This window comes from Triticum urartu, chromosome 3A, assembly GCF_056163025.1.
Source record: "Triticum urartu cultivar PI428250 chromosome 3A, HENAU_Tu73, whole genome shotgun sequence".
Lineage (NCBI taxonomy): Eukaryota > Viridiplantae > Streptophyta > Magnoliopsida > Poales > Poaceae > Triticum > Triticum urartu.
In genome coordinates this window covers 654,361,463-654,505,641 of record NC_141875.1, presented here as the reverse complement: position 1 = coordinate 654,505,641, position 144,179 = coordinate 654,361,463, and the positions used below count along the sequence as shown (strand labels likewise).

General features: G+C 44.3%; 4 protein-coding genes across 19 annotated transcripts; 1 reads left to right on the top strand and 3 right to left on the bottom strand.

Annotated features, from left to right (window-relative positions):
* Nucleotides 1-46,914: 46,914 nt before the first annotated feature.
* Nucleotides 46,915-54,674, bottom strand: LOC125531275 (uncharacterized). Of its 8 annotated transcripts, none has more exons than XM_087513808.1 (11): nt 54,233-54,674; nt 53,761-54,137; nt 53,124-53,189; nt 51,726-52,096; nt 50,879-51,015; nt 50,628-50,751; nt 50,242-50,539; nt 50,024-50,145; nt 48,649-48,721; nt 48,464-48,563; nt 46,915-47,352 (listed from the first exon to the last, which is right to left on the bottom strand). In XM_087513808.1, exons 3-8 carry the CDS (start codon nt 53,169-53,171, stop codon nt 50,029-50,031), a joined length of 1,095 nt encoding a protein of 364 aa, XP_087369934.1. In that variant the 5' UTR covers nt 53,172-53,189; nt 53,761-54,137; nt 54,233-54,674; the 3' UTR covers nt 46,915-47,352; nt 48,464-48,563; nt 48,649-48,721; nt 50,024-50,028. The 8 variants fall into 8 exon arrangements, with proteins under 8 accessions (XP_087369934.1, XP_087369935.1, XP_087369931.1 ...); XM_087513809.1 differs by having other exon boundaries at nt 48,468-48,563; XM_087513805.1 differs by having other exon boundaries at nt 48,464-48,522.
* A 5,771-nt stretch (nt 54,675-60,445) lies between these two features.
* Nucleotides 60,446-78,643, bottom strand: LOC125547126 (uncharacterized). The gene is made up of 26 exons (XM_087515874.1): nt 78,565-78,643; nt 77,615-77,814; nt 75,631-75,734; nt 75,222-75,516; nt 74,736-74,938; nt 74,021-74,491; nt 73,633-73,943; nt 72,548-72,702; nt 72,354-72,434; nt 67,014-67,121; nt 66,819-66,914; nt 66,659-66,754; nt 66,537-66,596; nt 66,392-66,454; nt 66,231-66,323; nt 64,897-64,995; nt 64,720-64,794; nt 64,546-64,626; nt 64,119-64,199; nt 63,950-64,039; nt 63,815-63,874; nt 63,677-63,718; nt 63,536-63,601; nt 62,252-62,337; nt 62,069-62,138; nt 60,446-61,198 (listed from the first exon to the last, which is right to left on the bottom strand). Exons 1-26 carry the CDS (start codon nt 78,641-78,643, stop codon nt 60,446-60,448), a joined length of 3,918 nt encoding a protein of 1,305 aa, XP_087372000.1.
* Nucleotides 78,644-86,163: 7,520 nt separating this feature from the next.
* LOC147981116 (uncharacterized) lies at nt 86,164-93,609 on the bottom strand. 9 transcript variants are annotated; one of them, XM_087513804.1, is made up of 5 exons: nt 93,005-93,609; nt 89,416-89,507; nt 89,070-89,182; nt 88,765-88,883; nt 86,164-86,350 (listed from the first exon to the last, which is right to left on the bottom strand). In XM_087513804.1, exons 1-5 carry the CDS (start codon nt 93,183-93,185, stop codon nt 86,286-86,288), a joined length of 570 nt encoding a protein of 189 aa, XP_087369930.1. In that variant the 5' UTR covers nt 93,186-93,609; the 3' UTR covers nt 86,164-86,285. The 9 variants fall into 9 exon arrangements, 1 of the variants encoding a protein (XP_087369930.1); XR_015598831.1 differs by lacking the exon at nt 86,164-86,350 and adding exons at nt 90,818-90,932; nt 92,844-92,905 and having other exon boundaries at nt 88,743-89,182; nt 93,005-93,194; XR_015598828.1 differs by lacking the exon at nt 86,164-86,350 and adding an exon at nt 90,818-92,905 and having other exon boundaries at nt 88,743-89,182; nt 93,005-93,194.
* A 4,508-nt stretch (nt 93,610-98,117) lies between these two features.
* Nucleotides 98,118-104,457, top strand: LOC125549033 (uncharacterized). The gene is made up of 3 exons (XM_048712534.2): nt 98,118-98,786; nt 99,984-100,051; nt 102,851-104,457. Exon 1 carries the CDS (start codon nt 98,408-98,410, stop codon nt 98,660-98,662), a length of 255 nt encoding a protein of 84 aa, XP_048568491.1. The 5' UTR covers nt 98,118-98,407; the 3' UTR covers nt 98,663-98,786; nt 99,984-100,051; nt 102,851-104,457.
* Nucleotides 104,458-144,179: the final 39,722 nt, after the last annotated feature.

The window sequence follows — 144,179 nt, the reverse complement described above, 5'->3', positions numbered from 1 at the left end:
GTGCTCCTCTGAGTGTTGGTCCAAACTAGAGACCCTTGCAGTGCCACCTTGGGGAAACTCGAGGGTTGGTTTTAGTTATACGGACTGCTTATCCGTTGTGCCCTGAGAACGAGATATGTGCAGCTCCTATCGGGATTTGTCGGCACATTCAGGTGGCTTTGCTGGAATTGTTTTACCATTGTCGAGATGTCTTGTAACCGGGATTCCGAGTTTGATCGGGTCGTCCTGGGATAAGGAATATCCTTCGTTGACCGTGAGAGCTTGTGATGGGCTAAGTTGGGGCACCCTTGCAGGGATTTGAACTTTCGAAAGCCATGCCTGCGGTTATGGGCAGATGGGAATTTGTTAATGTCCGGTTGTAGAAAACCTGAAACTTAACTTAATTAAAATGGATCAACAGTGTGTGTAGCCGTGATGGTGTCTTTTCGACGGAGTCCGGGAAGAGAACACGGTGTCGTGTTATGCTTGAACATAAGTAGTCTTGGATCACTTCTTGATCATAGATTCTCGAACGTGCTTTGCCTTCTCTTCTCGCTCTCATTTGCGTATGTTAGCCACCATATATGCTAGTGCTTGCTGCAGCTCCACCTCATACCTTTTGCCCTACCTATAAGCTTAAATACTCTTGAACACGAGGGTGTGAGATTGCTGAGTCCCCGTGACTCACAGTTTACTTCCAAAACCAGATGTAGGGACCGATGATACCATTCTAGGAGATGCGACTGAGCTCAAGTGGGAGTTCGATGAGAACTTAGGACGATACTACATTTCCTTTCCAGACGATCAGTAGTGGAGCCCAGTTGGGGCGATCCGGGACATTATGCATTTGGTATTTGTCTTTATTTTGGTTCCGTAGTCGGACCTTGATTGTATCTGGATGATTGTAATGATATTTATGCTATTGTGTGAAGTGGTGATTGTAAGCCAACTATGTATCTCTTTTCTTATTCAGTACATGGGATGTGTAAAGATTACCCCTCTTGCGACATTGCCTACAATGCGGTTATGCCTCAAATTCGTGCTCCGACATGTGGGAGATATAGCCGCATCGTGGATGTTACAACCAGTAATCAAGACGTCAGCGTTAGAGGCTGTCGGTGGGTTAGCTGAACTGGATGGTTCAGTTATAGCTGGGTTGAGAGTGGTCTCGTCAGCTGACGGTTCAGGAGGGTCCGATTGAGCCATCACAGCCAGATCTTCTGGCGGTTCAGTTTGAAGGGGAGAAGTTGGCATAGCCAGTTCAGGTGCAAGAACTGACGGATCTTCCACTGGTTTAACCACTTTGGCCTTCTTGGACTTGGCTTGGCCACTAAGAAAGATTTTATAAGGCAGATAGTGCAACGGTGCAATTTTTAAAGACATGGAGGAAAATGATTTTTTCCTTACCCAGGGGCAGTCTTGAAGGCCGGAAATTGCGTCTGAGATGAGTCGCCAGAAGAGCGAGAAACCTCCTTCAAAGGGCAAATAACGTCAGTAATACAAGAGAATAGACTCATTAATGAAAGCCGAAGAGGAATATAAAAGAGACCTCATTTTGGCGTTTTTTAGGAGTTTGTTGTACAATAGAAGGCGGCTCATCATCGTTCCGGGCTTGTCGACGGCTCTCGTGTTGCTGCTTTTTCAGAAGAAAATGAGGGTCCAAATAAGCCAAAGGGTGCGAAAACCTTACTTTCCAGGTTACTAGTCGAAGTTTCTATCTCGGCAAATGGTCTGAGTCGGAGGAAATAATTACCTCTTCTTCTCCGGCCTGACTGGCCCCCGTGTCATCCTAGCAATAATCAGTGTCAATAAGGTTATTAAAAAACTGGCCAAGGGAGTCAAGGGCTACGTCCGACTCAGAATCATCGAGCTTTAGCAGGTCCTCAGTCATGCACTTTTTCTTCTTGGATCTCCGGGTCATCTTTTTGGCGGTTATGGCAGTGGCTCTAGCCTTATTGGCGGCTTCATGATCATATTTGGCTCTCCAGAAGTCAGATTTAGCCTGTAATCAAGGAAATAAGATAAAAGGTCATGCAGGTATTTAAAACTGCTAAGAAAAATACAAAGAGAAAAGGTCAGGGGGTTCTTACCTCAGGCGTCGGGTTAAGTTTGCAGAAGGGGTTTAACCCGACTTTACTGCAGTCTTCATATTTGCCGTTCACCAGAAGAGTTGACATTGAAACAATATCTTCTTCAGTAAGTTGAATGGAGCTGTGACGAAGAGAGTCATTTGGGCCACCACCATATTCATACATCAGTTTGGATCGACGGCTTAGAGGGATGACCCGCCATGAGACCCAACAACGAGCCAAGTCAACCCCGGTTAAGCCGTTCCCTAATAAGGCGTTAATCCTTTTAATTGATGGAATAAGCTTCTTGCGTTCGGCGGCAGTGAGTTTGTCAGGGAGCGCAAACTTGGAGTCGAGACGCTCTGCGCGATAACCCAGCAGTGGTTTCTCATTTGCTGGTGAAGTTTCTTGACAATAGAACCAAGTCTGATTCCAGTCTTTGGGATGACTCAGCGAGACTATTAGGGGGAAGACGATGCCCTGTCGACACTGAATTGAGATACCTCCAAGTTCCAAGTTAGGGCCATTGGTGCACTCATTCTGGCGGTTCGAATAAAAATACTCTCTAAAGAGTTCCAAAGTCGGTTCTTCTTGAAGATATACTTCATAGAGAACTTGGAAGTTGCAGATATTGGATATGGAATTGGGACCAAGATCTTGAGGGTGGAGTTTGAATAAATGAAGAACGTCTCTGAAGTACTTTGAGTCGGGTGGTGAAAAACCTCGATTCATGTGGTCAGAGAACACAATAACTTCACCGTATTTTGGGTTAGGCCGTTCCTCGACCGAGCCAGGTGCACGGTAAGACATAACATTCTTCCCTGGCAAAAAATCCTATGGAGAAGAATTCCTTCAAATTATCCTCAGTTACTGTTGAGAGAACCTAGTTGCAGACAGTCGGTGCTTTTGACGTCATGATGTTCAAAAGACGAACTGAAAAGAAAGTAACATGCCGGTTCAATTCAATGATAACGGTGAAGTTAAGTGATGATGGTACAAAGGAGTAATGGCGGCTTAAGTAAGGGCTAATGTCATATAAGGAAAAGTAAGCCGGCGTAATAAGCCGCCATGACTACAGATATTTGAGAAAGAGAGAAGTGCATATTACACCCCTCAACTCTAGCCCTAGTCTAATATACAACCCTCAACTTTAAAACCGTCTAATCTGCAACCTCCAACTCTTAAAACTGGCCAAAATTCAACCCTCCCCTCCCCTTGACCGGGTTTGACCCATTGACTAATGAACAGTAAGTTCGGAAAAAAAATGAAAATTCAGAAAAATAAAATTTTAGAAAGCATTTTTTGCCTCCGGATGAACAGTATTTCAAAAAAAAATTGGGAACAGAATTTTTAAAAAATAAATTCGACTTTTCACCAGTGAACAGTATTAAAAATTCAATTTTTTTACATGTACCCGGAGGTAATAAATTGGAAACAAAATTCACCGGGATTTGTTTTTTGAATTACTGTAAACAGCGTGAACAATATTCAAAAAAGTAAAAAAATCAGGAAAATCATTTTTTCACTGCGTGAAAAGTGACCGAGGGAAAATTTTCGTTCCAAAAGTTCGAACTTTTTTTGAATTACTGTTCGCACGGTGGAAAAGACGAAATTATTTTTAAAATTTTGTTCCCAACTATTTTTTGAATTTAAAATTTTTTTATTTTTATTTTTCTGAATTTTCCATTTTTTCAAATTTACTGTTCATCAGTCAATGGGTCAGACCCGGTCAAAACCGGTCAAGGGGAGAGGAGGGTTGAATTTTGGCCGGTTTTAAAAGTTGGAGGTTGCAGATTAGACGGTTTTGGAGTTGGAGGTTGTATATTAGACTAGGGCTAGAGTTGAGGGGTGTAATATGCACTTCTCTCTTTGAGAAATGCCAGAAACAGATTCGGCTAAGTGTTGAGACAAACAAGTTTCCTAATTGCTTCACATTATTCTAGATCAAATGGCTATTAAAAATGGAAAATATTCTAGACCTAAAATTCTAGCGCAGATGAGTTCGTGAGTCCTAATGAGGCCTTTATACATGGAAAAGGGATCTGCTAGTATCAAGAGTAGGCACAAAACAACTACCGCACAAATATATATCTCTTTTTGGATCAAGAAGAGGCTGCAGTGGAAGAACTACGAAGAAACTATGAAGAACTACGAAGAACACGCGGCAACCTAGAAAGCCCTGATGTAGATCTGAGCAGCAAGAAGGGAAACGCTTACAACCACAAATCTTCCGCGGAGAGTCGTCGTCGTTCTCTGGACCGATTCCAGTTGATGCAGCGGCCAAAGTCGACGGAGGTGAGGTGCTCTCTGACGGCGGCGGAGCTCGAGCAGCAGCGGGGGTTGCGAGAGGAAGAAGACGAAGAAGAGAGAAGAATGAGAAAGACCGGGACGTGCCTATTTATAAGGGGATAAGCGAACAGGCGGGCACGAAAATCAAGACCCGAATAATGATTATCCAACTAAACAGATGCCTCGATCCTCGAAAGGCATTAAAGGATAAAGATCCGTTGAGAGATGACGTCATAATAGTTTTTCGTGTTTTCAAGAAAAATGACGTCATGGCGGGTTACAAAAATTTCTGCGAAGAGAGGAAGATGGATTTCGTCTAAGTATTGAAGATTGACAAAGAACAAAGTTCAAAGTAAACCTGGGGCCTAATGTTGGGGATATAACTACTAGGTATGACCCGCCCAGGAGGGGCCGGGTCAGCCCCAATGGCGAGTTACAAAAGAAGCCTGGTAACATTCAAGGCGATAGTTTATTAAGACTTATAGAAGCCTAAAGCCCAGAGGCGGCTTAAGGCCCAATATTGTAAACCGTCATTGTAAGGAAAGACTTGTAAAGAAAGGCATGTAAAAGAAGTCACCGAGTCGGACACGTTTTATAAGCCGGCCGGGACTCTGTAGGCGGCCAGGCGTCAACCCGTGTATATAAGGGGACGACCCGGCGGCGGCTTAGGGCAAGAGACAACAACTCGAAGCCAGGGCAGACATATTCGCTCCCTGGTCTTCGAAACCCTAGCAATTCCAAACACCACTAGACGTAGGCTTTTACCTTCATCGTAAGGGGCGGAACTAGTATAAAACCTCTCGTGTCCTTTGTCCTGATTAACCCCTTTAAGCTTCCTAGTTGCGATGGCCCTATGACTAAGTCCTTTTGCTAGGACATCTGCCATGACAATTCCATGACAAAATGGGTCAAAAGATGTCAATCGAACTATTTGTTTACACTTTATGCAAGACAACAGTGAACTGCGGGATGGTAAGTAAGAACTCTGTAGCCTTCTTTTTACTGCCTGTAATGAGTTATGTTAGATGACAATGTGAAAGCACAAGTGCTCCCTAGGTGATTTTGGTAATTAATGTCAACATATCTCTTGTTGGACTAATGTTTCTACCTAGTATGTTTCAAACAAGTTCAGCAATGGAGTGGCATGTACTAGAGGATGTGGAACCTCTTCAGGATGCTAAGGACAAAGCATTGGCTCAAGCTCAAAGCTCAGGACTCTACATTTTCTATTTTAGTGATCCAAGATCACATTGAGTCCATAGGAAAGCCAATACTATTAAGAAGGGATGAGGTGTTGCTTAATGGCTTGCTTGCTCAAAGTGCTTAGTGATATGCTCCAAAGCCCTCAACCACTTTCTCACTTCCAAATATGTCCCGCACCAAATATCCAACTCGGCCCCACCGATTCTTTCTATCCGGAGCCACCGAGTTCAGTTGACATAGCCACTGCCAGAAACCCTAATCAGTTCGGTCTCACCGATGGGATCTCGGTCTCACCGAGATGGGCTTGGAAACTCTCTGTTACCTATTGCAATATTTTTCGTTCCCACCGAGATATACAATCGGCCAAACCGAGTTTGCTTGGCCAACTCTCTGTTTCTCTTATTACCCAAATCGGTCCCACCGAGTTTGAGTAATCGGTCAAACCGAGTTTTGGATTTACCCTAACCCTAGCACATCGGTCCCACCGAGTTGATCCAGTCGGTCCTAGCGAAACACCTAACGGTCACATTATGAATCAAATCAGTTTGACCGAGTTTCATGATTCGGTCCCACCGAGTTTGGTGATTTGTGTGTAACGGTTAGATTTTGTGTGGAGGCTATAAATACCCCTCCACCCACTCTTCATTCATGGAGAGAGCCATCAGAACATGCCTACACTTCCAATACATATTTTCTGAGAGAGAGCCACCTACACTTTTGTTGAGGTCAAGATATTCCATTCCAACCACATAAATCTTGATCTCTAGCCTTCCCCAAGTTGCTTTCCTCTCAAATCTTCTTTCTACCAAATCCAATCCTATGAGAGAGAGTTGAGTGTTGGGGAGACTATCATTTGAAGCACAAGAGCAAGGAGTTCATCATCAACACACCATTTGTTACTTCTTGGAGAGTGGTGTCTCCTAGATTGGCTAGGTGTCACTTGGGAGCCTCCGACAAGATTGTGGAGTTAAACCAAGGAGTTTGTAAGGGCAAGGAGATCGCCTACTTCATGAAGATCTACCCTAGTGAGGCAAGTCCTTCATGGGCGACGGCCATGGTGGGATAGACAAGGTTGCTTCTTCGTGGACCCTTCATGGGTGGAGCCCTCCGTGGACTCGCGCAACCGTTACCCTTCGTGGGTTGAAGTATCCATCAACATGGATGTACGATAGCACCACCTATCGGAACCACGGATAAAAAAATCACCGTGTCTCCAAATTGCGTTTGCACACTCCAACCCCTTCTCTTTACATTCTTGCAACTTGCATGCTTTAATTTCCGCTGCTCATATACTCTTTGTATGCTTGCATGCTTTCTTGATATGTATTGTGAATGTTTAAACTTGTGCTAATACTCCACATGAACCTAAAGAATTAAAAACTGCAACTTTTCTTGATTAGAATCTATACACCCCCCCTAGACACCTCTTCTCGATCCTTTCAATTGGTATCAGAGCATTGGTCTCCATTGCCTTGGTTTAAACACCGTTGGAGGAAGATGGATGTGTCTACTTTGGGGAGTCTTAGACGTAGAGTGCCTATTCTTGATGGAGAGTTCTTCTATGAGTGGAAAAATGAAATGCTTGAGATTTTCAATGAATATCATTTGAACAAGTACATTACTAGCCCTTGTGCACCCCATGTTGACCCTTTGCATCCTACCCTTTATGAATCTATTGACATGATCCGCAACCTTAGAACTGTTAATCTTATCACTAGAGGCTTGCCTAAAACTTGATTGGATGTTTGCCTACTCTTGATTGTGCCTACACTATATGGAGATTCCTTGAGGAACGTTTTCCAAACTATTCCTTGAAGAACTTAGATGAGATTCTTCATAAGTCCATTGCTTGATTAAGATGAGTTCCAATGATCCCAAATTTGGTGACTGCTTATTTGAGCTTACTAATCTTACGAGCGCCAAAGGAGATGTTGGAATCATTAGCAATATCATTTCCAAAGCTATTAGAATTCATAAAGATAACCATAGAAATAATCATTTATCTAATGAATTACCCTCTCTAGGAGTTGATCAATCACAAGATGATGTTGAACATGGATACTATGATGAGGATAATGATAGTGACTATGATCTTGATGATGCGATGAGACACTTTGGTCTTATGGCAAACCTTCTCGGCTACATGGCCGGAGGAAAGGAATGGGTCCTTGATAGTGGATGTACTGATCATATGACCGGATATAAAGATATGTTCCGTGAGCTTGCTGAAAACGACGGCCCTTGAAAGTATGTCACCTTTGGTGATAACTCAAAGGGTAAGGTGGTTGGCCTAGGTAAGGTGGCCATCTCACATGATAGCTCCATACAAAATGGCATGCTCGTTGAATCTCTTGGGTACAATTTACTTTCAGTGTCTAGGCTTGCTGATTTCGGTTTCAATGTCCTGTTTACTGAGGTAGATTGACAAGTGTTTCGTAGAGACAATCATAAAATGGTCTTTACCGATATACGTAGAGGTGATCTTTACATTGTTGATTTCACTAAAAAGGCTCAACCTAGAACTTGCTTAATTGCTAAATCTTCTAAAGGCTAGTTGTGGCATAGAAGACTAGGTCATGTGGGTATGTGAAATCTTGATAAGCTTATTAAAGGTGATCATATCCTTGGAATAAAAGATGTCATATTTGACAAGGATAGACTTTGTAGTGTTTGTCAAGCAGGAAAACAAGTTGGAGGAAGTCATCACGCGAAGAACATCATGACCACGAGAAGACCACTCGAGCTACTTCACATGGATCTCTTTGGTCCCAATGCCTACAAGAGTCTCGGTGGTAACTCATTTGGTCTAGTCATAGTTGATGAATTTTCAAGATTTACGTGGGTGTTCTTTCTTGATGACAAATCGCAGGTCCAAAAGATCTTCAAAAACTTCGCTAGGAAGGCCCGAAATCAATTTGATGTGAAAATCAAGAAGGTTCGGAGCGACAACGGAACGGAGTTCAAGAACGCAAATGTGGATACCTTTCTTGACGAAGAGGGGATTTCACATGAGTTCTCAGCTACGTACACACCTCAACAAAATGGAGTTGTTGATAGGAAGAACCGGACTCTTATTGAGATGGCAAGAACGATGCTTGATGAGTATAAGACTCCAAAACACTTTTGGGCGGAAGCGGTTGAGACAGCTTGTCATGCAACAAATCACTTGTATCTTCACAAGCTACTCGGCAAGACGGCATATGAGCTCCTCACCGGTAACAAACCCCAAGTTGGATACTTTTGAGTATTCGGCTCAAAGTGCTACATTCTTGATAAGCATTGTCGTTCTAAATTTGCTCCTAAATCTCATGAAGGTTTCCTACTTGGTTATGGCTCAAAATCTCACACTTACCGTGTCTACAACAATTTCACCCGAAAGGTTGAAGAGACGGTAGATGTGAAGTTTGATGAATCTAACGGCTCGCAAGTAGAGCAATTGCCAATTGATGTAGGAGACAAAGACCCTTCGGAAGCAATCCAAGACTTGTCTATTGGCAAGATTCGTCCAATGGAGGTGAAGGAGAGTACCTCGTCCATCCAAGTGGAAGCTTCCACCTGACGACAAGGTGAACCGAGAATTGATACGGAAGCATCCACAAGTGGGGCACACCAAGACAAAGAAAACGAGGAAGTACATCAAGATGAACATCAACAACCTCCTTCTCCACCACGACAAGAGAATGACAATGTAAACAATGAAGAAGGCCAAGAAGAAGATCAAGATGAACAGGATGTTCCACCCCGAGCCAAGCCAAAGCTTCCACGAGTTCGAGAAAGAATCGCTAAAGATCATCCCATCGAGCAAATCTACAATGATATCCAAACCGGGAGAATCACTCGCTCTAAAACTCGTTTGGCTAACTTTTGTGAACATTACTCATTCATATCTAGCATTGAACCTATGACGGTTGAAGAAGCATTGAAGATCCGGATTGGATTAACGCTATGCATGAAGAGCTACACAACTTTGAGAGAAATCAAGTGTGGACATTGGTTGAGAAGCCCGACAACAACCACAACATCATTGGTACCAAATGGGTGTTTCGCAAAAAGCAAGATGAAGATGGTCAAGTCATCCACAACAAAGCTCGCCTAGTCGCCCAAGGCTACACTCAAGTCGAAGGTATGGACTATGGTGAGACATATGCTCCCATTGCTAGACTTGAGTCCATTCGCATCTTATTTGCTTATGCTAATCACCATGATATCACCTTGTACCAAATGGACATTAAAAGTGCTTTTATAAATGGTGAAATTGAGGAGGAAGTTTACATTAAGCAACCTCCCGGCTTTGTCAATCCTAAGAAACCTAATCATGTTTACAAACTTCACAAAGCCCTTTATGGTCTTAAACAAGCCCCTAGAGCGTGGTATAAATGCTTGACCAAGTTTCTTATTGAAAAAGGCTTTGAATTAGTAAAATTGATTCTACTCATTTTACTAAAAGGATTAATGGAGAACTATTTGTGTGCCAAATTTATGTTGATGATATTATATTTGGTTCAACTAACCCTCATTTTAGTGAGAAGTTTGGAAATCTAATGTCAGAGAAGTTTGAGATGTCTATGATGAGTGAACTCAAATTCTTTCTTGGCTTGCAAATCAAGCAAACTAAGGAAGGTACATTTGTCTCTCAAACAAAGTACACCAAGGACTTATTCAAGAAGTTCAATATGCAAGAATGCAAAGGTATGTCTACACCCATGCCTACCAGTGGACATCTTGATTTGACCAAAGATGGTGAACCAGTTGATCAAAACGTTTACCGCTCTATGATTGGTTCATTGCTATATCTATGTGCCTCTCGTCCTGATATTATGCTAAGTGTGTGCATGTGTGCACGATATCAAGTGGCCCCTAAAGAGTGTCATCTTAAGGCCGTGAAAAGGATAGTGAGATACTTAATACACACACCAAATTTTGGCATTTGGTATCCTAAGAGGTCTTCTTTCGATCTTGTTGGTTACTCCAATTCGGACTATGCCGGAGACAAGGTTGATAGAAAATCCACTTCGGGTACTTCTCAATTTCTTGGTAGATCTCTTGTGTCTTCGTCCTCTAAGAAACAAAACTCGGTATCCCTATCCACCGCCGAAGCGGAATACATTGCTGTTGGATCATGTTGTGCTCAATTACTTTGGATGACCCAAAATCTTAAAGACTATGGGATAAATGTGAAACATGTTCCATTGCTTTGTGACAATGAAAGTGCTATTAAGATTGCTCACAATCCCGTGCAACATTCTCGAACTAAGCATATTGAAGTTCGTCATCATTTCATTCGAGATCATGTTGCCAAAGGGGACATTGATCTTAAGCATGTTCACACCGATAAGCAATTAGCGGATATATTTACCAAACCGCTTGATGAGAAAGCCTTTTGCCGTTTGAGAGGTGAATTGAACATCATTGATGCTTCAAACTTGGAGTAGGAACTCCATTTGGATACATGCAAGGCATGAGCCTTTGACTAATCCTTGAAATTTCTTTCATGATGCTATCTATATGTCTTGGATATTTTTGCACCCTTGCATGCTATCTAAACCTTGTAGGTACTTGGATGAATCCAAATCCATGATATTGCAACTGTCGTGGTATTCTCACGGGGGACTTGCGAGTCGACAGATGCCACAAGGGCTTAGTGTGTGGGTAAGACTGCTGCTGATAGGCCCGGGAGCGGGTATGCGAGTAGCACGCGGTGGTTTACCCAGCTTCGGAGCTCTCCGTAGAGATAATACTCCTACTACTGCATGTCTGAGTGTATCTGGTATATCTGGTGCAGAGTTGCTCCTGGAGCTGTATCTGAGATCAGTGCCAAGGGCATCTGATCTCGTATATGCATGCGCATGGCCGGCTCTAGTGGCCAAGTATGGTCGTGGCTCTTGGCCGTGAGTGGCCTTGTGGCCAAAATGGATGTGGCGCGTGTGAGTGTGGGGGTGTGTGCTCATCCTGGATGGATGGATGGATGCTCATATATATAGTGTGGCTAGCTTATCATCTAAGCTAAGTGGTGGCATGGGCAAGGCATGGTGGGGTGTCATGCTTGTCCCCTGTGTCACTTCATAAATAGTGCCAGGGGACAAGTGACACTATACATGATGACTGAGATGATGCGTGAATAGTGCTCAGGTACATCCGTCTCGTCGGTGTCTTGTCGGTGCCGGGTCGGGCTGCAGTCGGCAGCCGGCTGGTTGGCGCAATCGGCAGCCGGCTGGTTGGCGCAGTCGGCAGCCGGCAGGCAGACTGAGGGGCTTTGCTAGCCCCGATGTCTTGAAATATCGTCTTGCCATCTTCGGGGTATCCGTGTCCAATTACTCCGACAGTAGCCCCCAAGCCTCCGGGCAACTTGGCAAAGATGGGCGGAGGTTTTTTGGCAAATGTTCATGGAAATGATCATAAAAAAAGGACAAAGTTAGTCCACGCAAATATATCATATGCTTGCTTTTAGTATTGCAAGTTTTATGTGGAGGGTGCCGACTCGGTTTCGTCTGAGCCCCCTTCAATCTTTTTCATGTTCCCTCCACTTTTTGGCTTGTGCTCTTGCTTGCCGGACAGCCGCTCTGCAGTCTGTGGCTGAGAGTGGGCCGCGAAGTGGAGTGTACAGTACTCAGAGTCTGGGAGCAGATTCAACTGAGTAGATACTTGTAAAGGAAACGGTCAGGTCGCCCAAACGTTTTTCTTCCCGGGCGTTTTTCGCGTGGGTGGCCTCCAGCGTTCACTCTTGCTAGTCGGACAGCCGCTCTGCGGTCTGTGACTAAGAGCGGGCCTTTGGTACCGCGCACGGTACTAAGCAGTCTGCGGGAACTAACATCTCAGGCCAAGCGGCCAGCCCCCGGGCCAACTCTGGCTGGCGCCGGGGTGAACAGTGATGCTACTGTAATAAAATGCGGAGACAGCCCCCGAGCATCGCTCGTGGTTATGCATGCTTGCGTGGTGCAAAAAATATGCGGGTGAGGAGCTCACATTGATTTTCGTGTAGTCACGGTCGTCGAAGACAGCCGGCGCGACTCGGCGCTCGCGGAGCGGGTCGGCGCACCCGCTGGGTGAAGCTTTCGAGCCTCCGGGTGCTCGAAGGGGGGTCCCGGCCGGTCAGGCTCGACCGGCCAGGCGGCGAGGCGTCTTGCAGTGCCCTTTTTTTCTGCCAGCTGCTGACAGCCGGACAAAACTCTTCTCTTGTCTGCAATCTTCGTGGGGCCACGTCAGCGCACCCGCTGGGTGTAGCCCCCGAGATTCGGGCCGACTGCTGAGCAGTCGGGCCGGATCTCCCGATAACTACTTTTTCTTCTTCTTCGCGGGGGTGCGTCAGCGCACCCGCTGGGTGTAGCCCCCGAGATTCGGGCTGACTGCTGAGCAGTCGGGACGGATCTCCCGGCAACTACTTTATCTTCTCTTTCTTCGCGGGGGCGCGTCAGCGCACCCGCTGGGTGTAGCCCCCGAGATTCGGGCTGACTGCTGAGCAGTCAGGCCGGATCTTCCGGCAACTACTTTGTCTTCTTTCTCGCGGGGGCGCGTCAGCGCACCCGCTGGGTGTAGCCCCCGAGATTCGGGCCGACTGCTGAGCAGTCGGGCCGGATCTTCCAGCAACTACCTTGTCTTCTTCTTTTTCATCTTCAGACGGCTAGGCGGGCGGACCCCGACACAGCAGTCAGGCTCTTTATAGCCGGCCAGGTAGCCAACAGTCGGACGCACATTTCTTTTCTCTCTCTTTGTTTTTGAGCAGCCGGCTATGCGAGCGGCCCAGCCCACTTTTTTCCAGCCAGCCCCAAGGCAATCGGCCTCTTCTTTTTCTTTCTGTCCGGCTCCACGCGGCGAGCCGGACCCTCCTCTCTCTCTCTCTTTTCTTCTTCTTTTTTTTAGCAACCGGCCTCTTTCCTCAGCCGGCTTCTGCTTCTCTTTTATTTTTCAGCAACCGGCCTCTTTCCTCAGCCGGCTTCTGCTTCTCTTTTCTTTCTAACTGGCTTCACACGGGGAGCCGGACCCTTCTTTCTCTCTTTTTTCTTTTTTTGATGGGGAGCCGGCCTTGACTTTTCTAGCCAGCCCGTACACGCGCAGCCGCCTCCACCTCTTTTCATCAAGCCAGCCTTGTCTTTCTCTTCCAACCGGCTTTGAGTAGTCGGACACAGCTCTTCATTTTATTTTTTCTTTTGCACAACCGGCGCATTGTGTTGACCCAGCCGGCTCTTTCTTTCTTTTCTCCCCTTCCCTGAGCAGTCGGCAGGAGCGGGGCGGCAGCAGCCGGCGTCCGGGTCACAGCAGAAGCTGGCAGGCCGGGAAGCGGGCGGAAGCCGGCTGCTGGCAGGAGCAGCAAGCCGGCGGGCGCGGGGGACGGATCCGGCGCGGGAGGCCAGTAGCCGGCGGGCGCGGAGGCCGGAGCTGGGCGCGGAGGCCGGAGCTGGGCCCGGCGCAGGCATAACCAGACGGGCCGGGTGCTGGAGAGGCTGGCGCCGAGGTGGCGATGCGAGGCGCGCAGGGAAGGAGGCGGCTTGTAGCAGCGGCCGGCTGGGGGCGATGCAGGGTGGGCGCAGCCAGCGGAGCTGGAAGGCCACCAGGCGTGGGACTCGGCGTCCTGGTGCGGGAGCGGAGCAGCCGGCCGGGGAGGCAACCGGCGCGGCGCGTGGCGGAGATGGCCAGGGCCGGGAGATGGGCAGCCGGCCGCGGGGCGAGCGACGTGGGCTAGCACGGGGCCCGGCCATGGGTCGGCCGCGCGACACGGGCGAAGCCGGCGCGCAGGGACGGTTGGAGCGGCGTAGAGGAGCGCGCGGGAGCGGCTGTGGCGGCGAGGAGGCGGAGGCGGGCCCGCGGCGACCAAGCGGACGGACACGGAGGCGGTCGGGTTGCGGAGGCGCGCGCGGAGCCGGACGGAGGAGGCCGGGCGAGTGGGCGGAGCCGGAGGAGGCCGGACCCGGCAGCCGGCGCCTGGGAGGCGTCGAACCGGACGGGAGCGGGGACGCCGCGGGAGGAGGCCCGGCGCGCGGGACGCAGGCGCGGAGCAGCAGCCCGGCCCTGCACATGGGCGCAGCAGTCCAGTCGTGCTGGGGACGGAGCAAGCGGCCGCCGCTGCTGCTCAAAGCTCGAGCATTGTCTGGGCATAGTCTGAGTAATATCTAACTATTGTCTGTCTCGTGTATGAGAATGGTCTGGGTAGTATCTGTGTAGTGTATGGCCAATGGTTTGACCATTGGTGACTAGCATCTAGCTAGCAAGCATAGATTATATATGGAGGAGTGAGCGTGTGTTTTGGCCGGAGCAAGCCGCAACGCGGAGGGAAGCAAACGCGAGCAGCGCGTGGATGGCCACGACCGACAGAAACGAAGCCCGCGCGTGGCGCACGCGCAGACTGACGGCCGACGTTGCGGTGGTGATGACGAAGGCGCGGCCGACGGCGAGGACGCGCCGCCCCTCGCGGCCATTCCGAGGGCGTGTCGATGTCGAGCCCCAGACCGCTATCGGAGACACGGCGCGACGCCGTGGTGGTGAAGACGAAGAGGCCGACGGCGAGGACGCGCCACCCCTCGCGGCCGCTCCGGGGGCGGGTCGATGTCGAGCCCCCGAGCGCTACCGGAGAGATGGTGCGATGCCGCGGCGGAGGCGATGAAGAAAAAAGGGTCCCGCCCGGACAGCGAAACCAGCAGCAGCGTGGTAGCATAGTAGTAGTACCGGCCCACGGTGGGCGCCAACTGTTGTGGTATTCTCACGGGGGGCTTGCGAGTCGACAGATGCCACAAGGGCTTAGTGGTGGGTAAGACTGCTGCTGATAGGCCCAGGAGCGGGTATGCGATTAGCACGCGGTGGTTTACCCAGCTTCGGAGCTCTCCGAAGAGATAATACTCCTACTGCTGCATGTCTGAGTGTATCTGGTATATCTGGTACAGAGTTGCTCCTGGAGCTGTATCTGAGATCAGTGCCAAGGGCATCTGATCTCGTATATGCATGCGCATGGCCGGCTCTAGTGGCCAAGTATGGCCGTGGCTCTTGGCCGTGAGTGGCCTTGTGGCCAAAATGGATGTGGCGCGTGTGAGTGTGGGGGTGTGTGCTCATCCTGGATGGATGGATGGATGCTCATATATATAGTGTGGCTAGCTTATCATCTAAGCCAAGTGGTGGCATGGGCAAGGCATGGTGGGGTGTCATGCTTGTCCCCTGTGTCACTTCATAAATAGTGCCAGGGGACAAGTGACACTATACATGATGACTGAGATGACGCGTGAATAGTTCTCGAGTACATCCGTCTCGTCGGTGTCTTGTCGGTGCCGGGTCGGGCTGCATTCGGCAGCCGGCTGGTTGGCGCAGTCGGCAGCCGGCTGGTTGGCGCAGTCGGCAGCCGGCTGGTTGGCGCAGTCGGCAGCCGGCAGGCAGACTGAGGGGCTTTGCTAGCCCCGATGTCTTGAAATATCGTCTTGCCGTCTTCGGGGTATCCGTGTCCAATTACTCCGACAGCAACTCACTCACATCTTGAGCAATCTCTACATCATCAAGTCTCTACATAATGGTGGTTGAAGACAAGGAAGCACAAAACTCTTCAAACATATCCTTTGACACATTCTACATTAAGATTTATGACTGTCATTTTGGATACACAAGTTCTCTTCCTTGCAAAGCTAACCCATGTAGGAAGATGAACTCAAAATTCCAAGGTGGTGCTCCCAACTCTTGATGAGCTACATCAACCTTGAGCAACCCACACAAGTTCAACTACATGATCAAGGTTAACACCACCACCCAAGGTATGTTATTCCATCTTAAAGAAGCTTTACTCCAAGTCATGGGTTAAAGCAACTTAACAAGATGTGAATATATCAAGATGATTAAACGAAAAATGGTAACCCCATTTTTGAGCTTAAACGAGGAGTATGACCAAAGATCAAGTGACCTCACTTGACTCCTAAGTCAATATACTCTAACATAGGTGACTTTGTCACCGCCCATCTCTAGATGAAGTTCTCTTGTGTTTCCTCTTGCATATGTGTTTTCCCCTTTCAAAAAAACACTTCATCTAGATCTTTTTATTTCTGCATTTTCTGCATCCAATTCATTGCAAATCCTTCAGCAAATTCCTTAAAAATCCTTGTGAGATCTTAAGTGCCTTGTGAGCTGAGAAAAGAAGTGTTTTCTCTGTGATGGACTTGGTCACACCGGTTTATTTCCTTCGGCCCAACCGAATTCGCTCGGTGCCACCGAAGCAAACAACTTGGTGCTACCGATTTCACTACAGGAAAGACAACTTGCCACTTATTCCTGCATTCATTTTTGCTCTAGATCCACTCAATGACTCTTGTCCTCTACCAGCATCACATTTGACTTACTTTGTGACTCAAGGACCAAACCCTTCTGCAATAAAACAAAATCTAGAAGAGCCCTTCTTGGAAATTGGTGTCAAAGGGGGAGAGAGAGATCACATCAAAGCTCTATGCTTGATCATTTCTATAGGGGGAGAGAACACTCAAGGGGAAGAGAGTAAGAAAACCCCAGATGCTTGGTGTTCAAGAGGAGAGAAGTTACATGTCTTTAAGAGGGGAAAGACATGTTCATATTTGATCATATTTGATTGCTTGCATTAGCTCTGTTATCTTTTCTTTTGCTCTGATTTTCTGTTCCCTATCTTCTCCCAATATCACATTCAAGATTCAGGGGGAACAAGACATCTAAGGGGAGGAAATCTCTGATTCTATTGCCTTTGGGGACATGTCTATATCCAATAGAGTACTCAGTACTCACACTCTACATGTCATCCCAGTCTTGGTACCCTTGTGGTTCTTTTGTTTTCTCTGGCTAGTAGATGTATCTGTGTTATCTAACCTTGTTTACTCAGGTCCATTCTCTTCTAAGCCAACTCAAGACCACAAGGTAAGCATATGCATCACAGTCATGTGCATGAGGATTTCTTGCTGTTGTACATATTGTTTGCAAGAAGGACTCATGAGCATGAAGGCACATTTCCTATATTTACATCTTTCACTCTGATGCATATAGCCAAGATACATGTAACACATGGCTTACTATGTCATGCTTATGCATTCACATGCTCCTATGTTTCATATTTATATGATTGCATACATATAGGGGGAGCCTTTGCATGTTACATGTCTTTCCAAAGCTTTACTTGTTCTTCTCTATATCTTTATCTAAAGCTTTGATGTATGTTGTCATCAATTACCAAAAGGGGGGAGATTGAAAGCACAAGTGCTCCCTGGGTGATTTTGGTAATTAATGTCAACATATCTCTTGTTGGACTAATGCTTCTACCTAGTATGTGTCAGACAAGTTCAACAATGGAGTGGCATGGACTAGAGGATGTGGAACCTCTTCAAGATGCTAAGGACAAAGCATTGGCTCAAGCTCAAAGCTCAGGACACTACATTTTCTATTTTAGTGATCCAAGATCACATTGAGTCCATAGGAAAGCCAATACTATTAAGAAGGGATGAGGTGTTGCTTAATGGCTTGCTTGCTCAAAGTGCTTAGTGATATGCTCCAAAGCCCTCAACCACTTTCTCACTTCCAAATATGTCCCACACCAAATATCCAACTCGGCCCCATCGATTCTTTCTATCCGGAGCCACCGAGTTTAGTTGACATAGCCACTGCCAGAAACCCTAATCAGTTCGGTCTCACCGATGGGATCTTGGTCTCACCGAGATGGGCTTGGAAACTCTCTGTTGCCTATTACAATATTTTTGGTACCAACGAGATATACAATCGGCCCCACCGAGTTTGCTTGGCCAACTCTCTGTTTCGCTTATTACCCAAATCGGTCCCACCGAGTTTCAGTAATCGGTCAAACCGAGTTTTGGGTTTACCCTAACCCTAGCACATCAGTCCCACCGAGTTGATCCATTCGGTCCCACCGAAACACCTAACAGTCACATTATGAATCAAATCGGTCTGACCGAGTTTCATGATTCGGTCCCACCGAGTTTGGTTATTTGTGTGTAACGGTTAGATTTTGTGTGGAGGCTATAAATACCCCTCCACCCACTCTTCATTCGTGGAGAGAGCCATCAGAACATGCCTACACTTCCAATACATATTTTCTGAGAGAGAACCACCTACACTTGTGTTGAGGTCAAGATATTCCATTCCAACCACATAAATCTTGATCTCTAGCCTTCCCCAAGTTGCTTTCCACTCAAATCTTCTTTCTACCAAATCCAATCCTATGAGAGAGAGTTGAGTGTTGGGGAGACTATCATTTGAAGCACAAGAGCAAGGAGTTCATCATCAACACATAATTTGTTACTTCTTGGAGAGTGGTGTCTCCTAGATTGGCTAGGTGTCACTTGGGAGCCCCCGACAAGATTGTGGAGTTGAACCAAGGAGTTTGTAAGGGCAAGGAAATCACCTACTTCGTGAAGATCTACCCTAGTGAGGCAAGTCCTTCGTGGGCGACGGCCATGGTGGGATAGACAAGGTTGCTTCTTCATGGACCCTTCATGGGTGGAGCCCTCCGTGGACTCGCGCAACCGTTACCCTTCGTGGGTTGAAGTCTCCATCAACGTGGATGTACGATAGCACCACCTATCGGAACCACGGATAAAAAAATCACCATGTCTCCAAATTGTGTTTGCACACTCCAATCCCTTCTCTTTACATTCTTGCAACTTGCATGCTTTACTTTCCGTTGCTCATATACTCTTTGTATGCTTGCATGCTTGCTTGATATGTATTGTGAATGTTTAAACTTGTGATAATACTCCACATGGACCTAAAGAATTAAAAACTGCAACTTTTCTTGATTAGAGTCTATTCACCCCCCCCTCTAGACACCTCTTCTCGATCCATTCACAATGTTTGAATCTTTTTTCTTTTGCAGTGGATCCTGAAGCAGTTTAATCAAGATTACCTCTCAAACTACATGATTGGCGGCTGGCCATCACAAGGGGTTGGACTAGAGTCATACGTGCCTTCTGCATCCAGGAGAGCACAACAAGTCCATTCCGCTTCACCTTGTTCAGCAACCAGAATGTCTGACGCCTCTTTCTTTACCATATGTAATAGTACAAGTATAGAACCCTGGTTCATCATTCTTTATTTGGTGCTTATGTAATTCTTGAACATATGTACCTATGAATCGAATAATGCATTGGTTGTTTGAACCTGGTGCATATGAATAAAGATATAGCCTACTTTCAAGTTCAAATTAGGTACAATTTTAAATATCAACAATTAAATTAGGGTAAAATTACGGTCTGCAGGTCATTACGGCGCACACGGTCTATGAAAAGCACAACGTGTGCGATATACATCATAATCTGACATGGTTCACGGAGAGGAAACGTGTGTAACAATGCACACAGTTGCCGTTTGCAAAGCATGTGTGATGTCAGACACTATCACAAACGGTGAAGGAAAACTAAATGTGTGTGATTGTCTACCTATCGTACACGGTTTACAATCATGAACTGTTTGTGATGTGCCAGGCATCGTAAACGTAGAGCCAGTTTGGTATGTCCCTGGAAAACTCCCGTGCCTGGAATGTGCCTGGTTTTAGGTCAAATCACATAACTTCGACTGCGATGGCAATGCAAGCATAAACGAGTAGCAAGAATGAAGCATTTGGGATATTCGAGATATCAGAAATGGTTTTATAGGGACAACTATATGCATCAAGGCTCCCTATCCCCGACAGTTTCTGGGTCGTGTGGGAAGGACCCCCCTCCCTATAGCAGTCACTCATTAGGCGACGTTTCAGAATGCCGTCGTGGAAAGTGGTTCAAAACCGTTTGTATAGCACCTCAATGTACCAGTGTAGAGTATGAGGCCATGAGTTCCCTGGTGTGGGTACAGTGCGTTAACCTTTGGAGAGTGTACAATCTATCCGGATAGCCGTGTACTCAGTTATGGACACGGTTTGTAGGTTTGTAGTAGGTCACACTATGGGTCAACAGAAATAATTAATCTGCACACTAAAGAACCCCGATCTTATACAAGGAGAAGTTGGTTGATCTTGAAGTGATCATGTGATGATCATGATGGTAAGAAGATTGACGTCGATGGTCATTATGAGATAACCCCGAGCTGAGTAAGTTGGTCCATGGGACCTTAAACGTCGTTTCACTCCCACAATGAGTTTAGTAGCATCATGTGCATAGCATATCTTTAATTTGTTAATGCGATGGAATTGTTTGTCGTTATTGATTTGGTTGTTGTGAGCTTGCGAGTAAATTCAAAGTACTCACCTGCCGTATCATGCTAGTGATGGGGAACGTAGCATAAATTCAAAATTTTCCTACGTGTCACCAAGATCTATCTATGGAGTCATCTAGCAACGAGGGAGGAGTGGATCTACATACCCTTGTAGATCGCGCGCGGAAGCGCTCAAGAGAACGGGGTTGATGGAGTCGTACTCGTCGTGATTCAAATCACCGATGATCCTAGCGCCGAACGGACGGCACCTCCGCGTTCAACACACGTACGGAGCAGCGACGTCTCCTCCTTCTTGATCCAGCAAGGGGGGAGGAGAGGTTGATGGAGATCCAGCAGCACGACGGCGTGGTGGAAGTAGCGGGATTCTAACAGGGCTTCGCTAAGCGCTGCGGGAGGAGGGAGATGTGTCACGGGAGGGAGAGGGAGGCGCCAGGCCTTAGATAGGGTTTCCCTCCCTTCCCCCCACTATATATAGGGCCAAGGGAGAGGGGGAGGGCGCAGCCTTGCCCCTTCCTCCAAGGAAGGGTGCGGCCAAGGGGGGGAGGAGTCCATCCTCCCCAAGGCACCTCGGAGGTGCCTTCCCCCTTTAGGACTGTCCCCTTTTCCTCTTCTCTTGGCGCATGGGCCTCTTGGGGCTGGTGCCCTTGGCCCATGTAGGCCAAGGCACACCCCCTACAGCCCATGTGGCCCCCCGGGGCAGGTGGCCCCACCCGGTGGACCCCCGGGACCCTTCCGGTGGTCCCGGTACAATACCAGTGACCCCGAAACTTGTCCCCATGGCCGAAACAGCACTTCCTATATATAATTCTTTACCTCCGGACCATTCCGGAACTCCTCGTGATGTCCGGGATCTCATCCGGGACTCCGAACAACTTTCGGGTTACCGCATACTAATATCTCTATAACCCTAGCGTCATCGAACCTTAAGTGTGTAGACCCTATGGGTTCGGGAGACATGCAGACATGACCGAGACGTTCTCCGGCCAATAACCAATAGCGGGATCTGGATACCCATGTTGGCTCCCACATGTTCCACGATGATCTCATCGGATGAACCACGATGTCAAGGACTTAATCAATCCCGTATACAATTCCCTTTGTCTATCGGTACGATACTTGCCCGAGATTCGATCGTTGGTATCCCGATACCTTGTTCAATCTCGTTACCGGCAAGTCACTTTACTCGTTTCGTAACACATCATCCCGTGATCAACTCCTTGATCACATTGTGCACATTATGATGATGTCCTACCGAGTGGGCCCAGAGATACCTCTCCGTTTACACGGAGTGACAAATCCCAGTCTCGATTCGTGCCAACCCAACAGACACTTTCGGAGATACCCGTAGTGCACCTTTATAGTCACCCAGTTACGTTGTGACGTTTGGTACACCCAAAGCACTCCTACGGTATCCGGGAGTTGCACAATCTCATGGTCTAAGGAAATGATACTTGACATTAGAAAAGCTTTAGCATACGAACTACATGATCTTTGTGCTAGGCTTAGGATTGGGTCTTGTCCATCACATCATTCTCCTAATGATGTGATCCCGTTATCAATAACATCCAATGTCCATGGTTAAGAAACCGTAACCATCCATTGATCAACGAGCTAGTCAACTAGAGGTTTACTAGGGACATGGTGTTGTCTATGTATCCACACATGTATCTGAGTTTCCTATCAATACAATTCTAGCATGGATAATAAACGATTATCATGAAGAAGGAAATATAATAATAACTAATTTATTATTGCCTCTAGGGCATATTTCCAATAGTCTCCCACTTGCACTAGAGTCAATAATCTAGTTCACATCGCCATGTGATTAACACTCAAGGTCACATCCCCATGTGACTAACACCCAAAGAGTTTACTAGAGTCAACAATCTAGTTCACATTACCATGTGATTAACACTCGATGAGTTCTGGGTTTGAACATGTTATGCTTGTGAGAGATGTTATAGTCAACGGGTCTGAATCTTTCAGATCCGTATGTACTTCGCAAATCTCTATGTCATCTTGTAGATGCAGCTACTATGCTATATTTGGAGCCATTTCAAATAACTGTTATACTTGGAGCTATTCTAAATTGTTGCTCCATTATACGTATCCGGTATCTCTACTCAGAGTTATCCGGATAGGTGTTAAGCTTGCATCGACGTAACTCTTTACGTCGAACTCTTTATCACCTCCATAATCGAGAAAATTCCTTAGTCCACTAGTTACTAAGGATAACTTTGACCGCTGTCTTGTGATCCATTCTTGGATCACTCTTGTACCCCTTGACTGATTCATGGCAAGGCACATTTCAGGTGCGGTACACAGCATAGCATACTGTAGAGCCTATGTCTTAAGCATAGGGGACGACCTTCGTCCTTTCTCTCTATTATGCCGTGGTCGAGCTTTAAGTCCTAACTTCATACCTTACAACTCAGGCAAGAACTCCTTCTTTGATTGATCCATCTTGAACACCTTCAAGATCATGTCAAGGTATGTGCTCATTTGAAAGTACCATTAAGCGTTTTGATCTATCCTTATAGATCTTGATGCTCAATGCTCAAGTAGCTTAATCCAGGCTTTCCATTGAAAAACACTTTCCAAATAACCCTATATGCTTTCCAGAAATTCTACGTCATTTCTGATCCATAATATGTCAACAACATATACTCATCAGAAATTCTATAGTGCTCCCACTCACTTCTTTGGAAATACAAGTTTCTCATAAACTTTGTATACACCAAAATCTTTGATCATCATCAAAGCATACATTCTAACTCCGAGATGCTTACTCCAGTCCTTAGAAGGATTGCTGGAGCTTTGCATACTTATCAGCATTTTTCAGGATTGACAAAACCTTCCGGTTTGTATCACATACAACCTTTCCTCAAGAAAATCGTCGAGGAAACAATGTTTTTTGACATCCTATCTGCAAGATTTCATAAATAATGCAGTAATCACTAATATAATTCCAACAGACTCTTAGCATCGCTACGAGTGAGAAAGTCTCACCGTAGTCAACTCTTTGAACTTGTCAGAAAACATCTTAACGACAAGTCGAGCTTTCTTAATCGTGACATTTACCATCATTGTCCGTCTTCCTTTTAAAATCCATATGTACCTAACAGCCTTACGACCATCAAGTAGTTCTTCCAAAGTCTACACTTTGTTTTCATACATGGATCCTCTCTTGGATTATATGGCCTCGAGCCATTTTGGAATCCAGGCCCACCATCGCTTCTCCATTGCTCGTAGGTTCATTGTTGTCTAGCAACATGACTTCCAAGATAGGATTACATACCACTCTGAAGTAGTACGCATCCTTATCATCCCATGAGGTTTGGTAGTGACTTGATTCGAAGTTTCATGATCACTATCATAAGCTTCCACTTCAATTGGTGTAGGTGCCACAGGAACAACTTCCTGTGCCCTGCCACACACTAATTGAAGAGACGGTTCAATAACCTCATCAAGTCTCCACCATCCTCCCACTCAATTCTTTCGAGAGAAACTTTTCCTCGAGAAAGGACCCGATTCTAGAAACAATCCCTTATTGCTTTCGGATCTGAGATAGGAGGTATACCCAACTGTTTTGGGTGTCCTATGAAGATGCATTTATCCGCTTTGGGTTCGAGCTTATCAGCCTGAAACTTTTTCACATAAGCGTCGCAGCCCCAAACTTTTAAGAAATGACAGCTTAGGTTTCTCTAAACCATAGTTCATACGGTGTCATCTCATCGGAATTACGTGGTGCCCTATTTAAAGTGAATGTGGTTGTCTCTAATGCCTAACCCATAAACTATCGTGGTAATTCGATAAGAGACATCATGGTATGCATCATATCCAATAGGGTGCAGTTATGATGTTCGGACACACCATCACACTGTGGTGTTCCAGGCTGTATTAGTTGTGAAACAATTTCCACAATGTCTTAATTCTATGCCAAACTCGTAATTCAGATATTCATCTCTATGATCATATCATAGATATTTTATCCTCTTGTCACGACGATCTTTCAACTTCACCCTGAAATTACTTGAACCTTTCAATAATTCAGACTCGTGATTCATCAAGTAAATATACTCAACATCTACTCAAATCATCTGTGAAGTAAGAACATAACAATATCCACTACATGCCTCAGCACTCATTGGACTGCACACATCAAAATGTATTACTTCCAACAAGTTTCTTTCTAGTTCCATTTTACTGAAAATGAGGCTTTCAGTCATCTTGCCCATGTGGTATGATTTGCATGTCCCAAGTGATTCAAAATCAAGTGAGTCAAAACAGTCCATTTGCATGGAGTTTCTTCATGCATATACACCAATAGACATGGTTCGCATGTCTCAAAACTTTCAAAAACGAGTGAGCCCAAAGATCCATCAACATGGAGCTTCTTCATGCGTTTTATACCGATATGACTTATGTGGCAGTGCCACAAGTAGGTGGTACTATCATTACTATCTTTTGGCATGAACATGTGTATCACTACGATCGAGATTCAATAGACCATTCATTTTAGGTGTAAGACCATTGAAGGTATTATTCAAATAAATAGAGTAACCATTATTCTCCTTAAATGAATAACCGTATTGCGATAGACATAATCCAGTCATGTCTATGCTCAACGCAAACACCAAATAACAATTATTTAGGTTTTAATACCAATCTCGATGGTAGAGGGAGCGTACGATATTTGATCAACCTTGGAAATACTTCCAACACATATCGTCATCTCACCTTTAGCTAGTCTCCGTTTATTCTGTAGCTTTTATTTCGAGTTACTAACACTTAGCAACTGAACCGGTATCTAATACCCTGGTGCTACTAGGAGTACTAGTAAAGTACACATCAACATAATGTATATCCAATATACTTCTATCGACCTTGCCAGCCTTATCATCTACCAAGTATCTAGGGTAATTCTGCTCCAGTGGCTGTTCCCCTTATTACAGAAGCACTTAGTCTCGGGTTTGGGTTCAACCTTGGGTTTCTTCACTTAAAGCAGCAGCTGAATTGCGTTTCATGAAGTATCCCTTTGTTCCCTTGCCCTTCTTGAAACTAGTGGTTTCACCAACCATCAACAATTGATGCTCCTTCTTGATTTCTACTTTCGCGGTGTCAAACATCGCGAATATCTCAAGGATCATCATATATGTCCCTGATATATCATAGTTCATCACGAAGCTCTAGCAGCTTGGTGGTAATGACTTTGGAGAAACATCACTATCTCATCTGGAAGATCAACTCCCACTTGATTCAAATGATTGTTGTACTCAGACAATCTGAGCACAAGCTCAACAATTGAGCTTTTCTCCTTAGTTTGCAGGCTAAGAAAATCGTCAGAGGTCTCATACCTCTTGACGTGGGCACGATCCTGAAATCCCAATTTCAGCCCTCGAAACATCTCATATGTTTCGCGACGTTTCAAAAACCGTCTTCGGTGCCCCAATTCTAAACCGTTTAACTGAACTATCACGTAGTTATCAAAACGTGTATGTCAGATGTTCGCAACATCCACAGACGACGTTCGAGGTTCAGCACACTGAGCGGTGCATTAAGGACATAATCCTTCTATGAAGCAATGAGGACAATCCTCAGTTTACGGACCTAGTCCGCATAATTGCTACTATCAACTTTCAACTAAATTTTCTCTAGGAACATATCTAAACAGTAGAACTGAAGCGCGAGCTACGACATAATTTGCGAAGATCTTTTGACTACGTTAAGGATAATTAAGTTCATCTTATGAACTCCCACTCAGATAGACATCCCTCTAGTCATCTAAGTGATTACATGATCCGAGTCAACTAGGTCGTGTCCGATCATCACGTGAGACGGACTAGTCAACGTCGGTGAACATCTTCATGTTGATCGTATCTTCTATACGACTCATGCTCGACCTTTCGGTCTTCTGTGTTCCGAGGCCATGTCTATACACATGCTAGGCTCATCAAGTTAACCCTAAGTGTTTTGCATGTGTAAAACTGTCTTACACCCGTTGTATGTGAACGTAAGGATCTATCACACCCGATCATCACGTGGTGCTTCGAAACGACGAACTTTAGCAACGGTGCACAGTTAGGGGAGAACACATTCTTGAAATTGTAATGAGGGATCATCTTATTTACTACCGTCGTTCTAAGCAAATAAGATGTATAAACATGATAAACATCACATGCAATCAAATAATAGTGACATGATATGGCCAATATCATATAGCTCCTTTGATCTCCATCTTGGGGCTCCATGATCATCTTGTCACCGGCATGACACCATGATCTCCATCATCATGATCTCCATCATCGTGTCTCCATGAAGTTGTCACGTCATCTATTACTTCTACTACTACAGCTAACGGTTAGCAATAAAGTAAAGTAATTACATGACGTTTAAGTTGACACGCAGGTCATAAATAAATAAAGACAACTCCTATGGCTCCTGCCGGTTGTCATACTCATCGACATGCAAGTCGTGATACCTATTACAAGAACATGATCAATCTCATACATCACATATACCATTCATCACATCCTTTTGGCCATATCACATCACATAGCATACCCTGCAAAAACAAGTTAGACGTCCTCTAATTGTTGTTTGCATGTTTTACGTGGCTGCTATGGGTTTCTAGCAAGAACGTTTCTTACCTATGCAAAGACCACAACGTGATATGCCAATTGCTATTTACCCTTCATAAGGACACTTTTCATCGAATCCGATCTGACTAAAGCGGGAGAGACAGACACCTGCCAGCCACCTTATGCAACTAGTGCATGTTTATCGGTGGAACCGGTCTCACGTAAGCATACGTGTAAGGTTGGTCCGGGCCGCTTCATCCCACAATACCGTCGAATCAAGATAAGACTAGTAACGGCAAGCATATTGAACAAAATCAACGCCCACAACTTCTTTGTGTTCTACTCGTGCATAGAATCTACGCATAGACCTAGCTCATGATGCCACTGATGGGGAACGTAGCATAAATTCAAAATTTTCCTACGTGTCACCAAGATCTATCTATGGAGTCATCTAGCAACGAGGGAGGAGTGGATCTACATACCCTTGTAGATCGCACGCAGAAGCGTTCAAGAGAACGGGGTTGATGGAGTCGTACTCGTCGTGATTCAAATCACCGATGATCCTAGCGCCGAACGGACGGCACCTCCGCGTTCAACACACGTACGAAGCAGCGACGTCTCCTCCTTCTTGATCCAGAAAGGGGGGAGGAGAGGTTGATGGAGATCCAGCAGCACGACGGCGTGGTGGAAGTAGCGGGATTCCAACAGGGCTTCGCTAAGCGCTGCGGGAGGAGGGAGATGTGTCACGGGAGGGAGAGGGAAGCGCCAGGCCTTAGATAGGGTTTCCCTCCCTTCCCCCCACTATATATAGGGCCAAGGGAGAGGGGGAGGGCGCAGCCTTGCCCCTTCCTCCAAGGAAGGGTGCGGCCAAGGGGGGGAGGAGTCCATCCTCCCCAAGGCACCTCGGAGGTGCCTTCCCCCTTTAGGACTCTCCCCTTTTCCTCTTCTCTTGGCGCATGGGCCCCTTGGGGCTGGTGCCCTTGGCCCATGTAGGCCAAGGCGCACCCCCTACAGCCCATGTGGCCCCCCGGGGCAGGTGGCCCCACCCGGTGGACCCCCGGGACCCTTCCGGTGGTCCTGGTACAATACCGGTGACCCCGAAACTTGTCCCGATGGCCGAAACAGCACTTCCTATATATAATTCTTTACCTCTGGACCATTCCGGAACTCCTCGTGATGTTCGGGATCTCATCCGGGACTCCGAACAACTTTCGGGTTACCGCATACTAATATCTCTATAACCCTAGCGTCATCGAACCTTAAGTGTGTAGACCCTACGGGTTCGGGAGACATGCAGACATGACCAAGACGTTCTCCGGCCAATAACCAATAGCGGGATCTGGATACCCATGTTGGCTCCCACATGTTCCACGATGATCTCATCGGATGAACCACGATGTCAAGGACTTAATCAATCCCGTATACAATTCCCTTTGTCTATCGGTACGATACTTGCCCGAGATTCGATCGTTGGTATCCCGATACCTTGTTCAATCTCGTTACCGGCAAGTCTCTTTACTCGTTTCATAACACATCATCCCATGATCAACTCCTTGATCACATTGTGCACATTATGATGATGTCCTACCGAGTGGGCCCAGAGATACCTCTCCGTTTACACGGAGTGACAAATCCCAGTCTCGATTCATGCCAACCCAACAGACACTTTCGGAGATACCCGTAGTGCACCTTTATAGTCACCCAGTTACGTTGTGACGTTTGGTACACCCAAAGCACTCCTACGGTATCCGGGAGTTGCACAATCTCATGGTCTAAGGAAATGATACTTGACATTAGAAAAGCTTTAGCATACGAACTACACGATCTTTGTGCTAGGCTTAGGATTGGGTCTTGTCCATCACATCATTCTCCTAATGATGTGATCCCGTTATCAATAACATCCAATGTCCATGGTTAGGAAACCGTAACCATCCATTGATCAACGAGCTAGTCAACTAGAGGCTTACTAGGGACATGGTGTTGTCTATGTATCCACACATGTATCTGAGTTTCCTATCAATACAATTCTAGCATGGATAATAAACGATTATCATGAACAAGGAAATATAATAATAAATAATTTATTATTGCCTCTAGGGCATATTTCCAACAGCTAGATGCAGGAGAAGTCGTGCAAGGAGTTGATGTTGATTCATACATCATGATCTAGGTCGTGTCCCAGTAGTGTCCATGTGATGTGGAGTTCCGCTACCCTGGTGTTCTGCTGCCGAGTAGTTCCATCCACCAGTATTTAGGCCCTTGAGTTGTCTACTAAATAATGCACATAGTGTAGCCACACTGCATGTGCCGCTTGGCCTCGCTTTCTTATGTAACTAACGAACCTATGTATTTTTGCGATATTAATTAAAGTGGTTGTTTTTGTTCCAAGTTGTTGTGTGTTGCTAGAAAACTTGATCTCTGGTTCACAGCACAAGGTAAACCGGTTGCTCTGAGTTGGGGTGCCACACCAAGTAGAAAACCTTCATGTGATTTGGGAGCAAATTTTGAATGACGATGGTTATCAAGAATATAGCACTTGGAGACAGATACTCGAAATTATCCAACTTGGGGTTTATTAACGGTGAGTAGCTCATATGTCATTTTACTAAGAGGCTTGTGAAGATAGAGCCTATTTGTGGCATGGAAAACCGTTTCCACCGCTTCCGCCCAAAAGTGTTTTGCCGTCTTGTATTTGTCTAACATCGTTCTCTCCATCTCAATAAATGTCCAGTTCTTCCTCCCAACAACTCCATTTTATTGAAGTGTGTACGTAGTCGACAACTCATGTGAGATACCCTCTTCGTCAATAAAGGTGTCCACATTCATGTTCTTAAACTCCATTCCATTGTCGCTTTGAACCTTCTTGATCATCACCTCAACCTGATTTTGTGCCTTTATAGGAAGGTCTTGAATATCATTTGGACCTGTGATTTGTCATCAAGAAAGAACACCCACGTAAATCTAAAAAAATCACCAACTATGACTAAACCAAAGGACCGCCAAGACTCTTGTAGGCATTGCGACCAAAAGATCCATATGAAGTAGCTCAAGTGGTCTCCTTGTAGTCATGATGTTATTTACGAGATGGCTTCCTCCAACTTGTTTTCCTGCTTGACAAGCACTACAAAGTCTGTCTTTGTCAAAGATAACATCTTTAACACCAAGGATATGATCTACTTTAATAAGCTTATCAATTTCGCATCCCAACATGTCCTAGTCTTCTATGCCATAACCAACCTTTAGAATATTTTGCAATAAGGCATGTGTGAGGTTGGAATCTTTTAATGAGATCAATAATATATAGATCAACCTCTACGTATACCGGTAAATACCATGTTATGATTGTCTCAACGAACTACTTGGCAATCTACTTCTGTAAATAGAACATTGAAAGCAAAATCGGTATGTCTAGATACAGAAAGAAGATTGTAACCAAGGTGAGGGAGTCCTGGATTAGGGGGTGTCCGGATAGCCGGACTATACCTTCGGCCGGACTCCTGGACTATGAAGATGCAAGATTGAAGACTTCGTCACGTGTCCGAAAGGGACTTTCCTTGGCGTGGAAGGCAAGCTTGGCGATACGGATATGTAGATCTCCTACCATTGTAACCGACTCTGTGTAACCCTAGCCCTCTTCGGTGTCTATATAAACCGGAGGGTTTTAGTCTGTAGGACGAACAACAATCATACCATAGGCTAGCTTCTAGGGTTTAGCATCCTTGATCTCGTGGTAGATCTACTCTTGTACTACCCATATCATCGATATTAATCAAGCAAGACGTAGGGTTTTACCTCCATCAAGAGGGCCCGAACCTGGGTAAAACATCGTGTCCCCTGCCTCCTGTTACCATCCGTCTAGACGCACTGTTCGGGACCCCCTACCCGAGATCTGCCGGTTTTGACACCGACATTGGTGCTTTCATTGAGAGTTCCTCTGTGTCGTCACTTTTAGGCCCGATGGCTCCTCTGATCATCAATGACGATGCGATCCAGGGTGAGACTTTTCTCCCTGGACAGATCTTCGTATTTGGCGGCTTTGCACTGCGGGCCAATTCGCTTGGCCATCTGGAGTAGATCGAAAGCTACGCCCCTGGCCATCAGGTCAGATTTGGAAGTTTGAACTACACGGCCGACCTCCGAGGAGACTTGATCTTCGACGGGTTCGAGCCGCAGCCGAGAGCGCTGCACTATCACGATGGGCATGATCTAGCTCTGTCGCCGAACAGTGCCCTGGAGGCCGCACCAGCATCAGCTCCGACCCTTAATTCGGAGCCAACTGCGCCAATCGAGGATGGGTGGTTGGACACCGCCTCGGGGGCTGCAATCTCTATAGCGATCGAGCCGAATACCAGCCCTATTCTCTGCGAAGCCCGTGACTCCAAGGAGCCGGACTCCTCTCCACACTCCGAGCCCTCCGCGCCCCTACCGATCGAACCCGATTGGGCGCCGATCATGGAGTTCACCGCCGCGGACATCTTTCAACACTCGCCCTTCGGTGATATTCTAAATTCACTAAAGTCTCTCTCTTTATTAGGAGAGCCCTGGCCGGACTATGGTCAGCGAGGTTGGGATGCGGATGATGAATAAATTCAAAGCCCACCCACCACCCACTTCGTAGCCACTGTCGATGATTTAACCGACATGCTTGACTTCGACTCCGAAGACATCGACGGTATGGATGCCGATGCAGGAGACGATCAGGAACCAGCGCCTATAGGGCACTGGAAAGACACCTCGTCGTATGATATATACATGGTGGACACCCCAAAATAAGGCAATGGCGATGAAACAGCGGAGGATGACCCCTCCAAGAAGCAGCCTAAGCGTCGGCGTCAGCGGCGCCGCTCTAAATCACGCCAAAGCAAAAACGGTGATTCCGGCACGGGAGATAATAACACCCGGACAGTGCCGAAGACAACCACCTCCAGCAAGATTCAGCACAAGAGGATGGAGAAGCCAGCCCTCATGAGAGAGCGGCAGACAGAGAGGTCGAAGACGATAATTATATGCCTCCCTCCGAAGACGAGGCAAGCCTCGACGACGACGAATTTGTCATGCCGGAGGATCCCGTCGAACAAGAGCGTTTCAGACGCAGGCTTATGGCCACGGCGAGCAGCCTCAAGAAAAAACAGCAACAGCTTAGAGCTGATCAAGATTTGCTAGCCAACAGATGGAGTGAAGTCCTTGCGGCCGAAGAGTATGAACTCGAACGCCCCTCCAAGAGCTACCCAAAGCGCAGGTTGCTACCCCGACTAGAGGAGGAAGCACCTAAACCTACATCACCAGCGCATGATGCGGCCGACCGGCCACCCCGTGGCCGCGACAGAGAAGCCTCTCGGCCCTCCACTCAAGCCGCACCCCGGCGCCGCTCAAAAAATACCAAGGCACGGGAAAATGCGCCAGACCTGCTAGATATATTGGAGGACAAGGCAAGGCAAACAAGATCGATCTACGGATCGCGTGGGCGCCCCACGGCACGAGACGGTAATCGTCACTCCGGATACAGTCAATCCGGCCGGGCCGAACACAGTAGACAAAGCTCGTTTGAGCTGCATCGTGATATAGCCCAATACAGAGGCGCCGCACACCCACTATGCTTCACAGATGAAGTAATGGATCATCAAATCCCTGAGGGTTTCAAACCCGTGAACATCGAATCATATGATGGCACAACAGATCCTGCGGTATGGATCAAGGACTATCTCCTTCATATCCACATGGCCCGCGGTGATGACCTACACGCCATCAAATACCTCCCACTCAAGCTTAAAGGACCAGCTCGGCATTGGCTTAACAACTTGCCAGCAGAATCAATTGGTTGTTGGGAGGACCTGGAAGCCGCATTCCTCGACAATTTCCAGGGCACTTATGTGCGACCACCAGACGCCGATGACCTTAGCCACATAATACAGCAGCCAGAGGAATCGGCCAAACAATTCTGGACACGGTTCCTAACCAAGAAAAATCAAATTGTCGACTGTCCGGACGCAGAGGCCCTAGCAGCCTTCAAGCATAACATCCGCGGCGAGTGGCTTGCACGGCACCTAGGACAGGAAAAGCCGAAATCTATGGCAGCCCTCACGACACTTATGACCCGCTTTTGCGCGGGAGAAGATAGCTGGCTAGCTCGCAGCAATAACATGACCAAGAGCCCTGGTAATTCGGATACCAAGGACAGCAGTGGCAGGTCGTGTCGCAACAAGCAAAAGCGCCGCATTAACGGCGACAATGCTGAGGATACGGCAGTTAATGCCGGATTCATAGGCTCTAAAACCGGTCAGGGGAAAAAGCCATTCAAAAGAAATACTTCGGGCCCGTCCAGTTTGGACCGAATACTCGACCGCTCATGCCAGATACATGGCACCCCCGAAAAACCAGCCAATCACACCAACAGGGATTGTTGGGTGTTCAAGCAGGCAGGCAAGTTAAATGCCGAAAGCAGAGACAAGGGGCTGCATAGCGATGACGAGGAGGAGCCCCGGCCGCCGAACAACAGTGGACAGAAAGGTTTTCCCCCACAAGTACGGACGGTGAACATGATATACGCAACCCACGTCCCCAAGAGGGAGCGGAAGCGTGCGCTAAGGGACATATACACGATGGAGCCAGTCGCCCCAAAGTTCAACCCATGGTCTTCCTGCCCGATCACTTTTGATCGAAGGGACCACCCCACTAGCATCTGCCATGGCGGATTCGCCGCATTGGTTCTAGACCCAATTATTGACGGATTTCACCTCACTAGAGTCCTTATGGACGGCGGCAGCAGCCTGAACCTGCTTTACCAGGATACAGTGCGGAAAATGGGCATCGATCCCTCGAGGATTAAACCCACTAAAACGACCTTTAAAGGCGTCATACCAGGTGTAGAGGCCAACTGTACAGGCTCAGTTACACTTGAAGTGGTCTTCGGATCTCCGAATAATTTCTGAAGCGAGGAGTTAACCTTCGACATAGTCCCGTTCCGCAGTGGCTATCACGCACTGCTCGGGCGAACCGCATTTGCCAAGTTCAATGTGGTGCCGCACTACGCATACCTCAAGCTCAAGATGCCAGGCCCTCGAGGAGTCATCACGGTTAATGGAAACACTGAACGCTCTCTCCGAACGGAGGAGCATACGGCGGCTATCACAGCGGAAGTACAAAGCAGCCTCTCAAGGCAATTCTCTAGTCCAGCCATTAAACGTCTGGACACCGTCAAGCGCGCCCGGAGTAACCTACAACAAGACCGCCTGGCACGTTCCGAGAAAGCGTAGCAATGCGGCCCCAACCCCAGCCCTCGCGAACTTGCGAAACCAGTGTTGCGCGTACATAACTACGCTCTGGAAATACCATGGGCACAGGGGGAGGGGCACCATCACGGCACCCCCGAAACGCGGCTTAAACCGCACTAGGGGCTGTCGATTTCTTAATTTTCTCTTATTTTCAGGACTCCATTCTTTGGAAGGCTTGTCCGGCAGTACAATTGCCGCACAAACGATACAACCAGGGAAGCAGAAAGCTACGCCGCACTACAGAACTCTAAGGTGGTCTCTATAACGAGCAGTATACCTGTTTCACTTAACATTCCGCAGCTCGCCCCTGGAAAGGACATGTTAAATAGTCCCATCTTTTGCTTATTGCACTATTTGTATCGTTCTGCTTTGATCGCAGCCTTTTTTAAATAAACAATGCATAGCTTCCGTCTATTATTGCATTACTCTTTTTTACGAATATATGTTCATTAATGACATGTTGCACCCGTACACTTTGGTACGGCCAATACGCCAGGGGCTTAAGTACCCCACAATACGGTGTGAGAAGTCCGAACACTTTCACAAGTGCGGCACCCCGAACTTATAGCATTATATGCATCGGCTCCGAATCATGTCTTGGGTCAATAGTTGGGTTTGCCCGGCTCCTATGTTTTGGTACCTTACGTTCCGTTATATCGGCTAAGGTAGCACTAGGAGAACTACTGCGATTGTGCCCCAGTTGAGCTGGGCTAAGAAATTCAGTAGAGAAATCTAAAACTGACCGTCATGATGAGGCGAGAGCTGGTCGCTGTTCGAGAGGTTTTCGAGTCCCTAAAGACTTATGCCGCTTAGAGCGAGGAGTCGGCTTTGTCCGGCCTAGGCGTGGATAGCGCCCCGAACTCGGTCTTCCGAACACTAGGGCCTTCACCAAAATTTAAAATTATAGAATTCTATGGCTAAGTGAGAGTGTTCAAGCATTATAGTCCGATTGCCTTGTTCGTTGTGTTGAGCGCCTCCCTCGAAGGACCCAAGAATGGGGAAAAGAGTGCTCATGTTTATCCCGAACACCCCAGCACTCGTGGCATGGGGGCAGAAGCCGACGACTCGCCATCTCTCAAATTTGATAAATGGCCGCACAGAAGGTAATATTTTAAATTCAAAAGCGTTGCTTAGCGCATATGAACAAGTTTTCAGCGTACAGGATCACAAATACGAGTTTACTCAAAAATTACATCTTTGGAGCATTCATCCGCTATAAGGCGGGCACCCTTCAGGACGCCCTCATAATACGCTTCTGGGACGCGATGCTCCTTGCCCGGCGGGGGCCCGTCCTTCACTAGCTTCTCTGCATCCATCTTGCCCCAGTGCACTTTAGCACGGGCAAGCGCCCTATGGGCACCTTCGATGCAGACGGAGCGCTTGATTACTTCAAGCCATGGACAGGCATCCACCAGCCGCCTCACCAGCCCGAAGTAGCTCCCAGGCAGAGCCTCTCCAGGCCAAAGCCGAACTACGAGGCCCTTTATGGCCTGTTCGGCCACCTTGTGGAGCTCGACCATTTGCTTCAGCTGGTCGCTCAAAGGCACCAGGTGTCCAGCCTCAGCATACTAAGACCAGAACACCTTCTCCGTCGAGCTCCCCTCCTCGGCTCGGTAGTAGGCGGCGGCATCAGACGCACTATGGGGCAAATCTGCGAATGCTCCTGGAGAGCTCCAGACTCGGGTAAGTAACAAGTAATTCACTTTCACGTGCTTGCTTTGCATAATGAATGCCTTACCCACCGCTATCTTCTTCATATCCCCAATTTCTTGGAGGGCTTTCTGGGCTTCAGCCTTGGCAGACTTCGCGCTTTCGAGGGCTGCCGCAAGCTCGGACGCTTGCGTCTTCGAGTCAAGCTCCAAACTCTCGTGTTTTTCCACGAGAGCCTGGAGCTCTTTCTGCACCTCCTCCACCCGCGCCTCCTGCTTCCCTCTCTCTGTGCGCTCCGCGGCCGCTCTATTTTCAGCCTCGGACAGCGCTTTCTTAAGGGTTGCCACCTCGGTCGTGGCCCCTATAATAGCACGTTGATCCTGTCATTTTTTGCAACCACATCTTCTCTATATACTTGCGCAAGGTATTACTTACCTTCCTTCTCCTCGAGTTGCCTCTTGGCATGGCCGAGCTTGTTCTCGGACCGTGCGAGGTTTTGCTTCAGCGTATCCACCTCCGCAGTCAGTGCGGCGGAGGCCAGCAGCGAAGCCTGCATACGCATATTGACTTGATTATGTTATAGACTCCTGCAAATGTTATTAGATCCTCTATTCGACTTTTCTTTCCGAACGCCGAACAGAGCATCAGGGGATACTGTCTATGCGGTAATATTTTTACATATTATTTACTTACCTCAAAGCCTGTTAGAAGGCTGGCACAGGCTTCAGTCAGTCCGCTCTTGGCGGACTGAACCTTCTGGATCACCGCACTCATAATAGTGCGGTGCTCCTCGTCGATGGAGGCGCCGTTAAGCACCTCCAGCAAATTGTCCGGTGCCTCCGGTTGGACGGAGGTCGCCGGCTCGGTAGGCTTGCTCCTCTTGGAAGGAGGCTGCCTATCGAAGTCCGGAACCGTTGAAGGTTCCGGCGCGGTGTCCAGCTCAAGGCCGGACTTTGAGCCCTTGGGGGTTCTATCCCCTTTACACCTGGAGTCCGGGAGGTCGCCTTGCGGCGCCTCCAGGACCACCTCCTCCTGGCTTGGAACCTGTTGGGACGCCACCGCGGCGTCGTCCGTAGGATGGGGGGAGGTAGCCCTCAGAAGCGAATTCACATCCGACGAATCCAGGGAACCGCTCGACGACACGTCGAGCCGGTCTTTGGGTGGACTGCATAAACATGTTCGACGTAAGGAAAAGCTATGCAATGGGGGAATACTATGAATCACTCTGGTGTCCGGATACTTACGATCTTGCCAGGGTCTTGGCCCTGTGCAGCCACTCCTCTTCGCCGTCGTCGGCGTTGGTGGAGTAGTCCGGAGGAGGGGTCTTCCCCTTCTTGGACCCTTCGGCCTCCCCAGTTGGGGCGGCCTTCCTTTTCTTCCCTCCCCCCGCTGGAGGGGGAGAGGTCTCTTCTTCCTCCTCCTCGTCTTCATGGGAGGAGTGCGCCTTGGAGTCGTCGGATGATGAATCCGACACCTCCTGGCGCCGGGCACTCTTTTGAGACCCCGTGGCCTTCTTCTTGGCCTTCTTCTCCGGCACCACATAGGGTGCCGGAACCAGCAGCTTCGCCAAGCGAGTGTCCGCTGGGCCTTCGGGAAAAGGAGCCGGACAGTTGATCTGTCCGGACGTCTCCTGCCAATCCTGTCAAAGGTAAGGGAGCTTAGATCCCGCATGGACTCAAACTATGAAAAACTAATACCCTGTAAAAGGTAAAAACAGCTTACCGCACGAGCGTGACACTGCGTGCTGAATCCGCGATCCTCGGTAGCGGATGCGGGGGCCTCGGCGCCCTTGAAAAGCACCTTCCAGGCATCTTCGTACGTCGTGTCGAAGAGCCTGCTCAGAGTTCGGTGCCGCGCTGGGTCGAACTCCCACAGGTTGAAAGCCCGTTGTTGACATGGGAGGATCCGGCGGATGAGCATAACCTAGACTACGTTGACAAGTTTGAGCTTCTTGTCCACCAGGGTTTGGACGCATGTTTGGAGTCCGGTCAGCTCTCCTTTTTTACCCCACGACAGGCCCGTCTCTTTCCAGGAGGCGAGCCGTGTAGGGGGTCCGGATCGGAACTCGGGGGCTACGACCCATTCAGGGTCGCGCGGCTCGGTGATGTAAAACCACCCCGATTGCCACCCCTTTAGGGACTCCACGAAGGAGCCCTCGAGCCATAGGACGTTGGGCATCTTGCCCACCATGGCGCCTCCACACTCTTCCTGGGTGCCGCGCACCACCTTCGGCTAGACATTGAAAGTCTTGAGCCATAGGCCGAAATGGGGGCGGATGCAGAAGAAAGCCTCGCACACGACGATAAACGCCGAGATGTTGAGGACAAAGTTCGGGGCCAGATCGTGGAAATCCAGGCCATAGTAGAACATGAGCCCCCGGACAAATGGGTGGAGAGGGAAGCCCAGTCCGCGGAGGAAATGGGGGAGGAACACCGCCCTCTCATGGGGCCTAGGGGTGGGGATGAGCTGCCCCTCTTCGGGAAGCCGGTGCGCAATGTCATTAGACAAGTATCCGGCCTTCCTCAGTTTTTTGATGTGTCCCTCCGTGACGGAGGAGACCATCCACTTGCCTCCCGCTCTGGACATGGCTGGAGGAGGTTGAGGTGGGGTGTGCGGACTTGGGCGCTGGAGCTCGAGTGCGCGGAAATGGATAGGCAAAGGAGGAAGAAGGCGTGGATGAAGAGGTGGATCATTATCCCCTTATATGGGCGGACGCGACTATGCGTCCCCACCAGCCTGGTAAAACTCGCTTATCTCCCAAGCGCCGTAATCAATGGCGCAGTTGGGTTACCCACGCTCGTATTGATGAGAATCCCGGAACAAGGGGACACAATCTCTGCTTTGACAAGACGTGCCAAGGAAACCGCCTCGCTAAACGCACTGAGGTGGAACAGTAAAACGATTCGAACAAAGACTTGGTCGTGGTGTGATGTCACGCTACGGAATACGTCAGCAGATTAGATTTGTAAATATTATTCTCTCTATGGCAATATGTGGAAACTTATTTTGCAGAGCCGGACACTACCTTTGTGTTCAAAATCTTCTATGAAGTACTTGGAGGAGGAACCCGCCTTGCAATGCCGAAGACAATCTGCGCGCCGGACTCGTCGTCATTGAAGCCTGGTTCAGGGGCTACTGAGGGAGTCCTGGATTAGGGGGTGTCCGGATAGCCGGACTATACCTTCGGCCGGACTCCTGGACTATGAAGATACAAGATTGAAGACTTCGTCCCGTGTCCGGAAGGGACTTTCCTTGGCGTGGAAGGCAAGCTTGGCGATACGGATATGTAGATCTCCTACCATTGTAACCGACTCTGTATAACCCTAGCCCTCTCCGGTGTCTATATAAACCGGAGGGTTTTAGTCCGTAGGACAAACAACAATCATACCATAGGCTAGCTTCTAGGGTTTAGCCTCCTTGATCTCGTGGTAGATCTACTCTTGTACTACCCATATCATCGATATTAATCAAGCAGGGCGTAGGGTTTTACCTCCATCAAGAGGGCCTGAACCTAGGTAAAACATCGTGTCCCCTGCCTCCTATTACCATCCGCCTAGACGCACAGTTCGGGACCCCCTACCCGAGATCCGCCGGTTTTGACACCGACACAAGGGATTCAACAAGCATGACATTTTTAATGGAGCTATCATGAGATATGGCCACCTTACCAGGGTCAAGTACCTTACCCTTGGAGTTGTCTCCAAAAGTCACATACTTGCCTAGACCATCGTTGTTAGCAAGCTCATGAAACATGTCCTTGTCTCTTGTCATGTGATCGGTGCATCCACTATCAAGAATCCACTCTTTTTTGGATATGTAATCTCTAAGATTAGTCATGAGACTAAGATTCCTCATAGCCTTCTCATATTCTTCATCAAATTCATCACTCTCATCATAGTAGCCATGTTCACCAATGTTGTCATCACCTAGGACATTTAATTCATTAGTTTCATGATCATGACATTATTCTTGACAATGAATTCAAATAGCTTCTAAGATGATATGGCCAATGGTTCTAACATCGCCTTTAGCACGCATGAGATATCTAAGTTTAAAAAGGCACTCCTCAAAGTTGGGATCAACTAGGCTTCATCTTATGAAAAGCAATAGTTTCGTGGAGAATCTCATCAAGATTCTTTAGAGACTACTTTGGATATCGCTTTTCCAAGTCTTCCCACAAGGTATAGGCACATTCAAAGTTCTGCATACATCTAAGAACAAGTTTCGGTAAACCTCTAACAATAAGATTAACAATTCTTAGATTGTGAAGCATGTCAAGTTCTTCCTCGGGATTGCGATGCAAGGGATCAATGGGAGGCACATGGACTATGAATATACTTTCTCAAGTTAAAATTATGAAATTTATTAAGAATTTCATCTCTCTAAAAGTTGTAGGACTCTCTATTAGAATAGGCACTCTACATCTAAGACTCTTCAACGTAGACACATTCATCTTCCTCCAATGATGATTAAATCAAAACTATGGATACCAAAGCTCTGATACCAATTGAGGGATCGAGAAGATAGCTCTAGATGGGGTGAATAGACAATAACAAAGCAAAAGGTGCAGTTTTTAATTCTCTTGGAACTCAGTTAGATTTTAGTACAAGTTAAGTGGCAACCAATACAATCTACAATGCATAACTATAGTATGGGTAGTGGATAAAGAACAACATACGAGTTCAAAAAGGTAAAGGGATAGAGTTCGGAAGCTCAAACGCAATGAAGACACATTGATTTTTGGCGTGGTGCTGATAGATGGTCCTATCGCATATTGATGAAAAATTCAACCCACAAAAGGATCCACTGTGAGGTGTGAAAAGAGAAGAACGATTTGGCATTTCCTTGTAAATATCTAATGGTCCTGGGTAGGCCAATCGAGTGGCTGGCGAGGTGGCTGATCCCCGTGTGGGATTAGCCACCTTACGCCTATCATTGGCCATATACAAAAGGGAAGACGAGGGACAGTGGGAATACATGTCCTCACACTCAGATAGACACTTCCACTGACACAAGACCAGTATACTCCAATACCATTTATTTTCCTATGAGATACTCCCGTACTATTAGAACTAATTTAATTATCTTTACCTAATATGAAAAGACGGAGGCTTTCATAGTTTTTTATACGTTTATTTCCTATTATTTTCTATCGTTGTCGCACGCTATTTTCTTTCCTTCCGTACGCGCGTACGCCAACTCCGTTTGGTTGGTCATCTCCCACACGAAGAGAAAAAAAAAACAGCCCACTCAGTCCTCCTACACGAACAGGAGTGGCTACATATGTTGTGACCCTCGCTTGCCGGCTGAGCAACGAAACACCTCCGATTGGAGGCAGGTCCTGGTTCATGGGAAATGATGAACATGCCAATAGATGGGACCCTAGCCATGGAATCTGACCGCAAGCACTCCTAGACCGCCGGCGTCCTCACCGTTGAGTCCGCCAGCCACGCGCGCCACCACAAGGCAGCCTCCAGACTAGGACCACCCGACCTCCGCAACAACCAGGAGAAGCTTGACTCCATCATCGGCAGCAACGAGGAGAAGCTGCAGGCCTGCAGCAGCACGTCGCCTCCATCCTATCGGGCAGTCAGGCTTGACTTCCGAGACATGACCCAATGGTGCCATGGTGGTGTTGCTCTCCCGGGCAGAAGTGGTGGAAGAACACCACGATCGGGCTGGGGGCCAATGCTGGCCACGATGGGGGAGGCGACGTGGTGGTCCTGTGGTGCTGGTCGATGACGCGGGCAGAAGGTGCCCGACGGCCATGGCAGTGGAGGCTCGGGGTGGTGCAGAGAGACGAGCTCGAGGGGACGGCCGGAGCAGAGGAGGAGGCGACGCACGGAGACGTGGAAGGAGAGGAGTGGCGCGGTTGGATGCGCCGACGAGCTGCTCGTGGCCAAGGCGGGCCGATGGAGGTGCAGAAGAGGACGCGGGCGGGCGGCGCGCTTGAGGAGGTGGCCGACGGGGAGGTGAACAAGGGCGGCGGAGGCGCGGCCCGATGGGCTCGCTCGGCGGGGACAAAGCAGCAGCAGCGGCAGGAGGCACGGCCATTGGAATCGGGCGCGAGGACCTCCTCTCCCTGGCGCGATGCGTGCGTGCGTGCGTGTGGCGGCGGTGAACAGTGCGAGGGAGAGAGGTGAGATCGGGGGGAAGGTGTGTTATGGAGGGTTTAGGTGGGCCTGGGCCGCGGTGGTGACCTGCTGACTGGGCTGTGCGGCGCTGCTTGCAGCCCATCTTTCGCTTTACAGGAAAAGAATAGGTAGAAGGCCCTGGATGTGGTGTGGTGGAGAGCAACTAGTTAACGAGCACTCCTTCGGAAGTCTCGCAACAATCAGCACCACTTGGCGCGCTCTCAGCCATTCGCCACGTGTCGCGCTTTGGACGCTTCCTCAGGATTTTGTTTTTTCATTTTTCCGCACGCGTTTTCGGCTTTTTAAACGGGTTTTTTTTCAGGGGTTTTCGACGTTTTGGTTTTCCCGCGGTCTTCCTTAGCTTTTTGATCAAAAAATTAAAAAAAAATTGCGCGAAAAAACGCGTTTTTCTTTTTTTTCTCTTTCGCGAAAGTCACGCTTTTTTCTGCAGAGTCACGGCCGTGCCTTTTGAAAACGAAAAAACGCGTTTTCTTTTTTTTTCTTTCGCGAAAGTCATGGTTTTGCTTCCGCGTGAGGCACGGTTGTGCTTTCGCGAGAGTCACGGCCATGCCTCTCGGAAAGGGAAAAACATAACGCGTTTTCTGTTTTTTTTTCTTTCACGAGAGTCACGGTTTTGCTTCCGCAAGAGGCACGGTTGTGCTTTCGCGAGAGTCACGGCCGTGCCACTCAGAAAGGGAAAAATATGCATTTTCTGTTTTTTTTTCTTTCGCGGGAGTCACGGTTTTGCTTCTGCGAGAGGCATGGTTGTACTTTCGCGAGAGTCACGGCCGTGCCTCTCGGAAACGGAAAAAAACGTGTTTTCTGTTTGTTTTTTCCTTCCACGAGAGTCACGGTTTTGCTTCCATGAGAGGCACGGGTGTGATTTCGCGTGAGGCACGGGCGTGCCTCTTTCGGAAAGGAAAAAAACCGTGCTCCCGGTTCGATTTTTTCACCCGGTTTTTTTGCCAGGTATTTTGTGAAAAAAAATTCATCAAAACCTATCAACATGGGATCTAGTTTTGAAGATCTCGACGCGAGGAATCCAACGGTGAAAATGGTTTGAGATTTGGACGCACGGTTTAAAAGATAAAATGTTTTGAATAAACGGATCTACGAAAAAAGGGAAAACTCCCAGGTTGCGACAAGTGGCGCGTTACATGTGCGCCACTTGTCGCGACATGTGAAAGTGGAGTGTTCTTTGCAACGAGTACTCCTTAATTAGTGATTTCAAGTGTAGTGCCCTTTGCCTCAAAAAAAATTGTCTTGAAAAAAAGGGGGAAAGTTGATGGAGCTTTGTCTAAAAAAACTGATGAAGCTTATTATTTTATTCTCCTAAAAACTTATTATTTTATTTCATTGTAATCATGTTTGTGTTGTACTGTTTAAGGTATTTTCTTTTCAAAGATTGCTCTTTCAGATTTTATGGACCTAACTGTCTTTCTGTGGATAGTTTAGTTGATATGATCAGTGGTCAAATTGTTCAAATTTCAAAATCGTTTGAATATTTCAATCATTGGGTTGTCTCTAGACGACTAGATATATGAATATGATGTGTATCATAGCTATCTTCTTAGTTCTGTTAGCCGGCGATTAATACTTCTTTTTTACATAGTGGTTATTATATTTGATATACACTTCTTTAGATCGTGCAAAAAAAGAAACAACCTTATTATTTAGAATAACCTGGTCGTTTTTAGCAAGGTAGTTTTGTAGCAAGGCAATTCTCCTGTTGCATAGTGATTTTGTAGGTGGCATCTAAACAAAAAAGAAGTTGACGATGATGTTGCACAATACCTCTTAGAGTACTAGATTATTATTGGGGTCATAATATGCTTCCGTTTTTTGATCATTTAATGCATGACACATCTATTACAGTTATAGGAACTATATATTGTTGACAATTATTTTTCGACCTCCGAGAAAAGTATGACACCCTTAAACGAATGGTACTTTGTTGGATGTTGAAGATATCATCTAAGAGGACTTTGAATACCTTTATGCTCACTCCAAATGTATGGAGGCTATACTCAGGAAACTCGATAAGAAAATTGCTTTGAAGCTCAATTCTTGGTAGTGAGCCGGATATAAGGAAGATAATATCTAAGAATAAATAAATACAAAAACTGCAAGTAGTCTATAATGACCGGCAGGGGATTTTTTTATTGAAATATTACTCTATAGGAACTAGTAATAATGTACGTGCAATGCACGTTTATATTAGACAGGATATTAGTTGCACGTTATATTAGATAAGATATATTGGTATTTGGTAAGATATCAATTACTTTTTCGCGGGAGTGGTAGGATATTAATTACATGTCAGATTTTAAGGGATAGCGTTGAGTCAAAACATGGTTATAACCAATGGCAGTGGTGAATAATTAGAGTGTTAAATGTGTTTGGTGCTCAACATTGGAGCGATTTGAACTGCTAGATAACATGATTTGACGGTCGAGATGATTTGGATCTGACCATTTGAGTCTTTTTATATTTACTCTTCAGGAATTCTTTTTTTTTTTGCAAGGGACGACGATTTACTAGATGCATGTGAGATGATGGTGATGCCCGCCATTATTTTTTAAAAATGAGCACATGTAGAGAGAGCTTGTTACCCCTGAGGCCAGATGAGTCTTGGAGTAGACGGCAAGAGTGTGGGGATGGTGCATGCACCAAGTGTAGATGAGACAACGATGGTGCCCACGATTATTACAAGTACTCTCAATTACATGTTGGTGAAGTGAGGGACTTGCCAATGACCAAGATCATCGCCTTGAGATTGATCACATTCATGTCAAATAGGTGGAGAACTTGACTACCATCGACGATAGTGACGAATAGAGTGAAAATAAGGTGGGATCATTTGTAGCGTGCAAAAAATTGTTTTTCCCATTGCAACGCACGAACATATTTGCTAGTGTAGAATCACAGAGAGAGGATTTGTGATAGCGCGTGCTTTTTCTTTTGGCTTTCAAATTTAAAAAATTATTATCTTTTCATTCAAAGATTCAACTTAAGTTTTGCTTTTAGATTCGTGTCGCGAAAATATCAAATAGAAACCAATATTCGGTGAAAACCATGCGAAAACGATGTTTTGAAGTTTCGAAAAGATCTCGAAAAATTACGGGATATTAAGAAAGTGATGCTCTATTGCCTTGCAAAATTTCAAATTCAAACACATCATGAGATATGAGCTATGAAAAAAAATCAGCATTGAACAGTGCCGAATTGTAACATCACTATTCATTGTTGAATTTGTCTTTTTCATAGCTCGCATCCCATAATGTTTTTAAACTTGAAATTTCACATGACAATAGGACATCATCCTCCAAACGTCCCACATTTTTTTCTGAACTTTTTGAAACTTTCAAACATGGTTTCCACAGAGTTTTCTTTGAATGTTGGTTTCCGCATGATATTCTCTCATTCAAATAAGATCCATTTTGAATATGTTTTGATATTTTTTAGAATTTCAGTAAGTTCCAATTTTTCTTGAGGGTCAAAGCATAGCTTTATTATGATAACAAGATAGGCATTTCGCATATAACAACTCCAGCCACAGATGGCGGAACATCGTCATCCCAAATCATGGGTTCATTGACATTACAATAATACCCAAGCTTTGCAATCATGTGCGGCCCCATTCACCTCCCTCCTACATAAAGTAACATCACATTTAGAGAACCACAGACGCATCTGAATGATCTTCAAGTCGTCCAGAGCAAGGGCGTAAGCAGAGAAGTTGGGTTCAAAGCAAAGGCGTAAGCAAAGAAGTTGGATTCAGTAAGTTTCAGTTGACAAAACTGAGCTTTGCTACATCTACGTAAAAACTGTTACGAAACTTACTTACGAACTCACATGGCTAGATCTGGTTGAAAACAAATAAGGCCCAGGCCGGCCCACCCCATTAAGGGGGGGGGGGGGGGGGGGGGGAGGGGATTATGAGCAATGCTACATCCACGTGATGATTTACGTAAACTTACAAACAAATCTGACGTGGGGATGTTTGATTGGATTAAGAGGAAGGTGAGGCCCATCCCACCTGAAAATCATGGAGGGGAGGGGGGGGGGTGGGGGGGCATGTTTAGATTAGTTGGAAGTTTACGTAACAAGTACGTAGGCCTTCGTAGGTTTAGGATTTTCAGGGGATTATTAGTTTAGAAAAGAAGGAAACGTAACTTTACGTAAGCTGGTACGTAGGTGTAACATTTTTGCAAAACTTAATAGGAATGAATGACAAAAGTTAAGTTTCAAAACTAGATCTGTAAGTTTCAGAACAAGATCTTAGAAAACATACATGGAGTCAAAGACTTCACAGATCACGATGCAATCATGGGGCTTTCTGTAGGATCACGCTAATCCCACCGAATAGACATACTTTTTTTTCTTTTCTTTTGCGTACGCCCAATATGTTCTGAGGTGTCTAGCAAAGGGATGACCGAAGGGAGGAGTTTCAAGGGCGGGAGTATCCTCGAAAAAGTACCGAGGAAAAACCCACGCAAAAAAAAGAGGGTATTCGCCGCCAGCCCATTAAAAATGCAGGACGCCTAATCTATTGGGCCTGTAGCGCATTAGCTCGTCAGCACGAGGGGTTACGTGGGAAAACGAGAGCAATCAACAACCTGGTACAACTTGTATCGAAGGGCTCTTTGAGTTTCCAGGATTCCACGGAAGAAGTGGTTTACACTTGACAGTCTCAATAATGCATGACATGCGTGGACGGGTGTACAATCATAAACCAACGTAGAAGCAGCCTCTGAATGTTGACATTTACAATTCTACACGGTGACGTTCACGTGTTAGAGCCATTCTGAATAACTGTTACTCTCACAAGTTTGAAACAGCCAATATGATCCCAGATGTGAGAGTCAACTCCAGAGAACCACTCGGCAACAGAATTCTACGACAGCTTACTGGAAACTTCTCCACAATTTGCGTGATTCTTTGCGACGCACCAAAGTTCGTCGGCAAGTAATAGGTCAAGGAGACGCCTGTAATTCAGATAGGCCATCCAAAATACATCCAGACTGCAGAACTGTTGAGAAGGTAAGAATACAAACTTAGCAGCATGTATACTAAGCATTATTAGCAATGCGATGTACTGAAATAAGAAAGGGCAGATACACACGGAGATTGATATTAGGAGCAATTTAGTCTATTCAGATTAAGTCCCTTCTTTTCAGGAAAATTCGGTTGTCAGTTTGCAAAACTTGAAATGAAATATACAAAAACCAGACCAACTATCTGCAATCTGCAGCCACCAAGAGTAACCAAGACGAAATTGTTGGTAAACATTCACAAAATTCAGTATTGATTAAATGTCTATCCTATTTTTTCACCATAGTTATAGTGGTTGAAGGTGAAATTTGCTGCTGCAAGAGAAAAGCAACTGCAATTGGATCGACATCCTAATTTTGCATCACAGTTCATAAGCTAATATTCCTAGAGTAAAAATGTGCAACTGTACCACGAAACAAAGGAAATAGCTTTTTATGATCTAATAAAATATGGAAACAAAGATAAACAAAGCCTTCTATCTCAGTTATCTATTAATTTTGCATCACAGTTCATAAGCTAATATTCCTAGAGTAAAAATGTGCAACTGTACCACGAAACAAAGGAAATAGCTTTTTATGATCTAATAAAATATGGAAACAAAGATAAACAAAGCCTTCTACCTCAGTTATCTATTAATTTTGCATCACAGTTCATAAGCTAATATTCCTAGAGTAAAAATGTGCAACTGTACCACGAAACAAAGGAAATAGCTTTTTATGATCTAATAAAATATGGAAACAAAGATAAACAAAGCCTTCTATCTCAGTTATCTATTGCTTAGCAACCAGTGGAAAATCCCTGACATGAACGCACCTAGAAGTAGAATTTACTAAGAGCTGTAGGTCTGTACACCAGGCCAAATTATTGGGAGATGGTGAAATGAACAAACCTGAGACCTAGCACACACTTTTTTCTAGACTAAGTATATATACAAAATATTTAGCATAAATAATCCATGCCCAGTCTGTTTCACACTAAATATCATCAAAGATGTAGAATGGGCTGTTGTAACAGCTTTCCGAGTTATCCCACCCCAGTGAACAGCCAAAAAACATGGAAGCAATTAGCAGAAAAGGAAAGGGACTGACATGCCTCGGAGAAGGCTAAAGAAGTCGGTGTTTGGTACATCATCTCAACGTTGAACGATCTAAAGGCCACACAAAATATTAGGAGAATGTAATTAGAGCTCTGTAGATAAAGTAAGAACCAGAGTATTATCAGCAAGGAATTGATAAAAATAAAGGTGATTGTAGCTAGTTTCGCCGTCACTCACCAGTAAGCACATCTCTTGATCAGATCGGTACATGAGCAGGCCTATTTTGAGCAAGAAACTTGAGACAATCATTCTGCATGGAAAGAGGATGTTTACAGGAAAAGTAACTGAATTTGTTGTGGTACACTGTCATCATATCGTTATTAACGCCAGCAATATTAATACAGGTCCAGATTTAATGGTACCAACCGTTACAATAGATCTACAGTATTTCTCACAAACATAAACACAAACAGATTTACATGCAGTGACCGAAGGCCAAGGAATTCATAAAGGCTAAAGCATAAATGTATGTGGCCGCAAAGGAAATCCATTTAAACATATAATTTCATTCATTCATATTCACATACCAACAGTCATCACACCGTTTTGCTATTGTTAAATTAATTAAGGGTTGGCATATCTAGCGAAAGTTCGCCACAGGAGATGGCATTTGCGAACGTTTGTCTGGCAGTTTCAGTGTATTTGGAGAACCTGGGTGGCTTTTTTGCAAAACTGCCATGGAATTTCTTTTATTTAGAGTGAAAAAAAATCATCCCAACTGCACTGTAGGATCAAGATCGTGTGGCAGTTAGGGCGTTCCCTGGCAGTTTCTCCCTGGCGAACGTTCGCCAGTTACTATTTCCGTTATTAATATATGCAGCTGGAGGAAGAATGAAGAGGCATTTATAAAGGGAGAGCAAGAAAGCAGACGCAAGGGAGTGTTACGAGGGTAGAGATGACGTTGGAGTGGTCTTCCACCGAAGGACTTGGCACTGGTTGGACAGTTGACACAAGGAACAAGCTCAGGGACTGAGGTGTGGATAGACCATGGGAGGCAAAAGATAAATTCTGGCTGACAGTGAATGAGCTTTTATATTGCTATAAGAGGCTAAGGGCCAATACACGCACAAGGTAAACTTGCAAAGAACCCCCTATAAAATGTACCAAATACTACACGTCTAACAATAGCAAAACATAAAATTGAGATCATTTAATCATTTTGATTACAGAGTTCTGAGAATCAATAAAAATAAAATATTTATTTTCCAAATATTATAGTTTTTGGCTACGCATAATTCAAGTTCCATTTCACACATGTTCCTGCCAAATAGAACTCAACACCCATTGGCAGTTTGGAAGACACTTCAACAATGAAGAATAGTGAAACTGATGATAAAAACTTAATGAGGACAATAAAAAATTTAGTTTGACTGGTTTAATTTCTTTGTTCAGTCTATAAGGATACTTTGAATTTGAATATAAGCACAAAAAGGACGACATGAATTCTTCAGATACACTTTGTATGGCATATTCACATTTGGCATCCAAAAACAGCAGTACAAATATCTTAAGCTGAAAAATAAAATAAAGCACAAAAATAGAAACATCTTACCATGTTCAATATTCCAAACTCAATTGCACTGCAATCTCTTGCAATTTCAGGTATAATTCTTCCCATTCCTTTTGAATATAGTGTTCAAGATCCTTGACTATTCCTTTATTCTCTTCCAGCAACTATGGAACATTTACATATAAGAGTAAGCATTAGAAAATAAATACGTTTAAACCGGTAATTTTGAAGTTGATGCTTACAATGTTCTGAACACTTACCTCGGGTGTAAGGTACCGAACTTCATGTTCAATGATTGTTCTCAAGGAGTATATGAAGCCCCTTAATGTGTCGGTGACACCGCTTACACTTGTTGGATGTACAAAGGAAAGTATGTCCCAATAATGTTTTCTATCCAAATTCTCCTCCAATGTTTGTAGACTCAGATCAGATACTATCAAATATTCTGATTCCTCTTGTGGTTCTTTCAGATTGAGTGATATATATTGGTTCAAGGATAGAATATTTTCAAATTTTTCTCTGACGGTTAACAACGCATGATGCTTCAGGATGTTTGTCCTGCGTATTTAACAAAAGCAGTTTTTATCTTATTTGGTACAACTCTACTAATGAAAGAACATTAAACAATAAGAATTTATATTCTGACCCTTTCAGTTCTTTCTTGGTCATTCTCATATGAAGATCATCAGATTCTGCGATTAAACATACTTTCTCAATCAGGTTTCCCAATCTAACCCAATCTTTCGCCTTGCTTATTTCTGCTTCAGTATCTATAATAAATAGATTCACAATTAGAATATGATTAAAATGTAACTTATAAATGTAATTTATATTGTAATGAATTCAACAGACCAATATAATATGTAATTTGTATTTTTTTTTCTAGTCAATTTGTACCTCCTTTAATTTTACCAAACCTCCACAATCTCGCCCTTTGTGAACCGCCTTCGTTGATGATTGCAATATGACTTCCATGAAGCTTTGCGCAATAATAGCCTTGACGATGCAGCTCCTCCATGGCTACAATGATATCCCTATCAAAATAGCATAAAAACAGATTTTGAAACAACCAAAGGTGAGAACATAACAGCGAATCAACATGTTCATATGTGCGAATTTATGTTCTCTCAAATTGATAATATCTTAAACCTTATAACAACTTATAAAGTCTAAGAAGCTTAGGAGCCTGGAGTCACAACTCATAAATATTAAAAGGCAAAATAGTGAGTTTGCCATTAAGTCTCGGAGTGCGTCATTCAATATTTTAGACATTTCACAATTCTTGGGAATCCGGTACCAACAGTTATAATCCCCCATCAGCTGCAGGTTGGCAATCAGATATCGCGTCTTGCGGTAGCCCAAACACATCATTAGAAAATCGCTAATTTATCGCTGATGATAAATTGCATCAACCCTTTCCATTAGTCCATTAGGAAGCATTAAAAAAAACTTTCCATTAGAAAAGATTGCAATCAACCGCACCGCCCGCTATGCTCCTGCCGCCGCCCAAAACTCATTTAAGCCAATGAATATGACCTCATAGGGCAGCTTTTGCTAAAAACTCGGTATGAAAGAAGAAACAATCAGGTCATCTGTTGAACAAATAAGCTAAAGAAATTTATCTGGCTTAATGCTAATAATAAGACCAATCATGAATAAGATAAAGAATTACTCTTCTATAGGACTAAGAAACACTACTGATAAGATATATCTAGTGAACAAACACAAAAATATAAAATCATACCTGAGAAAGTTTATAAAGTTCTCCGTGAATCGGTTTTGCTGATCAAGCGCCGGACCATCTCTCCGAAGGTATCCTTCAAATGTAGTTTCAAATTTTGTGACGGCCAGAAAGGAGTTATTTGAGTGTTTTCCTTTGCCAACTCCATATGCGAAAGCTTCAATTATTCCGGGATGATCAAAATTTGCAAGATTGTCATAATGAATCTTTCCAATTTCAGTAGTTGAGAAGCCCAATACAGTTACATCAATTGACTCCAATTTTTCAGCTTGGTTACCCAATTTGATAAATCCATTGTAATAGTGCAAAGAAGAGGGATGTTTCATTTTTTGGGCATCACTGTTTTTTACAAAAATCTGACTTATGCCATCAACCTGAAATAAATAATAGTTTATCATGATGAATATAGTATTAACAACATTATAAAATACGAAAATGTACTTTTATACTGTCCAAATATTCGCAAAGCTCGTGTAACACGCTAAACAATTTTTCATCTTGTTTAACCTTGAATACTTGTTAATTTAGCTCCTAAATGAGTTTTACCAAGTGGTTTCTAGCATGTGGATGTGTGGTATCACCACATATATTGCCACGTCCACAATTTTCCCCATTGGGGTCTAACACACTATGTTAAATCCTCCGTCCAGGTTTATGAGTCCCCTCGTATTTTGTGCCAAACTCTGCCCATAAATTTGACTAGCAAAAAAGAAGTTATATGCCACAAAAAATTTATCGTTAGAAACTTCTTTCAAATATGAATCCAACAATATAATTTTTGTGGCATATAAATTATATTTCGTTAGACAAATCTAAGGTCAAAGTTTGACCCCAAAATACGAGAGGGCCAAATTGCTCAACCATGGTTTCAGATATTGGACAGTTCAGCGTTGGAGATCAATGTTCCTCCTCCTGGAGGAGTGAGGCGCCTCTTGCCCAGCAAAATCGAGATAAGGAACGGATTTGGATCAGTCAATGCCAAGTTAAGTGATGAGCCATGTGGCTCACAATTTATGTATTTTACATACTCTTTTTTACAATGTTTGTAGTTATGTCTTTTTTTCAACATTCTTGGCCAAACTAAATAATTTGATTTAGTGCACAGTCAAAACTACAAACATAGCGAAATAAAGTAAGTATTTTTGAAGTTGGGTATGACATATGAGACCCACTGCTAGGTAAACACACAAGTGGATGCCATGTCAGACAAACCACTGTGTTTTGGACTAGGAGCCAACTCACATCCACGTCATAAAAACAACCTAACAAGATCAGTGAAGAGTAAAGTGGTCCACTGTTACAGTTTTAGGAGGTTAAATAAGACACAAATAAGGGACTTTGGATGTTATGGAGCCTTGCGAAGTTCCTTTCAAATGATACTCTTTAAGTAGAGCTACTTACTTGATGGGTAAGTGCAGACCCAGCAGGCTTAGCTTCATCTGTGCTCATGTTATAGATTTCTGAAACCTACAAATAAACACCATATATGTTATATAGACAATTCAGTTTCTTCTTTTTGTGGAAAAGAAAGAGATATGTAATCACTATCTTAAAATTTACACATATTTCACAGAACTGAGTTCATGATAAAAACAGATTGAAGATGGACAATGGACCTCATTAGTACATAAACCGGTGTCTCAATCATTCAACGCATGGATATTACTAACAACTTCCACTGGAATATAAATTTGTTTAAGTCAGCTATCTGGGGACCACTGGAATATAAGAACTTAGACTGGGCGCAATGGACAGGGACGGATGGACGATGATAAGCTCACAAAGAAACCAACGATCATAATGGCAATTCCATAGTTTTCACCTTTTATTGGTGGCAGATTCAAAGCATCCCATAGAACTAGTAGCAGTGTCATAATAAATAGTAAGTAGTGTGCTCACGGACTCTTGTTAATGCTGATAGTGTTTTATGTACATTTTTGCTCCAAAATGTGTTTTTCCAGCCTATTCTTAAACTGAACTCATAAAAGCAACTTCACGATACACCCTCAGGTGAAGAAAATCATGAAGCAAAGCTTACCGTGCAACCGAGTTCACTGAAGAGAATATTCGCACCACTGTTGACACTTTTCAAGCCACGGATCTACAGGCGGAAGATCCCTGCACGGTCGCTCGGGGCAGTACCAGGGCGTCACCCGCTCACACCTCGTCTCAGCAATGCTCGCTACGGTTGGCTGGTACTCCGAACAGAATGTCAGCGCCCCTATCCAAGCCACGGGCCTGCAAGCGGCAGATCCCTGCACGGGTCGGTCGCTCGGAGCGGGATCAGGCCGTCACCGGCTCACACCTCGCATTCGCCACGTCAACCTTGCTCCGGTCGGCTGGTCCTCCTTGGACCCCTAGGGCGGCGACGATAGAACGTGGGATGGCAGGAGACGGGACGGGATGGTGCGCCAACTGGATCAAGGTAAGGGAGAAACTTGATGTGACAGCGGCGGATACAAACCACGCTGCACCACAGAGAATGAGGATTGAAGTGAGGAGTTGCTTGCCTGTTATCCCGGAGTGTGGACGAAGAACAGAACGGTGATCGAACACCTCACGTGCGAGGTGGTTCGCTCCGTGCTGGGTGGCCTCCTCGACTCCGGCGGCCGGCCAATGAATAGGACGGTGGGTGTCCTAGACGAGAGGGATCGTGGGGGCCGGTGGAAGAAGATCTGCCGGCGGCGCGGCGCGGCGGCGGCAAGAGATGACGGGGCGCGGAGGGACGGCGGAGGATAGGGGCTGCGGGGACGGACTCCGATGACGGATGGCCGCGCGACGGACGCCCTAGGCTGAAGGTTTGCCGCGCGAATGAAGCCGGAGCGCGGCGGGCGGCGGACTGGTTCGGCACCGGTGACGGTGATGGAATGTGGCGGCGTCGACGACCTCGAGGTTTTTTTTTTTTTTGAGACAAAGACGACCTCGAGGTGGTGGTGGAATCGTGGGAGCGGGCAGGGGGATTGGGGAGCCGGGCAGACGGCTGCTGAAATACGCTTCCTTGGCAACAATTTTTCGGCCCGGTGCTGGAGCCCAACACACGTGGGTAATTTTGGCCGGCCCAATATGTCCCAGCCCACTCCGTTTCAACGCGAGAGAAAACAGTGAGATACATGGACGGATTTTTTGGTGTGACAATTGGATACCGATGCCTTTCTCTTATAATACTCCTACCGTTTCCCACTCTCCGTACAAGACCCATTTTCAACAATTCAAGGCCATAGCTGATTGCCTGCAAGGAAGATGATGCGTTACCGGAAAATACGGTATCCTCCAATTTACCTCCGGGGTAGTATCTAGCTTTTAAAATCTGTGCACATAGGCTATCGGGCTTGTATATTAGTCTCCATGCTTGTCGAGCTAAGAGAGCTTGGTTAAAGAGGCGGAAATCTCGAATGCCCACACCCCCTTTATCCTTTGGTTGCATTAAATCATCCCAAGAACGGCAATGCATTGTCCTCTGTCCATTTGACGAACCCCAATAAAAACCTCTCACCATTCTTATAAATTCATCACACACCAAAAAGGATAACTTGAACACTCCCATAATGTATGTGGGAAATGCTTGAGCTACAGACTTGATGAGAGTCTCTCTACCGGGCTGAGCTAGAAGGCCATCACCCCACTGGATGAGTCGTTTTGTCAACCTCATTTGTAGATTTTGAAATCTTCCTTTAGACATGTGTCCATCAGGAGTTGGAAGACCTAAATATTTCTCCTCAAAAATCAGGCTAGTAACATTCAGAACCTCTCTTACTTCTCCTTGGACACCCCTAAGTGGTTTAGTGTCACGTCAGAAGCGTTTTTGCTGGTTGTTTTCATTTAGTTGGTGTTGTCAAAAGGTTTCAAGCTGTAGATGGACACGGTCTATTTGCGGCGCACACGTCCAAGAAAAAATAGTGTTCGTGGACAGGCTTCAATATTATGTGGGACTTATGGGCTTTCCCACATAACCCACATTGAACCCATGTAATCCCCCACAAGCAACCACTGGATGACAACATGGCCATGGGGATTAAGCTAACTAGATGATGCCCCGACGCGTTGCTGCAGGAAACTTGCTAAACGAATGCATAAAAGTTTGTCTATATAATAAGGATCATTTTCCTGCCAGAAGGACCACGTCCTGTCGAGCCTTTCGTCAAAATCCACCTTTCCTTCGTTCTGTTTCGCTCAGAAAACACGTTCGGCTCTCCTCCGTCCTCCGTTGGTTGCCCCCCTCCCGTCGATCTCGCTACCAGTTTAATTACTCCACCGATTTGGTTCACGCATGGACGTTTTCTCTCCAGGATTAGTTCCCTCCCGTGGATCTCGCTAACTTCCTTCTCGATCTCATCCTGAGATACTCATCGTCTCTCCCCAAGGTTGCTTTCGTCTCCATCCGCATAACTCACCATGAGAATCTATGTTCCATCCATCTTCCTTGCGTGGTACAATGTCGTGGGAGCTAGCAAAGAAGGACTTCGACAATTGTTGCGCCAGTTGACGTGGGGTAGAAGGTGCCGATGTCAACCGCGGTTGTCGGAGTATATGAAGTGGTTGGGGGAGATAACGACGACGCTAACAATGAGCTGGTGTTGTACGAACACGAAGAGGTGGACGGCGAAGTAGGCGGCGGAACCAGAGGCAACTCGCGGGGGCCATGTCGGTCGCCGGTAGAAGTACGGCGGTAGTGTTCGAAGTAGGCAAGGAAGAACCCAATAGCGTGACGAAAACCATGCGCGAACGATGACGCCTAGGGAAGCAGCGCGACACATACCACATAAAAGTCGACGCGTAGGGACGGCAAGTGAACCACTTGTCGCGGTGCTATGGTCCAAAGGGGCCACACAGCGTCACCGCGCTGATCGGTGCAAACATGGAAATAACAGAACCATGAAACGACAACGCTACGGTCTGACAGGGAGACACGACGGCAGTCTGATGCTCGATCAGTGGAGAGACGCGAAGACTTGATGACAATCTAAAAAATTTGGCACAACACGTGCGGTTGATTAGACCGTACGGCGTGCATTGTTCGGCATGTTGGATCCATTGGGCAGTGTCCCATTTGCAAACAGGAGGCGAAGACATAAAGCATCTTTTATTTTCATGCAGCATGGACTCATGGTTGTGCAGCTATGGAATAGACTTGGCATTTTCAATCTTATAACCTGATATTTTAGATTCTGAACTGTTAAAATAACTACTCTGTGGTGAGCACGGAGTAATGCCAGGAACGACACAGGCGTTAGTGAAACGATTGCAGTGGCCTGCTGGTACTTGTGGTGGCTACGACACCAAATTACGCATGAGGGGATTGCTCACCAACTGGGCCATAGTGCCATTTCTATCCTTGCTATTACTGTAAACGCAACAAATCATCCCAACATGCAGGTGGCCGAAGCATATCTTAGATGGAGGAAACCAATGATCAGGACAGTGAAACTGGATGTGGATGCGGCGCTTTATGTTGATGAAGGTACTGGCGCTACAGCAGCTGTTATCCGTGACCACAAAGGAAGGTTTATTGCGGCACAATGCTCCTGTCGTTCCATTTGCTGCAGATTCTAGCACTACGGAAGCCATGACAACGAGAGATGGATTGATCTTGGCCAATTCATTAGGATACAACATTGTAGAAGATGAATCTAACTCAATAGAGGTAATCAATTTCTATTCTGGATCATCACAATGGTGGGACTCGGCTGCGGCTATTTATGCAGATTGCCTTGACCTGTTAAGTATTTTTAAATATTATTTTGGAATATATTTGAGTCAAACCAAATGATTTTCTAAATTATATGTATCTTTTAAACCGTAACTTCGATTTTAATATATTATATATGAAATTTTATTAGAAAAATGTGTGAAATCTAAATATGATGTTATTTTTACCTGTTAAATATTTTTCAAATATTGTTATGAAAGCAAACTTATAATTTATAGCGCAAGATTCGTTTTTTTTTCATACCGGCGGCGATCCAGATTGCAAATAAACACCCCACTATAACCATATAGGGAAAGGAAAACATCGATAACTACACATGCATACCTCTAAAAAATGTCGCAGGGGAAAACAACAGATTTCCCATTGCAAGAGTGAAAGAAAGCGAGAGAGAGAGAGAGAGAGAGAGAGAAGAGAGGGAGAGAGATGCCTTAGGATTAACCATATTCAACACACGTTTTTTGTTGTTTTGTGTGAACACCGAGGCCATCGCCGGTGAGGGTGAGAAGGAGGATAAGCAGCAACAACAATATGATGCCTCGCAAAAATAAAGGAGATCGACGTATTGTGGTCTTGAGTGATAGTTGTTGAGTTAAGAGTGTGTGTTATGTTTTCTCTCCCGTTGCAACGTACGGACTCTTTTGCTAGTTGATATTTAAGTTAATATAAAGCTAGTCACAATGGGTTTCTAAAAAAGAAAAAAGCTAGTCATGATTGCCTTTTCTTACAAAAAAAGACGGCGGGACGATTGCAGCAACGTGTAAGGGCATGTACAATGGTGCTATCTTAAGAGTGTCACATAGGATAAATGATGAGGTGGAGGAGAGAGAACTCATAAGAAAAGGCTTGTCTTTTTCTTATTTAAAAGAAGACAAGAGATGATCAACCCGCCGTCTGGATTTTCAACTTGAAGTATAAGACGAGATGAAAATAAACCATAGATAAACCTATTATGAAATATATATAAAAACACATTTCAAAATGTAAAAAAATTCTAACAATAATTCCGCTTGTACATCTGGACATTGTATGTTCGCACACAAAATTTCGCAAAGAAAGAACATTTTTTATGGCATGTTTAAAAAAGATTTAAAAAAAGTCTCCTGAATAGTTATAATCAAACATCCAGAATTGTCTTGTTTACCCAAGCCACAAAAAGTTCCCTTTTCCATCAAAACTTTGTGCATGAACATATTATGTCCGGATGTACACGCCGGATGTTTTCTCGATTTTTCTAACTTTTTAAAATGTGTATTTAGACAATGATTACATCTACACCGATGAGCAAAAGTGATTTTCTGGTAATACAATGATGTTTGTCCAATCGAGTTTGCATCAGTTGTGGCCAAATAAAAATATTTTTGAACCACGATTTGCATCATGTGCACCAGTACCCATGTTTTTTTTTTGAAGGGACGCTGGAGAGCTGCGCATTTTCTTAAGAGGGGCGGCGAAAGAAACACCAAAAAGAGCCTCCGAAGGAAAAAGAAAGAAAGAAAGGAAACGGAGAAAGAAAAGCTAGAGGCCACTATTCTCGCGTCAACAAATGCCGGCAGCCAGCCAACGCCCAGGTAGTCCTCTCTTCATCAACGCGGTGGAGGACCGAAGAAGGTGGCAGCTCAACATTCCTGAAGATGCAGTCGTTTCGCTCTCGCTATATCTCCCAGATCAACAGCAACATCACAGAGCGCACCTTCTTTGCCATAGTCGGGGCGGCGGAAAGATCAGTGAGCCAATTTTGAAGGGTGGCATCCGTCCTCCAGGCCGCTAGTGATAGAGCAGGTAGGTTGACATGGGTAGCCGCCACCAATGCCCAAAGAGATTGCCAGTCCAAGGACATAACCTCATGGGAAACGTTTCTACACGGTGCGCCGGCCGGCAGGTCCTGTGCGAGCCACACGATCGAGGCCATCGTACACCTCGCGCGACCCTCTGCCCCTGCCTTATCTTCTTCCTCCCGATCCCCATTCTTCCTCGCTATCTTCTTCCTCCCGAATTCTCTCTCAGCCGCGTCCACGCACGGGGGTGGCCATGCTCCTCCTCTTCCTCCTTCAGATCTCGCCGCCGGCTAGCCCCAATCCCGCGCAGGTCCATACCTCGAACGCCAGCGCCATGCCCACTTCCTCCGCTACCCCCGGCTGCAGGTTCCTTCCGCCCCGGCGAGCCGGAGTTGGAAGCCACCATGGATGCTACAACCACGGTGACGCGAAAGATTCAACCAGTGGTATATAAAGCTTCAACAAGACACCATGCACCGAAAAAGCTACAATCGTTCATATGAAAGCTTCAACTATAGTTTGAAAAAGCTTCGATGGACCCCGTACAACTGAAAATAAGCTTCAATAGTTCATGTGAAAGCTTCAAACCATATTTGAAAAAGCTTCAAATGGCGGAGTAGAGAAGTTTCAACCGACCACTGATATAAAGAAATCTACAGCCATCATTTTGGAAAGCTTCAACCGCTGAATTGAAAAGCTTCAACCAGTTTTATAAAAAGCTTCAACTGGTTTCACAGGAAGCTTCAACCCGCAAGTACACAACGAAAAAGTTGCAATCATTGACATGAAAAGCTTCAACCCTATTTTTAAAAAGCTTCAACCCGGCGACAAAAAATTGGAACTGGCACCTCATCATTGATGCAATGGCATCACTCCTTCGCTGGAGCTGTGACCTTTGCCGGCAGGAGCTGCATGCGGCAGAACCAGCGAGAGCCACGGTGACGGGGGATGCTGCAACCGGGGCGGGCCATGCTGGGAACAAGCGATGGTGATGCTAGAGAGGAGCCGGCGGCCAGTAGAACGTCCATGCAACGGGGGGCTGTCGAGGGCAGCGGCCGGCGGTGACGTGGACGGCCAGCGAGCTGGCTGACGGCTGGGGGGGGGGGGAGGGGGGGGGCTGCTCGGGATTAACATGCACCATAGTGCGGCTAATATAGAACAAATCGTACGTATGCGGTGCGAGTGCGACCGGCCGAACCGGCGCCTATCACTCGCCTAACCTCATGAGGTGCTCGGCCGTCTCAAAGGTTCCGCCAGCATAGTGGGCAGAAATAAGAATTGGGCCATTGCCTTGCCAGAAGCCTGTCAGCTGTCATGATCCTATTTTGGGCAAGTAGCCAGGCAAAAAACTTGTGCTTGGCCGGCGCCCAAGCTCTCCAAATCGTCGTCATCGAACCATATGACATGGAGCCAACGAACTGCAGCCTGTATGCCGAAGCCGTGGAGTAGCATCCATTTGCAGAGAACTGGCATTCGAAGGAGTCGACCGCATCAGTGGTCAGAGGCGCTGAAGCCGCGACCTTGACCCAAAGTGCGACGAAGGAGGGAAGGGTGTCAATCGTGATGCGGCCTTGCAGGTCCCGAACCCATCTTCTGTCGGCCAGGGCGGACGCCACCACCCGACGCTTGTTGGAAACGACGTTGAAGATGTCGGGGGCGATGAGACAAGGAGCTTGCCCATCCAACCATGCATCCAGCCAAAAACATGCCCTCTTACCACTGACAAGACGGATTGTGAACATCAAGCGGTCTGTCATGGAGCATGGCGTCGGGAGTCCAACCAATGGCCATTCGGGGGTTGTCCTCTCGAGCCAGAGCCACCGTAGCCGCAACGCGGCGCCAAACATCCGCAGGTCGACAATGCCAAGACCTCCGAGCTGTTTAGGTCTGCAAATCCTGCGCCAGGCCACCTTGCAGTCACCGCCATGACAAGCCTCGTCTCCACGCCATAGCCATGCACGGCGCAGCTTGTCAATCTCCAGACAAGCCCAAGCCTGCACCAGTACGCATTACTTTGTTTCTCCTGTAACCAAACGAATGCACCATCCCTACATCTTCCCTGTAGGTTTTCGGATACTTTGTTTTGCAACTAAGTTCCTTTGCTATTCCTACATTTTCTCACATTTGTATGTTTTAATTCCTGAGATCCGAACAAGGCCTAAAATAGGACGCCCCGCTCCAGCCTCGCTCCAGTCGTGGGATCTATTGCTGACCTGGCAGTGGGTCCACCCACTACCAGTCCACTGCATCGTCGTCTAGTGATGCAGGTGTGACAATCTTCTTCCCTGAGCTTGTTTGCTCGATTTGATTTTCTCATAATCTGACATCTGCAATCGATGTGGTCCGATTAAGTGGACCTCATCATTTCTGGTTTCTATTTCCTCTACAAATCGCCCAATTTAAACACCTGCACAAAAGGGTACAACATAGATAATAAATAAACAAACTGATGAAGAACAGCAATACCAGATTTCAACACAAGAAAATTTCACCGCTTAAAAAATGCCCAATCTTCTGGGAAGCGGATTTGTAGCACCCGGGTGCTTCACACCCCTATACGAACATTAAATTCAATTTTACGATTAATATTCCTATAGGGCTGTGGAGCACCCAGGAGCTCATGTGTATTTTCCCAATCTTCTGCCACTATTTCGAAATCTTGCGGATCTGCACCTTTTCATCCATGTCCCATTCGTTTTAACATACAAGACGCCTACGTGATTCAACTTTGACCAACATATTGTTGGCCTTAGTCTTTCTCAAAGTTGGATCTCAAAATGTATGATCGCCTAGCATTTTGAAACACAATTTTATTTTTCTCCTACCCAATCCTCCACGACTTATCCTCACCCCGACATGCTCACCTGCTCACCGGTCATCTCCCTCCAACAATTCGATGTTTTTTGCGGCGCCAGCACTGACAAGTGCCTCGCACTGCCAACCCACAAAAAATAGATTGAACACCCTTCTCAAAAATAGCTGCCACCATTGTTCCTATAACAGCCAATACAGCCGCTCTCCTCAGCCATTGCAGTTGCAAACCTAACCAGCATATATCTGCCTCCACCATCGCCATGTCTACGGCATCGTCACCAGTCACCACCCCACCAACGGCAAGACAAACTACCTTGTGCTGCCCAACACGGCAGAAACCTAAGTCAGTTCAATTTCTCCAATCACAACATGGCTCTATCCACATCAGAAACTCTACATCTCTGCCTCCACCACCACCAGGTTGTTTGAGGACGCAGCAGGCCCCATGTCTCTGCCTCCTCATGCCTCTTGCCACCATCTAAGGAAGCATGATTCTCGGTGCAACTTAAGCATACAGAATTAAACTGATTTTCATGTAATAGCCCACTGATACATAGAAAACCCATACTGTTTTCACTTTTCAGAAAAACATGTAGAAACCTGAACATAGGCTAACAAGACAGAGGAATATTGTACACAAGTATAAACATTATGAAAGCCCATATTCATGTTATTTTCAGGTCGAGATGATTATCAAGACACGTTTTTACTACAAAATCTTCAAGCTATTGCGAAGATAAAACAGTTAAATGCAAATAGTAATCCATCTTCTTAAGTGCACATAAGCCAAGTAAAATGCTCCTTTAAAGTAGCACCAGGCTCATAAGATCGTTCAGATTCCACATTGGAAAGTGTGTCACGTAAGAATGACACATTCCATCAATTGTAGGACTGGAATGTCACACTAGAACAGTCAATTCACCCATTAACATTCCAAAGACATACTCTTCAGATGGCATCATTTCTTCTGCATGCTCAACTTGAGTGGACAAAAACAAAACCTTCCATAGACAAAATGGCTCGTCAAAGAATTTAAGTATCACACTATAGGTTTTGCATTTAGAAATCTGTCCAAATTCAACTTATGATGGTAGTAACTATAATGTTTTGAACAAAAAATAGTGGAATTTTGGTCCTCACCTATTTATTTAAGTCTAATTTTCATCATAAACTCCTATACCAATCAGATGGCAACCCCCAACTCTGAAAACTGGACAAAGCCTGTTCCTAGGCTGTTTGATCCATAGTTATGTTTGACAAACAAATGTTAAAAAAATATTAGGGTGGTGAGGCATGAAGCAGAGTCAGGGCACTCATGGCGGCAAGCCGGCAACAATGAGAATGTGCTGGATATGGTGAGGAGTGGGGCAGAGAGACCAACGGATTAAAGAGCCAAATATAGAAGTGGCTGCCACGCGGGATCAAATTCATTATGTGGCAGCTCAAATGGTACACTTCATATTTTCATACAAGCAAAATTTCCAGGTACACTCACGAGGATTAGACAAAACACTCACCTTTTTAAGAGGTTGTCTAAGCATGTCATAGTATTCATGTTCATAATGCCTTGTGTCCCTGTAAAACTGAAGAACCAAACAAAATAATGAACACAATAACTCAAGTCCCAAAGTTATAGCAAGATATATGCTTCAACATACATGCCCAAGATTTCCCTTCCATGCCTCATTTGCATAATCAACCTGTCAAAAGTTGACCATGAATAATTGTATATTTAACAGAAGGAAGATTTCCATGAACGAAATGAGTTATAAGTTGGGCTTTAGGAGGAGGCCTACCATTTTAACAGCGTCATGACATGTATCATCATCCTCTCTCGGTAAGAATTCTTGAAGATCCTGACATTCGAGAAAAAGAATGGAGCCTAAACAACCATGTAATATGAGACGATATAGATATCAAAAGAAGTATACCATTATTGCTTGGAGTGCATAACATCCATCAAAGCAATGGCCAGTCAAAGCATTAAATTTATCCACTAATTTCGTAAACGATTCCTTATCCTTCAAAAGGAAAAAAAACATGGTCACTATACCAAATATGGAACTACTAAAATATAACAGTTATTAATAAGAAAAGTACCCAATCAATAGAATCATCATCGATGCTGAAAAAGCCTTCTTCATCCAGCAGATTCATCAAACTTGCAAGTTGACCTTTCACCTGGAAGTTTTCAATGTATATACATGGTTCAACTCAGCATAATTGCAACAGATCAACATTAATCCATAGTTCAATTGAGGATTTTGTACTAAACCAAACTATTGGAAAAAAATTATACCGTAAAAAAATTCAAAATTATTACGGAAATCTTGTCTTGGGAAACGAAACAAACAGGAAATTCAGCATGATGTGGAAAGTCTGAAGTTCTTTTTCTTCCTAGAAGAATTGCATTAAATTATTATTGAGTAGAGCCCTCCATGAAAAAGGACAAGCATCACCAGGGAGGAAAGACTACACCTAACCTCTCTGAAAAGTTAAGTTAAAGATTCGAAACAGGTTTACATACCTCATCATTGAGAAGGACAGCTGTCAAGCTCTGAGTGTAAGAGTCCATTTCCTGTTCCCGCTTATAAATATTGGCCATTCGCTATAAAAGAGTAAAAATTTGTAACATAACCGTCAAAAACATAAGTAGAAGAGTGTAAAATCGACCAACAAAATCCTTCGAAGTAACAGGTACCTCAAAGGACATTTTGGCAAGACTGATGTCCAGTTTTGCAAACTGACCGTTCTCATCGTCTCTACGAGCACATTCCTGAAATAAAGTCAGCATACAAACAATGCATAAAGCAATTAATAGACAGTCGTGTGGAGCCATATAGTGGAACGTTTCCAACAAAAGAAACTGGTGTTCTACCATGAAAGAACAGAAGTCCAGAGCATGATCCCATGTGCATGTAGCTAAATAATGATCAAACTCTTCATGCAGACTTACTTGTTCTTTAGCTGTATAATACTGGAGAAAAAGACTTCCCAAGTTAATATAGACAAGAAGGTGACCAAGTTATTAATATAGCTAAATCACCAAGAAGTCAAAATTTAGCAGTCCTGAGATGGTAACAACAATATAGGTTAAAGAATATAAGGCTGAATATAGATTACCATTTTTCGAAATTATAGGTTTTTATTTAGTTGTACTTTAAAGGGATAATTGATAGGTTGGAGAATACAGGAGTAGGTCTACACTATTTTTACAACTTAATTTCAAGAGAATTATATGAGATAGGGGCAAGCCAGCTTGGCCCTGGGATGGTTTGCCAATTCAGGATCCACGCAACGCCCGGGCCTTATTTGGAGTGGCTGTTGAATCCATTATCGGCAATGGCGAGATGACCAAGTTCTAGTCTGAACGCTGGTTGCAAGGTAAAATGGTGGTGGAGTTGGATCCTAATTTGTTCTCTTTAATTCCCAAACGAGACATTAATCGGTGAATGGTGGTTCAAGCTCTTATCAACCGAAGATGGGTGGCTGACATTAAGGGAGCATTAATTGTGCAAGTAATTGTCGAATATATCTTCAAATATGGGATATGGTTGACAACCTTGTCTTACACCATGATGTGCCAGATCAGCACCATGATGGATATGGTTGACAACCTTGTCTTACACTATGATGTGCCGGATCAGCACCATGATGGATATGGTTGACAACCTTGTCTTAGACCATGATGTGCCAGATCAGCACAAATGGCGCCTAATTCAATCAGGCTCCTATACCAGTATAAGTCGGCCTACGATGCTTACTTTCTGGGATCCATCGAGTTTACGCCCTGGAAAAGATTTGGAAATCTTGGGCTCTGCTGCTTTGTAAAATTTTCATCTGGCTGGCTGTCAAGAACCACTTCTGGACAGCTGATCAGTTATCTAAGCATGTGCTGCCACATCCTGCTGCTTGTCCTTTGTGTGTGAGGCAAGTCAGGATGCTGGTTCTCCAAAAGTTGGGTTTGTCAGCTAACCCAATCTGGCACAACTCGTTTCTCTAGGTGGAAGTGCAGTGTTATCAAGATGGCTCCTAAAGAGATGAGGAAAGGATAAAATTGTGTTACACAGTTCTAGTAATCCGATGGCACATTTATTGTAGCATTTGATCATCTCCTCAGCAATACTGCTAAATCTATTAGAATATCAGTGCACATAGCACGGATGCAACTTTGGGGATGGGAAAATACAATTAAAAATAGTAATGGCGTACCCCAGATTGTTCCTTCTTACTCCTGATGTATACCGATGCATATGGCCGCAAATGATACAAGAAATCATCAGGGTCAGGTTCCAGTGGTAGTGGCTGTGAAAAAGGAACTAGATTAGTAAAGTTCTGGCCATGCCCCCAAAATGGAAAATGAATGCACAAACCTCAAAAGTTGAATTCCCTTTAGCTAACTCACGGGCATCTGTTAGCAGTAGCTCTTTGTGGCGCTAGAAATATCAGTTTACTTAGCTTGCAGCATAGGATAATCTAGGAAACATATGGAACAACTTCAAAGATATCATTATAAACCTCACGTATCAAAGGATGAAACTGAGGCTCCCAGAAAAACAGCAACGAATCAAGGAAAATCTACAAGAGGAGATATAGTTAGATTAGCCTTTAGTTAAATGGAGTACAGAGGAAACTAATACTTCATCAATTGTCCTTGGTGCCTCACTTGGCCAAAGGTTTTCTACATTACAGTTTTTCCCAAGACGGTCCATAACATCATCCCAACAATCAGTTCGCTGTAAATGATCCAGGGGAAGTTAGGAATGTCCCTTGCTGAAAAATAAGGATCAGGCCAAATACCTTAATGTAAGGTTTCAGCTCGATAAGTTGGACCAAAAACTTGTAGATCTCATCAGAACGTCTCTGATAACATTTCCATACACCAAGCTCCTTTCTCTTGAAAACAAAAAAATAAAAAATAAACTAACATCACAAAGGGGAGAAATGCACGTGCATGTTGCAAGCTGAAGGTTGTCAAGAATACAATAGACTCACCTGTAGCATACGAGACATGCTTCGCAAATAAGGATGCTGCAAGCTGTTAATGGCATACCTTGCCTTAAACTCTGGCTTCAATCTCTCAAGAAGATTATCAATTTTATGCTGCAAGTGACTTGTTCATTAGTTCAACTTACCGTTTTATTAACAAAACATAACATCAGAGGAAACGTAGCGTTCTTAAATCCCCACAAACTTATGGTACAAAACAAGCTTTTGGAGGCAGCTCCCAAAGGTACTACTCGAGGCTCCTGTTGTGTCAGTAGTCCAACAAGTTTTTTCTAGCTCTATCTCTAGAGCAATTTGTGGAATTTCGAAAATAGCTGTTATGGCCGGTTTAGCTAGGCCCACCGGGCAATCTTAGCCCACAAGTTATCTTAGGTTAATTCTTATGCAAGTTATCTTAGGTTAATTCTTATGCAAGTTATCTAGGTTATAAATATAGGCTGTAAGCCTCTTTTTGAAATTAAGCAATAAGAATATTATTATCCCTATTGCCCGGCTCCCAGAGGAGCCGGAACCCTAGCCGCCTCTAACCCTAGCCACTGCCGCCATCTCCCTCTGACGCGACGGCGCCCAGCCGCCGGCGCGCCCGATCATCGCCCCGTCCCACTCCATCCTTCCCCTACAACCTCCGGAGCAGATCCGGTAGGACCCCTGGTTCTACCAATTTGGTATCCAGAGACTCGGGTTCGATCATGTCGTCATCAACACCTACGCCGCCGATGCCCATCATCACCACCGCCCCGATGACCACTGCTAGGTCCCCAACGCCGCCGGCCCCCGTCACTTCCGCGCTGCCGACAACCTCCGTCTTCACGCCGGAGGAGATGACCAGCACCCTATGGGACCTCGTGACGGCCGTCCAGGGCATCTCCCTGTACTTGGCCGGCCCGCACACCACCCCGCCGGCTGCGCCCCCCGCCTACAGCCACCCGGCGATGCACTGGCCGATCCAGAACGCGTTGGGCCCGAGCGGGACGCCCCTGCTGCCGTTCTAGGCGGGCTACACCGGCGGGCCCCCGCCGCTGCTGCACCTGCCCTGGTACTCGGTACCTGCAGCGATCGTCGGGGCCCATCCGTCGCTCCAGCTGCCGGCCGTCCCAGCGCCGTCCTAGCCGCAGTGGCCCGCGCCGGTTCTCGCGGCGCCACCCGCGCCTCCCGCGCCCGCCCCAGCCGCGCCGGTCCAGCTCCCACCGCCGCCGCCCAGCTCCGGACTGGGCCAGTCCACACCAGGAGGACTTCCGATCCAGCAGGTCCGGTTTCTGCCGTCGCCGTCCCCGATCCCAGCCTCGCTAACCGGGACGTCGCCAGCGCCAGTTTACACAGAGGCCGGGGACCCACCGGTACCCACGCTGCAGTCTGGGGCCTCGTCCGGCTCTGCGAGGGCCTACGACGGCCTCCCCACCGTGGACCGGGCGCCGTCATCATCACTGCTCCGCATCGCCGAGCCGGCCGGCCATGGCGCGCCGACCCAGACGCCGCCACGGTTCGCCAAGATCAATTTCGCCACTTATGACGGCACGGAGGACCCGCTTAACTGGCTCAACCAGTGTGAGCAGTTTTTTCGTGGCCAGCGCACGCTCGCGTCGGAGCACACTTGGCTGGCATCCTACCACCTCCGCGGTGCAGCCCGGACCTGGTACTACGCCCTCGAGCAGGACGAGGGCAGCATGCCCCCTTGGGAGCACTTCCGCGAGCTCTGCTCCTTCGCTTTGGGCCTCCGGTTCGCCGGAGCCGCCTTCCCTTCAGCTCCACGGTGCAGGACTTCGCCGACCGTTTCCAGGCCCTGGCATGCCATGCGTCGGGCATGACGGCGCAGCAGCGGGCCGACCTCTTTGTCGGTGGACTTCCGGATCACATCCGTGTGGACGTGGAGCTTCAGGGACCCCAAGATCTCCAGTCGGCCATGTACTACGCCCGCGAGTTCGAGCGCAGCGCGGTGGCCATCCAACAGGAATCACCGTTCCGGACCACTGGGTCGCTATCCAGGCCGGATTCCGCGCAGGGTCGGCCTGCGCAGGCTTGTGCGGCACCCCTCGCCGCGACCGCGGCGCGCCCGTTCCGCCGGCTCACCTCAGCCGAGCTACTCGAGCGTCGCCGCCAAGGGTTGTGCTTCAACTGCGACGAGCCCTACACGCCCGGCCATGCCTGCCCGCGACTCTTCTACCTGGAGGTTGCAAACTACATTCCGGAGGACGCCGTCGCCGCCGACCTGGCTGCCCCAGCTGTCGAGAAGGTGTTTGACACTGGTTGATCGCCTCGAGGAGTTCCACAAGCGCTTCCCCACCTTACAGCTCGAGGACGAGCTGTTTGTGCAGGCAGGGAGAAGTGTTATGGCCGGTTTAGCTAGGCCCACCAGGCAATCTTAGCCCACAAGTTATCTTAGGTTAATTCTTATGCAAGTTATCTTAGGTTAATTCTTATGCAAGTTATCTTAGGTTAACTCTTATGCAAGTTATCTAGGTTATAAATATAGGCTGTAAGACTCTTTTTGGAATTAAGCAATAAGAATATTATTATCCCTATTGCCCGTCTCCCAGAGGAGCCGGAACCCTAGCCGCCTCTAACCCTAGCCGCTGCCGCCATCTTCCTCCGACGCGACGGCGCCCAGCCGCCGGCGGGCCCGATCATCGCCCCGTCCCACTCCATCCTTCGCCTACAACCTCCGGAGCAGATCCGGTAGGACCCCTGGTTCTACCAATTTGGTATCCAGAGACTCGGATTCGATCATGTTGTCATCAACACCCACGCCGCCGCTGCCCATCATCACCACCGCCCCGATGACCACTGCTAGGTCCCCAACGCCGCCGACCCCAATCACCTCCGCGCCGCCGGCCCCCGTCACTTCCCCGCTGCCGACAACCTCCGTCTTCACGCCGGAGATGACCAGCACCTTGCGGGACCTCGTGACGGCCGTCCAGGGCATCTCCATGTACTTGGCCGGCCCGCACACCACCCCGCCGGCTGCACCCCCCGCCTACAGCCACCCGACGACGCACTGGCCGATCCAAAACACGTCGGGCCCGAGCGGGACGCCCCTGTTGCCGTTGTAGGCGGGCTACACCGGCGGGCCCCCGCCGCTGCTGCACCTGCCCTGGTACTCGGTACCTGCAGCGATCGTCGGGGCCCATCCGTCGCTCCAGCCACCGACCGTCCCAGCGCCGTCCTAGCCGTAGTGGCCCGCGCCGGTTCTCGCGGCGCCACCCGCGCCTCCCGCGCCCGCCCCAGCGTCGTAGTGGCCCGCGCCCGCCCCAGCCGCGCCGCCCGCGCCGGTCCAGCTGCCACCGCCGCCGCCCAGCTCCGGACTGGGCCATTCCACACCAGGAGGACTTCCGATCCAGCAGGTCCGGTTTCTGCCGTCGCCGTCCCCGATCCCAGCCTCGCTAACCGGGATGTCGCCACCGCCAGTTTACACAGAGGCCGGGGACCCACCGGTACCCACGTTGCAGTCTGGGGCCTCGTCTGGCTCCACGAGGGCCTACGACGGCCTCCCCACCGTGGACCGGGCGCCGTCATCATCACTGCTCCGCACCGCCGAGCCGGCCGGCCATGGCGTGCCGACCCAGACGCCGCCACGGTTCGCCAAGATCAATTTCGCCACTTATGACGGCACGGAGGACCCGCTTAACTGGCTCAACCAGTGTGAGCAGTTTTTCCGTGGCCAGCGCACGCTCGCGTCGGAGCGCACTTGGCTGGCATCCTACCACCTCCGCGGTGCAGCCCAAACCTGGTACTACGCCCTCGAGCAGGACGAGGGCAGCATGCCCCCTTGGGAGCGCTTCCGCGAGCTCTGCCTCCTTCGCTTTGGGCCTCTGGTTCGCGGGAGCCGCCTTCCCTTCACCTCCACGGTGCAGGACTTCGCCGACCGTTTCCAGGCCCTGGCATGCCATGCGTCGGGCATGACAGTGCAGCAGCGGGCCGACCTCTTTGTCTGTGGACTTCCGGATCACATCCGTGTGGACGTGGAGCTTCGGGGATCCCAAGATCTCTAGTCGGCCATGTACTACGCCCGCGCGTTCGAGCGCCGCGCGGTGGCCATCCAGCAAGAATCACCGTTCCGGACCACTGGGTCGCTATCCGGGCCGGATTCCGCGCAGGGTCGGCCTGCGCAGGCTTCTGCGGCACCCCTCGCCGCGACCGCGGCGCGCCCGTTCCGCCGGCTCACCTCAGCCGAGCTACTCGAGCGTCGCCGCCAAGGGTTGTGCTTCAACTCCGACGAGCCCTACACGCCCGGTCATGCCTGCCCGCGACTCTTCTACCTGGAGGTTGCAGACTACATTCCGGAGGACGCCGTCGCCGCCGACCTGGCCGCCCCAGCTGTCGAGAAGGTGTTTGACACTGGTTGATCGCCTCGAGGAGTTCCGCAGGCGCTTCCCCACCTTACAGCTCGAGGACGAGCTGTTTGTGCAGGCGGGGAGAAGTGTTATGGCCGGTTTAGCTAGGCCCACCAGGCAATCTTAGCCCACAAGTTATCTTAGGTTAATTCTTATGCAAGTTATCTAGGTTATAAATATAGGCTATAAGACTCTTTTTGGAATTAAGCAATAAGAATATTATTATCCCTATTGCCCGGCTCCCAGAGGAGCCGGAACCCTAGCCGCCTCTAACCCTAGCCGCTGCCGCCATCTCCCTCCGACGCGACGGCGCCCAGCCGCCGGCGCGCCCGATCATCGCCCCGTCCCACTCCATCCTTCCCCTACAACCTCCGGAGCAGATACGGTAGGACCCCTGGTTCTACCAATAGCGAATGTAGTCCTGACAGGCTAAAAAAGGCAGATAAAATAAAACTGAGAATCAAAATAAACTCATCAAAAAGAATCATTGCCTCCCCATTCCAACATTGTCGTTACTGGAATTTTATCTTGTTTATCTATTGAGATCCAAGCCTATAGCAAAATAAATCTTTCAGACTAGCAGCTTTTCCTAACACTAGAGAACAGGCCATCTTCACACAAAATTTTACAGTTTTAGAAACACCTTTTTTTCATACTAGTCTTTATTTGATTGTGACAGCCTACAAGTGATTTTGTCTTGGACGGACGATGAAAAGTTCAACCTGTAAGTTGGGGCCAAAAGGCGTATAGACTGACAGGGCAGAGATTTTATGGGCTTTTCTGTGAATCCACAACATAATACAGTAAATTCTTTACACATGCCTAGGCTAGTAAAAAATGGACGATTACTATAAAGTAGAAGGCATACAACACATGCGTATGGACACCAAAAAACATGTTTCCTTGAGCACATGGTCAGACAGACACAACTGAGCATTTTATTTAACATCGGATAGTTATGTGCTTAACAATGAAAATCACATGATGGAGCAAAAATTACCGCTAGACAGTCATTCATTGTATCCACTTCATGCAGCATTTCCAAATAGGTAGGGAAATATCTGTCACATTCTTCATTAAACTGCTCAAAGCACAAAACGGAACATATTGTGAAGAAAAACGAGCACGAGAAGTAAGCCAAGTAACTTCTTTGAATGTTAGAGACAGGATTATAAGAAGAATAGGAGAACTCACCTCCCAATTCCACACAAGGTACTTTGGAAAAAAAATTGGAGCAGGCAAAGACGCACGTCTATGAAGATCCTCCAATTCCTTTTCGAACCAATCACTGAATCCATCCATACACATCTTTCTGTCCTCCTGTTCCCCCTTCATAATTGTAATTAGGTCAAATACATATGTCATAGCAGAATTCACTTACAGTGTTTGACTGAACTGAACTTTGCTTGGAAAAGAAAAGGTTAATGCCAGACACAGCCAAGTTCACGAACGCGCTGGGGGCACAGCAAACAAGCGCACTAAGATTGAAGCTATTCCCTCCGTGTCTCCGTCCCATCATATAAGAGCATTTTTGACACTGCCCTCTTATATTATGAGACGGAGGGAGTAGATGTTTATTTTAGTCCCTATTTGGTGTTTCTTGCACGTCTCCAATTCTGGTTCTCCCCTGAATGGTCGCTGTCAACGCATCATGCACCGCTGAGCATATGGATTTAGCCTGGGTGTGCATGTTTAGTTGGCAAGATGGACCAGAAACTAACCTGTGACACAGGGAGGTCAGCTGGAGCCAAGTCAATGGGAAAACATGCAGCATAAACAGCTATATGCTTGTGACTTTCGTTAACCTTTACAAAAATATCTCACAGCTCCTATGGCACATCATACTATAGGAAGCTAAATGGAAAATCCAGGACGACCAGCAACCAGATAGCTATGTTGCTAGAGTGCTCTCGTGGTGCATATGATCAGACATAATTAGATTTTGGACTTAAAAGTAAAACATTTCAATCACGGAAATGTCAACATGCTATTTGATTTAATGCAGTTTACTCAGAAGCATCTAAAAGAATTGGTCCATCAGCAGCCAGTATTCAGCTAGATAACAAATGAATCCACAAGCAGCTATGTCATGCCATTGTCAAAACTAGACCTTATAGCCACCAAGTTCCTAAGGCTCAAGAGAGGTATCTTTGGCAGAAAGAAATTACCAGTTAGCATACATATTTGGATCTTTTGAGCGCACATATGGCTACAACCCTTGAGATCACAACAAATTACAAGTATACAATAGAAATAGATACATTCATAACTTACCTAATTGTGCAAGTAAACTTCATATATTTCCCGACAAAGACAAACAACATCATCCATAGAAGTCATTTCTATGCTTGAACTTAACTCCGATCTTAACCGTGAGATTCCACTTTGAGGACTCCTATCATCAAACCGGACAAGAGTCGGAAGCATTTCATCAAGAATAAACTGTTTCAGTCTCTCGTCATCAGTAGCAACGGCAAGGCGGATCAATGCATGACAAAAGGGTAGTGCTTCCTTAGCTGCTTGATAATCCACCAAATACCCAAACAAGTACATACTAAACCTCCAAAAGCAATTGTGAAGTAAAATATACCTACAAGAAGCAGTACTAAAGAGTAAGTAAATGTGTAGAAATCACACGCAGAAAACACAATTGAATGACGCTCATACCCTAAAAGGGAGCTGGAAGATATGGATTTCAAGTCAGACTTTGGGCAATTCAACTGCGGAAGGCCACTATTAAGTTCTTCTGATGCTAAAACCCCGAGCAAACAAGATACAGAACGAGTGAATTTAAGCAACAGCTCCACTTCTAATTTCTTGACTTTTTCTTCCGGTCCATAGAGATTGCCAAAGTAAGCTGGTACTTCAGCTCGTCCCTCATGTATAAGACTGAGCCACGCATAACCAAAGGTATCGTCACAGTAGAAAAATAAAGGTTCCAACAACAACACCACCCATTTGTCCCAACATCCTCGAGGACAACAACTGACTAATGGAATGAAGGTGAGCTGTATGAGTTTCCCCACATGATCAAAATCCATGAAGCTTATATCCATTGCAAGAGTATCGATGAAAAGAGAACAGTCCAATCCAAACATTGATCTTTCAACAGACGCGCACAAGCCTATGATATTATACCTGCAACATTATACAAAATAACATCTTTCAAACACACAGACAATTGAAAGATCAGAGGGAAGCTGTCATCTGGCTAGGAGCGAATGCACTTTAGAACCTCCTTTCTAGGGTATTAAATACTGATTTGAACATAAACGCACAATTTAACGATACGGAAATCACTAATGCAACCGGAATACAATTTTATGTCTCTGTTGAAACAATAGAATCGGTTTGACAAACAGCTGTGAAGCAGAAGACTTACCCAGTTTCTCGAATTTCACGTAACCATGTTCCAATAGCATTCATCCTACGAACATCGACTCCATCATTGGCAGGTAAAGTATTATTCTCCTTCAGAAAACTGGATATCTCGTTGGTACTAATGAGCCTAGCTCTCCAAATAATTTCTGGCAGATCATAACACTCAGACCGATCCATCCAAGCCATGTGTATAAAATGAAGGATCTGAAGTAAATGGGAAACATTGCAACTACATAATCACAATAAAACATGAAAAGCAACAATGTAAACTAGGGTAGTTTTCATAAGCATTTGAACAGAGGGAGGACCCCACAAAAATACCACTAGTTGTGTCACTGACAAACGGGGCCCATGCACATACATCTTTGCAATACTAGTTTTTTTTAAGTAATTTTTCCAAGTTACTGACTGAAAAAATCCTAAAAATTGTATGGGGGTTCTACTATCACAATCTGTAAGAAATGAAGTGTTGGTGGTAGTTATTTACCCGTAAGAGCAGGGCAAGCATTAGTTGTGGAAAGGTAGATGAGTACGGATAATTGGTAGTTGATGTTGGACGGCATTTTTCCTGTGTTCCCGTAGAATGTTCAATTTTTCTTCCTTTGATCTCCTCCTCAAATGACTTTACCAACAAACATATTGTCTCCATAAATTGATCATTGCAAAGAAGACCAGTTAGACGATATGTATAACGCATGTATTCTTCATTCCACTCTGGCTGGGTCCAAATTTTGTTCAAAGGTTTCAGTAGAGACATAAGCAACTCCTCCTTACATTCAATCCTGGCAGACAAAAGGCATACAATTTGTTTTGCATCATGATCTGTAGTACTGAACTTTATTAGTGCACTTAATGTGACAACATGGGAGTGTAAAAGGATGTTATTTCCATTGTACCCAGGACAGGTCGTCACACTGAGAAATGCTTCAGACAGGAGATTATGCTCCCAACGAAGTAGCTCGGCCTCTTCTTGATAGTCTGGTGTTACTTTATACTTACCCTGCACCATCAATGACACTAGAACAGTCAAAGATGTAAATCCCTAGAGCAGCATCGTGAGCTATGATGGCTACTTTCAGTATCCAAACTAAAAAGCAAAACATAAGCTACAATGTGCCAATAAGATTCAGGATATTCAAAGAAAAATAAAACTTCCCCACTCCCTAAACTCTGCAATGTACTTGTTAGATAATCCTATCAACCAACTATCCCAAAAGACAGATCTGTTAGGAAGAGGAAATATAATATATCTAACACGCCCCGTTCACATCCAACATGGATATGGAATGATCAACACCTCCCCTCACGCCCAACTTGGGCGGAGATAAATGATTGGGAGAAACGCGGAGACTGAGATTTGAACCCAAGACCTCAGGTTTGATACCATGTTAGATGTTCCTATCAAACAACTATCCTAACTATACTTAACACCCCCCTCCCCTCTCTCTCACATCCAATGTGGATATGGAATGATCAACACCTCCGCTCACGCCCGTCTTGGGCGGGCATAAATGATTGGGGGGAATGCGGGAACTGAAACTTGAACCTAAGACCTCAGGTTTGATACCATGTTAGAAAATCCTATCAACCAACTATCCCAAAAGACTGATCTATTACGAAGAGGAGATATAATATACTTTAACAGTATTGACTGCTAAAGAGGACTGCAATCTCTCCACTTGGACTCCATCCTTCCGTCAGCTTCCCTACTACCGAGAAAGGCTCCGCGCTCCGCTTTATAGATAAAGCCAAGTCCAAAAACAGCCAGGCCGACACACCAAAACACAAAGGTCCACACTGGCAACCACAAGGGTTACCCAAACACAAAAGAAGGAAAAACACACGCACCCAAGTTCACGAACGCGCTGGGGGCACAGAAAACAAGCCTACTAAAGTTGAAGCTAGATGTTTATTTTAGTCCCTATTTGGTGTTTCTTGCACCTCTCCAATGCTGGTTCTCCCCTGAATGGTCGCTGTCAACCCATCATGCACCGCTGAGCATATGGATTTAGCCTGGGTGTGCATGTTTAGTTGGCCAGATGGACCGGAAACTAACCGGTGACACAGGGAGGTCATCTGTAGCCAAGTCAATGGGAAAACATAAAGAAGTGTGCATATGGTGAGCCTGGATAAGGTGAAAACGAAGGTGTGATGTGCCCGCATATAAATTGATAAATATCGGAGTCCACACAAAACTAACTCAGCTATTTAGCCTTCAACAAGCCACCCACTATTCACGCAGGTACACCATATCCACCAAACAACCCCATCACAGTAAACGTACACAGCCTAACTAGCTTGAGGGTGAGCTCTGAGGCTCTGCCTCCTGCTTTCCCTGTTCGAAGCGCCGAGTAGAAGTGGACTAGTGTCTCGCTTTGGTTAAGGGGGAAAAGAAATCGAACCGGTATGACTTGCGGGGTGGCAGGGTGGGAAATTTTCGGCAAACGTCTGCCCTCAGCGCGATGGAAGCTGGGGTCGAGCTGCTGTGAGATTTGCACTGTGTGAAATTTGTTGCGTCTGCAGATTATGTGGTGAAAATCCCCCCTTGGTTAGCTTTCAGCTTTGTCACAGCAGAAATGGGTGCAAAAGCTGAACCAAAGGCACCCTAACTCTTACAGGCCAGGTTACAACAAGTCCTAAGGCCCATAAATGTTACAAGGTAGGCCAGATCCCATTCGTTTAGGAATTTTACAGTTTCATAACTAAGAAACTTGACGTATTAATTTTCAAACACCTACAGGACATGTGTATTTATTGTAACTCCGAAAATAAATATTTTAAGAATCACTTGATTTTTTTTTCAAGAGGTAATTCAGCAACCACAAGTCCAAATATGCCAAACAAACAAGAAGAGAATGGAGAGGTTAACAGTATGCTTACCAGCCATTTTGGCACAAAAGATTCAGTGGGTCTTACTAAATCACTAGTAGCATTACTCTGAACAGGATCATACCTGTTGATCATGCTCTCGACCACGACCATCCAAAAAGTTAATTGGCGGACCCTGATAAAAGATAGGCAACAAGATAAACATATCTTATTGACGGATAGGTACAGTATCACACGCAACTCCAAATTACCTGCAAACAAGCACAGAAGAAACAAATCAAATAACAAAAACGAGGAAGAACATTTTTCCCCTAACGAAGCTGTAGCACTGCTTGATGGAAACAGATCGAGGGGGGCAGCTAACCAGTCTACCAAATAAAAATAATCTACCAAATCAGACGCATCTCCAAACCCACTCTGTTCTGCGATACGAACCTCAACCCACCTCACAAGTAGATGCTACCAATATCAGCACGCCATGAGTTATAGCTAGCTGAGCGGCACGATCATCGATCACGCCATGAGTTATGGGGTATATATTAACAAATGTAGGAATGCTGTGATTTTCCAGGCAAATTTCACAACAGCCATACTATTGTAATGATGAAGTAGTGACCGAAGTAAGATGGAGCGTGTACTACTAACCGAAGAGAGTAAATAGCATAAAACTACTACTTTACAGGCTAGGGTTCTAAAAAACTACCGATTTTTAATTTTTCTCAGATAACTACCAAATAGGCGGTCGGCTGTTTCAAAAAACCCAAATCATCGAGTCTTTATCAGTTGATCACGATTATGACAGGTTGGGCCCATAGCTAAACAAACCGTTAGTTTGACCTTAGTTTGACCGTTAACTTACATGTGGGGCCCACATGTAAGTTTCTTCTTCCTCTTCTATTTCTTCTTTCTCTGCCTCCTGTGCCAGACATCTCCTCTCCCGAGCCGGCGACCCCCTCCCCCTCCCAAGCCGGCGACCCCCTCCCCCTCCCACGCCGGCGAACCTCCCCCCAAGCCGGAGCTCCTGGTGGCGACGGTTGCAACGAGGCCGGCCTCGTCCGAGACACTCCAGCAGCGGCGCATGCCATCTGCGTCGAGCTTGAGGAGCTCGGGCCAGGGGATGGCGGCGGCCGCGGGCGAGGCACGGCGTGGGGGCGGCGTGGAGACCTGAGCGGAGCCCCATGGCCGGCGGCGCCCCAGGCGGCTCCCGATGGTGCGCGGTGGCGCGGCGACCCGAGCCAGAGCCCCATGCCTGCCGGTGCTCCAGGCGGATCCCTATGGCGCGCGGCGGCGCGAGGACCTGAGCCGGAGCCCCACGGCGGCGCGCCCGGCGACCACCCCGGCCACCCAGGCTGTGGGCGCGGCGACCACGGGCGAAGCCCCATGGTGCAACGGCGACCACGGGTAGAGCCCTTTGGAGGCGTGGCGGCGACAGCCCAAGGACCCGATTGCTTTTTTAAAATGATTCCAAAGACCCGTTTGCTTTTTAAAAATATTTGTAGGGGCTAATCTGTAAAAAATCTGTTGATGAGGCACTGACATGTGGCCCCACAAGTCAGTTAACGGTCAAACAAACGGTCAACCAAACGGTGTGTTTAGTAGCGGGCCCGGCGTGTCATAAACATGTTTAATTTTTAACAAAGAGAATTTGGGGTTTTTTGGAACAGTCAACCCCTAACTTAGTAGTTATCTGAGAAAAATTAAAAATCGATAGTTTTTTGGAACCCTAACCTGTAAAGTAGTAGTTTTATGCTATTTACTCAACTGAAGAGTTGCAGATGCAGATGTAGATGCAGTAAATCAGCAAATAAGTAGTACTACTTCTATCTGGACAGAACTCCATGTGACAGTAAACAGATATGAGTAGCATGTGCCAAGGAATAACCTGCATCATCTCGAAGCCATAGTGCCGAATTTGAGGCGGAAGATCCTTCCCAAGCAGCTTGAGCGACGCCTTCACCAACAAAACCACGTACACGTCTTCCCCCTATAACACACCAGATAATTACACACCATCCCCAGATCAAACGGTTGAAAAAAGAAATCTTGAAGTGAAATCTAGAGAATAGCGGGGGAGTTCGGGCAGAGGAGGTTGAGGACGAACAGGACCGGGCAATGCAGAGGCGGCAGGCACGCTGGAGTCGAGATCGACGGCGTCGCCGGAGGGTCCCTCCGCCACCGCCGCCGCCGCCGCCGCCGCCGCCGCCTTCATAGAGGCCGCGCCGTCCATGGGGATTCCGGCCCGTGAATGATGCTTCTAGAAGTTTCTGCAGGGATCAGGAGTCCAGACAGATTATGGACTTATGGTCCCTGCTTCCTCCGTCCTAAATTTGAGTTCAGAAAATATATAATTAGATATTATGATGGATTATTTGCCCCATTTTACTTCTAACTTTCATCATTTGCCTCTAAGATTGACGGGTGGGACCAGGGACACTTTCCATTAGGACAACCCTCAGACAAATCTAAATGATCCAAATCCCCCACCTAGATGATGAGTTTTAGGTGCTTTCTTTATCTAGGTTTATTAATCTCCTCATATTTTGGATCAACTTTTAGTCATTGATTTCACTAATAATATACTCTCTTGGTCCCAAGTTACTTGATGAAGGATTAATAAACCTAGACGAAGAAAGTATCATTTAAAGCGGAGAGTGCCCAAATTAAACATTTAGAGATCGAAATTGATTAAACAACGAGTACCCTTGCAACACCTTCCCAGCGGACGCGTGCCATGTGATGTTCTGAGCCGCCACCACATGTCCCACGCTGATCGCACTTGTGAAAACTTTTTTTTCATGTGTTTTTCTTCTTCAAGTTTTCAGATTTGCTTGGTTTTCTTTAGGTTTTGTAGGGGAGAGAATCGATTTTTCTATTTTCCTAAGCACTCTGTGTGAAAAGTGAAAAGCACAACTGTGCTTTCCATAATTGTGCTTTTCGAAAAAGTGAAAAACATAGTTGTGCTTCTATGTGCTTATCGAAAAGTGAAAAGCGCATTTGTGCTTCGACGTGAGTGCTTCCTAAAAAGGTGAAAAGGAAAAAAAAATGTTTCTTGGTTTCCAATTTGTTTTTGTTTCTGTTTTCGGTAGTTTCGGGAAAACAATTCTTTTTATGGTTTTCACTTTTTTTTCATATTCCTGGTATTTGGGGGGGGGGGGGGGGGGAACGATCATCCAAACCTATTAGCATGCACCTATTTCAAGGATTTCAATGCGAGAAATGCAACTTGAAAATGATTCATAATTTGGATGAACGATTCAAGCGATCAAACGCTTTCAAAAAATGAATCTAGAAAGACAGAAAACTCATAGTTTGCGACAAGTGTAGTACATACAGTGCGTCACTTGTCACCACCTCAAGGAGCGGGAGTGACGAGGCCTCCCTTCGTTTGGAGGAATTTAGGAGGAATTCTGTAGGATAGGATTTCTAAGAAAAAATCCTTTGAAGTCCTTCGGTCTGTAGGAACTGAATCATATTTCTTCGGAGGAATTTCTTCCTATCCTTATAGAAAAAATATACTGAATCACATAGAAAAATAAACATTAGCCTAGACTTTATAGAAAAAAATCATATGATGTGAACCAAAGAACATCTCTTTAAATATTCCTATTCATAGAATTTGAGGCACATGACATCATATTTCCTATAAGTTTAATATTCCTATAATATTTTATCCTATAAACCAAAGAAGACCTTAACTAGAGATTTTGAATAAGTAGCGATCAACCCCATAGACAATTACATAATTCCAACCAACAACTAGCCCATAGACAAACCGAAAAAAATACAAACAAAACTAGTCCATTGGCGCGGGGGACAAGAAACACTTCTGAGATGCGATCTGCCAACAAAAACGGACTATAACAACAATTGGTAATGTCAGTTGATATCAGCTAAATGAGTCCAACTATATCACATCTGCAATCACTAGTTAGGCCGCTTTTGATTTACAATAATTTTATATAAATTTTAAAGGATATGAATCTTGTAGGAAAAATTCTTTAAACCCCTTCGATTCAAAGAAAACCGGGCAAAATCCGAAAATCTGAATGAAAAACCCTGAGAAAATCAAGAAAGAGCTATAAAAACCCAAAAATGGTGCAGGAAAAAAACGTGTTTCCACGGGTGCGTCCAACGTGTGGCGGCAACTGGGCAGACCATGCGACACACACATACCAGGGTACCCCTGATTATCTATACCAATATAAAAAGACCCAAACGGGCAGATCCAATTAATCTCGGCCATCTAATCATATCAATCCAACGACCTAGACTGCTTCAATGTCGAGTGCTCAATACGTTTAGCGTACAATTAATTTCATGTCAAATATAATGTTAATCACATAATAACACGTAAATAATATCCTACTTAATATCTACATACACTTAATATATTTTCAAGTTAACGTGCATTGCACGTACACATTGACTAGTCAATCCCCAAAAGTTCAGTCAAAAAAGCCATGACACAATACAAGAAAAAATATACAGCATAAATTTTGACAAAATAATAATAAACCTTGCCCAGATTTGAAAACCAGGCAACTTTCGTATAGCTAAAGCGTTCGATTTTTTTTGGTCAGTAAGTATTATTTCCTGTCAAGCTAACACGAATGTGTTCTGAATCTGCTGCGGCTGCAGCAGAGCCACGAGAACAACCAAGAGGACGGTGAGCGCCATGAGGAAGACGTTCACCAATCCGGAGATGAGCAGTAGCGGCGCCTCGCCGTCCTCGTCCTGGACCTCGTGAACGAGTAGCATCCTCGTGAGGTTGGCGATGAGCGAGACAAAGATGAAGAACACGCAGGCCCTGTACAGCTTGCTGAAGCCGGGCCCGTCGCCGCTGACGCTCCTGGAGTAGGACGCCATCAGGGCGCCGAACATGGCCGGGCAGAAGCCAAACCAGATCAGCGACCGCCGCCTGCGCGCCACCGCCCCTGCCGTGTCGCCTTCTCCGGCCCCCCTCCCCGGGGACCGCGGCGGCGCTCTATGGACGTGCCAAAACAGGCCGCCGAGGAAGGCGACGAAGACGAGCACGAAGGCCAGCACGATGTACGCCTGCAGGACCTCGATGGCCGCCAGGAACGCGACGACGGAGAGCAGCGCCAGGAGCGCGTACGTGGAGTACCTGATGAACACCCGGATGAACTTCTCCCTCGTCTCCTTGAAGTCCGCCGCCAGCGGCACCGAGCACACGAGCATGATGAAGAGCCCGAACAGCGCGGCGTACATGGTGAGCACCTCGGGCGCCCTGACGCCCACGCTGCGCCTGCACTCGCTCCGCCTCAGCTGGCTGAAGAGCGTCGCCGGCAGGCCCAGGAACGCCGCCTGCGTGGCCTCCGACGACAGGTCGAAGAAGTGCCGGATGTCGTCCTGGAACTCCTCGTACTGCACGATGCCCCACGTCACCGTGTTCCGCGCCGAGGCCTCTATGTGGCACGCGTACGGCGCCACGACGAGCAACACCACCGCCGCCGCGAGGTAGAGGTAGACGACGTTCAGCACCGCGGTGAGGCAGGCCGCGGTGACCATGAGGAGGATGTTGGAGGCGAAGACGGCTATGCAGAGGCACCGTATCCGGTGGCGGTGACAGTCCTCGACGAGCTCGTCGTCGTCATGGCCATGACCGCCCGGGCTGGCGCAGCACTTCCGGCACATCTTGTCGGCGAAGAGCAGCGGCGTGGTGTTCACCACCAGCGAAAGCAGTGCGGAGAAGCTGAATGCGATGGCGGCGTTCCTGGTGCGCCTGCAGAACGTGATGGGAAGGAATCCTACCATCATCGGGAAAAATTTTCCCGATGCAGATCGCTTGAAGTACTGCAGGAGCTGCTTGTCAACTGTTGAGTACTGCGACCACTTCGTCAAATCTAACGGTCCTGACTGTTGCACAACACAAGGGAAAAATTATGACCGTGTGTAGACTGGTCCCTATATACTGTATTACTCACTCGGTCCGAATAAACTTGTCCCAAATTTGTCTTTCAAATGGATGTATCTAGCACTAACTTGATGCTAGATACATTAATTTAAGGGATAAGATTTTTCGGACGGAGGGAGTACCTAATAAAGTTAGGTTTGTACAAATGCACGCAACTAAATATAGGTGTAATACGGTCATTTTTTCATCGCATAAAGCTAAAATAGGGCAAATCTAATGAGGCAAACGGGATTACCATGATCCTCTGTAATGCCAAACGCGAACCGAGACTATTCCAAAACAGTTTTGAATGTGCTTATGTGGTCTCAATTGATGTAGAAGCAGGTTCTACTCTCCTTTCCGAAAAATGCCGTTTTGAATGTGCCGATATATATGGTGTAGTACCACGGGAAACCCGATAATGAAACCAAAGATCTTAGTTGTCTCTCCTGTTGCTTTCCTATTAACAACAAAACTGCATTATGGCGATCTCTTCATAAAGGCCCCCGACCTGCAGCATATATCAAATTCGAAGATTACGGGCGTAATAATACTTGGCGCCGATGGGCATATGCATACCAACAAAGCATAATAGCGCATCACAAAAGGATACTAACCTGACCAGCTAGAGCTCCCAGCTCGTACCTACCGGATGTCAGCTGCCTCTCGGGCAAGATCATGATGATATTCAGACCTTCACCATTCCGGCCATATATATATATATATGCAGCACCGGATAGTACGCATCTAACACAGCGCCATCATACATTATGCATCCAATCTGAATAAGAGAATGCATCTCTCTCTCTCTCTCTCTCTCTCTCTCTCTCTCTCTCTCTCTCTCTCTCTCTCTCTCCGTGTTGACATGTCGTTCCTAACACAAAGTTGCATACTCTTGAGCCCATTTTCTAAGGCACAACGCGTAAGTCTTGCATAGCATATGAAGCAACCAAACGGCAAGAGTGCAGCATTTTTGGCAGTTAAGAGGATTAGCACATGGTCCCTAATCCTTAGATCCTTAGTATATTAAACATACTACTAGGAATGCAACTCGATCATGTCGATCTTATTGACAACAGGACAAGGTTGTTCAACTATTAATAAATACCACCACTAGTATTCGTGCCAACAAGCATCACATATGATGACAATAAATCGATCATGTATGGCAGCACCACAACAATCAACTGAAATTGTCAATGGGCTTTGCAACTTGAACAGGCTGGAACAGAAATAAACTGCTTCGACAAGTCCTAAATTAACCATCATGAATTAGATTTTGAGTAAAATGTATACAAAACCATAAAACTATATTGGGTGTGTCATTTTGGTCCTATAAGTATGGAAATTCACACCTAGGTCCTTATGGAGTCATTAAATGGTTCACCGTAGGTCCTACTCAGGTCTGACCAAGCCGCATGTCCCATTGACTGCTGCCACATGACGCTAATTTGGGGGGAAATGGAAGTCTCTAAATTAACTTGGATTCTCTAGTAGCCGTGCTCTAGTGGGATAGAAGAGGACACGGACGAGGCCAAATGGAGCTTGGAGGAGGCGGGAAAATCAAAAGGGCGAGGTGATGGGGCAAATGGAACCAACACTTTGAGGTGATGTCGATGGTGGAACCACATAGCTAGGGTGAAACTCCGGTGGTTGCCAACGTGAGGGTGGGTGACGACGTCGGTGGTAGGAAGTGGATACGAGGCTATGTTTGCGGAACATGTAAGAAAGGAAACACAGAGGTGGGCGATAGGGTCATGTAGGTGCAAAGAATTGCTAGGGAGCTTAGCGGAGAAAGAAATTGGGCGTTACAAACAGCTGGTGGTGTTAAAGGAGGAACACCGAATTTTGACTATGTAGTTGATGATCCCCAAGTTTGATTGGGGGTTTCATTTGCCATGTCGTGGCGCATCATCAGCGCAAAAGAATCCGACGGTGGTGTCATGGTGGAGGAGATTGAAGGTGGATGTCTTCGTGTTGGAGGAGATTAAGGCAGGGGTCATGGGCCTCAGCGAGCCCAAGAGCACCATCATGGGCTTCACCTCATTGTTCCTCTCGATGACCTTCAATGCCTCCACCCAAGTCATCATCTTTGTCCACTCCCATCCATGCCAAAACCAACTTCTGACGTGCTGCTGTAGCTCCCGGCGAGCTTTGGTTGGAGGAAACCAATGAAAGGATCGAGAAATACAAGCCATATAACTTATGAGGTTATCTGGGCTTATTTCTACCACCCGTCTATTAGCCCCCCCTTAAGTTCACTATTTTCAAATGTGCATTTTCATACTTTTAGGATCCACTTGTCGTTGAAAGAGTACATAAGTCCATAAAGGGGTACAAACAGGGGTATTAATTATATGTAAGCAAAAAAAAAGTGGGTTTGAAACTTTGAATAAAAAAACAATTTAATTGAGTTAGCAAACCCTGTAGCATTTCGCCAAAAAAAAGCAACCCCTGTAGTTTGTTTGCCGTTGCAATGGCACTTAAATAAGTGGATAATGCACGACTCAAAATGTTCATGCATTATCCCAACGCGGCCGTACCACACTTTGTAGTTTGTATATGCGGTTGCAATGCCAGTGCAATCAACTGTCCATGCATTATCTCAAAGAAAACATACAAAACATTTGCAGGTCGACCACGAACAGAGCATAACCTCTGCTGATTTCTCTCTCTCTCTCTCTCTCTTAGAAAAGAAAACCTCCCCAGCCAACGCGGATACCATAGGAACTGCGTTCCGGGCACATGCTCTCCGCCTACCGGATCAGAGAAACCTATTATGGAAAATCCACTCTCACGTCTAGACGGCTAGACCTCATCCGCACTTGGTTCAATCCTGGCAGCATTTCCTCCGGCACCATGAGACGTCTTGTTTTTTTTTGCGATCAAATCAGAGAGCTTTATTCAACAAAAGAGCTCCTTGGACAATCAGCCAGCAGGCTTGAAACCAGGAAACTCGGGGTCTTGTCGAGCCAACTTTCGGTCACACTCAGAGTGCAAGCTCGCTTAGCACAAAGGTGTGTCGGTAAGTTTGCCGACCGATTTACATGCTGAATCACAAATAAAGGAAAATTAACTACTAGCTCTCCTATTTCTTCCAAGACCGGTGCCACAATCGAGCGAGAATTGTAGCGAGTGTTCCAGAGTGTCACCAACTCCAGGCAGTCCACTTCCATTATAACATGCGATAGCCCTCGAAGTGCAGCAAAGCGGGCTCCTTCTCGCATAGCGAAAGCTTCAACAATTAGTGGGTCCGAAATACCCACAACTGGTTTGCACCAAGCCCCCAATAATGCATCGGAGGAACGAGCGACGCCACCTGCACCGCCCACACCATCTGCAAGGTTCAGTGCACCATCAGTGGTAATCTTGATCACGCCTTGTTCTGGTGGTCTCCACCCATAGCCGGGGAGAACTGTTTGTGTGTTGCGTGGCATCTCCAGTAGGGCTAGGGCTTCCCTAGTGGCTCGAATAGCTGCTGTCGGGTCCCTGCCTGCTTCTCCATGTTTAATGCGATTGCGAGAATGCCAAATCGTCCACATGATTGTGATGATCTTTGGTCGGTCATCCTCAGGAAACCGCGTATCACACAGAATATCCCGTGACCAAGAATCCGGATGTAATGGCGGTAATCTGATGCCAAACCAAGCAAAAGCTTCGTTCCAGAAGCGTTGTGCATGAGTACAGTGAATAAGAGCATGCATAAGATCTTCCTCCTTGGCCAAGCAAACATTGCATCTGTCGATGACTGCAATATGACGGTGTTTAAGTGTGCACTCATCCGGTAGAATCCGTCGAAGTACACGCCACCAAAACACACGAACTTTTGGGATAACTTTGAGTTTCCATAGAGCACTCCACAGTTGTGATTCATCTCTTGAAGCTCCGGTATCCGTCCCTTCTCCTAGAGCAAGACGCTCGTTCTGAATCATTAGAGCACGGTACACCGATTTAACTGTGTAGTTGCCTGAAGTCTCAAAGGCCCAAGCAAAGAAATCATCACCACCCCCACGCCGGATTGGTATGTTGAGGATCGCATCTGCATCCGGGGCAATGAAGTTTGATCTAACTAGCTCCTATCGCCAGGACCAGTTGTCCGGATCAATGAGATCTGACACCATGTGGACTGTAGCAGACGCCGGTTTCATCATGGGCGACATAGAAATTGTGCCCGGGATCCACTTATCTGTCCACGCATCAATGGAGGATCCATCTCCCACTCTTTTAATCAACCCCGCCTTCAAAGCTTCCCTGCCGGCTATTATCGCCCTCCAAGTTGCAGAAGCAGACTTGGGGCAAGTTGCATGCATAAAATCCGTGTCAGGAAAGTAGCGGCCTTTTAAAACCCTTGAACAAAGAGAGCTCGGATTAGTTAAGCCCTCCATCCGTGCTTTCCGAGTAGCGCAAGGTTAAACTGATGAGGGTCTCGAAAACCCATACCTCCTTTGCACTTGGGTGTTGCTAGATTCTTCCACGACACCCAATGCATCCCATTCTTGTCAAGAGAACTACTCCAGAAATATTTTGCCATCGGAGAAGTAAGACTCTTACAGACTTTCTTAGTGAGCAAAAAAGTACTCATTGAGTAAGTTGGAATGGCTTGAACCACCGACTTTAGCAAGGTTTCCCTCCCGGCACAAGCCATCAGCTTTTCGGACCATCCTTGCATCTTGCTCCGTGCCCTCTCCCCGATGTGATCGAAAGTGCCACTGTTAATCCGCCCAACAGCAGTTGGCAGCCCCAAATATCGCTCGCTAAACGCCTCCACAGAAATGTTCAGGACTGCTTTTAGCTGCTGTCTCAAGTGTGCTGGTGTGTTGGAGCTAGAATAGATAGAATTTTTGTTGCGATTGACACACTGTCCAGAAGCATCACTATAAATTCTGAGAATCTCATTCAATCGAATAGCACTTTGATTAGTTGCACTGATGAAAATTAAACTATCATCTGCAAACAGTAAATGTGACACCTAAGGTGATCTATAACTTACTCGAATACCTCTATCGATATGTCCTCCAATATGAGACTTTAGCAGCGAAGAGAAGCCTTCTGCACATATCAAAAAGAGATATGGAGACACTGGATCTCCTTGCCTAAATCCACGTGAGGGTGTGAAAAAAGGCTGAAGCTCTCCATTAAACCGAATTGAGAACCTGACTGAAGTAACACACTTCATTATCAAACGAGTAAAGATCATGTTGAACCCTAGCCTTGTTAGAATGGCCTCAAGAAAATGCCATTCAACTTGATCGTAGGCCTTCATCATATCTAATTTAACAGCACAAGTAACTACTGAGCATTGTTTCTACATGGTGTACATCGACGAAGTCGCACGACAGATGTCGCCCGTCAGGCTTAGCTCCCTTGACCGTCAAAAATTTCACAACATCGCTCTTACCTGAAAAGCTGCAAACCCAGTAAATTAGCAATGAGCTTATTAAATTACAGCCATTCTTAACAACACAAACAAATGTACTAGACAAGAAACATCCAGTCTTAAGCATTCATATTTGTTGAAGACGAGTAGCGAGAACGTGCATGCTTGAACAATTGAATGCGTGCATGTCCTAGAAATATAACAAGGATGCCAACCTGCGGTAGCTGATATCCACTATGTGAGATATCTTCGTTTCAAAACTATTCTTCATTGCATTTTTGGCGGCATCGGAATAGTCTCCCGAATACAGCAATGCGTAGGCATTTTTCTGCAATGATCAAAAGGACATAACGAATAATCCAACACCCGTCAGGAACTCAGCATATACCATTGACAGGCGGTACCAATTAACAGTTTCATACTCCAAATTTAAACTTATTACAAGAGCACTATTCCTTTTCAGATTCACTATTGGAAGTTCAAATTCAGAAATAAAATAACCTAAGGATTTCATGTGTGACACTCACAATTTATTTACAGTTAAGAGAATACAATTATCACCTTTTTGTGCCGGAAAATAAGCCTATGCTTCTCATTCCAGTCGACGTCATGCATCATCTTGAGTTTAGAAAAATCCTTCAGGGCAATGCAAGCTGCACAACAAGAAGTTATTAATATGAGCCAATTATTCTTGGAAATGAATCTTCCAAATTATTTCAGTTAACGAACATGTATGCAACCAATGGGGATCAAAGATCATCCTTTACCGACATGTAGGCTCACGGTGGTGCACAGTTCAGTAAGTGAAGTAATCTAGATGACTCATCTCCCCTACATATGAAACTAACACTCCCATCTTTGTTTTTTTTTCTTTTACATAAATGAAAGGCCCTAATGGATAGAACAAAAAAATTACCCCCATCATGTGTAGCAACTTATTTTGACATCTAAAATTGACGAATAAATTCCGCCTTGTACATTTCTTTAGTGCTTAAGTGGAAACAATCACTCCCATTTAAGAAAAATATAAGGCGGGTCCTTGAAGAGATTATTTAGCAAAATAAAATGTCAAGATAGACAAAACTTAGGCAACATTAGTAGGTCCACGGCTTGTAACCATTGGTGCAAATACAATCGATGGAGAGGATATACACGAAGACATAGTCAGAATCAACTATATTATGAGCAATGTTCAGATTCTTTATTAAGCAAAGAGGAGAATATGTGCTGGAAAAATATTAATAGAAAGGATGTTGAGTTATATGCTCCAAAATTATTGAGAAAAAAAACAGTGAAGTCTTTCGCAAGATATATTATATTTTCTCTAGACACTAAGGATAATCAAGTGACCAACTTACACTTTTAGCTGCATTTGACATTTTATTGGGTCATGGTAATTTTGGTTGGTTAAATTGTTTGAATATTTTTCTGCTGGCGATATGATCATAGAATAATCAGTAGAAATTGACATATAATCTTATTCTTGCCACTAGAGAAACATGTTTTTACTGTCAAAATTTGTTAATTATTAACCGAGTTTTCCAAACATGATGCTAAGCTCATAAGAAAAACTCATCATAGCACAATTCCGCAAAATTGGCTCTTACGCCAAAGACCGTCGACTTAATTTATCATAGTGTCGTGATCTTTTTCATGTATGTGAGCATGATGCATGGCAACGATGTTGATATGTCACTAGCAATAGGAAGATCGTTATATGAAAATAAACAATTCTATCCACATTCAACATTTCTCGAGTGGTTTTGGATGGGCTCATGAATAATAGTGGCTTGGAACAATTAAGTGCATGAAGGTAGTAGATTTAGGAACTCCGTAAATCACATGAAAAAAATCACACAAAAAAAAGACATAAGGAACGGGGCACAAGCAGATATTGGTGATAAAGGATTGATGAAGTTAAGATACTATTAATCGTAGACAAGTGTGTAACGAGATTGTATACATGATTGATGTTCTCCTTTCTCCAATTGTCATCAATGGGATTGTGTAGAATGCCACTGCTTATCTACCAACAATCAATTACTTTACCAAGATTTTGCTGGCATCTTTCGGATATCCTATATGAACAAGTCAAGGTGGGGAAAGAGGATAAGGTATTGGAGTCCACTTATTACAAATAAAAATATGAGCATGATCAAAGATACATTAATTACATTAGATCCCTTCTTGCAGTGTCATCAACGATCATGGTCAATCGAATACAATCCAGAATAGGAAAGGTAAGTTTAATTTGTATTAACATTACTCATTATATGTACCAGACATTAAGATATACTAGCACTGGGGCATACATATTCTAGTGGTTCAGTATCAATCATGTCCGATATATGTACATTACACCCACCATATTCTAGATATTGGTATGATTTGATTTGAGTGTGGGTAAGGGAAGGCAAGATTTTTTTTATTTGGTTCAGTTTTTTGGTAAGATTTGATTTCATTTGGGTATGGTAGGGGCAGAGAAGGTAAGTTTTGATTTAGTTGAATTTTTTGTACTACCTCAGTCCGAGTTTATTAGGTTCCCTTGTATTTTGCAACTTTTGTTGACAGTAAATTTGATTTGCAAAATATAAATGATATGCAAAAAAAATATTGTTGGTTTCATATTCAGATGAAGTTTTCCTCATTTTCATGCAAAGATGTGGAGGCAAAACCACATTTCATGGCGTACAAACACCAACTACCTTTTAATAGTAAAGATATGGAGGCAAATTCCATGGAAATGCAATCATGCCTAATGTGAGTTGGCTCCGACAAATAATGACCCATTAAAAAACCTTGAAACTTTCTCATGGAAATGTTTGTTGAATAATATGATTATTGGTGAGATGGGTAAAAGTTAGAAAATAATAGTGCTACTGGTTAGCATTCTAATTTCCTCATTTTCATGCATGTAGAAAATCCAAAAATACCTAATAGAACAATCAAAGAAATATGAAACCTTTTTTTACCAACAAGGTCTAGTGTTATACTCACGTATAAAGTTTCGTGAAGGAATGACTCCCGTGGTCTTTTGTGCGGAAAAAAATGGTAATATATAAACAATACTATCAAAGCTTTTTGAAGTTGCGATTTTGGTTTATTCATCCAGAAGAACACGGAAGTCATTTCTTTGTAAAACTTCATACATGAGAAGAACACTTGACCGTGTCGCTACAGAAAAGTTTCAGAATTGTTATTTTTTTTGCTACTTTTAAAAATTAGAATGCTTTAGCGGGTGCTCCTAGATCCAGGTCACCAAAATCTGCAAATCATCAATTATTGTATAATTTACATGGGTAAGTTTTAATCCGATGGCGATATGCGTTATTTTTAAAAAATAAAATTAAATACGTGCTAAGTTATAAAATTAGGTATACCAGGACCCATGATCATTCTAGTATTTTGCGTGAAAATACAGGTGTTTTCTCCTAAAAAAACACTCATCATAAATTAGCTCTTGCTAAGCGATTTGTAAGGCTTTTGGGACGGTATATACGGAGAGTTGTCATGGATGAAAAAGGAGGGTTGACCTTGATACGCACACACGGTCTCCACGCGACCACGCCAACATCGTGACGGCCTCGCGAGTCGCCGTGCCAGCGGCTTGTCGTCGACTAAGTCGCTAGAGCTGTGTCTGAGCTCGATCAAGTAGGCGATCACCACCGAACGGCTGCGCCCTAGGTGATATTTTCTTCTCTATAAAAGAAAATCTCGATCGCCAAAGGTTGATAACCGTTAGAAATGGGATTGGGATTGGATGAGATCGAACTGATGTCGACCATAAAACATAAAAGACTTTTCTCAATCAACAACAGAAAAACATCTCGCAGTTGCAATTTGGGTCTGGGGTTCATGACAGATTGGAGTTTTCGGAGACGCGGTTTGGTTGAACGGTTTTAAGGTGAGACTGAGAGTGATGTTAGGAAATTACACCAACAACAACAACAAAAAAAAGTTTCTAGATAGCCAGCCATATGTATCCATACCTACGTATCATTCCTTCCTTCTGCAGAAGTACTATGTAAGTAGAACTATTTAGCATCAAGAACTGAAAAAACGATATTTAGAGGAGAAAATAAGTGAACAAAAATCCCTCGCAGAAAGAAATTGAACAAAAATTGAAGGCGCGGTGACAAGAGAAACTAACCGTAACCAAGGCGCTTGATGCTGTGGTGCACACGTTGTTCCACATAATCTCCCTGCACGGGTGGATCTTCCGGGCGCGGGACGCTGCAGACTACGCACAGCAGCTTCGCCTCCACTCCCGCGGCCGCGGGCATCACCATCCACCTCTTCATCTTCTCGACGGACGACGACCAGCTGCTCATCTTCCCGATCGGTTGCCTTCTTCGATCTGCAGAAGAGGGTTAAGAGGATCGCTCCTAAATGATGAAGCAGGGAAGAACTCCTGGAGACGCCGAGACGCAATCAGAACTTCAGACGAAGCCTTCTCCATGAAGCAAGGCCTGACCGTGTCCTTCTTTCTTGGGAGAGAAGACACAAAATGAACCACGCGTTCTCCACATGTTCACGCGGGGGTTTGATGTGGACAGCCTAACTGGATCAACGCGGTGCCTGAAACTTGTTGTTGTTGCTGATGTTAGCAATATCGGCTGAAGCCCCAGCTCTCTCCCATAGCCTCTTGATTCTCTACCAATTCGGGTGAGGTGGAACAGAATGGTCGTCCATTCGGACTCGACGGAGTGATTCGGATTGTGCGACAGGGCGGTCAATGCCCGGTGGTATCTGGTATGGCCGCGGTGGTTTTTGATTGTTGGTGAATGTCTCCATCTAGCCAGGGAACTAGTGAAGGGAGCCTGCTTCGACATTTTCTGAGCAATCGACTATCTTCTTTAAGAAATGGTACCGGTTAGAGATCACTTGACTGAACACAAAATTTGGGTCAGTTGACTGACTGTAAATTTGTTTCACTCAGTTTGCTCTCAACCTCGTCAGGCAGGCCGGCCCAGCGAGCAAGCATGTACGGCACACTGCTCTCATTTTTTTGACTAAAAAACACAGTGTGCCATGATGGGCGCGAGGATCCCGGCGAGCTGGCTTTTTTTTCTTTCTTCATGTGGTCTTTTCTCTTTCAGTCAGTTTTTTATTTAAAAATTTCACTAATTTGAACAAGTATTCGCAGATTCAAAAAATGTTAATGAATTTACAAAAAAATTCACGAAATCTAAATATGTTCATCAATTCAACAAATCTTCACAAATTCAATAAAAGTTCATAGATCAAAAAAATGTTTGCGAATTAAAAAACCATTAATATAAAAATTGTTTGTGTATTCGAAATTATGTTCGGGAATTCATAAATTGTTCACAAAATTGAGTGTGGAGTAAAAAAATAAGCATTAACTTGAAAATGCCCACGAATTAAAAATATGTCCGATTTTTTTGGGAAACAAGCACAACACATGGGATTGGCACAGTTGATCTATCACGACGCAAGGCAGGCCCAGACTAGGTGACTACATCACCGATGTTATAGATAAATACATCGGCCCTGCTTCGTGTTTATGCTAGTTAGTGTGCTTTACATGCGCCTGCTATAGAGAAATTAAATTATTGGGAATAAAATTATTTGTTTCACGAGATAATCTTAGGAAATTAAATTATCGGAATACCCTCTTACGATAGACATACCATATTAATATTTGCCAATTATTATGGCAATTCACATTTTACTATTGATATTAAATTTTTTAGTTGCCATGGTATAAATTATTGTGAATTGTTAACCCGATAATAAAAAGAAGAAAAAGGGCCAATCGATTGAAATTCTCATACTTTGGGTGGTATCACATTAAAGAGTAAATAAAAAATAAAACTAAACAAAAAATGACGATTTCTATGGAAAAATTTCCACAATTTTTTTTCTTTTGTTTGTTTTAATTATTTTCCATTTCCTTTCTTCTTAAAGGGTAGTATCAATGCCACACATTTTTCCTTATTTAATTATAATATTCAATAATAAACATATACTAGTGGAAATTTTGTAGAACAAAAGTTTCATGATAAAAGAATGAATTAGTGGCATTGGTATTATAATTAAATAATAAAGAAAATAAAATTAAAACTAAAAATATAAAATAAGAAAGTATTCCATGGGGTAATGAATTAGTGGCATTGGTATTACTTTTTAGGAAGAAAACAAATATGGAAAAAGTTATAAAAAAATAAAAAAATTGCCCACAATTTACATAGTGGAATTTTGATTAAAAGGGAAGTTTGCTAGGAAGGGGTGAACTAGAGACATTACTATTGCCGTTGAAGAAGAAAATATTCAAATTAAACTAAATCAAATAAGAATAATGAACTTTTTATGAAAGAATGAATTAGTGACATTGGTATTACCCCATAAGAAATAAAAAATGGAACAAAAAGTAAAACAAAATCAAATTAATGAAGTTTTCTAAGAAAGAATGAATTAATGATACTGGTATTAACCTTTAAGAAGAAAGAAATCAAATAAAAACTTAAAAATGAAAATAACTCAGATTTCTAAAAAAGAATGAATTAGTAGTTTTGGCACTACCCTTTAGGAAGAAATAAAATAAAAACTAAAGAAAAAATCAAAACAATGAGGTTTTCTATGGAAGAATGATTAGTTGCATTGGTATTACCCTTTAAGAAAAAAATTGCACACAATTTACACAAAAATTGTGCTTTTAAAAAATATGCAAGAATAAGCATATAATGATGGAATTTTCACGAAACAGAAGTTTTCTAAGAAAAAATGAATTAGTCCCATTCGTATTACTCTTAATATATAAAAAAAATAATAGCTTAAAAATTGCACATATATTACACTGAACTTACACGAACCCCCGATATGCAAGAAAAACCATATAGCTGTGTAACTTTCATACAGAAACATGATTTACACAAAAATTGCATAGAACTTGCATGTGTGCGTCCATGTTTTAAATTCAGTGTTAAACAAAAAATGGCCAACTATTAAACATGCACGTAAAACCTTTTCTGGTTTCAGTCAAATCGCTCTCCACTATTTGAGCGAGATCGAAAGGCCCAGTTGTCTTCTTCTTCCCCTAAACTAAAACTAAAATAAAAACTAAAACAAAATAAAAATGAAGTTAATGGATTATTATTGTCATCAAAGAAGAAAGAAAAACTAAAGAAAAAAAGATAAAGCTTGCACGAAAATTTCACTTTCTTATGATATGCAAAAATAAGAATATAATAGTACAATTCTCACACTTTCTATAATACTTGTGTTTATACTTACACAGACCCACGTCCATACGTAAGGATAAAAGGGATAAAAGACACACAAAAACTCAGCAACAACAAGCACACATGAAAAAAAATAAGAAGAAAATGACCAAACCTTTTTTCAGCCGGTTGTCCAGTAGAAAAAGTGAACAAAAAAATAACAACGTCGGTAATTAATCATCTCTCACTACTTAAAGTTGTCTTTTAGAACATTAGGGGTCGTCAACATTTTTTAAACCACTTTTTAGGAGTAAACATATGGCCACCGTTAGTATACATTATCCCCTTAATGATTTTGACATTAATAATAAAAACCCTCCTTAGAAAAATAATAGATGCACTTTTACCTCTCTAACTTATAGTCGTACCATAATCGGTAGATCACCATTGTGGGAATAACTAATCCTATCTCAGGTTCCACCTAGTCTTACATGGCATCCACATGATAAATAATCCAAATCAAGTCAAGTCAACGAAAGTTCCAAGCATGATCAATAAGTCAAAAGGAAGAAGCTAAAATAAAAGGCTAAAAGACCAGAGCCCAGTGAGAGGAAAGATGGATGTTTTAGTTCACTATAGAGACCATACACCACTCCTCCTACTCCGCTATGGATTCATGGGCCATGAATCATCACACCTACCACCTGAAGGGTAGATCGGTCCTGAGAGGCTGGGTATCGGGATCCCTCTTCCGAAGCTTCCCTTGTCTCGGCATTTTGTGTACTCTCAACAAGACTTGGGGGCTGGAGCTTTTTTTTGAACATAGTACAGACACAAGCGCTCATATACACGCGCATACACTCATCCCTATGAATGCACATACGCATACCCTACCCCTATGAGCACCTCCAAAAGACTGAGATGGCATATCATTTTGAAATTTACGAAGTCAGTGTATGCACCTCATCGTCGACGGGAACGTTTCCTCCCACTGAATGCGCATCGCCGGAAATCCTGAAATAAATCTAGAAATAAATGCGAGCATCAGGACTTGAACCCTGGTGGGCTAGGGATACCACAGTCCCTCTAACCATCCAATCACAGGTTGGTTCGCAAGACTTGGGGCTGGAGCTGGGTATTGGGATCTGATCAAGGGACCTTGTAAGGCTCAGATTATCTGGACAAGGGAAGCTTCGGAAGCGTGATGCAACGTGAGCCAATCTCTTCTTTCAAGGCCTCTTCTCACACGTGAGTCAATTTCTACTCTTCACGGGATGACTGAACCTTTTTTTTAAAAATGTTAATGCGTTAATTTTGTCATTTAACAATCACCGTTGCTACAATGCCCTCCTACACACCCTGCTAACTTTGTTGTAAGTATAAACGATGAGTTACTCCTACTTTGTTGTTGTTTCCACAATATGTACAATGTGCATGATCTGTCCTTAGACATGAGAATGTCATATGTCCTTTTTCTATATATGCATGAACATAAAAGGTCGCATAACTAAAGAGCTACTCATTCCCTTTTTGTTTATAAGGCATGTATGTTTCTAATGTGAATCCAATAATACACGGACAATCACATTTGGCTTTTGGGTGTATATGCAACTGGTATGAAAACGTAATTTACTAGTTGCAAAAGAAAGGCCAAAAACAATTCTGAAACTTGTTTTTTGAACACAGTACAGAAGCAGACGCTCATACATACGGAAAAAAAAGACCAAAAACAATTCTGGAACTTTTCTAAAACAAACTTAACCTTCTGTTTTACTCGTATATAAAAACTTTACTCATTCAAATCGTGATCCGCGTTAACTAGACTTATAGAGTCACAATGGGTGTCGGGGCATCTACCCTCTTGTCTTGCGGCAAGCAAGCAATGCAGCATCTGTAAAAGGCCGCAGTAGGAAAACGGGAGCAAGAAGAACCGGAGAAGACGGGAAAGCATCAGCTGCAGTGCGGCCACCGCAAAACGCGTCGCCTTTGGCTTTTCTCCGCTCGGCTTCTTTTCGCTACTGGCTTCTCCAGCCTTCCTCTTGCTTTCGGCCCTAGTTGGAGGCTGGAGCCCCCTCTCACACTGTAAAGCCACACAAAAGCGGCGACACGGCAGTACGTACTCTGTTCAGTTCTTGTACCCTTCCTTAGCCCGCAAGCAGAGTATGCATTCCTTCCTTCCCCCTCGCCGACGCAGCCACCGCCAAGCAACCTCGCTACATATGCGCCGCTCCTTCGTCTACCCCCATCGTTCTACCAAACTCGTCGGCCGGTGAGTCCATACCATACACACGCACGCACAGGTCAGATCAGAGCACGTGTACAGTTTGGTAGCTGGAGCCTGGAGGCCGGTGGCGAGAGGATCGACAGCCATGAACGGGGGCATCGGGGGCACGGCGGAGGGGGCGCCGCACCCGAGCACGGACTGGGGCCCGATCATCGTGGCGGTGATCCTCTTCGTGGTGCTGTCGCCGGGGCTGCTGTTCCAGCTGCCGGCCAGGACCAGGGTGGTGGAGCTCGGCAACATGGCCACCAGCGCCATCGCCATCCTCGTCCACGCCGTCATCTTCTTCTGCATCCTCACCCTCGTCGTCGTCGCCATCGGCGTGCACGTGTACGCCGCCTAGCTGTCTCATACAGTACTCCAGGTCAAGATGGGTTTTTTCTTTCTTCAGTGCTGCCTGCCCTGTCCCTGTTTGCCCGTTTGATTTGGCCGGCTGTAAACTGCAGAAACACTGCTAGCTGAAGACGGTACGTGTATAAATGTGTTCTTGGATGAGGAATTAGTTGCTTGTAATTACTTCTCTGTGTCGATAATTGATGAAATGCCTTTGAAATTGATTCCGGCAGAACCGTTTGCACCAACTATTCACTGAATCAGCACTCTTCAAGGGCTCCTCTACTTCAGATTTTGTTTTGTTTTGTTAAAGAGCATACTAATGCTGCAATTTTGGAAAGTGCTACCAGGAAAATGTTTATACACAGGAGTTTAGTAGTAACGTTTTTTATAAAAAAGCGATGTTTCTAAATAACAGTAGCGCTTGTCACTGAAAAGCGCTGCTACTATTCATGTAGCAGTAGCGCTTGTGTTATAAAAACGCTACTATTATAGTTGCCAATGGTTGCATGGCAGTGTAGGTATACCAGTAGCGCTGGTATTTAAAAAATGTTACGGCTATTACACATAGCAATAGCGCTGTCTTCTGACAAGCGCTACTGCTAGCAGTAGCGCTTATCTGTAAAAAGTGCTACGACTATGCTTACCTTATTCACCCCGTACGCGCCCCTTACTCTCCCTCACACACTCACTCGCCGCACACCCGTCGCCGCCGACTCCCCCAAGGTATCTCCCTCCTCCTCTCGCCGCCCTCCCCTCCCTCCTCCTCATCTCGCCGCCCTCCTCTCTCCCTCTTCCCACGACCCTCCTCTCTCCTCCCTCTCCACCGGCGGCCCCCTCCGATCCTTCTCCTCCCTCTCCGGCGGCCCCCTCCTTCTCCTCCTCCCTCATCCCTCTCCTGCTCTCTCCTCCTCCCTCCTCCTCCTCCCTCCTCCTCCTTCCTCCTCCTCCTGGCCTCCTCCCACCTCCTCCTCCCCCTTTCGGTAAATAGGCTTTTTTTTGTTAAATGTAGGTTTTTGTTTTTAGTAAATGTAGGTTTTTAGTATATTTTGTTTTTAGAAAATTTGAATAAGTAATTTGAAAAGAATAAGTAAATGTAGGTCTTTTGAATAGAATAGGAAATTTTTAGAAATTTTGAATAAGTAAATTTGAATAGAATAAAATATGAAATTGAAAAAATTAAGTAAATGTAGGTCTTTTGAATAGAACAGGAAATATTTAGAAATTTTGAATAAGTAAATTTGAATAGAATAATTTAATGTAGCTTATGGAGTTTCACCAAGTCCTAAGATAACGATAATAATGTTTTTGTTTATATTTTGTTTTTGCAGAAATCAAGGAGCCCCTACATCATCCCCGCCGTCGTCCCCGTCACCGACCCCCTCCGACCTCGATCGAGGTGATAGCAGCCACCCCATGTTGTTAATTTAATTTAGGTATTTTAGGTGTTTAATATTAGAATAATGCAGTATGAACCCTGGTTATGATCGAATCATGTTCAAAATTGTGACGCCCTAAGACCGGAGCTTCAGATGCCTTTCATGTTTTCCGAGTTTCGCCGTGTGTTTGATTTGTCTGTTCCTTTCTTCATAGCATCATGTGCATTGCATCATGTCATCATGCCATCTTTTTCTCAAACTAACTAAAACTCAACTAAATAAAATGCATAGATCTTTGATCTATTTAAATTGAGGGAACTCACCTGGTGATTTCTCTTTACAACATATATCCCAATATTAGGGAGCTATATCAAATATTCCTTTAATTTGGAATTTATCACAACACACTTGCAAAAATAACCCCATGCCTTTTCTACTTCGAGTTGATCCCGAAACCTTGCCGACAATTCCTTCTCCATTTATTGAGGCTCCTCCGAAAATCCGAACATTTTTGGACACTTCTAAAACCTCGTCCTAGTTCAAACCCATTTGAATTAAATTCAAATGAGTTTGAATTCTTATCGTTCGATCTTGCCACTTCTAATTTTCTCAGACCATGCACGTTTTTTTGAGTCCGGGAAAATTATCCCCATGCGCAAAATCCTTCCCTAACCCTCTCTTTCTTTTCCTCTCTCTAATTTCTTTTCTGTTAAAGAAAATAAGTTATTTAAGAAAGAGGGAGAGATAGCAGCAGTGCCCCTTGGGCCTCACTGTTCAAGCCCAGCAGGCCACGAGGCCCAGCGGAAGCCAGCCCACCTAAAACCCTCAACCCTAGCCGATCGCCCTCGGTCCCTCCTAGCGCCGCCAGAGGGATCGAGAGATCCCTCGACCTCTCCCCTTTGCCCGATCCCCACGACCTCTCCTCTCGTCCTCCCCGCGCCTGGCCCTCTCCTCCCAGCGCCTTCCCGAGCGCCATGGCCGCCGCTCGCTCCCTGCAGTCGCCCCTCGCCCAGCTCTTCCCGCGTGCCGTGCCCGACCCTCATGGCCCGTCTCCAGTCACGCCGCCGGTTCCTTGGTCGTCGTCGGAGGTCGTCCATGGAGGCCGCTGCCTCGGCTTCTTCTTCGTGCTGCTCCCTCCAGCGCCGCCTCCTCTGCTTCTTTCCCCGCGCACGAGCCCAACGGGAGAGGACCTCCCCGAAGCCGACGCCGTGCTCCTCCAACACCTAGCCTCGACTGGAGTCGCCCCTGTCGGCAACCAACACCACCACCAAGCTGCCCTCTCCTTTCCCCTGCGCAGGAGCTCGCAGCCACCACCATGCGCCGCCATGCCTCCCCTGCAACTGCTCTTCGGCAGCCCGTTCAATCTCCTCTACCTCGCTGGCCTCTAGCGTGACCGAGCGCCCGTGAAGGCGCATGCGTGGTTTTCTTCTGCTGCAAGGCCCAGCCAGCGCCCTGTCGGTCTGTCTCCGCTCAAGCTGCCGACCATCTCCTGCCGCTGACCACCACCATCGCCTCCTTGTTGCTGGCATCCCGAGACCTCTTGTGTTGTTTTGTGTTGTACCGTCAAGGCCGGCAAGATCGACTACAACGGCGCCAAGTTCCACAACCGACGACCGTTTTGGGATTTCACCAGGTATCGCACCGGACCCGTCGAGTACAACCACACCATGTTGATACGGGAACCACTACCGTTGACCTCCGAAGAATATGGTTTTACCGAGTACCCCTTCGTTTTGTCAAGATTGTCAAGTCCCTTGACGACAAGTGCACGACTACGCGGATTGTACCAAGTACCTCTTTGTTTCAGTGAGACCGGCAAGTCCGAAGACCCCAAATACCATGATAATCCTGAAGGGATTCAAATCCGTCAAGTTCCTCTACCGATGACTCGAACGGCTACGAAACGTGTACCACTACTGTCGACCCGCGAAGACCCCATGGACGTCAAGTTCCGTGTCATGACCCCGAAAATCTACAGACATGAACGACTACTTCCTCTTCGACTCGAGAACCACTACTTCCGCTACCATTGAACCCAATCCGCTTCGAAGATGAATGCTTTGAAGGTATAACCGCCGAAACGACGCCCGTGGACCGCATGCATGTGATGTGTTGTATGAGTTGCACCCTATGTTTGCACTGTGTTTGAGTTGTCACTTGCTCGGTCCTCCTCGTTTGCCGCTAACCCGTGGGAACCCGGTTACTGGGAGCACCCCACCATCCTTGCAGGACACACTCACACCTACTTCCTTTTGCACCGGTATCTCCATGAGTTTCCGGAACCGATATGTTGTGTGGCATCATTTTCGGATTCGTTGTCGTGGCACCCCTTTAGTTCCCGCCACGATGACAAATGTCTCATATCTTATCATGTCAACCTTTTCATAAATATTGCATAAAACTTGCACATGTCATTCACATCATGATAAAAACATTTAAAATGGTTAAAATTGTTGTTGCACCAAATTGCTAAATGCATATGGGGATTTATCGGAATTGTTGTTTATTATTTCCGACCTCATTTAAACTTGCCTAAATGTTTAGTTTACTTATGCTCCACCTCTTGCCATGTTAATCAACATTTAATATTGTTGGGTACATAAACGAGATCGAACTAAACAACTTGAATGTGGTGTTCCGTTAATATGCAACTCGTTGCATAGTGAGCTCCACTTAATTTGTAGTATTGTTTGTGCACTTTGCCATGTCATACATATTTTAACCGGACATGCATCATACTTGTTTGCGCATCGTGCCATGCTTATGTGATGGTTATTTACTATGTTGCCTGCTTCTTTCCGGGTTGCTTCTCTCGTTAGCTTCGGTTTCGTTCCGGAGTTGTGAGGACCCTTCGACTACGCCCGTTTGTCTTCTTCATGGACTCGTTCTTCTTCCTTGCAGGATCTCAGGCAAGATGACCATACCCTCGAAATCACTTCTATCTTTGCTTGATAGTTGTTCGCTCTATTGCTATGCCGCGCTACCTACCACTTGCTATCTCATGCCTCCCATATTGCCATGTCAAGCCTCTAACCCACCTTTCCTAGCAAACCATTGTTTGGCTATGTTACCGCTTCTGCTCAGCCCCTCTTATAGCGTTGCTAGTTGCAGGTGAAGTTGAAGTTTGTTCCTTGTTGGAACATGGATATGTTTGGGATATCACAATATATCTTATTTACTTTAATGCATCTATATACTTGGTAAAGGGTGGAAGGCTCGGCCTTATGCCTGGTGTTTTGTTCCACTCTTGCCGCCCTAGTTTCCGTCATACCGGTGTTATGTTCCTTGATTTTGCGTTCCTTACGCGGTTGGGTGTTATGGGAACCCCTTGACAGTTTGCTTTGAATAAAACTCCTCTAGCAAGGCCCAACTTTGGTTTTAACGTTTGCCACCTAAGCCTTTTTCCCTCGGGTTTCCGGAACCCGAGGGTCATCTTTATTTTACCCCCCGGGCCAGTGCTCCTCTGAGTGTTGGTCCAAACTAGAGCCCCTTGCATCGCCACCTCAGGGAAACTTGAGGGTTGGTTTTAGTTGTACAGACTGCTCATCCGGTGTGCCCTGAGAACGAGATATGTGCAGCTCCTATCAGAATTTGTCGGCACATTCGGGTGGCTTTGCTGGTCTTGTTTTACCATTGTCGAAATGTCTTGTAACCGGGATTCCGAGTCTAATCGGGTCTTCCTGGGAGAAGGAATATCCTTCGTTGACCGTGAGAGCTTGTGATGGGCTAAGTTGGGACACCCCTGCAGGGTTTTGAACTTTCGAAAGCCGTGCCTGTGGTTATGGTCAGATGGGAATTTTTTTAATATCCGGTTGTAGAGAACTTGACACTTTACTTAATTAAAATGCATCAACCGCGTGTGTAGCCGTGATGATCTCTTTCCGGCGGAGTCTGGGAAGTGAACACGGTCTTGTGTTATGCTTGAACGTAAGTAGTTTCAGGATCACTTCTTGATCACTTCCAGTTCACGACCGCCGCGTTGCTTCTCTTCTCGCTCTTATTTGCGTATGTTAGCCACCATATATGCTTAGTGCTTGCTGCAGCTCCACCTCATTACCCTATCCTACCCATAAGCTTAAATAGTCTTGATCTCGCGGGTGTGAGATTGCTGAGTCCTCGTGACTCACAGATACTTCCAAACAGTTGCAGGTGCCGATGATACCAGTGCAGGTGACGCAATTGAGCTCAAGTGGGAGCTCGATGAAGATCATGTTTGTTGTGTTGTTTCGCTTCTTGTTGATCAGTAGTGGAGCCCGGTTGGGACGATCGGGGATCTAGCTTTTGGGGTTGTCTTCTTTTACTTTGGTTTCGTAGTCAGACCTTGATTGTATTCTGGATGATGTATGTTAAACTTGTACTTGTGTGAAGTGGCGATTGTAAGCCAACTCTTTATCCCTTTCTTATTCAGTACATGGGATTGTGTGAAGATTACCCCTCTTGCGACAAACCTAGCATGCGGCTATGCCTCTAAGTCGGGCCCCGACACGTGGGAGATATAGCCGCATTGTGGGTGTTTCGAAAATGTAGGTTTTTAATTAGGTGTAGTTAATAGAATTTAGGTGTTTTTGATGTCACATTTGTTCTTATTTTTTTAGTTAAAGAAATTATTCCCGCATCGACGTCGACGATGCCTATCCCGCATCCTCGTCGTCGACTCGGCGGAGGAGGCCTGGGCTTGGTGAGGAGCCATGTCCGGGACTGGGCTCCGCCGGGCTGGTACTGGGAGGTGCTACCTTCCGGGGGCGCAGCTTGGTGAGGAGCCAGCCCGTCATTGACCCAAACCTTCTTTGGTGGCGGTCGCGTGGGCCAGTGAAGGTGCGGAGGCTTGAGGCCCCGCGGAGGTGGTACGTCACCATGTCAGCAAGGAGGACGAGCATGTCCGTCGCTACATGGTTGCGTTGGAGGGCAGGTTCTCCAATACCTGGGAGGTTCTTCAGGGATCTCACTGGAGTTGTGATCCTGTGATGGTTCCTTCTCTTTGGGTGTCCACCGCCCGCGCTGATACCCGTCGTTCGCTACGGTTTTAGCTGTATTAATGATGTTTTATGTATGATACTATTCGAGATCTATTAGTGATAATATTCGACGATGTACGGATGAAAGAGATGATTTAGTTTTGCTTAGTGAATGAATGCTAATTTGAATACTAATTTATTTTACGATTTGGTTTTGCTTATTGAATGCTCAAATTGGAAAACTACTCCATCAAGTTTGAATGCTCATATGATGTAGATATAAACATGTATATGTTGTGTTGCTCAAATAGGATATGTGCTTGCCCAAGTGGTTGGCCATGTTTGTAGGTTACACCTCCTATAGTGGCCTATGTTTTGCCAGAGTGTTGATTAATTTCCGTTCCGACAAATTTCAGGCGATCGATATGTCCTTTTTAGCAAAGGTCATGCCGGATTTTTTCGTGAATTCTGGCATGACTTGTGCTAGAATATGTAGGAAATATCGAGTGGCCTGGATTTTCTAGAAAAATAATTAAACGACATTTTGGGTTGACTTTAAGTCTGTCGAGGCTCCATCACCGAAGGTCGAAAAATCAGTAAGGGAGTGTATCCACCATATATGAGAGAGGACGAAGAAGCCCGACTGTTGTCGTGGGGGTCGTTCTCCTTCTTCTTCGGGTGCTAGACCTTTGTTATGCACTAGGGGGAGGAGGAGTAACGACCATCACCGACGGACACAAATGTCAGAGAGGAATCAGTGAGTGAGAGTCTCCACCACATGTGAGTGGATGAATAATCCCGACAGTGAGCGAGCTGAGAGTTTTCAAGAAAAAGACTCGACAGACCGATAGTCAACTCGTGATGAATAATAATGATCTAATTTAATTTGTGTAGTACATATATTGAATTGTACAAGTTTAATCTTTGAATTATGAATGTAGGAAATGTCGTCATTGGACGACAAAAGTCTCCGGAGGTAGTGCAGTTGGTGCAATGACGACCGAGATCTGTGCGACAAGCCTCACCTAGACAAAGATCGGCGCTTCAGCATTAAGCTCCAGGAGAACTTCATGTTGGGGAACGTAGCAGAATTTTAAAATTTTCTACACATCACCAAGATCAATCTATGGAGTCATCTAGCAACGAGAGAGAGGAGTGCATCTACATACCCTTGTAGATCGCGAGCGGAAGCGTTCAAGAGAACGGGGTTGATGGAGTCGTACTCGTCGTGATCCAAATCACCGATGACCGAGTGTCGAACGAACGGCACCTCTGCGTTCAAAACACGTACAGTTGGGGAAGACATCTCCTCCTTCTTGATCCAGCAAGGGGGAAGGAGAGGTTGATGGAGATCCAGCAGCATGACGGCGTGGTGGTGGAAGCAGCGGGGATCTCGGCAGGGCTTCGCCAAGCTCAGCGAGAGGGAGAGGTGTTACGAGGGGAGAGGGAGGCGCCAGGGGCTAGGGTGCGGCTCCCATGCGCCTCCCCACTATATATAGGGGTGGAGGGGGCTGGTTTCTTGCCCTCCAAGTCCATTGGGGCGTTGGCAAAGGTGGGGGGAAAGAAATCCCATCATTTCCCTTCCTCACCGATTGTTATCCCCCCTTTTTAGGGATCTTGATCTTATCCCTTCGGGATATGATCTTATTCCTTCTAAGGGGGGATCTTGGTGCGCCTTGACCAGGGGTGTGGGGCCTTGCCCCCACTACCCACGTTCATGTGGGTCCCCCCATGCAGGTGGGCCCCACTTCGGAACCTTCTAGAACCTTCCCGGTACAATACCGAAAAATCCCGAACATTTTTCGGTGGCCAAAATAGGACTTCCCATATATAAATCTTTACCTACGGACCATTCCGGAACTCCTCGTGACGTCCGGGATCTCATCCGGGACTCCGAACAACTTTCGGGTTACCGCATACTAATATCTCTACAACCCTAGCGTCACCGAATCTTAAGTGTGTAGACCCTACGGGTTCGGGAGACATGCTGACATGACCGAGACGACTCTCCGGTCAATAACCAACAGCGGGATCTGGATACCCATGTTGGCTCCCACATGTTCCACGATGATCTCATCGGATGAACCACGATGTCGAGGATTCAATCAATCCCGTATTCAATTCCCTTTGTCCAGCGGTATTGTACTTGCCCGAGATTCGATCGTCGGTATCCGATACCTTGTTCAATCTCGTTACCGGAAAGTCTCTTTACTCGTTCCGTAACACATCATCCCGTGATCAACTCCTTGGTCACATTGTGCACATTATGATGATGTCCTACCGAGTGGGCCCAGAGATACCTCTCCGTCACACGGAGTGACAAATCCCAGTCTCGATTCGTGCCAACCCAACAGACACTTTCGGAGATACCCGTAGTGCACCTTTATAGCCACCCAGTTACGTTGTGACGTTTGGCACACCCAAAGCATTCCTACGGTATCCGGGAGTTACACAATCTCATGGTCTAAGGAAATGATACTTGATATTTAGAAAAGCTTTAGCATACGAACTACACGATCTTTGTGCTAGGCTTAGGATTGGGTCTTGTCCATCACATCATTCTCCTAATGATGTGATCCCGTTATCAACGACATCCAATGTCCATGGTCAGGAAACCGTAACCATCTATTGATCAACGAGCTAGTTAACTAGAGGCTTACTAGGGACATGGTGTTGTATATGTATCCACACATGTATCTGAGTTTCCTATCAATACAATTCTAGCATGGATAATAAACGATTATCATGAACAAGGAAATATAATAATAACCAATTTATTATTGCCTCTAGGGCATATTTCCAACACTTCGATGTTGAAACGGTACGCAACAACGAAAAGTGTTTTTTCGTAATTAAGCATGACTTCAACTATTTCAACGTGTAATTTTTATCTTTTACAATTCGAGTAGCTTATCCCATGCCATGCAAGACGCTATGTCTTGGAGAGGATGGATTTTGAAGACCATGAAAATTTCGAAACAAAGAAAATTCACCTAAGGACCCATCATGATGTGGATTTTGAAGTAAATCTGTATAATTCTGAGAGCGTAACCCATTTTGGTTACAAAAATTGGGAAGCACTTTGCAAGATGTATGGTTTTTATGAGGGTATGCTTGTCACCATGGATCTTGGTGATCCTGACATCGACCAAGACAATATGGACATTTGGGTCCTTGATGATGCACTTTCAATTCTACTGCTATGTGAGTTTCTCAAACATAGTTATTAACTAATTTATATTGTTCATTTCAAAATAGTTGACAGCTTATTTTCATTGACAGCTTATTTTTCATTCTTCAAACAATGTGTGGAAGATGGTAGACAGAACCTACTACACCGATGGCTCTGAGTTAACTTATCAGGAGAAAAATCATCTGATCACATTTGTACTGATCTTGAGAATTACAATAACTATTATCAAACTCCTCCACATTATGGTGAATACGTGCCACTAGTGCACGTGTTGAACCACTGTAACATCCATGGAGATGCCATGGTAAGATTTTTTACTATTACGACATATGTGCATCTTTTGCATAAATTCTTTTAAAACTTAAGTACATTGCTAACTACGAAGTTATTACTATGTTTTTCAACAAAAAATCCCGTCGGATTGTGTGCCTCATCTGATGTATCAGAATGGTCGCCTTGATGTTTTGAACATACAGCCAGGTCATCCTACGAATCACACATGTCCATATCGTATTTCTAAAACCAGTGAAGACATGATAATTAAAGAATGGAAAAAATGTATGGACGGTCGTAAGGAGTTACTTGGAAGCAACATTGTGTGAAAGGCAAGAATTGGAGACAGAATCATCTCCATTCTCCATAATGGAGAGTCAGGGCTTATCTTGTTTTATGCTATTTTAGCTAAGATAAGGTAGTAGGTCCTAGTTAATAATACTCATAATCCTGTGCTAAGAACAACTAAGTAGGATTGATTAGATGACTATGATGATGATGTGGTATCGAGTAGAAGTTGTATGATCAATGATGATGAGTATGACTTGTTATTATGATACCAATGATGAGTTATTTATTATTATGATCGATGATGCATGATGCTAAGTTGTTATATGAGCATGATGAGTTATTATATATATATCAGTAGGTGAAATGAACATGAATTAGATTCAAGTGGAGCCAATATGTGGTGCGCTTCGAAAGTACTACTAATCCAAACTAGATCAAGTTTGGATTAGAGTAGTACTTTCGACATGCACCACATGTTGCCTCCACTTGAATCTACTCCACGTTCATTTCACCCACTGTTATATATAATAGGTAATAATGGTTATAAAATCATATGATGAAAGTACTGTATATAAAACCACACAACGAAAATAAGTTGTATTTTTAAAAATACAGGAAAAGTTAGCAAGAGAGCTTTTTAGAACAAAGTAGCAGTAGCGCTGTCCAAAGGGAAGCGCTACTGCTACCTAGGTATAGCAGTAGCTCCCTTTCTAGAGCTAATGTTACTAGTTAGCTATAGCACCTTAGTGGTAGCGCTGGTACCAGCGCTACTACTAGGGTTTTCCCTAGTAGTGTACCGGGGAAATTAAGAAACATATTTGTCCTCCAAAACAAAATTAGAGTAAAATTTCTATCTTAAACCATATATCTTGTGACATAATGACAGGTTGAATTACGTTGTACCTTTTTCTTTTTTTTGCGGGTGAAGCTACGTTGTACTTTCTGCCACTATGAATCGGGTTTTGCACACATTTTAGTAATTCCATTTTGGACGATATTTTAGTATTCCATGTGGTTCTTACATGACTGCCCAACTCGTTAGGGTAACATTGCTGGACAACTAGAACATGCATTTCACAAATATGCTTTCAGCATAAAAAGGCATATTTTTATGTATTTGAAATTCCGGTGACAACATTTTTAAAACAGATCAACCTTGGATACATTAGAAATAATTATTTTGGAATTACTTCTTTAAAACAATACGACAAACAATTTATATAGTACTTAGATGATATCCCGTACATTGTTGAGGTAGGCTTTTCCCATACATGATGCATGATGAGGTGGCATGCTTGCATGTTAAGAGCAAATGATCAGTGTGCTAGGTATTTGATACGTCTCCGTCGTATCTACTTTTCCAAACACTTTTGCCCTTGTTTTGGACTCTAACTTGCATAATTTGAATGGAACTAACCCAGACTGACGCTGTTTTAAGCAGAATTGCCATGGTGTTATTTATGTGCAGAAACAAAAGTTCTCGGAATGACCTGAAACTCCACGGAGATTATTGATACGTCTCCGTCGTATCTACTTTTCCAAACACTTTTGCCCTTGTTTTGGACTCTAACTTGTATGATTTGAATGGAACTAACCCGGACTGATGCTGTTTTCAGCAGAATTGCCACGATGTTGTTTTATGTGCAGAAAACAAAAGTTCTCGGAATGACCTGAAACTCCACGGAATATCTTATAATAAATAATAAAAAATCCTCGCCAAAGATGAAGACCAGGGGGCCCACACCCTTCTCACGAGGGTGGGGGCGCCCCCCCCCTAGGGCACGCCCCCTACCTCGTGGGCCCCCTGGAGACCCCCCGACTCCAACTCCAACTCTATATAACTGCTTTCGGGGAGAAAAAAATAAGAGAGAAGAAATCATCGCGTTTTACAATACGGAGCCACCGCCAAGCCCTAAAACCTCTTGGGAGGGCTGATCTGGAGTCCGTTCGGGGCTCCGGAGAGGGGGATTCGTCACCGTCATCATCACCAACCATCCTCCATCACCAATTTCATGATGCTCACCGTCGTGCGTGAGTAATTCCATCGTAGGCTTGCTGGACGGTGATGGGTTGGATGAGATTCACCATGTAATCGAGTTAGTTTTGTTAGGGTTTGATCCCTAGTATCCACTATGTTCTGAGATTGATGTTGCTATGACTTTGCTATGCTTAATGCTTGTCACTAGGGCCCGAGTGCCATGATTTTAGATCTGAACCTATTATGTTTTCATCAATATATGAGTGTTCTTGATCCTATCTTGCAAGTCTATAGTCACCTATTATGTGTTATGATCCGTTAACCCCGAAGTGACAATAATCGGGATACTTACCGGTGATGACCGTAGTTTGAGGAGTTCATGTATTCACTATGTGCTAATGCTTTGTTCCGGTTCTCTATTAAAGGAGGCCTTAATATCCCTTAGTTTCCATTAGGACCCCGCTGCCACGGGAGGGTAGGACAAAATATGTCATGCAAGTTCTTTTCCATAAGCACGTATGACTATATTCGGAATGCATGCCTACATTACATTGACGAATTAGAGCGACTTAGTGATTTTCTAGAGGAACGACTTGCTAGGGCTAGAGAGATTGAAAATATTGAATCTGATTATCAAGATGAAAGTGATGATGAAGAATCACTTGTTATTCTTGAGGGTTATTTATTTGATCAAGATGCTTCTTTAGCCATTTTAGCTTGCAAAGATAGATATGAACTCAAAAGGTTATTAGCTAAATGGAATAAGAAATCTCCAAATGCTAGGATGAGACCTGACCCTGCTTTTGCTACTTCACCTATATGTGTTGCTGATAAGGATTATGAATTCTCTGTTGATCCTGATATAATTACTTTGGTTGAATCTGATCCTTTTCATGGCTATGAATCTGAAACTGGTGTAGCACATCTTACTAAATTAAATGATACTAGTCATCAACCCGTGCACCTGCACGGGCTAGCAGTTTAATCTAAAAAATCTTCAAAATTAATTAGAGAAAATATAAGAACAATTTTTGACAATTTTTTTTAATTATTGTTACCTAAAGGCATTATTAGAACATAGAGAGAATAATGTTTGATTCCTTTAATTAGTTTCTAATAGTATGTATGAAATGCAGTTAATCAGATTATGTATCAGGAATGTTATACTCTTTGTGTCATAGTAGTTAAATCTATACTCCTTGGTCAAAAACAATACAATTCAACATAAACATAGATATAAGTTATCACTGAAAATTTAGGTAAATGAGAGAACACCTAGATATGGAAGTGTAAAAGCAGATGAACACCTAGCATGAGTAAGAGAGAAACAATGCCATATTCTCTATCAAGCTTTAATAATATACATAAAGAGTTGTTAGACATTAATACATGTTTGGTTTTCCTATATGTCCGTTATGTAAATAATGATAGAGCTGAGGGAATTATAACAAAATGCATAGATAAAATAATGGTTTTGTTGCAATATACTTGCTTGTTTGTGGAACATGTTGTTTTGCACATTGATACAGTATCCAACATACACCTTCAAGTTTCAGTTTTATAAGTATGCGGTAGTATGTAACAAAACTTAAGTTGTTTTACTAAAAATCTAATGATACTTTGTATTGATGTCATTATATTTTAATACATAAGTATTCAAATGTAATGAACTTTGATTGCACACTTCCTAGGAAGATGTGTCTGCATGAACAAAAGTAGTATAATTCATGAAAAATAAGGGATGACTTGTACTTCAGTTAATGAGAAAGAAATAGAAATTGAGCAGTATGTCAATACAGTATAAAAATAATGCTGGTAACAAAAGTGAGAATGTTGTATTACGTACTTTAGTGTAACACATCAATAGTGGTTCCTGCAAATTGCATTTTTTTCTGGAAATCTTTGCCTCGGAAGGTATGCAACACTGTGGATCTAAATCAGATATTGTTAATCAAGTGAATTTGCTTGCCTTTAATAATTCATGCAGGTCAAGCATCATTCTTAAGAAGACTAAGGCATGACCATTCCATTAACATCATGAAATTCATAATATGGTTAACGAAAGCAATATAATACTATTTCCCACACTCTAGCATCAATGGAGCTCCTTACAGTGTCATATATTATCTAGATGATGTCAACTAAGAGCCTATATTATATGTACATATGGTCTAGATATGAGTTTTAGAACTTGCGCAAAACAAATAATATAACTTTACCGATTATGAACATAACATGGACAGATTATGACAGCAACTTGCAGTATAGGCTAAAGAAAACTCAATATGCTTTAAAATATTATGCCGAGCAAGAAAAAGTGTGTCTAGGGACATCACGCCATAAACACCAAATATGCCACCATGTAAGTTGCAGCACTTAAACTATCAACTTTTATCGCACTATCAATGAACCATAAAATGAATTCTTAATGCGTAAATGAGCCTAAGAAGTTCAAATTATATTGGAATGCAAAAAGAAACATGATGTCTTTGAAGAAGCCTTATGGAAAATAGGGGACGACCTTCGTCCTTCCTCTTTCTGCTGCCGTGGTCGAGCTTTAACTTCATAACTTCATACCTTACAACTCAGGCAAGAACTCCTTCTTTGACTGATCCATCTTGAACACCTTCAAGATCATGTCAAGGTATGTGCTCATTTGAAAGTACCATTAAGCGTTTTGATCTATCCTTATAGATCTTGATGCTCAATGTTCAAGTAGCTTAATCCAGGTTTTCCATTGAAAAACACTTTTTAAATAACCCTATATGCTTTCCAGAAATTCTACATCATTTCTGATCAACAATATGTCAAGAACATATACTCATCAGAAATTCTATAGTGCTCCCACTCACTTCTTTGGAAATACAAGTTTCTCATAAACTTTGTATAAACCCAAAAGCTTTGATCATCTCATCAAAGTGTACATTCCAACTCCGAGATGCTTACTCCAGTCCTTAGAAGGATTGCTGGAGCTTTGCATACTTGTTAGCATTTTTCAGGACAGACAAAACCTTCTGGTTGTATCACATACAACCTTTCATCAAGAAAATCGTCAAGGAAACAATATTTTGACATCATATCTGCAAGATTTCATAAACAATGCAGTAACTGCTAACATAATTCCAACAGACTCTTAGCATCGCTACGAGTGAGAAAGTCTCATCGTAGTCAACTCCTTGAACTTGTCGGAAAACATCTTAACGACAAGTCGAGCTTTCTTAATGGTGATACTTACCACCATTGTCCGTCTTTCTTTTAAAATCCATATGTACCCAACAGCCTTATGACCATCTAGCAGTTCTTCCAAAGACTACACTTTGTTTTCATACATGGATCCTCTCTCGGATTTTATGGCCTCGAGCCAATTTTCGGAATCCGGGCCCACCATCGCTTCTCCATAGCTCATAGGTTCATTGTTGTCTAGCAACATGACTTCCAAGACAGGATTACGTACCACTCTGAAGTACGCATCCTTGTCGTCCTACGAGGTTTGGTAGTGACTTGATCCGAAGTTTCATGATCACTATCATAAGCTTCCACTTCAATTGGTGTAGGTGCCACAGGAACAACTCCCTGTGCCCTGCTATACACTGGTTGAAGTGACGGTTCAATAACCTCATCAAGTCTCCACCATCCTCCCACTCAATTCTTTCGAGAGAAACTTTTCCTCGAGAAAGGACCCAATTCTAGAAACAATACCTATTGCTTTCGGATCTGAGACAGGAGGTATACCCAACTGTTTTGGGTACTCTATGAAGATGCATTTATCCGCTTTGGGTTCGAGCTTATCAGCCTGAAACTTTTCACATAAGCGTTGCAGCCCCAAACTTTTAAGAAATGATAGCTTAGGCTTCTCTAAACCATAGTTCATATGGTGTCATCTCATCGGAATTATGTGGTGCCCTATTTAAAGTGAATGTGGTTGTCTCTAATGCCTAACCCATAAACTATCATGGTAATTCGATAAGAGACATCATGGTATGCATCATATCCAATAGGGTGCAGTTATGATGTTCGGACACACCATCACACTATGGTGTTCCAGGCTGTATTAGTTGTGAAACAATTTCCACAATGTCTTAATTCTGTGCCAAACTCGTAATTCAGATATTCATCTCTATGATCATATCATAGATATTTTATCCTCTTGTCACGACGATCTTCAACTTCACCCTAAAATTACTTGAACCTTTCAATAATTCAGACTCATGATTCATTAAGTAAATATACTTAGCATCTACTCAAATCATCTGTGAAGTAAGAATATAACGATATCCACTACATGCCTCAGCACTCATTGGACTGCACACATCAAGATGTATTACTTCCAGCAAGTTGCTTTCTTGTTCCATCTTACTGAAAACGAGGCCTTTCAGTCATCTTGCTCATGTGGTATGATTTGCATGTCTCAAGTGATTCAAAATCAAGCGAGTCCAAAGATCCATCAACATGGAGCTTCTTCATGCGTTTTATACCATTGTGACTAAAATTGCAGTGCCACAAGTATGTGGTACTATCATTACTATCTTGTATCTTTTGGCATGAACATGTGTATCACTACGATAGGGATTCGATAAACCATTCATTTTAGGTGCAAGACCATTGAAGGTATTATTCAAATAAATAGAGTAACCATTATTCTCCTTAAATGAATAACCGTATTGCGATAAACATAATCCAATCATGTCTATGCTCAACGCAAACACCAAATAACAATTATTTAGGTTTAACACCAATCCTGATGGTAAACGGAGCGTACGATGCTTGATCACATCAACCTTGGAAACACTTCCAACACATATCATCGTCTCACCTTTGACTAGTCTCCGTTTATTCCGTAGCCTTTCATTTCGAGTTACCAACACTTAGCAACTGAACCGGTATCTAATACCCTGCTGCTACTAGGAGTACTAGTAAAGTACACATTTAATATAATGTATGTCCAATACATACTTCTTTCAACCTTGCCAGCCTTCTCATCTACCAAGTATCTAGGGTGGTTCTACTTCAGTGACCGTTCCCCTTGTTACAGAAGCACTTAGTCTCGGGCTTGGGTTCAACTTTGGGTTTCTTCACTAGAGCAGCAACAGATTTGTCGTTTCATGAAGTATCCCTTTCTTGCCCTTGCCCTTCTTGAAACTAGTGGTTTTACTAACCATCAACAATTGATGCTCCTATTTGATTTCTACTTTCGCGGTGTCGCGAATAGCTCAAGGATCATCATATCTATCCCTGATATGTTATAGTTCATCACGAAGCTCTAGTAGCTTGGTGGCAGTGACTTTGGAGAACCATCACTATCTCATCTGGAAGATCAACTCCCACTCGATTCAAGCGATTGTAGTACTCATACAATCTGAGCACATGCTCAACGATTGAGCTTTTCTCCTTAGTGTGCAGGCTTAAGAAACTTGTCAAAGGTCTCATACCTCTTGACGTGGGCACTAGACTGAAATCCCAATTTTGGTCCTTGGAACATCTCATATGTTCTAAGATGTTTCAAAAACGTCTTTGGTGCCTCAATTCTAAACCATTTAGCATTACTCACTGAACTATCATGTAGTCATCAAAACGTGTATGTCAGATGTTCGCAACATCCACAACCGACGTTCGAGGGTCAGCTCACTGAGCGGTGCATTAAGGACATAATCCTTCTGCGCAGCAATGAGGACAATCCTCTGTTTACGGACCCAGTCCGCATAATTGCTACTATCAACTTTCAACTAAATTTTCTCTAGGAACATATCTAAAATAGTAGAACTAAAGCATAAGCTACGACATAATTTGCAAAGTACTTTTGACTATGTTCATGATAATTAAGTTCATCTGATTATTTAATGAACTCCCACTTAGATAGACATCCCTCTAGTCATCTAAGTGATACATGATCCGAGTCAACTAGGCCGTGTCCGATCATCATGTGAGACAGACTAGTCATCATCAGTGAACATCTTCATGTTGATCGTATCTTCTATACGACTCATGTTCGACCTTTCGGTCTTCCGCGTTCCGAGGCCATGTCTATACATGCTAGGCTCGTCAAGTCAACCTAAGTGTATTGCGTGTGTAAATCTGGCTTACACCCGTTGTATTCGAATGTTAGAATCTATCACACCCGATCATCACATGGTGCTTCGAAACAACGAACCTTCGCAACGGTGCACAGTTAGGGGGAACACTTTTCTTGAAATTATTGCGAGGGATCATCTTATTTTAGCTACCGTCGTTCTAAGAAAATAAGATGTAAAACATGATAAACATCACATGCAATCAAATAGTGACATGATATGGCCAATATCATTTTGCTCCTTTTGATCTCCATCTTCGGGGCGCCATGATCATCATCGTCACCGGCATGACACCATGATCTCCATCATCATGATCTCCATCATCGTGTCTTCATGAAGTTGTCTCGTCATCTATTATTTCGACTACTATGGCTAACGGTTTAGCAATAAAGTAAAGTAAATGACGTTTATGTTGACGCGCATGTCATAAATAAATTAAGACAACTCCTATGGCTCCTGCCGGTTGTCATACTCATCGACATGCAAGTCATGATTGTTGGAAATATGCCCTAGAGGCAATAATAAATTGGTTATTATTATATTTCCTTGTTCATGATAATCATTTATTATCCATGCTAGAATTGTATTGATAGGAAACTCAGATACATGTGTGGATACATAGACAACACCATGTCCCTAGTAAGCCTCTAGTTGACTAGCTCGTTGATCAATAGATGGTTACGGTTTCCTGACCATGGACATTGGATGTCATTGATAACGAGATCACATCATTAGGAGAATGATGTGATGGACAAGACCCAATCCTAAGCCTATCACAAGATCGTGTAGTTCGTTTGCTAAAGTTTTTCTAATGTCAAGTATCATTTCCTTAGACCATGAGATTGTGCAACTCCCGGATACCGTAGGAGTGCTTTGGGTGTGCCAAATGTCACAACGTAACTGGGTGGCTATAAAGGTACACTACAGGTATCTCCGAAAGTGTCTGTTGGGTTGGCACGAATCGAGACTAGGATTTGTCACTCCGTGTAAACGGAGAGGTATCTCTGGGCCCACTCGGTAGGACATCATCATAATGTGCACAATGTGACCAAGGAGTTGATCATGGGACGATGTGTTACGGAACGAGTAAAGAGACTTGCCGGTAACGAGATTGAACAAGGTATCGAGATACCGACGATCGAATCTCGGCCAAGTACAATACAGCTGGACAAAGGGAATTGTATACGGGATTGATTGAATCCTCGACATCGTGGTTCATCCGATGAGATCATCGTGGAACATGTGGGAGCCAACATGGGTATCCAGATCCCGTTGTTGGTTATTGGCCGGAGAGTTGTCTCGGTCATGTCTGCATGGTTCCCGAACCCGTAGGGTCTACACACTTAAGGTTCGGTGACGCTAGAGTTGTTATGGGAAATAGTATGTGGTTACCGAAGGTTGTTCGGAGTCCCGGATGAGATCCCGGACATGACGAGGAGCTCCGGAATGGTCCGGAGGTGAAGATCGGTATATTGGACGAAGGGTATTGGAGTCCGGAAGTGTTCCGAGGGTATCAGGCTATGGCCAGCATGACCGAAAGGTGTTTCGGGAGCCCCGGCAAGTGTGGGAGGGCCTCATGGGCCAAAGGGAAAGGGGCAAACCAGCCCACTAAGGGGTGGTGCGCCCCCACACCCTTTCCCACGTTACTTGGGGGGTTGGGGCGCCTCCACCTGGCTTGGGAGGCAAGCCTCCACCTGCTTGGCTTGGGGGGTAAGTCTCCCTAGGATTTTCCCTAGGGAGATCCAATCTGCCTAGCCGCCGCCCCCTAGGGGAAACCCTAGGGCGCCTCCCCCTCTCCCCTTGCCCCTATATATAGTGGAGGGGTGGGAGGGCAGCCGTGACCTCTTCCCTGGCGCAGCCCTCCCTCCTCCAACTCTTCCTCCTCCTCCGTAGAGCTTGGCGAAGCCCTGCAGGAATACCACAAGCTCCACCACCACGCCGTCGTGATGCTGGAGTTCTCCCTCAACTTCTCCTCTCCCCTTGCTGGATCAAGAAGGAGGAGACGTCCCCGGGCTGTACGTGTGTTGAACGCGGAGGCGCCGTTCGTTCGGCGCTAGATCGGAATCAACCGCGATCTGAATCACTGCGAGTACGACTCCTTCATCCGCGTTCTTGCAACGCTTCCGCTTAGCGATCTGCAAGGGTATGTAGATGCACTCCCCTTCCCCTTGTTCCTAGATTACTCCATAGATTGATCTTGGTGATGCGTAGAAAATTTTAAATTTCTGCTACGATCCCCAACAGTGGCATCATGAGCTAGGTCTATGCGTAGTTTCTATGCACGAGTAGAACACAAGTTGTTGTGGGCGTCGATTTTGTCAATTTGCTTGCCATTAGTAGTCTTATCTTGATTCGGCGGCATCGTGGGATGAAGCGGCCCGGACCGACCTTACACGTACTCTTACGTGAGACTGGTTCCACCGACTGACATGCACTAGTTGCATAAGGTGGCTAGCGGGTGTCTGTCTCTCCCACTTTACTCGGATTGGATTCGATGAAAAGGGTCCTTATGAAGGGTAAATAGAAATTGGCATATCACGTTGTGGTTTTGGCGTAGGTAAGAAACGTTCCTGCTAGAAACCTATAGCAGCCACGTAAAAACTTGCAACAACAATTAGAGGACGTCTAACTTGTGTTTGCAGCATATGCCTTGTGATGTGATATGGCCAAAAGGATGTGATGAATGATATATGTGATGTATGAGATTGATCATGTTCTTGTAATAGGAATCATGACTTGCATGTCGATGAGTATGACAACCGGCAGGAGTCATAGGAGTTGTCTTAATTTATTTATGACCTGCGTGTCAACTTAAACGTCATGTAATTACTTTACTTTATTGCTAAAGCGTTAGCCATAGTAGTAGAAGTAATAGATGACGAGACAACTTCAAGAAGACACGATGATGGAGATCATGGTGTCATGCCGGTGACAATGATGATCATGGAGCCCCGAAGATGGAGATCAAAAGGAGCAAAATGATATTGGCCATATCATGTCACTATTTGATTGCATGTGATGTTTATCATGTTTTACATCTTATTTGCTTAGAACGACGGTAGCTTAAATAAGATGATCCCTCACTAAAATTTCAAGAAAAGTGTTCCCCCTAACTATGCACCGTTGCGAAGGTTCGTTGTTTCGAAGCACCATGTGATGATCGGGTGTGATAGATTCTAACGTTCAAATACAACGGGTGTAAGCCAGATTTACACATGCAATACACTTAGGTTGACTTGACGAGCCTAGCATGTACAGACATGGCCTCGGAACACGGAAGACCGAAAGGTCGAGCATGAGTTGTATAGAAGATACGATCAACATGAGATGTTCACCGTTGATGACTAGTCCGTCTCACGTGATGATCGGACACGGCCTAGTCGATTCGGATCATGTTTCACTTAGATGACTAGAGGGATGTCTATCTGAGTGGGAGTTCATTAAATAATTTGATTAGATGAACTCAATTATCATGAACATAGTCTAAATTGTCTTTGCAAATATGTTGTAGATAAATAGCTCATGTTGTAGCTCCCTGTTTCAATATGTTCCTAGAGAAAGATTAAGTCGAAAGATATTGTAAGCAATGATGCGGACTAGGTCCATAGTCCGAGGAGTGTCCTCACTGCTACACAGAAGGCTTACGTCTTTGATGCACCGCTCGATGTGCAAACCCCTACAACGTCGTCTGTGGATGTTGTGAACACCTGACAGACACATCCTGATGACTATTTGATAATTTAATGCACCATACTTTACGGCTTAGAATCGGGATTCCAATGACGTTTTAAACGCCATAGAACATATGAGATGTTCCAAGAGCTGAAATTGGGATTTCAGGCTCATGCCCGTGTTGAGAGGTGTGAGACCTCTGACAAGTTCTTTTTGCCAACAAGATGGAGGAGAATAGCTCAGCTAGTGAGCATGTGCTCAGAATGTCTGGGTGCTACAATCACTTAAATCAAGTGGGAGTTAAACTTCCAGATAAGATAGTGATTGATATTGTTCTCTAGCCACTATCACTAAGCTACTAGATCTTCGTGATGAACTATGACATGCAAGGGATGGAGTTGATCCCGGAGCTGTTCGCGGTGCTTAAGACCGCAAAAGGTAGAAATCAAGAAGGAGCATCAAGTGTTGATGGTTTAACAAGACCACTGGTTTCAAGAAGGGAAAGGGATAAAAGGGAAACTTCATGGATGGCAAACCAGTTGCCGCTCCAATGAAGGAACCCAAGGTTGAACCCAAACCCGAGACTAAGTGCTTCTATTGTAAGGGGAACGGTCACTGGTAGCGGAATTACCCCAAATGCATGGTAGATAAGAAGGCTGGCAACTTCAACAAAGTATATACGTGTTATTAATGTGTACCTCACTAGTACTCCTGGTAGCACCTGGGTATTGGATACCGGTTCAGTTGCTATTATTGGTGACTTGAAGCAAAAGCTACAGACTAAACGGAGACTGGATAAGGGCGAGGTGATGATGTGTGTTGGAAGTGTTTCCAAAGTTGATGAGATCACCATCGCACGCTCCATCTGCCTTCGGGATTAGTATTGAACCTAGATACATGTTATCAGGTGTCTACGTTGAGCATGAATATGATTAGATCATGTTCATTGCAATACGGTCATTCATTTAAGTTAGAGAATAATGCTTATTTTGTTTTACATGAATGATACCTTTCATGGTCATGCACCCTATGTGAATGGTTCATTGAATCTCGGTCGTGGTAATACACATGTTCACGCCAAAAGATGTAGAGTTAATAATGATAGTACCACTTTCTCGTGGCACTGCCGCTTAAGTCATATTGGCGTAAGATGCATGAAGAAACTCCATGTCGATGGATGTTTGGAGTCACTTTATTTTGAATCGCTTGACACATGCGAGCCATGCCTCATGGGCAGGATGACTAAGACCCCGTTTTCAGGTACAATGAAACGGGCAAGTGACTTGTTGGAGATCATGCATGCTGATGCGTGTGATCCAATGAGAATTGAAGCGTGTAGTGGATATCGCTATTTTCTCATCTTCACTGACGATTTGAGTAGATATAGGTATATCTACTTAATGAAGCACAAGTCTGAAATGTTTGAAAAGTTCAAGCGATTTCAGAGTGAAGTTAAGAATCATCATAACAATAAGATCATGTTCCTACGATCTGATCAAAAGGGGATTTTCTGAGTTATGAGTTTGGCAATCACTTAAGACATTGTGGAATTGTTTCACAGTTGAAGCCACCTGGAACACCACAAGGTAATGGTGTATCCGGACGTCGTAATCGAATACTATGAGATATGGTGCGATCTATGATGTCTCTTACCAATCTACCATTTTCATTTTGAGGTTATGCGTTAGAGACAGCTGCATTCACTTTAGATAGGACACCATCTAAGTCCGTTGAGACGACGTCGTATGAACATTGGTTTGGCAAGAAACCAAAGTTGTCGTTTCTTAATGTTTGGGGCTGCGATGCTTAAGGCTTCAGCCGGAGAAGCTCGAACCCAAAGCGGACAAACACATCTTCATAGGATACCCAAAGGTGACAGTAGGGTATACCTTCTATCTCAGATCCGAGGGCAAATTGTTTGTCACTAAGAATGGGTCCTTTCTCGAGGAGTTTCTCTCGAAAGAATTGAGTGGGAGGAAGATAGAACTTGATGAGGTTGTCGAACCTTTACTTCAACCAGAGAGTGATGCAACACAGAAAGATGTTTTCTGTGGCGCCTACGTCTGTTGAAGAGGAAGTTAATGATAGTGATCATGAAGCTTCGGATCAAGTTGCTATCGAACCTCGTAGGTCGACAAGGATATGTACTACTCCTGACTGGTATGGTAATCCTGTCTTAGATATCATGTTGTTAGACAACAATGAACCTACGAGCTATGGAGAAGCGATGGTGGGCCCGTATTCCGAAAAATGGTTAGAAGCCATGAAATCCGAGATAGGATCCATGTATCAGAACAAAGTATGGACTTTGGTGGACTTGGTCGATGATCGGCAAGCCATTGAGAATAAATGGGTCTTTAAGAAGAAGACAAACATGGACGGTAATGTTACCGTCTATGAAGTGCGACTTGTGGGAAAGAGTCTTTTCACAAGTTCAAGGAGTTGACTACGATGAGAATTTCTCACCCGTAGCGATGCTTAAGTCCGTCGGAATCATGTTAGCATTAGCTGTATTTTTCGATTATGAAATCTGACAGATGGATGCCAAAACAAGTTTTCTTACCAGTTTCCGTAAGAAAAGTTTGTATGTGATACAATAAAAGGTTTTGTCGATCCTAAGGATGCTAAAAGGTATGCTTGCTCCAGCAATCCTTCTATGGACTAGAGCAAGCATCTCGGAGTCAGAATACATGCTTTGATGGAGTGATCAAAGCTTTTAGGTTTATACAATGTTTGCTAGAAACTTGTATTTACAAGAAAGTGAGTGGGAGCACTACAACATTTCTAATAAGTATATGTGGATGACATATTGTAAGATCCGAAATAATGTAGAATTTCTGGAAAGCATAAACGGTTGTTTGAAGAGTGTTTTTCAAAGGAAGACCTGGATAAAGCTGCTTACAAATTGGGCATCAAGATCTATAGAGATAGATCAAGACGCCTGATGATACTTTCAAAGAACGCACACCTTGACATGTTTTGAAGGAGTTCAAAATAGATCAGTCAAAGAAGGGGTTCTTACCTGAGTTGTATGGTGTGAAGTTGAGTAAGACTCAAAGATTGACCACGGCAGAAGAAAGAGGAAGGACGAAGGTCGTCCCCTATGCTCTTGTCATAGGCTCTATACGGTATGCCATGCTGAGTACCGCACCTGATGTGTGCCTTGCCACATGTCTGGCAAGAAGGTACAAAGGTGATCTAGGACTGGATCACTAGATAGCAGTCAAAATTATCCTTAGAGGAATAAGGAAATGTTTCTCGGTTATGGAGGTGATAAAGAGTTCGACATAAAGAGTTACGACGATGCAAGCTTAACACCTATCCGGATAGCTCTGAGTAGATATACCGGATACGTACAATGGAGCAATAATTTGGAATAGCTCCAAGTGGAACGTGGTAGCAGCATCTATGATATAAAGTTTTGCGAAATACATAGGGATCTGAATATGGCAAGACCCGTTGACTACAACCTCTCTCACAAGCATAACATGATCAAACCCAGAACTGTTTGAGTGTTTATCACATAGTGATGTGAACTAGATCATTGAGTCTAGTAGACTCTTGGATGTTGGTCACATGGCGATGTGACCTGTGAGTGTTAATCACATGGCGATGTGAACTAGATTATTGACTCTAGTGCAAGTGGGAGACTGTTGGAAATATGCCCTAGAGGCAATAATAAATTGGTTATTATTATATTTTCTTGTTCATGATAATCGTTTATTATCCATGCTAGAATTGTATTGATAGGAAACTCAGATACATGTGTGGATACATAGACAACACCATGTCCCTAGTAAGCCTCTAGTTGACTAGCTCGTTGATCAATAGATGGTTACGGTTTCCTGACCATGGACATTGGATGTCATTGATAACGAGATCACATCATTAGGAGAATGATGTGATGGACAAGACCCAATCCTAAGCCTAGCACAAGATCGTGTAGTTCGTTTGCTAAAGCTTTTCTAATGTCAAGTATCATTTCCTTAGACCATGAGATTGTGCAACTCCCGGATACCGTAGGAGTGCTTTGGGTGTGCCAAACGTCACAACGTAACTGGGTGGCTATAAAGGTGCACTACGGGCAAGTACAATACAGCTGGACAAAGGGAAGTGTATACGGGATTGATTGAATCCTCGACATCGTGGTTCATCCGATGAGATCATCGTGGAACATGTGGGAGCCAACATGGGTATCCAGATCCCGCTGTTGGTTATTGGCCGGAGAGTTGTCTCGGTCATGTCTGCATGGTTCCCGAACCCGTAGGGTCTACACACTTAAGGTTCGGTGACGCTAGAGAGGACGAAGAAGCCCGACTGTTGTCGTGGGGGTCGTTCTCCTTCTTCTTCGGGTGCTAGACCTTTGTTATGCACTAGGGGGAGGAGGAGTAACGACCATCACCGACGGACACAAATGTCAGAGAGGAATCAGTGAGTGAGAGTCTCCACCACATGTGAGTGGATGAATAATCCCGACAGTGGGCGAGCTGAGAGTTTTCAAGAAAAAGACTCGACAGACCGATAGTCAACTCGTGATGAATAATAATGATCTAATTTAATTTGTGTAGTACATATATTGAATTGTACAAGTTTAATCTTTGAATTATGAACGTAGGAAATGTCGTCATTGGACGACAAAAGTCTCCGGAGGTAGTGCAGTTGGTGCAATGACGACCGAGATCTGTGCGACAAGCCTCACCTAGACAAAGATCGGCGCTTCAGCATTAAGCTCCAGGAGAACTTCATGTTGGGGAACGTAGCAGAATTTTAAAATTTTCTACGCATCACCAAGATCAATCTATGGAGTCATCTAGCAACGAGAGAGAGGAGTGCATCTACATACCGTTGTAGATCGCGAGCGGAAGCGTTCAAGAGAACGGGGTTGATGGAGTCGTACTCGTCGTGATCCAAATCACCGATGACCGAGCGTCGAACGAACGGCACCTCTGTGTTCAAAACACGTACAGTTGGGGAAGACGTCTCCTCCTTCTTGATCCAGCAAGGGGGAAGGAGAGGTTGATGGAGATCCAGCAGCACGACGGCGTGGTGGTGGAAGCAGCGGGGATCTCGGCAGGGCTTCGCCAAGCTCAGCGAGAGGGAGAGGTGTTACGAGGGGAGAGGGAGGCGCCAGGGGCTAGGGTGCGGCTCCCATGCGTCTCCCCACTATATATAGGGGTGGAGGGGGCTGGTTTCTTGCCCTCCAAGTCCATTGGGGCGTTGGCAAAGGTGGGGGGAAAGAAATCCCATCATTTCCCTTCCTCACCGATTGTTATCCCCCCTTTTTAGGGATCTTGATCTTATCCCTTCGGGATATGATCTTATTCCTTCTAAGGGGGGATCTTGGTGCGCCTTGACCAGGGGTGTGGGGCCTTGCCCCCACTACCCACGTTCATGTGGGTCCCCCCATGCAGGTGGGCCCCACTTCGGAACCTTCTAGAACCTTCCCGGTACAATACCGAAAAATCCCGAACATTTTTCGGTGGCCAAAATAGGACTTCCCATATATAAATCTTTACCTACGGACCATTCCGGAACTCCTCGTGACGTCCGGGATCTCATCCGGGACTCCGAACAACTTTCGGGTTACCGCATACTAATATCTCTACAACCCTAGCGTCACCGAATCTTAAGTGTGTAGACCCTACGGGTTCGGGAGACATGCTGACATGACCGAGACGACTCTCCGGTCAATAACCAACAGCGGGATCTGGATACCCATGTTGGCTCCCACATGTTCCACGATGATCTCATCGGATGAACCACGATGTCGAGGATTCAATCAATCCCGTATTCAATTCCCTTTGTCCAGCGGTATTGTACTTGCCCGAGATTCGATCGTCGGTATCCGATACCTTGTTCAATCTCGTTACCGGAAAGTCTCTTTACTCGTTCCGTAACACATCATCCCGTGATCAACTCCTTGGTCACATTGTGCACATTATGATGATGTCCTACCGAGTGGGCCCAGAGATACCTCTCCGTCACACGGAGTGACAAATCCCAGTCTCGATTCGTGCCAACCCAACAGACACTTTCGGAGATACCCGTAGTGCACCTTTATAGCCACCCAGTTACGTTGTGACGTTTGGCACACCCAAAGCATTCCTACGGTATCCGGGAGTTACACAATCTCATGGTCTAAGGAAATGATACTTGATATTTAGAAAAGCTTTAGCATACGAACTACACGATCTTTGTGCTAGGCTTAGGATTGGGTCTTGTCCATCACATCATTCTCCTAATGATGTGATCCCGTTATCAACGACATCCAATGTCCATGGTCAGGAAACCGTAACCATCTATTGATCAACGAGCTAGTTAACTAGAGGCTTACTAGGGACATGGTGTTGTATATGTATCCACACATGTATCTGAGTTTCCTATCAATACAATTCTAGCATGGATAATAAACGATTATCATGAACAAGGAAATATAATAATAACCAATTTATTATTGCCTCTAGGGCATATTTCCAACACTTCGATGTTGAAACGGTACGCAACAACGAAAAGTGTTTTTTCGTAATTAAGCATGACTTCAACTATTTCAACGTGTAATTTTTATCTTTTACAATTCGAGTAGCTTATCCCATGCCATGCAAGACGCTATGTCTTGGAGAGGATGGATTTTGAAGACCATGAAAATTTCGAAACAAAGAAAATTCACCTAAGGACCCATCATGATGTGGATTTTGAAGTAAATCTGTATAATTCTGAGAGCGTAACCCATTTTGGTTACAAAAATTGGGAAGCACTTTGCAAGATGTATGGTTTTTATGAGGGTATGCTTGTCACCATGGATCTTGGTGATCCTGACATCGACCAAGACAATATGGACATTTGGGTCCTTGATGATGCACTTTCAATTCTACTGCTATGTGAGTTTCTCAAACATAGTTATTAACTAATTTATATTGTTCATTTCAAAATAGTTGACAGCTTATTTTCATTGACAGCTTATTTTTCATTCTTCAAACAATGTGTGGAAGATGGTAGACAGAACCTACTACACCGATGGCTCTGAGTTAACTTATCAGGAGAAAAATCATCTGATCACATTTGTACTGATCTTGAGAATTACAATAACTATTATCAAACTCCTCCACATTATGGTGAATACGTGCCACTAGTGCACGTGTTGAACCACTGTAACATCCATGGAGATGCCATGGTAAGATTTTTTACTATTACGACATATGTGCATCTTTTGCATAAATTCTTTTAAAACTTAAGTACATTGCTAACTACGAAGTTATTACTATGTTTTTCAACAAAAAATCCCGTCGGATTGTGTGCCTCATCTGATGTATCAGAATGGTCGCCTTGATGTTTTGAACATACAGCCAGGTCATCCTACGAATCACACATGTCCATATCGTATTTCTAAAACCAGTGAAGACATGATAATTAAAGAATGGAAAAAATGTATGGACGGTCGTAAGGAGTTACTTGGAAGCAACATTGTGTGAAAGGCAAGAATTGGAGACAGAATCATCTCCATTCTCCATAATGGAGAGTCAGGGCTTATCTTGTTTTATGCTATTTTAGCTAAGATAAGGTAGTAGGTCCTAGTTAATAATACTCATAATCCTGTGCTAAGAACAACTAAGTAGGATTGATTAGATGACTATGATGATGATGTGGTATCGAGTAGAAGTTGTATGATCAATGATGATGAGTATGACTTGTTATTATGATACCAATGATGAGTTATTTATTATTATGATCGATGATGCATGATGCTAAGTTGTTATATGAGCATGATGAGTTATTATATATATCAGTAGGTGAAATGAACATGAATTAGATTCAAGTGGAGCCAATATGTGGTGCGCTTCGAAAGTACTACTAATCCAAACTAGATCAAGTTTGGATTAGAGTAGTACTTTCGACATGCACCACATGTTGCCTCCACTTGAATCTACTCCACGTTCATTTCACCCACTGTTATATATAATAGGTAATAATGGTTATAAAATCATATGATGAAAGTACTGTATATAAAACCACACAACGAAAATAAGTTGTATTTTTAAAAATACAAGAAAAGTTAGCAAGAGAGCTTTTTAGAACAAAGTAGCAGTAGCGCTGTCCAAAGGGAAGCGCTACTGCTACCTAGGTATAGCAGTAGCGCTCCCTTTCTAGAGCTACTGTTACTAGTTAGCTATAGCGCCTTAGTGGTAGCGCTGGTACCAGCGCTACTACTAGGGTTTTCCCTAGTAGTGTACCGAGGAAATTAAGAAACATATTTGTCCTCCAAAACAAAATTAGAGTAAAATTTCCATCTTAAACCATATATTTTGTGACATAATGACAGGTTGAATTACGTTCTACCTTTTTCTTTTTTTTGCGGGTGAAGCTACGTTGTACTTTCTGCCACTATGAATCGGATTTTGCACACATTTTAGTAATTCCATTTTGGACGATATTTTAGTATTCCATGTGGTTCTCACATGACTGCCCAACTCGTTAGGGTAACATTGCTGGACAACTAGAACATGCATTTCACAAATATGCTTTCGGCATAAAAAGGCATATTTTTATGTATTTGAAATTCTGGTGACAACATTTTTAAAACAGATCAACCTTGGATACATTAGAAATAATTATTTTGGAATTACTTCTTTAAAACAATACGGCAAACAATTTATATAGTACTTAGATGATATCCCGTACATTGTTGAGGTAGGCTTTTCCCATACATGATGCATGATGAGGTGGCATGCTTGCATGTTAAGAGCAAATGATTAGTGGGCTAGGTATTTGATATGTCTCCGTCGTATCTACTTTTCCAAACACTTTTGCCCTTGTTTTGGACTCTAACTTGCATAATTTGAATGGAACTAACCCAGACTGACGCTGTTTTAAGCAGAATTGCCATGGTGTTATTTATGTGCAGAAACAAAAGTTCTCGGAATGACCTGAAACTCCACGGAGATTATTGATACGTCTCCGTCGTATCTACTTTTCCAAACACTTTTGCCCTTGTTTTGGACTCTAACTTGTATGATTTGAATGGAACTAACCCGGACTGATGCTGTTTTCAGCAGAATTGCCACGATGTTGTTTTATGTGCAGAAAACAAAAGTTCTCGGAATGACCTGAAACTCCATGGAATATCTTACAATATATAATAAAAAATCCTCGCCAAAGATGAAGACCAGGGGGCCCACACCCTTCTCACGAGGGTGGGGGCGCCCCCCCTAGGGCACGCCCCCTACCTCGTGGGCCCCCTGGAGACCCCCCGACTCCAACTCCAACTCTATATAACTGCTTTCGGGGAGAAAAAAATAAGAGAGAAGAAATCATCGCGTTTTACGATACGGAGCCGCCGCCAAGACCTAAAACCTCTCGGGAGGGCTGATCTGGAGTCCGTTCGGGGCTCCGGAGAGGGGGATTCGTCGCCGTCGTCATCACCAACCATCCTCCATCACCAATTTCATGATGCTCACCGTCGTGCGTGAGTAATTCCATCTAGGCTTGCTGGACGGTGATGGGTTGGATGAGATTCACCATGTAATCGAGTTAGTTTTGTTAGGGTTTGATCCCTAGTATCCACTATGTTCTGAGATTGATGTTGCTATGACTTTGCTATGCTTAATGCTTGTCACTAGGGCCCGAGTGCCATGATTTCAGATCTGAACCTATTATGTTTTCATCAATATATGAGTGTTCTCGATCCTATCTTGCAAGTCTATAGTCACCTATTATGTGTTATGATCCGTTAACCCCGAAGTGACAATAATCGGGATACTTACCGGTGATGACCGTAGTTTGAGGAGTTCATGTATTCACTATGTGCTAATGCTTTGTTCCGGTTCTCTATTAAAAGGAGGCCTTAATATCCCTTAGTTTCCATTAGGACCCCGCTGCCACGGGAGGGTAGGACAAAAGATGTCATGCAAGTTCTTTTCCATAAGCACGTATGACTATATTCGGAATACATGCCTACATTACATTGAAGAATTGGAGCTAGTTCTGTGTCACCCTATGTTATGACTGTTACATGATGAACCACATCCAGCATAATTATCCATCATTGATCCAATGCCTACGAGCTTTCCATATACTGGTTTACGCTTATTTACTTTCCCGTTGCTATTGTTACAATCACTACAAAACACCAAAAACATTACTTTGCTTTCATTACTCTTTTGTTACCGTTACCATCACTATCATATTACTTTGCTACTAAACACTTTGCTGCAGATACTAAGTTTCCAGGTGTGGTTGAATTGACAACTCAGTTGCTAATACTTGAGAATATTCTTTGGCTCCCCTTGTGTCGAATCAATAAATTTGGGTTGAATACTCCACCCTCGAAAGCCGTTGTGATCCCCTATACTTGTGGGTTATCAAGACTAATTTCTGGCGCCGTTGCCGGGGAGCATAGCTCTATTCTTTAAGTGACTTGGGATTTATATCTGCTGGACACTATGAAGAACTTGAGAGATCCAAAAACCAAGATCTATCCCTCAACTACGAGGGGAGGTAAGGAACTGCCATCTAGCTCTGCACTTGATTCACCTTCTGTTATGAGTAAGCTTGCGACACCTACACCTGCTTCTTCTATTCGTTCTGATATGTCGCTTGTTATTGATGATGCTACTTCTGCTATGCATGATACTTATGATGAAACTACCTCTATGCCTGATACTACTATGCCACTTAGTGATTTTCTAGAGGAACGACTTGCTAGGGCTAGAGAGATTGAAAATATTGAATCTGATTATCAAGATGAAAGTGATGATGAAGAATCACTTGTTATTCTTGAGGGTTATTTATTTGATCAAGATGCTTCTTTAGCCATTTTATCTTGCAAAGATAGATATGAACTCAAAAGGTTATTAGCTAAATGGAATAAGCAATCTCCAAATGCTAGGATGAGACCTGACCCTGCTTTTGCTACTTCACCTGTATGTGTTGCTGATAAGGATTATGAATTCTCTGTTGATCCTGATATAATTACTTTGGTTGAATCTGATCCTTTTCATGGCTATGAATCTGAAACTGGTGTAGCACATCTTACTAAATTAAATGATACTAGTCATCAACCCGTGCACCTGCACGGGCTAGCAGTTTAATCTAAAAAATCTTCAAAATTAATTAGAGAAAATATAAGAACAATTTTTGACATTTTTTTAATTATTTTTACCTAAAGGCATTATTAGAACATAGAGAGAATAATGTTTGATTCCTTTAATTAGTTTCTAATAGTATGTATGAAATGCAGTTAATCAGATTATGTATCAGGAATGTTATACTCTTTGTGTCATAGTAGTTAAATCTATACTCCTTGGTCAAAAACAATACAATTCAACATAAACATAGATATAAGTTATCACTGAAAATTTAGGTAAATGAGAGAACACCTAGATATGGAAGTGTAAAAGCAGATGAACACCTAGCATGAGTAAGAGAGAAACAATGCCATATTCTCTATCAAGCTTTAATAATATACATAAAGAGTTGTTAGACATTAATACATGTTTGGTTTTCCTATATGTCCGTTATGTAAATAATGATAGAGCTGAGGGAATTATAACAAAATGCATAGATAAAATAATGGTTTTGTTGCAATATACTTGCTTGTTTGTGGAACATGTTGTTTTGCACATTGATACAGTATCCAACATACACCTTCAAGTTTCAGTTTTATAAGTATGCGGTAGTATGTAACAAAACTTAAGTTGTTTTACTAAAAATCTAATGATACTTTGTATTGATGTCATTATATTTTAATACATAAGTATTCAAATGTAATGAACTTTGATTGCACACTTCCTAGGAAGATGTGTCTGCATGAACAAAAGTAGTATAATTCATGAAAAATAAGGGATGACTTGTACTTCAGTTAATGAGAAAGAAATAGAAATTGAGCAGTATGTCAATACAGTATAAAAATAATGCTGGTAACAAAAGTGAGAATGTTGTATTACGTACTTTAGTGTAACACATCAATAGTGGTTCCTGCAAATTGCATTTTTTTCTGGAAATCTTTGCCTCGGAAGGTATGCAACACTGTGGATCTAAATCAGATATTGTTAATCAAGTGAATTTGCTTGCCTTTAATAATTCATGCAGGTCAAGCATCATTCTTAAGAAGACTAAGGCATGACCATTCCATTAACATCATGAAATTCATAATATGGTTAACGAAAGCAATATAATACTATTTCCCACACTCTAGCATCAATGGAGCTCCTTACAGTGTCATATATTATCTAGATGATGTCAACTAAGAGCCTATATTATATGTACATATGGTCTAGATATGAGTTTTAGAACTTGCGCAAAACAAATAATATAACTTTACCGATTATGAACATAACATGGACAGATTATGACAGCAACTTGCAGTATAGGCTAAAGAAAACTCAATATGCTTTAAAATATTATGCCGAGCAAGAAAAAGCGTGTCTAGGGACATCACGCCATAAACACCAAATATGCCACCATGTAAGTTGCAGCACTTAAACTATCAACTTTTATCGCACTATCAACGAACCATAAAATGAATTCTTAATGCGTAAATGAGCCTAAGAAGTTCAAATTATATTGGCATGCAAAAAGAAACATGATGTCTTTGAAGAAGCCTTATGGAAAATAAGATACGCAAAATTTGAAATCTAATAAACTGAAGTATAAATTTTGCCTGGCTGATTATTTCTTATCAATATTCTTGAAGAAGATTTATATATCTGGAATAACAAAAAAATTATTAACGGAACCACTCTGTTGTCATTAAATGCACCGAAAGAAACATGTGTGTTGCAAGAGCTAAACTGTAGTCCCTTGGTTGACAACATTCAGGAATATTAGAACGCCGCTAGTTATCAACAATTTAACTTGCATTTTGACATCTTTTGGCACTGCTCATTATCTTGCGAACTAATTTGATGAATAAATTTTCTTTTTTTTGATAAGTCAAACGTATACTTCGTCATAGCAAGATAAAAATAAATCAAACATTCAAGAAATTGTCTGTAACTAACTTCCTCCCCAGCAATTACAGAATCACGATTAAAATATCTCCTATTTGTTGTCACGGATGAATTGAATTGCTAGGCACTGATGTAACAATACATGAGCATAACTGTACATGTTCGATTGAAATTTCCTCTAGGGAGCACAGTCAATCTACATATGCAATATTTTTCCATGGGCTTAGGGCCGCACACCTCAAACCAAAGCTCAATGGTGTAATAAGCAGATTTTCTATCATTGATCCTTTTGGCTAGAAGAAAACAAACACACAAATGTAGCCATAATAGATTTCTTTTTTTCTACAAACATCAAATAATAGATTCCTTCATGTGCATGTCTTGCCGAGAACTCCCATACATGAACCTGTGAATTGTACGTATCCTCAGGCCCCGAACTAATTTCTATCAGCAGGTTCATGTGAAGTTCTCGCTAGAGAATCGAATAAATAAATAGCAAGCCTAAACTTCACGTACCTAATTCCACGGCAAGATGCGTGTGTGCTCGTCTCGTGAATGAATCGATCAAGCTGCTTATCAGGCTAGCTTTGCACAGCAACGCACGCATACACAAATCAACTTAGCGATTTAAAACCCAATATCTTTGGGAACTCCACTGAAGTACAAAATCACAAAGTAAGGTATGACTTCCAATCTGGCTGATAGCACTACCTTGATCAAGTCATGGCCATGGTCATGCCATACAACATGGATGAGAGGGATTGGGGCGCTGGCCTAATGGCAATATCATGACCTTCAAGAGCTTTGGCGCTGGCCGGGATTCATCGGGCTTATATTGGATCGCGTGAAGATGAGGAGGAGGACCTGATATTGAAGAGTACCGTTAGGGATTTGTGGATTATGTGTGTGTGCCTCGTGGGGTAAGATCGAGAGAGGAAGAAGTCCTCGAGGGATGTTTTTTTACAGGGAGATGTTTTCATCATCATGTGGGACACTGGGCCAGGACTCCTAAGAAATCTCATTGGACGGTTATAGATAATCAATACCAAGATCGGATGGACATGCTTAGTTATGAGGATTAACGTGAAGGCTTTATTGGTGCTTCCGTGGGGTAAGATCGAGAGAGAAAGATGTCCTCGAGGGATGTTTATTTTATACAGGGACATGTTTTCATCATCACGTGAGACACTGGGCCAGGACTCCTAAGATATCTCATCGGACGGTTATAGATAATCAATACCAAGATCGGATGGCTAATGTTCTTAGTTATGAGGATTAACGTGAAGGCTTTATTGGTGCTTCCGATTAGTAAATATAAGATATAAGATAGCCACCCTGTTCACTAATGATGAGAGATCTCACTACTTTTATATCCTTAAAATATTTCCATTCTCATTAAAGGGTGATGCTAAGATATGGTTTAATTCTCTTGATCCTGGTTGTGTGCGTAGTCCCCAGGATATGATTTATTACTTCTCTGCTAAATATTTCCCTGCTCATAAGAAACAAGCTGCTTTAAAGGAAATATACAACTTTGTGCAAATTAAAGAAGAGAGTCTCCCACAAGCTTGGGGGAGGCTTCTCAAGTTACTTAATGCTTTGCTTGATCATCCTCTTAAGAAAAATGAAATACTTGATATCTTTTACAATGGACTAACCGATGCTTCCAGAGATTACCTGGATAGTTGTGATGGTTCTCTTTTCAGGGAAAGAACACCGGATGAAGCTAAAAGCTTATTGAATAATATGTTGACAAATGAAAATAATTGTGCACCTCCTGAGGCAGCTCCTGCTCCAATTAATGATCCTATTCCTAAAGCAACTCCGAAGAAGAGAGGTGTTCTATTTCTCAGTCCTGAAGATATGCAAGAGGCAAAGAAATATATGAAAGAAAAAGGTATTAAAGCTGAAGATGTTAAGAATTTACCTCCTATTGAAGAAATACATGGTCTCAATTTACTGCCTGATGAAGAAATATATGATCTTAATCCTTTATTTATTGAAGAACCTCCAGACCTCGATAACCTGACACAGGTAGTAAAGGTAAATTCTCTCTATAGATATGATAAAGCTAAAATCCCTCCTACTAAAATTGCTAGTCAATGCTTGGATGAGTTTGATAATTTTATGTTTAAGCAAGAAGACTTCAATGCTTATTTTGGTAGACAATTAAAACAAGATGATGATATGATTAAATACTTGGGTGATTATATGGCTAATATTAGAGGTGAACTTAAACTTGTTAGCAAACATGCTTCTATGGTTACCACTCAAGTAGAACAAGTACTTAAAGCTCAAAAAGAATTTCTCAATGAGATGAATAGTAAGAAAAATGATTATGTTGTTAAAGTGGCTACTAGAACTGGTAGAATGACTCAGGAACCTTTGTATCCTGAAGGCCACCCTAAGAGACTTGAGCAAGATTCTCAAACAAATAAAATTGATGCACCTAGTTCTTCTAAAAGGAAGAAAAAGAAAAATGATAGAACTATGCAAACTTGTAGTGAACTTATTGTTGAACCACCTGATAATCCAAATGATATTTCTATTTCTGATGCTAAAACTCAATCTGGTAATGAACATGAACCTAATGAAAATGTTAATGATGATGTTCATAATAATGCTCAACCTAGTAATGATAATGATATAGAAATTGAACCTGCTGTTGATCTTGATAACCCACAATCAAAGAATCAACGTTATGATAAGAAAGACTTTGTTGCTAGAAAACATGGTAAAGAAAGAAAACCTTGGGTTCAGAAACCCATGACTTTTCCTCCCGAACCATCCAAGAAAAAGGATGATGAGGATTTTGAGCGCTTTGCTGAAATGATTAGACCTATATTTTTGCGTATGCGATTGACTGATATGCTTAAAATGAATCCTTATGCTAAGTACATGAAAGATATTGTTACAAATAAAAGAAAGATACAGGAAGCTGAAATTTCCACCATGCTTGCTAATTATACTTTTAAGGGTGGAATACCAAAGAAACTCGGAGATCCAGGAGTACCTACTATACCATGCTCCATTAAAAGAAACTATGTTAAAACTGCTTTATGTGATCTTTGAGCCGGTGTTAGTGTTATGCCTCTCTCTTTATATCATAGACTTGATTTGAATAAGTTGACACCTACTGAAATATCTTTGCAAATGGTTGATAAATCAACTGTTATACCTGTCGGCATTTGTGAGGATGTGCTTGTTGTGGTTGCAAACGTTACTATTTTAACGAACTTTGTTATTCTTGATATTCGCGAGGACGATAGTATGTCTATTATTCTTGGAAGACCTTTTCTTAATACTGCAGGGGCTTTTATTGATTGCAACAAAGGCAATGTCACTTTTCATGTTAATGGTAATGAGCATACGGTACACTTTCCGAGAAAACAACCTCAAGTTCATAGTATCAATTCTATCGGAAAAATTCCATCGATTATATTTGAAGGTTTTGAATTTCCTCTTCCTACTGTCAAGAAGAAATATGATATACTTATTATTGGGGATGTGCGTATCCCCGTTGAGCTAACTTAGTGTTATTCGAAATTTCTCCGGTTTCATGTCAATCGGAATGAGTTTGTTAACAAGACTTGATCAACCTTGTTAGTGGATTCTTTTTGACGAGCATGAGATGGATGAAACTAGAAGCACAACCCTCTGTACCCTCTCTATCTTTCTGTTATTTAGTTGAAATAAAATAAAAATAAATAATTCTCCGTCTGTTATCTGATTATCCGTGCAATATAAAAATACCTTGAAAATAAAAGTTCTCCAAATGCCCTGAAAATTAAATATGATTTTTTCTAGAATATTTGAGGATTTATGGAACAAAGAACACACAGGGGGCCAACCACCTTGCCACGAGGGTGGAGGGCGCGCCCACCCCCCTAGGGCGCGCCCCCTGCCTCATGGGCCCACGGTGGCCCTCCTCCACTTATTATTTCAGCCACACACTTCATCTTCATCCCCCAAACACGAAAAACCAGCTCAAACCCGAGTCCAAGCTCGTTTTGCTGCCATTTTCGATCTCCTTGCTCAAAGCACCTCTCACAAAACTGCTTGGGGAGATTGTTCCTTGGTATGTGACTCCTCCATTGGTCCAATTAGTTTTTGTTCTAGTGATTTATTCATTGCAAATTTTTGCTGCTTAGGTGACCCTGTTCTTGAGCTTGCATGTCAAATTTATATGGTCAAAAGTAGTTTTGATGCATGATATAGGCTCCAGGCACTTGTAGGAGTAGTTGCTATCAATATTATTGAGTTTGGTTTACTTTTATTTTGAAGTTACTAAAATTTTTAGAATTTTTCAGAAAATGATGAGGAGATTATTGAGGGGCTCATCGAGCCAAAGCTCGAAGGAAAAGGCACCGAAGCCTAAGTATAATTTTCCGCGCACCGCGGAGGTTCGGGCGTGTGAATGGCCCTCCGAGGATTTCTTGAGAGCAGCCGGGATTTATGAAGATTTTCATGAGTTGGCTCATAATGCAGGCCTCACCGCTTTCCTCCACGACCAATGCGATAAGTATCTCTTACTCACAAATACCTTTGTGCAAAACTTTCATTTTCATTCTAGGAACTCACCGCCTACGATGGAGTTTCATTTATATGATGAGCATAAGGAGATGTCACTTTATGATTTCTGTCGGATTTGTTTAGTCCCTTTTGGGGGCAAGACAGAAGAACCACATCATGATGATGTGGAGGGATTTAGTAATACTATCACTGTAGGGGAAACTAGGAAGGTTTCTGATGCACGAATCACTAGCATACATTTTCCTGTTTTACGTTACTTTGCATTATTTTCTAGTCGTTGCTTAATTGGTCGCAGAAACTGTGGAAACCTTAGTATCCCTGATATTATTATTTTGCTCCAAGTATTATACAGTGATAACACTTTTAGTATGGGCGGCATTATTGCTAGACGGTTAAGTATGAACCGTACTAAGGGTCCCATCTTTGGAGGCATCTATGCTACACGCCTAGCTGCACATTTTAACATACCTATTAGGCATGCTAAGAAGGAAGAAAAAGTGTTGCCTCATGTTTATCTAGATTATAAAAGTATGGTGGCACATGATTTTATTGTTAAGAATAGGGCAGGAGAGCTTAAATATCAATTGTTCTTTAATAAACATCATTCTGAGACCATTACCTTGCGTGCTCCTGCTTTGTTTGATTTGACTGTAGGCAAGTATCTTGTTCCGTTGACGGCTATCCACGCCTACCAGAACCCTGAACCAGCCGAGGAGCTAGAACCGGAACCACAATTTGATCCTTCACGGCAGTCTAACTATCAGTGGGATCCGGAGATGATTGCCAGCCAGTGGCAATCAGAGCCTTCTTCTTCCTCATCACAGTACGACCCCAACAACTATTATTATGGATATTAGCCAGGCCAGCCTTGGCCATAGGCCAACTTAGGTCAAAAGCCTAAGCTTAGGGGAGTACGTATTTCTCACCGACATTACATTTATGTTCACACACACTCATTGCTAGATGTCGGTGCTCATACTTTTTCATTGTATCATCCATGCTAGTTTATTTTCTTTTATGCTTTCTTCTTGTGTGATTAATAAACCTTAAAAAAACTAAAAAAATTAGTTGTAGCTTTTAATTAATTTACTTTCCATGCTTATAGTAGTAATTAAAAAGAAACCCCAAAAATATTTCATGTTCTTCTTTTGTTTGTTGGGAGCTTTCCCGTGTAAATAGTTTTATTTCTTTTATTTTCTTTGGAGGTCAGTAGGAGAATACCATGATTAAATTGTTGAAATGGCTCTTATATGCATTATTGTTTATCTGACAAAAGAGCCCATATTGCTTTGTCTTCTCCTGTTTATTGAATGCTCGCAGATTCCAGCTTAGTCCAATGCACGTGCACTCTTATTATTATTCACATCGTTCGGTAGTGCAAGTGAAAGGCAATTATGATGATATATGATGGACTGACTGAGATGAGAAAAGCTGGTATGAACTCGACCTCTTTTGTTTTTGTAAATCTGATGAGTTCATCGTTCTTGAATCAGCTTGTTATGAATAAACATGTTTGCAATGACAATTAGAGATCATAGTTGCTTGTGCCATGCTTGATTAGCTATGAGTTATAATGGTTTACCTTGCGTACCAACATGCTATTAAAATGGTTATGATGTGGTATGATAGGGTGGTATCCTCCTCTGAATGATTTAAGTGACTTGACTTGGCACATGTTCACGCATGTAGTTGAAACAAATTAACATAGCCTTCACGATATTTATGTTCATGGTGGATTATATCCTACTCATGCTTGCATCCAATGTTTATTAATTTTAATGCATGTACATGGTTGTTGTCGCTCTCTAGTCGGTCGCTTCCCAGTCTTTTGCTAGCCTTCACCTGTACTAAGCAGGAATACTTCTTGTGCATCCAAACTCCTTAAACCCCAAAGTTATTCCACATGAGTCCACTATACCTTCCTATATGCGGTATCTACCTGCCGTTCCAAGTAAATTTGTATGTGCCAAACTCTAAACCTTCAAATAATCATCCTGTTTTGTATGCTCGAATAGCTCATGTATCAACTAGGGTTGTCTGTATCTTCCATGTTAGGCGGGTTATTCTCAAGAGGAGTGGACTCCGCTCCTCACTCACGAGATAAAGGGCTGGTCACCGGGATGCCCAGTCCCATGCTTTATGCAAACTAAATCTAAGTAATTGCAAACAAAACTCCCCCTGGGACTTGATGTATGTTGGGGGCACTCGTTGTTTCGAGCAAGCCATGGATTGATGTTTGTTGGTGGAGGGGGAGTATAAACTTTACCATTCTGTTTGGGAACCGCCTATAATGTGTGTAGCATGGAAGATATCGCCATCTCTTGGTTGTTATGTTGACAATGAAAGTATACCACTCAAAATATTATTCGCCTCTATTTCAAAACCGAGCTCTGGCACCTCTACAAATCTCTGCTTCCCTCTGCGAAGGGCCTATCTATTTACTTTTATGTTGAGTCATCACCCTCTTATTAAAAAGCACTAGCTGGAGAGCGCAGCTGTCATTTGCATTCATTATTGTTAGTTTACATTGGGTGTGACTATGATTGGATCTCTTTTACCATGAATTACAATGTATAGTCAGTCCTTGATCTTTAAAGGTGCTCTGCATTTATGTTTTGCGGTCTCAGGAAGGGCTAGCGAGATACCATCTTGTTATATCATATTATGATTGTTTTGAGAAAGTGTTGTCATCCGAGATTTATTATTATGGCTTGCTAGTTGATTATGTTATTGATATGAGTAATCATGAGACCTGAGAATTATTGCAAATGTGGTTAGTTATAATCTTTGCTGAAAACTTGAAGGATAGCTTGACATATTTACAACAACAACAAGAGCAAACAGAGTTTGTAAAAGTTTTTCTTTATTTCTTTTAGTTTGTCAACTGAATTGCTTGAGGACAAGCAAGGGTTTAAGCTTGGGGGAGTTGATACGTCTCTGTCGTATCGACTTTTCTGAACACTTTTGCCCTTGTTTTGGACTCTAACTTGTATGATTTGAATGGAACTAACCCGGACTGACATTGTTTTCAGCGGAATTGCCATGATGTTGTTTTATGTGCAGAAAACAAAAGTTCTCGGAATGACCTGAAACTCCACGGAATATCTTACAATAAATAATAAAAAATCCTCGCCAAAGATGAAGACCAGGGGCCCCACACCCTTCTCACGAGGATGGGGGCGCCCCCCCCCACTAGGGCGCACCCCCCTACCTTGTGGGCCCCTTGGAGACCCCCCGACTCCAACTCCAACTCTATATAACTGCTTTCGGGGAGAGAAAAATAAGAGAGAAGAAATCATCGCGTTTTACGATACGGAGCTGCCGCCAAGCCCTAAAACCTCTCGGGAGGGCTGATCTGGAGTCCATTCGGGGCTCCAGAGAGGGGGATTCGTCGCCGTCGTTATCACCAACCATCCTCCATCACCAATTTCATGATGCTCGCCGCCGTGCATGAGTAATTCCATCGTAGGCTTGTTGGACGGTGATGGGTTGGATGAGATTCACCATGTAATCGAGTTAGTTTTGTTAGGGTTTGATCCCTAGTATCCACTATGTTCTGAGATTGATGTTGCTATGACTTTGCTATGCTTAATGCTTGTCACTAGGGCCCGAGTGCCATGATTTCAGATCTGAACCTACTATGTTTTCATCAATATATGAGTGTTCTTGATCCTATCTTGCAAGTCTATAGTCACCTATTATGTGTTATGATCCGTTAACCCCGAAGTGACAATAATCGGGATACTTACCGGTGATGACCGTAGTTTGAGGAGTTCATGTATTCACTATGTGCTAATGCTTTGTTCCGGTTCTCTATTAAAAGGAGGCCTTAATATCCCCTAGTTTCCATTAGGATCCCGCTGCCACGGGAGGATAGGACAAAATATGTCATGCAAGTTCTTTTCCATAAGCACGTATGACTATATTCGGAATACATGCCTACATTACATTGACGAACTAGAGCTAGTTCTGTGTCACCCTATGTTATGACTGTTACATGATGAACCGCATCCGGCATAATTATCCATCATTGATCCAATGCCTACGAGCTTTCCATATACTGGTTTACGCTTATTTACTTTCCCGTTGCTATTGTTACAATCACTACAAAACACCAAAAACATTACTTTGCTTTCATTACTCTTTTGTTACCATTACCATCACTATCATATTACTTTGCTACTAAACACTTTGCTGCAGATACTAAGTTTCCAGGTGTGGTTGAATTGACAACTCAGCTGCTAATACTTGAGAATATTCTTTGGCTCCTCTTGTGTCGAATCAATAAATTTGGGTTGAATACTCTACCCTCGAAAGCTGTTGCGATGCCCTATACTTGTGGGTTATCAATTATTTTTGGAAATAATAAAAAAACTAGCAAAGAATCAAGGCCAGGGGGCCCATACCCTAGCCACGAGGGTGGGGGCGCGCCTGCCCCCTTGGTGCGCCCCCTGCCTCGTGGGCCCCCTGGAGCTCCACCGACCTCAACTCCAACTCCATATATTCATGTTCGGGGAGAAAAAATAAGGGAGAAGGATTCATCACGTTTTACGATACGGAGCCGCCGCCAAGCCCTAAACTCTCTCGGGAGGGCTGATCTGGAGTCCGTTCGGGGCTCCGGAGAGGGGAATCCGTCACCGTCGTCATCATCAACCATCCTCCATCACCAATTTCATGATGCTCACCGCCGTGCGTGAGTAATTCCATCGTAGGCTTGCTGGACGGTGATGGGTTGGATGAGATTTATCAATCGAGTTAGTTTTGTTAGGGTTTGATCCCTAGTATCCACTATGTTCTGAGATTGATGTTGCTATGACTTTGCTATGCTTAATGCTTGTCACAAGGGCCTGAGTGCCATGATTGCAGATCTAAACCTATTATGTTTTCATGAATATATGTGAGTTCTTGATCCTATCTTGCAAGTCTATAGTCACCTACTATGTGTTATGATCCGGCAACCCCGAAGTGACAATAATCGGGACCACTCCCGGTGATGACCGTAGTTTGAGGAGTTCATGTGTTCACCATGTGTTAATGCTTTGGTCCGGTACTCTATTAAAAGGAGGCCTTAATATCCCTTAGTTTCCGCTATGACCCCGCTGCCACAGGAGGGTAGGACAAAAGATGTCACGCAAGTTCTTTTCCATAAGCACATATGACTATATTTGGAATACATGCCTACATTACATTGATGAATTGGAGCTAGTTCTGTGTCACCCTAGACTATGACTGTTACATGATGAACCACGTCCGGCATAATTCTCTATCACCGATCCATTGCCTACGACCTTCCCATATATTGTTCTTCGCTTATTTACTTTTCCGTTGCTATTGTTATTATCACTAGAAAACACCAAAAATATTACTTTTGCTATCGTTACCTTTTGCTACCATTACCACTACTATCATATTACTTTGCTACTAAACACTTTGCTACAGATACTAAGTTTCCAGGTGTGTTTGAATTGACAACTCAGCTGCTAATACTTGAGAATATTCTTTGGCTCCCCTTGTGTCGAATCAATAAATTTGGGTTGAATACTCTACCCTCGAAAACTGTTGCGATCCCCTATACTTGTGGGTTATCAAGACTATTTTCTGGCGCCGTTGCCGGGGCGCATAGCTCTATTCTTTGAGTCACTTGGGATTTATATCTGCTGGTCACTATGAAGAACTTGAAAGACACGAAAACAAAAATTTATCCCTCAACTACGAGGGGAGGTAAGGAACTGCCATCTAGCTCTGCACTTGATTCACATTCTGTTTTGAGTAAGCTTGCGACACCTAAACCTGCTTCTGCTATTAATTCTGATATGTCGCATATTATTGATGATGCCACTTCTGCTATGCATGATACTTATGATGAAACTACTTCTATGCTTGATACTACTGTGCCACTTGGTGAATTTCTTGATGAACAACTTGCTAGGGCTAGAGAGAATGAAATTATTGAAACTGATAATATTAATGAAAGTGATGATGAAGGCTTTCCTAATAAATATGAATTGCATGTTGTGCCTGAGGGCTATGTTATGGATGAAGAAACTAAAAGAGACTTTCTTGCTTGCAATGATAGAAGTGATCTTAAGAAATTATTAGCTAAGCTTAAACAAAAAAGTCTGAATTCTAGAATGAAATATGATCCTGCTTATGCTACTTCACCTACCTTTGTTACTGATAAGGATTATGAATTCTCTATTGATCCTGATATAATTACTTTGGTTGAATCTGATCCTTTTTA

Bases quoted from the DNA above. Each gene is read 5' to 3' on its own strand.
- LOC125531275 (XM_087513808.1), bottom strand. From the start codon at position 53,171: ATGAGCACAGATGAAGCTAAGCCTGCTGGGTCTGCACTTACCCATCAA. The intron at 51,016-51,725 runs GTATGATTTTAT...CTATTTTGATAG, and splicing joins AACTTTATAAACTTTCTCAG to GGATATCATTGTAGCCATGG. The intron at 50,752-50,878 runs GTACAAATTGAC...TATTTATTATAG, and splicing joins GTTTGGTAAAATTAAAGGAG to ATACTGAAGCAGAAATAAGC.
- LOC125547126 (XM_087515874.1), bottom strand. From the start codon at position 78,643: ATGCGCCGCTGCTGGAGTGTCTCGGACGAGGCCGGCCTCGTTGCAACC. The intron at 74,939-75,221 runs GTAAATAACTAC...CATTTACTTCAG, and splicing joins TGCTTGCCCTGCTCTTACGG to ATCCTTCATTTTATACACAT. The intron at 72,435-72,547 runs GTGAGTTCTCCT...TGCTTTGAGCAG, and splicing joins ACCTTGTGTGGAATTGGGAG to TTTAATGAAGAATGTGACAG.
- LOC147981116 (XM_087513804.1), bottom strand. From the start codon at position 93,185: ATGAGCAGCTGGTCGTCGTCCGTCGAGAAGATGAAGAGGTGGATGGTG. The intron at 89,183-89,415 runs GTGATAATTGTA...TGATCATTGCAG, and splicing joins TTATTTTCCGGCACAAAAAG to AAAAATGCCTACGCATTGCT. The intron at 88,884-89,069 runs GTTGGCATCCTT...CTGGGTTTGCAG, and splicing joins GTGGATATCAGCTACCGCAG to CTTTTCAGGTAAGAGCGATG.
- LOC125549033 (XM_048712534.2), top strand. From the start codon at position 98,408: ATGAACGGGGGCATCGGGGGCACGGCGGAGGGGGCGCCGCACCCGAGC.